The following is a 139,980-nucleotide window of genomic DNA, read 5'->3' on the forward strand; positions in this document are numbered from 1 at the left end:
AAAAGATGTTCAATTTCATTTTAGATAGGGGGCTGATCGGAATCCCCTTTTTTATGATGTGACTTAAGTTCTATTTTATTTATTTATCATCAATTAGAAGTTATAATAACTCTTACAGACTATCGAAATACAAAATTTGTCTTAACATAAATTTTAGTCAATTAACCAGAAAGAATAAGCTGAGCATATTTTTAAATGCATCCCTACTCAAATGAAAATTAAAATCAATAAAATCAGATATTTGGTTAATTTCTCAGACACAGCGAGATATTGGCTCGTTAAGAGCATAATTTACTCTATGAAATACCTCATGGAATAAATAACGATTTCTAAGCACTCGAGTTGGAGCATGTAAATTTATAAGAGACAATAAAAACGGACAGTCAATATGATAGGATAAAATATATTTAATGAACATTATAGAATATATTTCGCGGCGATTTTCTAAGGTCTGAATGCCAAGAAGTTGACACAGAGTATTATAAGGTGGCATTACATCAGCGTTCCATCTAAGTTTATAAACAACTATTCTTGTAAATTCTTTGAATTTTTTCAATTCTAACAGAATGAGTTTTGTAAAACGGATTCCATACCTCACAGCAGTACTCCAGAACTGATCTAACATAAGCAATGTAAGCGTTTTTAAGGTATAGGGATCAGTTAGACCTTTAGAGTTGCGGAAAACAAATCCAAGCATAGGGTTGGCCTGTTAACTATGAATTCTAAATGATTACTGAAGCTAAATTTAGAGTCAAAAATCACTCCCAGATCTTTTTTGGTTAAGACTCTATCGAGAACTTTGTTTTCAATATGATAATCATATACAAAAGGAGACGAGCGGTGGGAAAATGAAAAAAATTGACATTTAGAGATATTGAGGCTTAATTTGTTGATTTTACACCAAGTTGATAAGCTTTGAAGATCTTCTTGAAGAAGCACACAGTCTACCGGATCCTTAATGCATCTCAGAAATTTGAGATCATCGGCAAACATTTAGGAAAAGGAATGTAAGAGAAAATCAGGAAGATCAATTATGAATATAAGAAACAAAAGTGGTCCAAGATGGCTACCTTGGGGAACACCCGAAGAAACATCTATTGGACTTGAGACATTCGAATCAATACGGACATATTGAATGCGTCCCGTAAGATATGAACGAAACCAATTTAACAAGTTAGAATATATACCTAGTTTTTCCAGTTAATGAATCAAAATTGTATGGTGAACTCTGTCAAATGCTTTGGCAAAATCCGTATATATGACATCGATTTGAAATTCTTTTTTTAGATAATTTAAAACCAAGTTGGAGAAAATTGTAAGGTTTGTAGAAGTTGATCTCCCGGATACAAATCCGTGTTGAAATGGGGATAAAGTCTCTTTTAATAAAAACGAAAGCTTATCGCAAACAATTTTTTTTTAAAGTTTTGGTATTACGGATAACTTGCAAATCGGGCGATAGTTGGATATGTCCTGATTTGGACCAATTTTATGGATAGGAGTTATAAAAGATGTCTTCCATTCGGAAAGAAATACACCTTTCTCAAGTGACCTGTTAAAATTAAAACATAGTATTCGAGACAGGGAAGGCGCACAATTCTTTAAAATAATGGGAGGAATTTCGTCTGGACCAGCATTCTTATCGTCATTCATTCTCGATAAAACAGTATTATTAGATGGTGACAAAGAGAAAGTATTATATTTTTATTGCATTATTGCAAATGTTAGGTAGGTCAGTGTACGTATATCCCAAATACTCCATACACTTTGGAATTCCATTATTATTTTTTTTATTTTTAATAAAAGTCCAAAAATACTTGCTATTGTTTTTAAGTTTAGATTCCATTGAACAAATATAGTTTGTATAAAGAAATTTATTTAACAAGTTGAAGCTCTTTTCAAGAGCAATATATTCAACTTTTAAATTGGCATCAGACGAAGAAACCCGCAACTGTTTATAAACTTTGTTCTTTATAGTTCTTTGTGTTATTATCCTACTATAATTCAAAACATAAATTTACTTAATTAATGCCAACAAATATTGACTCAATAGATATACTAAAAGATAATGCAATATTTTCTTAAGAGTATTATGATGAATGCCATTCCGATTTTTTTAGGGACACTTGGTAATTTCTTTCTAGTTGGATCATTGCTCACATTCATGAGTGGTCACAACAACATCTATTAAGCCACCTAAATTACGAAACAGTAACTCATTAGAATTTTTTTTTTGTATTAATAATGTATAATTTTTAGATTTAAAGGTGTGTAAATACCAAAGAAACAAATGGGAAACACGCTGAAAGATTTTTTTAATATATTTTCTTAATGTGTACGCTTTGAGAATCATTTTCGAAATGTTTCTTTGTTTCCCATTTATCTATCCAATTTTGTCCGTCTGTCTGTGTGTCCTGGCCCCTACAGCCTAAACTATTGGGTCGATTGAATTCCAATTTGGAAAGTAAGGAATTAAGCCGATTCGCGTTAGGCATTTTTTTTAAAGTTTTGTTTAGAATAAAAATAACAGTAGTCCCCATACTCATTTTTTGGTCAAAAATTGAAAATTCGAATTTCGTCGAAAACGAAAAAACGTTTGAGAAATGTATAGGACTTGTTTTTTTTTGAAGTTTTGTACAAAATTTCTGAAATGTTTCTTTGTTTTCCACGTTCGTACCGTTTTTTATTTTGTTTTCGTCTCATCTTCTTCAAAATTTTTATTCTTGAAAACTTGAGACAAAGCATCAACATTTTTTATTTTATTTTTCAAATGTAAGTTAATATTTAAAAACTTCAATAACATAACATTCTCGTTGCTCCACACTTTTTGCAACATTTTGTATTTATATTAAAACTGCTAACGCACTTTCTACCGATGTATGTGAATGCCTGGAAAATAAATAAAGTTTTTCATTCGGAATGGGATACTCGTACACGGAAACATTTCAGAAATGTTTTCGCCAGTGACCAGAAACATTTCAAAAATGTTTTTTTTTAAATGTTTCGTAAATAGTTCTGAAATGTTTCAAAAACGTTTTGTTTTTTATTTGGACACACCATAAAACTCAAATGATTTTATTGTAATGGAACACGTTTTTAAAAAGACCATTCTTTTATACGATGGAGATAAAGTCATTTAAGAACTCAAACAATATGGATGTATTTATACATTTAAAAGATCGTCGTTCCAAAAGTAACAAACTTTCATAACATCAGGAAAATAAAATACGCACATTCTATACTAAATCCTCAAAGATGGTATTTAACTTGAAGGGGAATGGAATTCTAATGAAGCGCATCAGTCACGGTAATAAACAAATCTTAAAAATCAAGACTAGAGGATAAACCAACATATTGCAAGCAAAACACTTTTTATCTGTTATGATGACATTTCATTGCATATGTGACGACGGAGAATAAGAGGGTTATACAGCGTATTCAAAGTCTTCTGGAATCCGCTTATTGGTTTTCTGTCCCAAAGTATGCGACAGTTTTGCTTGTTTACATGCCTGTCCAGATCAAAATGAGGTTCATCTAATTTAATTTTTTTGGCAAAATCGGCATCTCCTCGAAGCGTTGTTCCCAGCTTTGGTTAAGCGTATACACAACCATATTTGTTCAGTGGAATGATAAAACTGATTATCCGTCAAATCAGACATGAGCTATGTTTGTATAAGTGTTATCGTATTCACGAAATAAGCACTAGTTGAAAAAAAAGTTACATTACGGACCCTATATTTTAAGAAGACAAGAATGAGTGTGACGTGTAAGTTGATCATTTCAAAATATTTATAATAATGGGTTATCCATTTTACGGTTTCAAAAGTATAGGGCTGGAATTCGGCATCTATCAAACTAAGTTGTAAAAGATTTTTTTTTTTAGTTAAAAGTCTAACATTTACGAAAATGGATCGCTTAATTATCGCATACCACACAAAATTGTTAAAACCTATTACAAAAATGGTGATTCTGTGGATTACATAATCGTCCAACTACGCAAGCAATTGGCAAAATTGTGAAGAAATTTGAAGAGACTGGATTGGTTACAGATATTGTAATGCCTGAGAACCCTCAAGAAATTGAAGAGAGTCTGGCTGTGTGACCTGTACCTTACTTCTTCAAAAACGACGATGGAACGACTGCCACTGTCAATTCGGAGCGTTTTGGTCATATGATAACCGAATCTTTTTGCCTGCTATTGAAGAATATGTGGTTTCAACAAGACGGTGCCAAATGCCACACAACTTGAGCGAATATTGAGAAGATCATGCGATTTGACACCACTGGACTTTTATGTGTGGGGCTACGCGAAAGACCGTGTTAATGTAGATAAACTTTTAACTCTTGAGCACTTAAAAACCAACATTCGTCAAGTTTGTAGTGATCATTTAAATAATGTAATATTTCACACATATGTAATTTCAACGTTCGAACTTTGTAATAAAAAAGAAATACAATGAAAACAAATATATTGTATGTATGTGATTTATTTACATTTACGTTTAAAACAGAACAATATAGAACCCTGTATAATTTTTTATATTAGTACGCCTAATAAAATCAAAATTAAAGTAATAAACCACACCAATTAACATAAAAGATCTTTGAAAGTATTTTATGTGAAATGGTGTTTTTTTTATTATTGGAGGAGCTGATAAAAGTTCCAAAGAGGCTATGTTTTGTATGAAAGTTGTAGGTGTTCATTAGAAATAAGAACATTAAAAGGGAATATATAGATAGATTTTACAGTCAAAGTGTATTTTTTTAGGAAAAATGGAAAAGAACAAACGCAGAAAACAACACCAGCGCTGAGATCAAACGCAGAATAACTCTTGCTAACCGCTGTTTCTTAAGACTAAGAAAGCAATTGAGTGGCAAAGTCCTCTCTCGAGGGACCAAAGTGTTGCTATATAAGACCCTTATCATCCCCGTCCTGCTATACGGTGCAGAAGCATGGACTATGACAAAAGCGGATGAAAGCACCTCGGGTCGCTTCGAGAGAAAAGTTTTTCGTGTGATCTACGGTCCCGTATGCATCGAAGGGGATTGGAGGAGAAGATGGAACGACGAGCTGTACGGGCTGTACAGCGACGTAGACTTAGCCAGAAGGGTAAAAGTCCAACTACTAAGATTGCTGGATCACGTAGAGCGCATGGAAACCAATGCTCCGGCCCATAAAGTCTTCGAATCCACACCCACAGGACAAGTAGAGAAAGACCGCGGATCAGGTGGCGCGCACCATTGGAAGGTGTCCTCACCCAACTTGGAGCGCGAAACTGGGGACATCTAGCTAGGGACCGAGCTAAATGGAGAAGTTTGTTGGGTGAGGCCCTAGTTCACACAGTAGCGTCACCTTAAGTAAGTAATTAGGAAAAGAACTATAACAACTTTTAGAAACTCCTGACGTTTAAACAAAAAGAATTAAGTTAACAATAAAATACAAAACATGTTACAAACTATGAATTACTAAATACTAAATCGTAACCATTTTAAATTGACACATTGGTAAAGACATTATATTTCTTCAAACAAAAATCAAATGATTGCAATCAATTGATCGCAAACATTTGAGACGTTGTATTCAATTGCAGTCCTTGCATTCTCTTTTCTCTTAGGCGCTAGTTATAGATATCATTGAAATTGATCCTTAAACATTTTTGAATCGATATTTGACGGTGTTGATCGATCTGAAATCAGAGAAAAAAGTGTAATTGCACATTTATTTTTCTCTAAAAATGTATTTTCTATTTTCCGGGCGGAAATTCATTTTCCTGAACAGCTGTAACTTTCATGTCCAAAAGTGAAACGAATCGTTACACTGATTTGTGTTTCAATTTCACACAATTCCAATGACAGATTTCTGTCAGTAAAAAATTGTCCCTGGATTTCAATCAGGAAATTTTTTTCAATGACTGACATTTTTAAGGTTAGCTATAAACAACCTGTCAATAAAATTGCAATGTTTGTTTTCAATGATGAAAACCAATGATAGCTATAACTGGCGCCTTAAAGTCCTGCAGTCTCCACATAAACTTGAAACAAGCATTGTCTCATTTTTAGTTATCAAGAAGTTTGTAGACATTAAATGTTAAACGGCGCCAAAGCTACCCAAATACAGAATTATTAAAAATAAAGCCTCTTATTAGAAAACCTTATAAATTGAGTAGGTCTCCAAAAAAAAAAATTTCTGGCAAAAAACACTATGGATAAGAAAACTATTGGATATAAAAACAAATGAAAATTCCTAGGCTTCTCCACTTTTCTAATTTTGTTTTTAACTGTTCTAAACAAAATTTGTTCTAGCATATTTGGGGATTAGAATTTCAAAAACTTTTCTAGATCAAATATCTTACTTTATGTATTAAATATCATGTACCATTTAAATAGAAAAACAACCAACTCATCTTTAATTTTTATTTTAGTTTGGTTTTTAACTACAATCATAAATATAGTTTATTTTTATTTTGATAAAAACATTAATCTTTTATCAATAAATAAGGATTCATTGAAAATAAATAATTTACTTCTTACTTAATAAACTTTTCTAATTTAGTTTTTAATTTTTACTAAATTTTTTTATTTGTAGAAAGTCCATTGTTGAATAACTATAATCCATTTTTTTGTTTATTGTCACAATTATAATTTCGCATCTTAATTATGATAAAAATAAATAATTTGTATTTTCGATCTTAGACTAACAACTTCATGTTTTTATGAAAAACTTATTGAATTATTCCGTAATTTTGTAATTTCATTAGGTGATTTCAAAAACACTATTTTTTATTTTTTGTTTTATTGTTGTTTATAAAATTCAAATAGCACTACAAATGAACAAACAATTAGTTTTGTAAGTTAAAATGCACCAATCGAGCACCAAACATTATCTTGTAGCAAATTATAATAATTATTTTGTTTTAGCCCTTAAGTCTAACCTTTTATTTAAAATAGTTTAAGAATGTCAAGAAAAAGGAAGAGAAAACTTATTTTGTGTTTAAGTATTAAAACTGTTATCGAAGAACATACATTTCTTATTGCATTTTCGCCCGAAAAATTATTAAGAAATAAAAAAATAATAAAACAATAAATAAAACTTAAAAAGTTTTTGTCTTTCAAGTTAATTAATTATAATTTTAAATCAGTCCATTTTCGTCGTATTGGAAAGGGTAGCAGGCAGCTTGTTGGTTTTATTGTGGAGTTTCATGGACAATAGCTGCTGCTGTCGCTACTGGTGATTGATTTGGTGGGACGACTACTCCCTCGTGACGCATTCGGAAAAGCCGCAAGGTCATCCAAGAAGCCAGCGAACCCACCGGGAGTGGAGTTTGTTTTTCTAAAGCTTCCTTCTGCAACTGGTATCGATAGAGAAGTGAACCAGCGATAAGAGCCGAGACTATGGTGGCAGAGACGACTACGATAAATAGAATGCTGAATCCTGGAACTGGCATACAAATGCCATAAACCACGTCTTCAGATATTTTACCCTGGAAAACTGTAACAGCTTCTTGTTTGGTATCTGGACTGAAAGCCAGATCGGCTTCAGATATAACGTCGTACAGACCACTAACCCCAACATCGGCACTCCTAGCTTTACGGTCGGAAACAACAATCGAACGCCTACGGCGCCTATTCTTCACATCCGGTTCTTCGGTACTTTCGGTAGCATTATTAGCTTCATCTTCGTCTTCCTTACTTGACGCTTTGTAAACAGGTCGAAGATCATCATCGGTCTTTGGTTCCAACGAACGTGGCCCAGCTACGGGCACACCCATGCGATTTTGAGCTTCAAAAAGTCTCGGCCCTTGAGGGAACTTTCCGGCCTTCTTAAGTTCCATGTACTGTTCCTTTTCCACCTCATCGTCGTTCTCAAACAAAGAGTCTAAGTCAGCATCGTCTTCTTCCTCGTGCACTGGGCGTGGCTCTAAGTTCACATTGTTGTTCTTTTCGTGCATCTTAAAGTTGTCCAGCATATTTGCGATGCCATTGTTGATCGAAGACAATTGCTTGCGGTTGTGAATGATGTCGTCATAGAAAATATCATGATCACGATCACCTTCAGATGGTCCAGCGCCGATGACATTATGTAGCTCGTTATTACTACTTGCTGCATTGCTGTCATCCTCCGTTTCAGTGCTAACGATGTCCTTGCGTTCATGGACATTTCCATTAAGTTGGCAATGATCCAAGCAACCGTGGCGGCAAATCTCGACTTTGCATTTGATGTGCACACTCAGTGCATCGGGGAATTTGAATGCATGGAAAAATGCGTACGTTATAACAGTTGCACGCTCATCCGGAGCTCGGGCCTTCAAGAATCGGGATATCATCTTGGGGCGCAAGACACATCCGAATTCATCTGACAGCTTTATGATATGACCAGATCCATCAGAGGCGACGCATGACTTAACGCGCATATCAAACTCACCTACGAAATAAAAGAGTTAAATGAAAATGTCAAATAATAAAATGGGTTCAGAAACTAAAAATGTGTGCAAAATAATTTTAAAACTGCCATCATTATAGTTAAAGTCATTAACCTCATAGTACCTACTAAAGATTAAAACTGAACCTAAAAGTTTATAAGGAGTGTTTAAAAAAAAAATGTCGCATCGGTTAAAAAATGTACATAAATATTGACTCTTCTGAAATAAAGAATGTTTGAGATCAACGCAATTGAATTTTGAAACTTTTTATCTGAAATGCTTAGAATAGTTAAAAAAAAATTATAATCAAAATATTAAATTTTCGTATAGAAATTTGAATCAAATTTTTGGAACTGGTCAAAAATATAAGTGTAGTCGTTATTTGCCAAGGAAATGTTTTTTAATAAAAGACAACAATTAAAACTGCATTATTAAATTTTCCGATAATTGTGTTAAACACACTCAAAAAGCAATTTTAAAAAAATACCGCTCAAAACCTTAAATTCCAAGTTTGAACTCAATCGACCCAATGTTTAAGGCTGTAGGAGCGTGGACAGACAGACAAAACAGGCCGGACGGAATCGCGGGTTCCAGTTTTTTCGACTTCTCTACCATCGTAATATCATGTTTGATTAAAATCTCGAGTTCGAAATTTCTTATATTTCGCGAGTAAAAATTCAATTCCAAAATTAAAAGCAACAATATTACGAAAACTCTATTGACAAATCAATATTTATCTTTATTTTTTCAGTGTAATTAAGGGTTTTCTACTAAAAGGTGTTATTTTTAAAAGACCGCTATTTGAAATCTGTCAGCTTGAAGATGTCAGCTTTTGACATTTGATGAGCTAAAACTACGCCTTGAATTAAAATGAATGAATTCAACAATGCATTGAAAGTATTAAAAATTTCTACAGAAATGGAGAAAATTTTGGATTGAGAGTTGGCAAAACTAAGACCTTTGGATCGACGTGAAGAACATTCTTGGCTGGCAATACTAAACAAAGTGAATAACTTTGAGCTTTTGGGGAAAGTTATTGAATTGAAGAATCGAATCAGCGCACGTAGCTCAAGAACTACTAATATTATTACTGCTGTAGCCTTTAGTGTGGGTGTGTCAACGATTAGTCGATCTTTGGAATTAGGCTTTACACAAACCACATTATACCTTATTTAGAATGAAGTCGATCTCAAACAATTTCGTATCTTCGTTGATAAGGTTTTTGTTGTTTAGTGAGTTTTTGGGATGGCGATTGTTTTTTACTTATATTTGAAAATAAGGCTAGTCTCTGGTTTTGTATGGGCAGAAATAGAAGAAATTGTTGGGAAGGAGGAATCCATCACAATTTGACAATGCAAGTTTGTTGAGCATTATTTCTGGAATAGGTGATCACAGTTTTCTTTTAGGTCACGTGAAAGGTTTATAAAAATTCTCCTGAACCGGATTAAGACTCAAAATGTAGAATTTAAATGAGTGATTGTGGCCACAGGAAATTTAACGAATAAGATATGGTTAATGGTAAGCTTTACTCTTATCAATGAAATAAACATCCGTTGACAAATATAAGAAAATTCCCCTTTTTTATTAATAAATGTGAAATCTCTCATTTTATATCCATATACTATAATTTAATATTTATAACTTCCAATCGGTATTGTTTTAGACGATCTTCAAATTAACGCCCTCTTATATGCGGACGAAATTGTACTGTTGTCAGATAATCCTTCCAATTTGCAACAGCTAATTGAGGGTTTTAGGACTTACTGAATTCAATGAAATCTTGAAATAAATCTTAATAAGTCGGAAATAGTAATATTTCCCAACGATGGAAGAAGAGCAGCGTGCGTTAAATGGTATTACAATAATTCAGAAATAAAGGTGTCTAATTAATTCAAATATCTTGGCGTAGTGTTTAATTACATCATGTCTTGGAATGAGCATCTAACAAACAGATTGGGAACATCTAAAAATTCCATCAATGCAAACGTGATCGAGACTGCTGCGAGAAAATACCGTCCAACACTCAACAAAGTTCAAAATATACAATGCCGCCTCAAAAGCTATTATGTTGTACTGTGCTCAAGTTTGGTGGTACCGCGAATACAACCAAATCGAAAAATTGCAGAGTTTCTTCATGAAAATATGCTTTTTACTGCCCTATAATACGCTTCACTATGCTTTGCACATTGAAACAGGTTTACCGAAGGGTTTTCTAACGTCCGTCCCTCCAGCTGCAATTTTCTTTCATAAGACGAAATCTAAATCTTCCTAATAATAGACTACCCAACATTTTATCGAGAGCCATTATAAACAAGAAAATCTTCTTGGCTAAGGAATGGTTGGATCTTTTCCATGTATGTTCATTGGATTTTTCTTTTGACATAAATCTACTTGAATGGCCCAGCTTACATAACATTCTCTTACTGAAAATGAAAGAAAAACACTGGACTGAATTTACAGTTAGTGCGACACAGTCTCAATGTCACGATGAATATTGCAACTTGATGTACTCTGGCATACCGAACTACTTTGATGACTTCAATTCACGAGATATGATTTCCATAATTCTTAAAGCTCGCTGCGGGCTACTTAATATCAAAGGAAGAGCCTTCCAAGGAGATACAGATGGAATATGTACATTATGTAATATGGATGATCCGAAAAAATACCATGCACTTAATGGAACCTGCCCAGTATTCAAAACGTACAGAAGAAAATTTCTTGGCAGCGGCATGCTTTCTCATTCTCAACTTCTCAACATTCTTAACGGCTACTGCTAATCAAACTTATATTACCTTTTAAAAGTGTCAATTAAATATCGCAATCTTATTATAAATGAATTTTCATAACATATGTATTTAACTTAATCTACTTACTAAGCTTATTGTATATTTTTCAACTTTCCTTTTTAACCTGACAAAGAACTTAAAGTTATTGTCAAAACTAATTTTAAACCAGCAATACTAATTTTTGTAAAATATATTTTTGAAAATAAAATTATTGTCTGTTATCTATTTATCTATAATTTATTAAGCATTTCAGGCTGAAACTTTGTTTGAGCAAATAATTTTGTAGATACTCTAGTTTACAACTTAGTTACTGACATGTCACATTAACCAACAAAATGATGTATTTCATTAAAAATACTTTTATTGAAAATAAAAGTTGTATGAAATTTTTTAAATATATACCAGGTTTTTCTTATAGCTTCAAAATTGATTTCGATTGAAAGTGATTTTATTGATAAATCTTTAGCATCTCAAGAACAAGTTTATGTAGTTTTTGTATGTTTTATATTTATTTTAACATAATCATGCAGAGCATTCTTAGATCCTTTCATCGCTCATATGCGTATTTTTGCGTGTACGGTAGTTATCAATTTAATTATATATACACTCATTAAAAATCATGTAAGACTAGCTGATGAAAATGATCTTACCGCGATAGTCATTGATGGCCACAACAAGTGTAAGTGTCGATCCCAGTGGCACGATGCCACTTACTGGCGGTGCCCATGGTCCTTTGCCGTGTTGAATTTCCATCCAGCAATCGACGTTGTCACCTATTAAAGTGTAAAGTAATAAACCTTAGTATAATTGTTGTGTAATTATGATGTAACCAATTATTATGGAATATATAATTCAACAACCCAACGTCACACTCCAAACGGGATCTATATATGTAGATCAATTCAAACCATCACATCGCATTAACCCAATCGGGATGGTAGAGATACGTGATCCGTGAATCTAATCAATCAGACAGGATACCCCACTTGATTGGGGGCAAAGTGTGGAGCAGTTCTGGCTAGATTTTATGCACTGAATGCACTCTTAAACGTGTACACGAGTTTATGCCAATGATAACTCACCTCTAAAATCGAGTTGGATTACATCTAAATCTGCAATTACCATCGGCGGCTTAGATGCGGTCTTCTCGTAGTCATTAAACCACTCACATCGGAGGCGTTTTGCTTCATCCCAAACCTCAAGTAGGTCTTTGTCGTACTGAACGACCACCTGCAACGATAAGATTTGTTAAAGTTTTTATTTTCCTCAATTTCATTTGAAAAACAAAAATGTAAATCATTGGCTTAATTAATAAAGCCAAGTATTGGATAGGTTTATGGGCTCACCGTATTCTCATAAAATTGGCCATGTAAATCAGGCTTAGTGCCACAGCGTGAATATGATATTCTGAAGGAGAAGAAAGTTTTACCAGTAGATGGAGGCACGTATACACAACGTGGATCGCTATGTTGTCCTTTTTTATATAAAAAAAAATAAATTAAAAAAATGTATTATTAATTAATTAGTATTTATGTATAATAAAACAAATAAAACCTTTTGAGCTGACGATTCCCTCAAACGGATGAGAAAATGTTAAATGCACGTCCATATGATCCTTCCCACACATTACTTCTAAGGAAACTATGTTTGGCATACCGTCCGGCCTTTCCAGAGGCCATATTTCATTACCAGCTATTACTAAACTAAACTGAAAATAAAAAGAAAAGATGAAGGATTGTTAGTTAAAATTACTACAAGAATATTGAAGTTTCGTTAAGGAATATTGTCTTTTGTGTATCGATCCAAACAAAAAAGTGGAATGATTTAAACCAAAAGCATCTTTTTTTCTCTTCTTCTTTCTTTGCGTTAAAATTTTTCCAGAGTTAATAAACATTAATATTTCCAAGCACAAGTCCGTTGCAAATCTCTATGCGTTATCTTTTTGACAGAAACTTAGTATCATAAATTCACGGAACAAAATGAGGAACTAACATTTGAAAAACGTTGCATTTGAGAAGTCAATGAATACCCAGAGAAATTTGATAGCACATTAAATAATTTTTCTTTGAAAATCAAGCTGAGTGCAACGTTTCGGATCTGGTCAAAACTGGGCGGGTCGGAGCCAAATGAACAGAAATTACGACATGGATTAAAATAACCTCTGGATCTTATTGTTTCAAGTATTCCGTGCTATAAACGACCTTTTAGACGCAACAAGTGTTCAAATCGCGTTATCAGCCATGTTGGGCGTCGTGAAGTTGTGATTTTACCCTTTTATACTTTTTCTGTTTTGAACAGACATAAGGGACTTGAAAGTAAGGCAAGTTTTTAGCATCTGATTGGCCATCTGTCAAAAAATTTCGTTCCAATTAAGGCAACTTTATTGGAAAGTTAACTGGAAAGTTAGTCAAGAAAAATCTCCCTAACTATCAAGTCAAGTCTACTTCTGCCAAAGGGACAGTTGATCATTGCTTTTCATTCAACTGAAAGCTGAACTTTATTACTCTATGATTTATTTATTTTTTGCATAGCTTTGTTTAATGTTTTGTGTAAAAGGGCTCCTTGTCAATGTGTAAAAGAAATAATTAATATTTCTTTACAGTACAAAATACAAATCGTGATAGACTTGTACCTTGTCGGAGGAGTGTTTTGTAGGCAGTAATGTTCTTGGTAGTTTTTGTACCATGAACTTAAAGTAGAGGTTTGTGAAGTACGAGTAAAGTTCTGAATTTGAAATTCAATGCACTTGAAAAAATAACTAGTTGACTTGATCAAAATGTACGTCCAAAGAATGAAGCTGACTGAAAATGAAGGCCCAATGTTATGCCAAACATGGGCCAAGGAATCCGTGATATTAGCCTGAAACCAAAAGCAATTTTGAAGATAAAGAATGCGCTACTTCAATTACAGCTGAGGGTGCCACTTTAACGACTTTCTAAATCAATGAAATAAGCAATGGAAAATATTCAAGTTTGTTCGTATTTTTGTATTTAAATAAAATATTTATGTGGAACAGCTTTAGAATGTTATAAGAAGCATCCAAATATAGAATCCCCCATTTTGTCAGCAAGCTGAGCTAATTAAATAAAGTTTTAAAATATTCATTTTTAACTTCCCATAGGAAGTTATTGTAATGGGTTCGATTTGTCAAATTGAAATTTTTTAAATTTCTCGACGTTTCAAGGTCCCTAGAGTCGAAATAAAAGATTTTTAGAAAGATGTCTGTGCGTACGTTCGTACGTCCGTACGTTCGCGACGTTCTTTTCGTTGTCCATAGCTCAAGAACTAATAGAGATATCGACTTCAAATAAGTTTTGTTATACAGATAATAATGCAAACAAATGCAGAAAGGTTTGCGTGGGTGGTTTTTTTTATCATAGCAGTTTAAAAACAAGGTGACAATTTTGATTAACCCAAAATATCTCACAAACCAATAATACTAGAGACTGGAACGTATAAATGTGATTTCATCTTCAAAACAATTTTGTGCAACGAAAAATAACGTTTTTAACATCTCGTAAAATTTTGAGAAAAATCGAATTGACAGTTTTTTTTTATAAAAAATAAAACCTAAATAAACATTACCCAAAGTTGGTAAAAATTGAATTTCGACTCAAATATCTTTATACTTGATTTTATGGCTTCAAACTTATTTCATCTTATAAGAAATATTGCTTTCAACATTCAGTTAAACTTTGAGAAAAATTGAACCAAAAGTTTTTTTTTTACAAAAAATACAAACTTATAAGAAAATTTAACAAAAGTTGGTAAAAATTGATTTTGACATAAATAACTTTTTAAAAATTTGAGATAATACCTTCCATTTAACTTTAACTTTTGAGAAACATTGTTTTCAACATTCGGACAAAATTTGAGAAAAATCGAATTGACATTTTTCTTACAAAGAATTGAAACCTAAACAAAAACATAATAAAAGTTTTGTAAAATTGATTTTCGACTCAAATATCTTTCCAAAATTAAAATTAATATTAACTTTAAACTACTTTTATCTTTCAAAAAATATTTTTGTCAACATTCAGTAAATTTTGAGAAAAATCTAATTGACCGTTTAAAAAAAAAATAAAAACCTAGAAAAAAAACAATACTAAAACTTGATAAACATTTACTTTTGACTCAAATAACTTTTCAAAAATTAAAAATATTGTCTTCAACCTTTTATTTATTTCACAGAAAATTTTGTTTTTTTTTGGTAAAAATTGGTGTTTGGTTCTTGATATCTCTCAAATTAATTTCATTCATCCAATTTATAAAAAATTAAGAAATATTACTGAAATTAGTAAAAATTTGTTTTCGACTAAAAATCTATTTAACAAAACTAGATTTTTAAACTAAACTATTTCCTTATATGAAAAATAATGTTGGTAATTTAAAATTTTTTTAAATAATTCAACTGACAACTTTTTTAACCCAAAACGAAATCCTACCAATTTTATGGCAAGACAAGACAGGGGATGGGAAGTTTTCAGTGTGGGTCGCATCCCAGCCTATTTTTAGGTAGTGAAATTCGACTGTGTTAAGAAAAAGTTTTTGTGGGGAAAACAAACAGTAATGTCACACACTTCTGATGAAATAATTCTGAAAACCTGTGTAATCTTATCCATCGGTCTTAATAGTCTTAGAACAGACAGGAAGTTTAAATTCTGTAGTTTTAGTGAAAAAAAGGTACCTTAATAACACTTAAATATTTTTTTTTCACTTTTTTGCTCCTAGAATTAGAACAAACAGAACCATCAGAATTTTATTTTTATGTTCAATATCACAAAAGAATTTTACAAAAACAACCATCAGCCAACAGGTCGAACCAACAAAGGCAAAAAGGCACAAAACGTTCTTCTAACACTTGAACTGCCACTGTCATTGAGCTGTACAGTGTACATTAACAGTATTATAGCAGCAGCAGTTATACAATCATAGAAGTGCTTATAAATAACAACAACAACAAAAACAAACGGTGATAGTGCAGCAGCAGAAGCAGAAGAAGCTCCAGCAAAAACCATTGCCACGAATGTTCTTCTTTGCTTTAATTGCATTCAAATAATTAGCAGCGTCAATTGCAGTTGCAATTGCAGTTTTCAGTTTGCAATTTCAGCAGCAGAGAAATGACGACGAACGCAACGGACGACTTTGCTAAGTCTTCAGAATCTACAAACAGCATCTGACATTTGACTATACAACTACAATAGAAAGACTTTGAGGCTTTGAGAAAAAATCATTTGGTGGTTTTTACATACATTTATAAGATCTACGAAACCCATTACCTGCGCAAAAGTAACACGCTGCATGCCGGTAAATGCAATTCATGCCGCCATATGAAACAATTGTATCTACTTCTGCAGCGCGAAATGCGCAAAACCGTTTGCATTCCCAACACACACCACAATATGAGTAAAATTCACAGCAGCAGTTAGATTTTTCCAGGAAAAACTCATTCAAGAATTCCATACAACCGTTGCATTGATCTGAGCCATATAGCAGCACTGCAGCAGCGCAGTGGTAGTAGCAGCAGTCATATCACAGACATAGTCACCTTAGAAGTCGTTTGGAGTGCATCCATAGCTTTTTTGTCCCATAGAAGCAAGCAGACCACTCCGTTGACGTTGTCGTTGTCGTCATGGTGTATCTACCTGTAAGTCGATTGTCTGGATGAGTATCATCATCAGTGACGACTGAAAATGAAGACAACGCAACAGCGTGCGTTGCGCGGTGCAGCGGTACAGCAAGGGTATACCTTGACTCGATTGCGGTAAAACTAGTTAATGGCTGTTAAATCATAAAAAAATGTCATTATCATTTCTTAGTCTTGACCAAGAGGACATAAAGTTGTATATGATATTGTTCAAAGCTACTGGAGCTATGAACATTATGTAGGTTGTTTTTTTTCGTAATTTTGTATTAGAACTTCATATACCTGTAGGTTTTCAATAAGAAAATACTTGATTATTCAGTGTTCGTTTTTTAATTTAATGTTTTGTATTTTATGTAAATAGTCAAAGCAATTCTTAACATATTTTATTTCGAAATGTATTATCAAAAAACTTAAGTCCAGGATCAAGTATCAATACAATGTACAACACTGACTGATATTTTTACAGTGTACACACATTACTTTGTGACTTTGTTAAACTTTGCGATAACAGCTTGACCTTAGATAATCGACAATCTCTTTTATGTTGTTCTCAACAGGAAACAATAATTGAACTTCTTTAATGCAAAGCACTATTAAAAACTGGCTTAAGCCTTAAGACAAAAGAACATTTATTTAAACGTGCTATTAGATTAACTGATTTACAAAATCCATTGCTGATTAAAGAACTGTAATCGGTATCCGGTTATACTGACCTATATACCGGGCTGGTCGGGGTGCTGAAAATTAGTTCATGGCGGTCACAACATTTTCTAGCGAACAGTAGTTCTTTTATCAGATATCACATTTATGCATGGGTGGAATTTGATTGTTTGAGCCGATTCGAAGTACTTCGGGACAAATGGGTCAATTTGTAGACCAATTCCAACAAATAAGGTGTGTCAAAAATTCAAATTTCTACAGTACAGGTAGAAAACGTGAGAGTCTGAGGCTCAAAATCACCAAGGTTGCAAATTTCAAAATTGGTTCTATGACAAAAAAAATTGCAAGCTAAAATTATAACTTTAAGCTAATACTGTTTTAAAATTTGTATATTAATAAAGTTTGACAGGGCAGAATTCTATACTTTATTAGAAATATTTTTTAGTATTAAATATCTTATAGAAACCATCAATTCGGGAACGTTTTTCTAAGTTTAATTAAATCAACAAGAACAAAACAAAGCTCATAATTTAAGTTTTGATTTATAACATGGGTGTGTTATGTATCTATGTATATTAAATAAGTAATAATGAAAACAATACATACAAAATCTTCTACAAGGAAAATACGTCAAATCATGTCCGGGAACGTTCCCGAAATGACCGTTCACGAAATGACGATTTCAAATAAGAGAGGCCTGATCAACGGTATCCGTCTTAAATGCAATCTGACTTTGTCAATAGGAACATATTTGAGGTTTCTTTGTTATTTCGAGTCGTAAAAAAAAATTTCATCAATAATTAAATGTAATAAATACGTTTTTTTACACTTCAGAATTTCAGAAAGTAGCAAGCGTCAAACTACGATCAGAGAATCATCATAAGTGCATGTGTTAGTTGTTAGTAAAAAATAATACAAATATAGCCTAACACACGCACAAAATACAAAACAAAACTTAGCATTTAACTATTACAAAACAAAAAATAAAATGAGAACGTATACGATAGTGGAGCACTAGTTCTAAACAATGATTTTAATCCCACCTTATTTAAATTTAAATCTATCGATGAACAGTTTAAGTTATATAATATGCTCATTCGACTAAAAGCTTCATTCTTCCCATAGTTAGTTCTATGGAAGTCAATGTGTATAAAATCAAATGTGCGCAGGTGATGAGTTCCGCCCCGGTAATTCAAATGTACACAAGATTTGCTAAGGTGCATCAATTTCACCATTAATGAGTTGATAAAAAATACTAAGTCATTATTAACACGCCTTTGATGGAGAGTTTGCATTTGAAGAAGTAGAATACGATGTTCATAGGGAGGCAGATCATTGGGATCTTCCCAAGGAAGACCTTTTAGGGCAAAGCGAATAAAATTATGTTGTATTGATTCAATACGTTTTCTATGAATTTCGTAATAGGGAGTCCATACCTGCGAAGCATATTCAAGATGAGGACGAACATGGCAGTTATACAAAGAAAGGGTAACATAGGGATCATTGGACTCCTTTGCCCAGCGTTTTATAAAACCAAGCATAGAACTTGCTTATTAACAATAAAATTAATGTGATGTGTAAACTCTAAGTTGGAACAGAAATGTACACCTAAATCTTTAAATGTGGAGACACGACAGAGTTTTTGCTGTGATATACAGTAGTCGAATACGTTTACTGATTAGTTTTTTAGTGAAAGTTATAGTCTGGCATTTTAAAGGGTTGAGTAAAAGGCTTTTTTTCCCACACCAAAATGTGAAACTATCAATGTCGGCTTGTAAAAGAATACGATCATTGTTGGACTTTATTATTTTGAAAATCTTCATATCGTCAGCAAAAATGAGAAGTTCACTTGAGCGTAGACGTGACGATACATCGTTAATAGACAGGATGAACAGAAAAAGGCCAAGATGGCTTCCCTTTGGAACACCAGATTGAGCAACAAAAGGTTCAGAATGACAATTTCTAAATTTTACCTCGTGACTTAATCCAAGCTAAAAAAATGGTGGAAAACCAAGAGCCTTAAGTTTAAATATAATAATTCCGTGGCTAAGTTGGTCAAAAGCTTTAGAAAAGTCAGTATATACACAGTCAACTTCATAACCTTGTTCTAAAGCGTTTGAACATATGTTTGAGAATGTAAGGAGATTAGTAACGGTTGATCTTTTTTTCACAAAACCATGTTGCTGTTCGCAAATGATATTTTTACTAAAATATGCTACGCTTTCGCAAACAACTTGTACAAATACTTTAGGAATGCAAGAAAGCTTTGCAATGGGCCTGTAGTTGCATATATCCGACTTGTTATCTTTCTTGAAAATTGGTGTTAGAAATGACTTCTTCCATATACTGGGAAATTTGCCTGTTTTTAGAGAAAGTTTAAATAAAAACGTAAGCGGTTCAACTAAAGCATTACTACACTTTTTTAGTACTATCGGGGGAATACCATCAGGACCGGCTGAGCAGTCATTATTCAACGCAGAAAAAAGATCAAGGACCGTACTCTGTAGCACAGGTATGTGACTACAGCTAGTTTGCGAAAAAATGTGAAGATTATGAAAATATACTTCATCAACTTCTTGAGGGCTATTAACAAATGACTCACGGAAATTCGTTGCGAAAGCGTTACATATATCAAAAGTTTTATTTAACGAAAGGTTCTTGTAAGTGAAGTTAACTAGAAAGCCATCTGATTTTTTCTTTGAGTTTACAAAATTCCAAAATTTTTTAGGATTCTCTTTCAAAGAGGTGCCCATATAGAAGTTGACTGCAGACAGAGTTTTGAGATACGTTTTCCATGCCTTATTTCTTTTGTTACGCAGTAAACGCAATTCATTCGTGTACCAAGGATGGCTAAAGTTTGTATTTCTTGATTTCTTTATCGGTACATTTTGTTCAAAACAATAATTAAGGATCCTATAAAAAGTTGAAACGTTCACGAAATAATGAACAGAAAGGTACTTAACGTTTAGATATATAATTTATTTGACGAAAAATACTCTGACAGCCGGCTTTGTTATTGTTCTCTTCCTCGACTGACGTTTGACACCGAATAGCTGGATTTACTTAACATTATTTTTGATCGAGTATCGATATGTTCACTGAAATGACTTGTGCGGTATGGGACAAACTATTTTTGAATTTTCAAGGTTCAAAATAAATAATATTTTAGTATCCTCTCTAAAACTACATTTTGTATAAAAAATGACCGGGTCTGAATACCTTAAATTTTTCAATTATATTTTGGACTTGTTGTTAAAGATTGTAAATTAGGACGCGTTCCCGAAATGATTTTCTATGCGTGTATATTAATTTCATTTAAAATTCACCTTATTAATAAATTATATTGTTTGATGGACACACAGAACAGGTTAGTTTTAGTATATTATTCAATTTTTTGTTCCATTAAGCCAAGATTTAAGGCATTAAATTGCTAGCAAAGCCAATTCTGCACTGTGGTGATTTTGAGCCATGAACGTAGATTTTGAAAAAACCTTAGCTAAGAAGTGATGAACAATAAAACATAAAGGTATTTGATGCTTCATTTAAAAATGCAGTTGACCCCGCTTAGAGAGACTGACAAATGTCACGGTCTTTCATTTACTTTAGGTAGGTATTTCATTTGACCGAATTAAACGAAAAGAAATGTGTTTTAAGCGAATAAGAAAATGTCACCAACGAGATTTAAACAAATATTAAAAATTTACTTTTTCTTTTGAAAAAACGTTGAATTGATTATCGATTCAAATGGTATTTTTGAAAGGAAAAACATGGAGAAAGTAAAAATAAAAGATGGAAGCATTCAGTAAACTTTTTTTCATTTTAGGTGTGTTTTCAAAGTATTAACTCTTACGGCTATTTCAGTTTGAAAAAATTGGATTGAAGAAGTTTGAACGCAACTATTCCATTTTCTTGTTAGTTATTTCACGGTGCGATAGAGATGTCCTCAAATAATCATATATAATCTGATTATTTAGTCAAGAAATGCATCTTATGACAAAAATTACTTCTGATGGATTTTTCTCGATGTTTCGGTTTCCTGAAGAGGTGTAGCAAATTGAATCCCTGTTGCATTTGCCTATGTTTTTTGTATAATATTATATATAAAAATGAATCGCAAAATGTGTTGGTTCAAGGATGGTTTTACTGGGAGAAAAATTCCAACAATTGCCGGAAAAACCATAAAAACAGCCCTTTTCTTTTTCCCATACAAATGTTTTCTAACTGAAACGTAATCGAATAACCCATTCAGCACTAAAATTGCCATTAAATATGCAAAGCAAAGAAACTCCAACCTGCAACATTTCGAAGAACTCTTCAATGGCAAAGGTTTTGCAGCAATGTTAATTGATTGTTTGGGATGAATGTACGATGGCACATAAAAAATCTTTGAAGACTTAAGACAGAACCTTAAAAGATCTACGATGCAATAATATCATATTTGGTATTGCAATGATTTTATTAGCAGGAGATTTTCGTAAAACATTGCCGGTGATTCCACGATCAACTCCAGCTGATGAAATCAATGCATGTCAAAGGTCCTCCAATTTGTGGAAACATGTAAAAGTGCTTTATTTAAACAAGAATATGAGAGTCGAGTTGCAAAAAGACCAAACTGGAAACATATTTTCTTTTCCTATAGATATGTTGACTGGATGCATTACTTTCCTCAAAATTTATGTCAGTTAACGCAATTAAAAGACGAACTTATTCTGAAGATGGTTCCAGATGTTGTATATTGGCTGCAAAAAACATTGATGTAAATGAATTGAATTTCAAAGTTCAAGAACAAATTACATGCGAATCGAGGATATATAAATCAGTTGATTCGGCTACTAACCCAGAGGATGTAGTCAATTATCCACAGGAATTTTGAATTCCTGAATATTGCAATGACTAGGAAAGACAGAGTGTGGTAATGCATTCCACATTCGCGTAGTACGGCTAAAGAACGAATCTCTGTATTTGACATTACGACTGAAGTAGGGCTCGAGGGTATACTGATGAGCATTCCTAGAAGCGCGAGTATTTCGGTTGAACTGTTTAAGGGGAGGAATGGAACTGGCTAATTCACTAGAGCATAAGCCGTTAAAATAACGGTAAAAAAGGGGTCAGACAGGATATCTTACGACGATGTTCAAGCGAAGTAAATGAACTTATAATGATATTATCATCTATCAATTTAAATGCTCTACGTTCAATACGATCGAAGAGGCTTAAGTAAGTTGCAGGAGAACCAGACCAGAGATGAGAGTTATACTCAAGCTTTGGACGTATGTAAGTCTTGTAGATAACAGACCAGAAGGGGTGAAATATTTCTTGCATCGCCTAAGGAATCCCAAACACCTTGCTGCATTTTTGGCGACATCGCGTATGTGATCATTTCACAAGAGGTGGTTGGTGACACACATACCGAGAATATCGAGGTGTTCAGTCTCATTGATCCAAGTGCCATCCATGGATAATGGCAATGGGGGTATATCTCGCTTTAACGATACAAGACAGCATTGGGTTTTCGAAGCATTAAATTCCACGCGGTTTTTTAATCCCCATTGAACAATGCTGTTTAGATCGGAATTTAATGAGCTTATCGTATTTTGTCGTTGCAGATCCACATCCGAAGAAGAGAGATGTGAGTCTGAAAACAAATATGAAAAGCTAAGAGTACTATCGTCAGCGAAACAATGTATTGGATTAGATGTTGCAGACAGAAGATCATTAATAAAAATGAGAAAGAGTGTTGGAGATAGAACAGAGCCCTGGGGCACACCAGCATTTATTTTATGGTTTTCAGACTTGAATCCATCCAATACAACTAGTGTTGAGCGATTCGAAAGGTAATTACTAATCCAATTAAGCAGGGTTTTATGAAAACCGAAAGCACGCATTTTCGATAAGAGAGCCTGATCCCAAACCCTATCAAATGCTTTTGAAATATCAAGTGTAGTAATCTTACTTTCTCCAAAACGATGTAAAGATTTGCTCCACTGTTCGGTGAGATGAACCATGAGATCACCAGTGGACCTATTGCTACGAAAGCCGTATTGCCGGTCTTTCGATCTCCAAGATATTTCTTGAGCTGATAATTAATCAGCGTTTTCATGACCTTGGAAAGAAGGGACGTAAGTACAATCGGTCGGTAGTTAGAGGGTGAGGAAAATTCACCTTTTTTTGGGAATAGGCTGAACAAATGCCGTTTTCCATCCGCTCGGAACGAGACCTGAGGAGTAGGGAAAAATTAAAAAGCTTACGCAGTGGTTTTGCCAGCGTTGAAGAACACCTCTTCAGAACAATAGCGGGGATACCATCGGGACCAGCGGATTTATGTGCGTTTAGATCTCTTAGGACTCTTGCCACAGTACGAGTGCGAAAAAAGATTGGTCCCATAGAATCACTAACTCGCTCAAGTACAGGAGGAGTCATAACACTCACTGGCAGCGTAGAATTGGCGGCGAACTGCCTAGCAAAGAGATTAGCTATCTCTAAATAGCTAACAAAAGGAGTGTCATTAACAACGAGCGTAGGAACCGATGAAGAGGAAGAATTCCTCATGTTTTTTACAAATGACCAAAAATTTGTACTGCCTTTGGGACATTACAGTATTTTTTGCCGTAAATTTTGGTCATGTACAAATTTAGGCCGTCGAATATGGGCGTTGCAGGCCTTCCTGGCTTGTTTGAACTTTTTCCGGCTTTCCTCAGTACGGTTGGCTTTATAGCAACAGAAACTAACCTCTTTGGCCCTAATAACCTCTTTACAGCTCGCATCAAACCAAGCATTTTCCTTAGGTCTCATACTTTTAACCCTATTTGGTATAAAAGTTCTCATTCCCAGGAGAATTAAACTTGTGATCATATCAGCGCTGGCGTCAACGTCACTATCGAGGAAGCATTTCTATTAACAACGCCCTATCACCAGGGTGACGGTTCTGTTCAGGAGAATTTTTAGCCACGACTATAAAACACGTACGAACAAAAAACTGCCTTATTACAAATCTTTATGAAAGGGCGAAGTCTGTCGGGTCCGCTAGTTTATAATAAATTGAGTACACTGAGATGGTGCTTTAGAAACATACTTAAGTTTCCTAGACAATATAAACAAGAGCGTTTAAAATGATTAGTGACAATTATATCGTTAATTCACTTTTGTCATTTAATCTCTCACGCAATTTAGGAATACGGCACGAATGCGGTCTTCTCAGGAAAGGAATTCAAAACAGTTTACAAGGACCTGTCAGTAATTTTCACTGTCTTTGATATAAAAAGGGTACAAAAACACCTTTATTGCTCGCAAAAAAAAAACTAAAAAAAAATGAAAAGAAGTGGCTCTGAAAGTATAAACTACTTATCTTTGGTGTAGTTTCTTCAGAAAGGAAAGTAAAAAAGCACCATTTTCTCAAGAAATAAATTATTAATGTTTGGATTATTATTTGTTTGATTGAATTCCATTGACAAATAACTTACTAATACCAACAGTTTATTTTTTGCTAAAATATACCTACTAAATTGGGTATACGAAAATAACTGTTTAATATCGGTGTTACGCTTCTAACTGTACATTATTTTTATTGTCTGTACGACATTTTTATCAGAGACATAAGACTTTCTTTTAAACCATAGAAATTTAATATCTAATGAAATTGCAAAAACCGTTGCTTAAGAAAATTATACACAATTAAATGTTTTTGCATCTTTTGAAAATGAGGACTTCTTCAAAACTCCACTATTAACCTGCTTTTAAGTCTAAAATGCACATACGAACATGTTCAGGTATACATCCGACGAAGACGGCGACGAGCGACGCGGACGTCCAGCTATCTTAAATATTCAATTGCAGGCTAGAATAATATATATAATTGGTTTCTATTACCGACTAACTGCTGTATCGACACAACAAAAGCCTCATATAAAAACAAAATAAATGAAAAAGATTCTATTAATGCTCTCAATAGTCTTAACCAACATCATCAGTATTGAAACAATGCAAGCTCAAACGGTTCCATTCTCTTTGTCTTCTGTCACTTTCCTTTCCGTGCTATTTGGCAACTTCAATTGGTGCTTAAACTTTAAAAATTCGATTACTGTTCAATTGCATTTTCATTCCCGTCAAGACTATGATAGACTATAGGTATATAAAACTTCACATTCTCTTTCCATTCCGCAAAACCACATCTCAACCCCTCACCCTCCGCCCATCCCCCTTCCTAATATGTCACCCGTCACGTCGCGTTGCCACCATCATCGTCTTTCCGGACTGAAACACCATTGAAAGAGAATAAAGTTATTTGCAAAGTGTGCCACCATTTACTTGTGGCAAAGCAATTATACCATCCACCACCGATCCGATCCGATCCGATCCGCCATCGAATAATGTATCTTCACTATAATGTAGAGTTCCCAACAAGTCTCTCAAGAACTCAGATGCTAGATTCCATTCGTGCGCTTCGCAGCTTCAGGATATTTTGCAGTTCGTGCACACAGTAACAGTATAATGTAGGCACCCCTCCTCTATATCTATCGGAGCAGACTAGTTTTGAATACCTAGTGAAATTTCAAACTGATTTCACAAAAAAATCAAAACAAAATTATCGTAAAATTCATCACGCAGCGGTCGCGGCATCAGCTCAACAGTGAAGAACGAACAGCTCCCCCTCCAGCTAAAGTTGCTTCAAGTGTAGACATTTGACTACAAGACAGGCACAGGAGCAACTTTGCAGTCAAGGCCTGCTTAGCTTAGTGCTCATACAGTTGATGCATCACACTGCAATATGTATATGGCGCTGACTTGCCACGCCACTTAGTAGCAAAGCAATTTCACTTAATATATTTCCATGGTGAAAACTTTTACTACTTCCGCTAAGCAATATTGCCAATAGATTGGGGAAGGTGCTTCGTTCTTCATTTTTTTTTGTATTTGATCACTTTCAGAGAGAGTGTTGTGGAGCAAGTATAGATTTTTGATATTGTAACTGTGACTAGATCGGGATGGATGAATAAAAATAATTATTTGAACGTGTTTTGGATTCATTTTTCTTTCTTCACTGCTGAAATACATTTTATAATTGTACACAATTATGTACAGTTGGAGATATTTCTGATAACACGTCTGAGATCTCATAGAGAAATTGGTTAAAAGTAAAAACGGAAATAACCTTTTCGACTCTCGTTTCCACTACCATTCCGGTCGGTCAGTGGATTAATTGCCACAATGATGGCATACTGCCGCTTTTGTATTTTTATGGGGATATCAGGGGTTATTAATACCCTTTATATATTTTCATTCATACACATTACGGGAGTATGAAAAATAGGGAAGGATTTAACAGGGATACCAGTGCACATTGGTCTTAAAGTTTTGAATATAATAATGAGAGGGAAAAAATGATGAGTTGGTTAAAGCATTAAACATTTTTGATGTGCGGTTAAAAAAAAAATATCTTTATTGACAGGCCGTCCGAAATTGAGCTCAAAAGTACTGATGATCAATGACGGTGGGAGGCGGGAGGGGTGTAGGGTGAGGAGTGATGCAACAGGTCAACTTGACAGAACTTTGTTTGTAAAAATATCGGTAAGCCAAAGAAAGGTAAGAAATATTGCAGCTTTGTTCAAGCGTAGGCTTATGACCATTCCTGAAAGTTATGTTGCTTATAACCGCCTGCCTGAAAATTTGTGAAAATAAAGAAACCTTTGAAAAAATTCTATTACGACTGGAAATGTAAATGTTTCAATTTAATGTAATAGTTCTATCTCTGTCGCTATCATTTTCAATTATCTGTTTTGGAGTCTATCCAAAAGACTTGTTTTGCGGGCACCTATCCAGATATAACTCACTTATCAATTCAAGGTTTTGCCGGATGACGATTTCGTAAATTACAGCTGGATCAGAATGGGTGGTAAATTGTTTGCATATTGTCGGAGAAATCCTAAGTACCTAGCAGAATTTTTGGCAATGTCGAATATGTGATAATTCCAAAAGCGGTGATTTGTGATACAAAACATATTTGTTTACTAGAGCATTATATATTTTCAAGAATATTTGCTTACTGAAGGTGGTACATGCTTCTAATATTAAACGTTGTTAAGAGCACTAAATAAAACGATACAAACATTATTCCTAACCAAAAACAAAATTGTATATTCATTTTGTTGACTCTATGTGCTACAACTGAATATTTTCCAACGTCTTCCCCAATTTTTTTAAAGCTGAATTTCATTCACCAACAACCTTTTTTAAAAAAAAAAGCTATAGTTTGCTAGTGATTTTAATGTAACTGCATTCCCCCCCCCTTAACATTTTCTTAGTTCACTGCAATTAAGAGGAAATTTAATGACGTGTAAATGAAGCTAGCTCACCATTCGAATTTCGTCAGAGCAACGCCAAACTTTCCCTAGGATTTTTTGTCCAATTTGTCGAATTAAAAATGTTGACATTTCTACACGTTTTAAGGTTACGTAGTAGTAAAATGTTTTTTGTTTCCAACTTAATATCTAGAAGTTAATATTTTCAAATGATTTTAAGTTTCTTTTGAAGTAAAAAATGCAAAACTTAGGACATTGACAAACGTCGTCTGTCGATATTATTACAATTATTAGTTTCAAATCAAAATTTGGTGATAATTTTAAGAAAATTTGTTAATGGTTATATTCTCTCACTAGTTGATTTCGGTATGGTAAGGCTACAGTGATAAAATTCGCAAGTCCTTCAAAACTGGTCATGTTTTCTCCATTAACCACCTGTATTATTTTCGCTTCTATTAAACCAAACTTTCCCAAGGAAGGCCACCCTAATTTTTTTTAAACCTGGACATCTGCCCAAGAAGTGCTAGATGTTTTCTTCCTCCCTTAAGTTGCACTCAGTACATAAAGCTGATTCGTTCTGGCCAAATCCGTTTTTATTAAGTTTGATTAAATCACATATTGCCTTTAAAATCCAAATGATCTTGTTCAGTTCGAAACCATCGTTAATATTAATCTGTCCTCTTAAATGATCCAGAAGTTTGATGATGCGCGTACTGCTCTCAGATGCCCTTCTTGATTTCAACAGCCGCAACAGATTATTGCCTTTTTGGATTCAATCAATTTGAGAAATAGAGCTCTCATCCCAACAGTCCAAAACAATATCCAAGATTGTTCAATTCCTTTACCCAGAACAATTTTTCCCTCAAAAGTATTTTTGTTAGCTGATGCGGTAGTCTTGTTGCATTGTATTCGAATATTGTTTTTGATATATATCTGAGTTTAAGATCAAGGGTATAGTAATGTCCGTCCTCCGCCCAGATTCCATTGCCAAAGAGTAGTTTGTAGTAAATGTAGGCAATTTTAAAATTCGTTTTAAAAAATAGGGTTGAAGTTTATCCACTTCTTCGAACATTCCAAAGCCCCAGATCTGAGCACCGTAGGTTTGAATAGCTCTACAAAGCGCCTGGAATAGTTACCATTTAGTTTTCAAGTTGATATTTCTTTTTGATAGAAAGCATTGCCACGTCGAGTTTATGCTGTTATTGGTTGCAATGTTTCTCTTTTCTACGTGCTTTGAAAATTACACCTTTGGTGAAAGTAAAACTCCTAAGTAAGTATAGTTGGGGACAATTCGCATTCTTTCTCCATTTAATTTTCAATTTTCTTTACTAGATAACCTTCCACCATTTCTGAACACCATTATCTCAGAGTTAGATAGATTTACTTCTAGGCTCCATTTAATGCAGTAACATTCCAGCTGCATTATCATCTGCTGCAAGACCGTGACGTCATCCGCCAGTATAACCATATCGTCTGCATAAAGCAGAAACCCTATGTTAAACAAATCAATAAAGAGTGTTCCTCCTAAAGATACAGTGAGAAAAGCAATGGTGATAGCAAGCATCCCTGCTTGACTCCAAAAAGTGTCTCAAAATTTTCGGAGAGCTCTTTTCCCGTCCAAACAGCTTGAGTATAAATAAAAGATTTTTAGAGAGATGGCTCTGTCCATACGTCCGCACTTTTGGGATAAAATTTCTCATCTTCTATATCTGAAGAAACAGCTGAGATACTTTTCAAAAATATGGAGAGGGTGGTTTTTCTTTCTAAAGCAATTTTCTAAAAAGTAAAAATATAAATACTTACGAATCAATAACGCAAGGACCTCAATTAAATTGTATATTGTGACGTGATAACAAATAAGTATTATTAAAAAACAGTTTTTCACGAAAAATAAAAACCTTAACAATGCTAAAATTTTATATACATTGATCTTCAATCCAAATATATTGAACAAATTTAATGTCTTGCTTTCAAAAAAAATCAATTGACAATTTTTTTTTTATTAAATTCAAAAACCTACAAAAGCAAAAAAAATGATGAATGCCATTGACTGCAAATTTTTATCTCACACAAAATACTATTTTGATATTTTGTTAAAGTTAGATACCTCGGACGAGAAGCTATCATTGTGGGTTGCCTCCCAGCCTCTATTTTTATTCAAATTTGATTTTGCTGATGGAGTCGTCTAAATTTGACGCTTGTTTCTTGACAAAATATTGGTGCGTGGAAAAAACTAATTAACACTATGCACAACCTAACTTCTATTGTTTTATCCAAATCCTTGAGTCCTGATCTTCTGTTTTTCATTTCAATACGGGATAGAACACCAAAAACCATATTCCTGACCAATTACTTAAAGATTGACAAAATTTGTGAACTGTACTCGATAAATCTTATCGACCAATTCTCCAAAGTAAATCTGCAAAATAAAGTGTAATGCTCACTCATTTTTTAGAAATTGATTGCTTGTTAGAATTTGAATTCAGCCCCAAAAGGCTTTTCTGAATCCACCAAAGGTATTTACATATGTATTATAGCAAAAATAAAATGAGAAGTTTTTCTATTCGGAAACGAGTATTTCTTAAAACATAGGAAACGTCCACTTCTGTTTTCTTTTATATAAATTGGCTTGTGATGTAATTAATAGCAAAAACTATTAGGACTCGATCGAAACTTGATCTTAAATACACTTAGCAAACCACTATGGCCAAAAATAGCCAAGGGCCTTGGCGGAGATTTCGGTTTGAATCTTGCGCAGTGATTCCAATTTGCAAAAAGGGTAATACGTAACACCAAGCCAACTTAAATTTTTCGCTTGAATAACAATTTCAGTGAAAAATTTACTGGAAAAAGAAACATTTCTTTAAAATCCCATGCCCCCATTTATTGACCATAATTGTTGGTTCAGACGCCTTCTACAACAAAAGTTCAATCACTAAAAAATACCAAGAAGTAATAAAGAATTTCCACCCAATGTTCTTAATTGTTTTTTTATTTTTCTTGATACGTTCTTAGACACGTACTGATTTACGACTCTTTTTACAATTACAATAATTCCTACAAACAAAATGAGTAAGACTTTTTCTTGCTAGTAATTCTATCAAATTATTCATGACTGATAAGAATTATACAGAGGTCTATCATATTTGGAACCATACTAATTGCACTTTTAATGACTTTAATATAAAGAAGACATTTTTGGAAAATTACAATAATTCAATAACACTAACTCAATCGCTTATAATTTCTATTCGAACTTAAATTATTCTCGTCTCGTTTATTTTAATATTTAAATTTGTTTTTATAAATAAAACTTGGGTGGCACTCTAAAGTGACAACTAGTTGGACTCAACACCTCGCCGGAATCAAAAGTGTTTTGTTGTGTATAGAATATGGAACGGTGGCATGGAAGAATAGCTGTAGTGACAGGTGCAAGTTCGGGAATTGGTGCACAATGTGCAATGGATTTGGCCAAAGTTGGAATGATAGTTGTTGGTTTGGCTCGTCGGGAAGGACTTGTAGCAGACCTTCGAGAGGAATTACCTGAAGATGCCAAATATCGACTTCACACACTGAAATGTGACGTAACGAAAGAGTGTGATGTGAATAAAGCTTTTTCTCGAATAAAAGAAAAATTCGGTGGCATTGATGTGCTTATTAATAATGCGGGAATATTTCGTCAGACAAGTCTGGTAGCTGATGATAATGTGGCGGAACTACAAGCAGTTTTGATGACAAATGTTATGGGCAAGGTGCATTGTACACGTGAGGCTTTCAAAAGTATGAAGGAGAGGAACGTCGATGGGCATGTGGTGAATATGAACAGTACCTGGGGTCATAAAGTCGTACGCACTGAAGGTCATTCGTATAATATGTACAGTCCGTCGAAACATGCAATTACCGCTTTGACAGAAGCATATCGTCAAGAGTTTTATGACAATAATACAAAAATCAAAATAACGGTAAAAATAAATAATTTATTGGATTTGTTTTGTTTTTTAAGTGAAAAGTTTTAAAAAATCATAATTGATTGTTTTTAATTTTCAAAGAGTTTGTCCCCCGGTTTTGTGGATACAAATATAAATCTGAGGAGAGTTTCTGATTGTTCACCATCGTTAAAAGTAAAAGATGTTTCAAATGCTATTATGTACATATTATCAACTCCTGTTGGTGTTGAGGTGAGAATAGTTCTAAATATTATGTAACTACAACTGTTTTTATAATTAATAAAATCTTTTTTCTTTCAAGATTACGGAACTAAGTATGAAAGCAACGAGTGACAATTCATATTTGTAAGACTAAGAATTTTTTTTTAATTTAGTTTTAAGCCTAGTCATTATACACATCGATTTGAAGTGTATTAAAATAAAAATAAGAACACAACGTAAGGAAACTAAAAGATCAATTCATTTCAAAGTATATAGAAAAAATTAAAAACTGGTGTCCCAGTGGTTTTAAGTCCTTTAATGTTCGCCTTGTTTATAAACGATACCGAGAATATATAACAGGGGAAGTTTCTTTTGGCGATACATATGTAAAAATGTTATTATATGCTGATGACATTGTCATTTTTGCAGCCAAACTGATGACACTCCTACTTCAAACAAATAAGCTCAAGGTGGTTTGCGATTTATGGGATCAAAAGCTTAATTCTTCAAAATCTTCAATAATGATATTAAGGCACAAAACTCGTTCTGATAGAAACACCAGAAGCTGGAAATTAGATGGCACCAGAATCGAAGTTGTCAATGAATGTAAATTTTAAATTTTTGAGTAAAAGAAAAACCGACTGTAGACAAGTCAGTATAGAAAGCGTTTGACGGCTTTGAAAAAGCCTGACATTTGGATAGCTGTCACTTTTAATGCTGGTTATTTTTTCACAAACTATACCATTATTAAAACTGGTACGATACAGGCCTCAACAACGCAAATACATTGTAAAACTTCACAACAAAAATGTTAAAAATTTTGCAAACCTAGTCCCAGTTTGCAAAGCTAGAGCACTTAAAGGTGGTCGTTAAGCAACTTCTCAGCAAACATAAATGGAACTGGTGAACAATTTTAGCAGTTGGTTAAAGTAAGAGATGTAAAAAATCAAATCTGTGTACATTGCTCAAGAACAACTTAAATAGTGACGTAGTCTGTAATGTTTACGAAAACCAAGGTTTTTCTTCTTTCAACTGTTAACTAAGATTGGATTAAACAACCTTAGACTTGCTTCTAAATCCATGATCGTTTCAACTCTTTAAAGATGGAACTTGCGAAGATATCTAAGACATACAACCGCAAAATGAAAATTATATTGTTAATGTCTAAGCTTAGTCTGTTTATTTTCAATATAAAAATAAAACTTCTTTTTGGAAAACCGCGTACATCGATGTAAAGGAAAAATATAATATAAAATATTCGTTTAATTAAGACATATATATAAAACTAATTTGTAAAGCCGCCAATTGAGCAGACGACCAACAGAAGCAATTTTTTCTTTTAAAAAATATCTATTATTTAATCATAAAAATCCTAAAAGCTAAAAAATGTACGATTTTTATTTATTTAAATGAACGAAAAACATTTAAACTAATACAACAATAGAACACCTAATATATTTTCTTCATTGTGGTTATCTAACAACTTGTTACTTCTTTTAAGGTGACTAGTATAAGTACTTTTTTTAAAAATTAAATGTTGACTTTGTTGAGTTCTGTTATTTTAAATAATACTGTATGAGAAAATTTTTAATCTTGTTTCAATGTGAATTGTTTATAAGAAACACGAAATCCTAAGTTAGAAAACAGAAAAATCATTCATTGAAGAAAAAGTAATTCTTTTCAAATTAAATTTTAACTTATGACTTAAATTCAGTTGTTAAAATTTTGAATCTTACCATTAATTGTAAAATAAATATAAGACTAAGGCTAAGGTCCCACAGTCGTGTAGGACCTTTCTGCGGGCTCCACATCCTGGAGCAATATCTTCTCAGCTCAATCTGAAAATAAAAAATAAAATATGTTTAGAACTTAAGAAAAACAATTAAGCAATAATACAAATGTAAAAAAAAAAGAAAACGTAGTATAGTAACTTTAAACATTTAATTTGTTGCATTAGATCATAATCACATTAAATTTAGAAAATTAACAAAAACCACAATAATTCCTACACCAACGGGATCTAATCAGTGCACCTGTTGGAAAATCATTATGTGATCAAAAGAGACATGAACTGCATCTATCATTTCATTATTTAGCCACATGTTCATGTTATCTTTGCTCTCTGTACACAAACTAACTAAATACAAAACGAAAAAACATGTCACTCTTCTCGCTAATGGATTCAATTTATGTTGGACTGCTGCAAGAAGATAGTTTCACAAAAAAAACGAAGAGGAAAAGATATCTGCGTTCCCAGAAAATACATATAAAAGTCCAAAACCTGAAACTATCGTTTCGTTGAGTGATGCATGACATCAAGAAATCCGACAGCAAAAAGCATATCAGTACTCCAATAATGTAATCATATTCGATGCTTGCAATATTCACAGAGCCATCAGAGGTACCTTACCTACCTAACCTACCTGGTATCTATCTACCTACCTGTACTTCTGCCATACTTGCAACCGCATTCCACATTCGATCTAAGATGAGCCTACACATCTGCGTACCCTACCCTTACCTTTAAAGTACGGATATCTTATTGCATTTTTTTTATATAACATACGAGTACTATACATAAATATTGCTACGAGAACCAATTCAGTGTCGGACTTAAACGGACAAATGATGAAAGCCTTCATTTTAAAACGGACGACAAATGAAGAAGTTTGTCTGTCCTGTTTTGGGAATAAAATGTTAATGAAACCACCTGATCACAACTTGAGAGCAGAAAAATACATTGTATGCACTATATATATTTCAAAGATATGCCATATTCATAATTTTAGTTTTGGTATGTTTTATTTTTTTTTAGCCAGGTGCATACCACAAAATATTCTGCTCAGAATTATGGTTGTGTCATAAGAATGGTTTGGTATATTAATTACAATTAGATGCCATGGAGATAGCTTAAATTGTAAGCATTAAGAAGCAGGAATTCGTATTCGTTACATTCTACAAATGAATCGACTCTTAATAGACAAGACACAGGCTTTTTTCTATAAAATGCAAATTTTTTTGACATATTTATGCAATTGACAAAAACTTGTGCACTATCTTTTTTTGAGTTTGACGCACACAATTAACGCTGAGCACTTTATGGCTGAATCGCAAACATTCTTCACCTGACGTTTACGAATTCAGCCATAGGAATTCAATGCATGCTATCACAATGGATCTTCGATCTCACGTTTCGTTTGACAATCGTAACGAAAAGAACGTAATGTAACGTAATGTGATTCCAAACAGAAGCTCTAGTTCAATTAACTGAACATTTGCTTTGTCTGACAGCTGAACAGCTGTAAAAAATGTCAACAAACAAAATGTTTGCCCTTTGGTGGGATGAAATAATAGAAATGTCATTAAAAGCAATCTCGAAGCAGGCCCACCGTAACGCAGACGAAGCCGAAGGTGATGGTGAAGCGTGTTTGTGATTCAGCCATTAATGATATGAAGTGCACAGGTACCTTACGAGTGTGAATTTTAAATCTCCTGAAAACCTAAAGCCTGTCAAAATAGCATCTCCAAATCTGTATTCAAATTAGGACTTTTACGTGACTCATATTGTGCCTTTCTTATAATAATTACCTAAACATTTTTCAAAGGTATAAAGTATGTATGGTAACCGTGAAACCAAAACCACCATCTCCAAAAACACAAAGCCATATCGTAAGAAAGTGGAAAGCTAATGGTTTTATAGCTGTCAAAGGCCAGGCTTCAAGCTTTTGAAACAACAAATTTCAATATGACAATATTTTCAGAAACTTAATTGTAACTTTAAACTTTAAGTAAGCAAAAACCAAATGCATTGCTTTAAGCTTGAACAAAGTTGTGAAATATTGAAAAAGTATGTATTCTCAAAACGAGTGCTGTGTTGCCCAAATAGTTCGTTTTTTAAATGAAATATATGTAAATAAAATGTACATCGATTGCTGTATGCAAGTTTGTGGAAAAAAGTTTGTGAAGAGGCTGGTATGCTAGACGAATATATATATATGATATCCGGTGCCCTGTCAGGGCATTCTGTCCACAGACAAGCTTGTGACCGCTATATCCGTAAGTTTACGAATGTCAACTTATCCCAGCCGTCAATCTGGACAGCATTTTCTTACTAAAATTAAAAAGATGGATTAAGACGATATCTGGTTTGTGCATAATGGTAGTGTCATGTAATAATCGTGTTAAAAGCCGACTTGGCGATTTCAACTTTAACTAACTTGAAACTACTGTTTTACACTTTAGTAAACTATTTTGGAACCGTAAAGGAACGATATTATGCCAACCTGAAAATGCACTTAAGGCTTATCATTCAAGCAACTTAAAACCATTAAAAAAGGTCTTGAAATATTACAGTGATAAAATGCGAGAGAAATAGAGGTAGGAACTTATGTTTTTTAAGTATTGCCGAAAATGTTTTAAGAGATGAAATTTTCATATTTTAAAGCAATTTTTGACATTCTTTAAAAGGTGTTAATGAGATACCCTTAAATATAAGGTACTAATCTGTATACTCTTTTCTTTTTTTAAAGCCTAGTTGCACCTATTTAAGTTAAAAGATTTTTCTAATTTCCTCCATCCTTAAGGTAGAGTTCGACTTTTATGAAAGCTTTTTTTGTACAATTTTAAAGCAATACAATTAAGACAATTAACTAATTTATTAACCAAACCCACAAAATTTATGAAGTGTACTTTGTTCCTGATAACAAAACCGATCGCCTTATTGCAGAGCATTTTTATGTTAAAAACTATTTCATCCCTGTGCTGATACGAGGTAAGGATCTTCTATTTCACATTCCGATTTTGATAATCTTGTCGCTTTAAAGCTGTGACACAGCAGCAGGCCTTCACAAAATACATATATACGAATGTACCTATATATATATATATATATATATATATATATATAACAATTCAAGAGCATATAAACTCTATACGCGAATAATTTTTTCTATAAGTTAACGAGTTTAAGTTGCAACTTATTGCAACAGCAGCGCAGCGCTGTGATAGAAAATATGTAGTCTCACTTCTTGCTGTTGTCCACTCTTTTGGCCAATTCAATTTCTATATCTTCAAAGGAAGAAGAAGATTTTTTGTCCGTAATTACTTAGTACGTCTGTCTTAACGATTTCAGCCAGCCGTAGACAAATAACACAACAAAAAACATAAAAAAAAAATAAAAAAGGAAACCAAACAAATGTTCCTGAGGATGTTGAATGCCCAATGTCCACTGTACACTATCCAATCCATAGTGTAGGTCCAGATAGGCTGCGCAGTGGTATTCCATTATGCCATATGGGTTGTCGGTTAGGATGTTGGCTCTGATGGTCTTTGTCGTCAAGTCAAGTCGCGTCCCGTCTCATCGTCAAGAGCGGATCGGAACGATCATCAACATTTTTCATCGTTGTTTGTTATCATTCGTTTTTAAATCAATACAACACTAGCGACTCTAGCAAAACACAACGCAACGCAACGCCAAGGCAACAAGCCGAGCTAAAAGTTTGATTTTTATATCTGCAATTTCAAACAGTACAAGAGTTTCCGATGAATTTCAGTGATGATCGAGGATCAATTGGAGAAGTCTCAGTCTCTCTCAGACGCAGACGACGAATCCAACGGTGACGTTGGGGAATCAAGCTGAATGTGAGAGAAAAATGTTATGCCTGGAAATTGAAGAAGGCAAATGTTGTATACGTACGAACTTGTAGATACTTAGATGGAGGCTAGATATAGTTATAGATGATATGCGTTATCGTTGATGTTACTGTTGTAGACGCAGTTTTCCCCTCATTGTTTTTGTAATAGGATACTAGTTTTAGTTTGTCCATTTTCTTGTTGTGATTGTCAACTTAAACGTTTTTCTATGCCTTTTTGTTTGGTTTTTAAATAATTGTAAATAAACGATTTACACTATCGAACCTTTACTTTAAAACTTAAGTTTGTTAGGTAAAGTGTGTTGGAAGTAGACTGCCACATTGAATTGCAATTTCATATCGTTAAAGAACATTTGAGGGAGAAAACCCAAAACTGCTCCTGCTTTCGAGATATAGGATACCAAATAACGATATTGTCAAATATGTCATGGTTTTAAATTGGTAAGGTTGTTATTTGACACATGTCAAACTCATCTGTCATTTAAAGTGATTTGAAATCGAACAGCGTCTTTAAATTATTTATATACTCACTTAAGAATTGATAATTTAAATTTAGTCACTTAATTACGTAGGGATTATGGTCGTCAGAAACAATTGATAGCTGTCACTTAGATTGTGAAAACGTTTAAAAAAAATAAGAAGCCTTAATAATCATCATTTTACGCTCAATGAAAAATATGTTTGCTGCAAGTGTTTCTAACCATCGCAATTTATCGATTTCCCAACGTATACAGAACTTGAATGTAGCGTATTCTTCATCTTATATTTGGATCTTGAAAGTTAAAACTACGCAACAATTTAAACCTGCTGGCCATTCAAAACGCTGCAGATACACTTTTAAGTTGGTCACTTTTTTATGACGTTAATTTCTACCAATATCGTACGATTTGATAACGATAATTTGTTTTGTTAGACTACGCAAATCCTAAAACTCTTGGCTCATTAATAGTTATGGCAGGGAAACCAACATAATGTGCGAAAAGTAATTAAAATTGGCTGAAAAGATTCGCATGCTTAAAATCCTCCCGTGACGCCCATGTGAATAGGTGTTGTTTTTCACACAAATATTCAACAAAAATGTGCCGCTGTTTGTATTTCTTTAGCTTTGATTTCAAAACCGAAAACAATGAAAGACCCTGTAATTTAATTTTGTTGAATAATTATGGGTCGTTCAGTGAATAATAGATTACATCAATGCCTGTCCCAGCTAATTTTTTTCACAGGTACTGCCTGAAAAATGAATTGACAAATCCTCCAAGAGTAATTCTTGTCATGAAAAGTGCTTTCCCAAATAAGCTGTAGGTCCCTTCCATCTCTGACAACATTAATCGCACACAGGAATGGTTGAGAGTTGTAAGACACGAGGCTCTGAGATTTTATTTGGCTTATAAAAAGCTTGTTGCTTTTGTATCCTTTTAAAATTTGTTAGTCCTTAAGTTGTTATAGTTTATCATACAAATATCTTCAAGATAAAATATAAAACAAACTTCATGTTGCTATAACCTCAGGAAAACTGACACTTATAGATCTAACATGAATTATGTATTTGTTTCCAATGCTGACCATTATAAATAGAGTTATACAAGAATATGTAGAATTATGGTCAAATGAATTCAGAGAAAAACATCCATTTGGCGATATAGAACAGAACAAAAAAAATCCAGCATTGACACAGGGGAGCTGTTCGGTTCTCAAGCACAACCGCAATATAATATAGAAGAGGTATTGCAAATACAACCGCAAATCAACAAACTTAACTTAGACTCTGGAAGAATCTGCAATGCAGCCAGTTGATGCAGTCTCCAGTCTGGACGACGAGACCAAAAGCCACAGACGAAGACCAAGACCAAGACCAAGACGAAAATGACTATGACTACAATTCGAAAAGATGGAAATGGAATGCATTATTGGATTTCTTGGTGTTGTTAAGTGCATATTAAATAGACTAATGATAGGTTAAAAAAGCTAACACTTCGTCGGAGTCGCAGAAGGTATTCAACCGTCCCGTCCAGTCGATGGATGTGTCCCAATTTGGCGCATACCCAAAGAACCGCATTCAAAACGGGAACGAGAATATGGCGAAAAAAAAAAACAAATAAACAAACATAAATGGGAATTATTATAGGCAAGTCAGCCTCTCCAGCTGGGGACAGCATCAGCATCAGTATCAGCATCAAAACTCAAGAACAACAATACCTTGATATTCGGTATATACATACATAGTTGTGAGCTCTGATACTGTTGGTAAAGATGTTATGCGTCGCGTCGTCGTCGTTGCATCGCGTTGTCTATGTCTTCTTATCCAAGTGGAATTTCCATTGACGCTAAATCATGCAACTTATGGCTAAGTTAGTTGTCTGATGAGCACTTTATATAGTAAATTAATTTTCTTTATGGCAATTATGTATTAATTAGTTTAAATTTTTATAGTTTGTATTGGAGCATACATTGTATCTTGAGTTTAACCTGTCACATTTAGTTTGTATGTGTAAAACTGCACTTAAATATTACAAAATATAGTTCTTGTGTTTTGTGAGTTCGTATTCCTAAGTCGCTTATAAAATATATTTTGAAAAATATTGCTATTTTATTCGATTAACAAATTATTAGGTTTTACTCAATCAAAAGAATAGACTATTTTCGATTCAAATCAAATTGTCCTTTGATTACCTTGATGCTTTAGTTTTCTCAAATTACCAAACATTAGTACCGGCTTTTTGTTCAATTTAGTGCAGTTGCTTATATTTTATGCAAGTGCCGTAGATTACCTAACATCATAATGATTTTAAAAATTTCAATTGACATTGAAGCCTTTTGAGGCAACTTATTTCGATGCCTCGTCAATTTATCTCGCTCCAACTTATATAAAAAATAACACATTTTGCGTCCTTCTATCATTTTAACCACAAACGAAACGAAACAAAATGATGAGACTTCGGATTGAGTCACTTAGGAAGAACCCGTAGCGAAAATTGTCATACTGTCAAGCTGTGTCATCATCAACGCAAAATGCTGTCAATAAATGCATGACAGAAATGCATTGAAACTTTCGTTGACTATTGAAATGCAAATATGAGCTTCAAAGTATTGAGTATTTCTTTCAATCAAAACTCGATCTAGCAATGTAGTTATGATACTTCGAGACTTTGACAGACCACATGTCAGAATATTGTTTGTGTAGCATTAACATAACAGGAATTATTTGTTAAATGTGGGAGCCATCTTTCAATAGGATTTGACAGTTTTTGTCTTTGTCTTAATTGATAGACAAGGTATATTTGAATTACTTATTTTTTTTTTTTGCAAAATGTATCAGAAAAATTCAAAAATCGATATTTTCGAAAGACAAACTTTTGACCACTTTATATTTATAAGTAAGATTGACAGAGCAGGAAAATAAAACATAAACACAATTATTTTTTTTGTTTATCCTTTTAATGATAAAGCCTAGTGCGCAGCTGAAGTGAAACAACTTTTTCGGCGGTCTCCAAGTGCAGAGCAAAATGTAAACGAAAACCACAGTGGAAAAATATTTGTGGAGAGTTCTGTCAGCTGTCAAAAACAATTGACAAGTTCTGACAGTCAGCTGCTGGTAAACAAAAGGGGAAAAGAATTCTATTTATTAACGTTTTGTTGACTTCCAAAAAGCTTCACTGGCTGCGACAAACGAAGCCAGTTTTTTTTTTCCTCCGAAGAGAAATCATTTTTTTTTCTTCGGTTTATTTTTTGGAAGTTAAATTTCACTGCTCGTCCTCATCACTTCTTGCACATCACCAATAAAATCTTTAGCATCATGAGTTTCCGATTCAGAAATGTGTTGTTGGAACACATTAGAAAAATCCCTTTTATTTTAAGCTTTAAATCAAATATAAATGAAAGTCAAAACACCGAAAGTCACGAGTAAACCATTTTTTTTTTAATAAAAAAAATAAACGTCTAAATTTCGCAAGCAATTAATATGCCGGGCAATTAAATTGAGAACGAAAAGAGTGGAGAATTGTACTAAGAAATCTAGTACGGCTATCCACTAAAATGACACATTTCGTCGTTCAGCAGCGTACTGAAAAAATAAAAGCACAGTGAAATTTTTCGTTTATGATTTCGTCATGTCATTTTTGTATGGGAATTTTCGTTTCACTTCAGCAGCATACTAGGCTTAAGATAGAGAATAAATTAGAATTCGGATCCGAAAAACTATATTCTCAGAGCTTTGATGGCAAACCCAAAAAAAGTTAGTTTATATTTTTAAGAATACAGAAATCTCCGAGATCTCAAAAAAAAAAAAAATAACCCGGCCATTTATTCCTCAGGAAAAATTGACGGGTTATTTACATTTTTTTTATTGATCAACAAAATTTTTAAATGAAATGTGACAGTTTTTTCAAGTTTCTGCATTATTTTCGATCTCTTTTTAACCATTCCTACAAACGAGATACTAAGATATCAAAATGAGTTTTCTCAATATTTAATTTGAACACCTTTTGTGGTGACAGATCGTTCGTACTATTGGTTGCGTTCAATCTCATGTTGGATAGGGTATCTTAGATAGGTGGATTGTAAGATACCTTGTTGAACGAGTTGGATAGCTGTATTGAGATAGCTGTCAAAAAATAAAAACAACCTAGCAAATTGGTCATCTTCTAAAATTCGGAAATCTTTTATTATTTACAGAAAAATACAAAAAGCTGAAATCAATTTTCAAGTTTCTTGAAATTCAACCATGTGTTGAATCAGCTGTTCTGTCAGATACCAACATACACCAGAAATTCTTCCATACCTTTGTATTCCTTTTTTGACATCTCAGCTGGTTTTGATCAGATGTCATTTTACACGTAAAACACTAACAAAAAGGTATCCGGGTACCATATCTGTCTGAGATTGAAGGCAGCCATTGTGAAACTTTCATATGTCACAGTACTGTCAACTTAGACAATTAATATTTTGACTGAAAATTTGATGGCGTGAATGTATCATTTCACTAACCGGAAATTGAAGAGGATTGACATTTTTGTGAGGTGTCAGTTTTCTAGGTTAAATGTACAATTAACAATGAAAGCATTATAAACATTTGTTTTTGGGAAAACAATTACTCTTTAATCAACTAAGCGAAAATATATCTGTTAAAAATGCTTCCCTTTTTACTTGCAGAATATAGAAAGTATATGGCAAGTAGAAATTGCATTTCTTAAAATTTTCGAACTCAAGATTTTAATCAAATTTGACATTACTATGATACGGAAGAAATTATGGTTTTTAGCAAATTCGCTTTAGGAGATTTTTCAATTTCTTAAGACCAAAAATAACAGTAGTCCCTAAACATATTTGTTGGTCAAAAATTTAAAATACGAATTTTCTTCAAAACAAACCGATAGATTTTTATTAATTTTTTTCAATTTATTTTCCTTAAGTTAGCTGCTTTTAATAAAAACTATTTATTTTTGCATTTGAAGGGTACCCTGCACAGAACTGTATTTTTGTTTTTAATTTTCTCAGGAATTAATGAACCAATTTCAATTATCATTTTGATAATCAAGAAAATCATTCGATATCTCAAAAATGGGTCATAATTTTTTTACGAAACTGCAATGTAAAACGAATATTTATAAGCTTTAAACAACTGCATACCACAAGTATTTTTAAATCAAAAACTTTTCTATATAAAAAAACTTATAATAAAAATGTTATTTCATTTAAATTTTTGAAAACAAACTTTTTTTTTTGCAGGTACATTTTTAAATCTTAAAATATAGGAATGCATACATACATGAGCAAATTCGGCGACACAGTCTTATTTCTAATCCCAAAGCAATAGTTATTTTCTTTTTAAGTATGAATTTTTCTACCAATATTAATTTAATAACAAATCTAAATTTTCAGACTCTGATACTTTCAGATTGCGTACAATTCTAATATATTTGCGTGTATCTTTTCGCGCACTGTAGGTAAAGTCTTGATAAAGATGATTACCTTTGTATTATTCCCGCTTTTTGGTTTCTGGTTTTCAAGGACTGATGGTGATGGTGTGGTATGCATCTTTTTGGCTGTGGACTGCACCATCCATAAAAAAGAAACAAGAAAATGAATCCAACAAATGAACGGTTTTTGGCTTGAATAACAATTTAAAAGAATTCGCGTTTTGGTTAAGTGAACCTGTTTACCTCCTTGGGATCTTGTTTGCCAATATTATACACACTATACACTATACAGTCGTTTTGTGGATATTTGAGTAAAACTGTTCAATGAATTTCATTGAGACACGTTTATTTTATTGGGGAGGTATTCGAGGAATTTAAATAACTCCTTACTATATCTACGTTTGCAAGATCACGTAGCATTTTATTTATATGTTGATCCTTGAACTAATCAAGTATCAGTGATGTTTGTTGAAGTTTGACATGATGTTTCTGCGTTGTGTACATATAATAAATGTTTAGATGGAATTACATTTCATACAATTTTCAACTGGTCTGAGTAGTTTCTGTATTTTATATGCCAAATAAAATTAATGAAATTACGCAAATCACTACAAATTGACACTATGACCTTACGTAACGAACAGCAATCTTCATGCTGATTTCTTACAAAATTTTCGTGATCACGGAACTTTTAAGAATGCTTGATTTATTAGTCGAAAATCATTTAATGAAAATATCTTGCTGGGGATTTTTCAAATCATTTTCGAGGAACACATTTCACTCGGCCGACTTAAGTGATTTTTATCAAAACAGCTTTCGAATGAAGTAATTGTATGTTTATTTTATTGTAAAGAGCGAGGTACACACAAAATTTTTTTTCCATTACAAATTTGCATTCCATAACTTTCTTTGTTTCATTTTTAAAGTTTTGAACTTATTGTGAAGACTTGAATAACATCACAATCACGCTACGGGTACTATACATTAAAAATAGTTTTATTAAAGGGCCAAAATATAAACAAAAAACTAGCGTTATTGTCCCAAAACTATGTCTCCAAAATTAAAAATGCCATAGCATGACATTTCATATTAAAGTCAGCGTTTGTCTTATTGCCTAATGAAATTACGCCAAAATATTGAAAATTAATTGCCCAAAAACTTTTTCAGAAGAAATTGGAACAAAGCCCAAAATTATGTCATATTGCCCAAATCAATTTGAAATATCATAACACCCAAATTACTTTTCGACATACTTTAATTACTTCACTTTAATATTTTTTTTTTACTTTTATAAACCAAAAAGTTCATTTTGGGAAGTAAACTCAAATTATTTTAATAATATTACAATTAATTCTAAAGAAAACCTGGATCGCGGTAAGCATTGTTCCCTAAAAGAGAAAACTGTAATTATAGCTCTACGAAGTGTGAGGAAATCTTTAGAGACTGTTAAGATGCTTTCCTGAAACTGCTATTGCAAAAGCAATTTGACCGCTGAGAGCCAAAAAAACATAGGAGAAAACCAAGCAAAACAACTCCGAGAGAAGACTGAAAGATAATTTGGGCCTCAAAAAAAGATCCTTACAAGTCTTCAAGGGCAATACAAAATAAGCTACAGCTTCAATAACTTCCAGAACTGTTCGTAGAAGCCTTGTAGAAGCTTACTTGCTCAGTGAATATCATCAAGAATACGATGCTGCCTTATGCGGACGAGAACCTGCCTCTCAAATGTGTTCTACAGCAGGACAACGATCCTTAGCATAAAATTTGCTCAAAAGTGTTTTAAGGACAAAAAAACAGCGTATTACAGTGGACATCCTCACTCTTTATAAGCGTTTCAGAGCCCGCAACTACCAGCTATAATATTTCGTAATTTGGCCGTTGCAACATTGAAAGCTAGGGTGGATCCAGACTTATCATCAGGGGGGGGGGGGGGGGGGGTCAGACACTTACATGAGTTTTTACTCACCGCTTAAAAATATTTTTTAATGTTTTGTAAAGGAGGCTAACAAAATTTTTATTAACATAATGTTTACGAGTATATTAACACATTTCAATTGCTAAAATGACAATTTCAGTTATCAAATTATTTCAGAACACGTTTGTCTAGCAAGGTATGGTCTTACTATTTAATTTGGATGGCTCCCGACATATGAAAGCATTGCTAGACTCCAAAAGTTAGTTCTTAATATGCCATATTTAAGAGCTTAAACACAATAGTTTAGAGGGGTTTTGCTGCAATTTACGCAGAAATGTAAGAAATTGTTTTGAAACGTAGCTTTTTTTCCAAAAATAAAATATACGTTTCTTGTATCCATTTCTATTTATGCTTAGAACGCTAAAAAATTCAACAATCCAGAAAGTGAGAGAGGATCTGATATGAAGAAATGTCGGGCTTTTTTGACGAAGTTTTTTCGAACTCTATTTTCGGGAGTCTATTATTACTATCGCTATCAGTTTGCTTACTCGTATTTTAATCTTAAAGGAGTCAACAAAACTTAAAAATTTAAGAGAGAAAAATGTTTGGTTCTTAAATTTAAGTAAATAGGTGCTTTTGAGTACCTACATAGTTTCTATAAAAAATTAAATTAAAACGAATTAAGGTAAACACTAAAGTGTCACTTTTGCTGTTTTTGGAACATTTATATTATTGAAATTCGTGTTTAAAGATTAGTTCTAGAGCATCCAAAGCAAATTCCCTTCAAAGTAAATTCATTAAATTTTTTAAGATCTTTTGTATTCAACAGAAACTCAATTTTGAAATAAATAAAACGCACGACTGAGTCGCTAGAACTTGATAATTTTTTCCAAAAAGTCTGTTTGAAAATATTTCCTATATTTTAATATTTGAAAATGTACCTGCAAATAAGTTTTTTAAATACCATTTTATTTGTCAAAAAATCTTGATTAACTTATTTTTTTTCGAAAATCATTTTAAATTTGAAATTTTGTCTTAAAAATATTTTTGGTAAGCACTAAATAAAGATCTTATAAATATATGTACATTTTTTTCTTGTAGAAAAAAACCAAATTAAAGTTTAAGAAAAATGACATGTTTTAACCAACAAATTTGTATGAGGACTGCTGTTATTTTTCGTATTAATAAAATGAAAAAACCCGCCTTACGCTAATCGACTGAAAACCTTAATTTCAATCAACACAATTGTTTGGACTGTAGGAGCCAGGAAAGACAGACAGACGGACGGAAACGTGGTACCCATTTTTTTCGACTTCTCTACTGTCGTAATGTCATATTTGATTAAAAGCTCTAGTTCGAAATTGTTTACTAAAGCATAACATACCATTTAGTTCCTATAGGTCACCAGTAAAAATCACTTCAATGCTCACTATTTATGTGTGTAAAAAAAATTTTGTAATAAAATTGAAGGCTAGTTTTAGGAATTTAAAGGCAACTTAATATAAAATTGATGATCTCTTATTGAAGGTTTTTTCTTAAGAACCTGAATATTTGCTCTTTTTCTTAGAAACAATTTTTATGAAAATAATTAAAAGCATTACTAAAGTTTTTTTTTTCAAATTCTAAATTGAGTGAATACAAACATTTTAGTTGTTTTGGACAACAAACCACTTTTTGGCTAATGTTGTTAAATTACTAATAAATCTATAGATGAAATCTTTACTATACAACTTAACTGTATAAGCTTTATAGCTCATATGACCCCCCCTGGATCGCCAGTTGGTCAAAAGTTGCTGAATTATGCTGAATTTCCGATTCATATTATGTTCTTAAACCAGTCCTCAGTTAAAAGTAGTACTTTTAGCAACAAAGTTTAAGGAAGTAAATTTCAAATATTTGTATATATATACAAAAATAAATAATATCTATCCACAAGTAAGCTATTTAATTCCAAGATTTTGTATCCTTATATTGTAATTTTTGTTGAAGAAACCGTTAAAAGCCTCACACGTACTCTACGTGTTAAAACAATTCACATTAACATTGACTTTGCAAAGTTTCCTGCAACAAATCGAATGGCCATGTATCAAAGATTTTATCAAAAATAATTAAGTAAAGGGTGATTTTTTTGAGGTTAGGATTTTCATGCATTAGTATTTGACGGATCACGCGGGATTTCAGACATGGTGTCAAAAAGAAAGATGCTCAGTATGCTTTGACATTTCATCATGAATAGACTTACTAACGAGCAACGCTTGCAAATCATTGAATTTTATTACCAAAATCAGTGTTCGGTTCGAAATGTGTTTCGCGCTTTACGTCCGATTTATGGTCTATATAATCGACCAAGTGAGCAAACAATTAATGCGATTGTGACCAAGTTTCGCACTCAGTTTACTTTATTGGACATTAAACCAACCACACGAATGAGTACAGTGCGTACAGAAGAGAATATTGCGTCTGTTTCTGAGAGTGTTGCTGAAGACCGTGAAATGTCGATTCGTCGCCGTTCGCAGCAATTGGGTTTGTGTTATTCGACCACATGGAAGATTTTACGCAAAGATCTTCGTGTAAAACCGTATAAAATACAGCTCGTGCAAGAACTGAAGCCGAACGATCTGCCACAACGTCGAATTTTCAGTGAATGGACCCTAGAAAAGTTGGCAGAAAATCCGCTTTTTTATCGACAAATTTTGTTCAGCGATGAGGCTCATTTCTGGTTGAATGGCTACGTAAATAAGCAAAATTGCCGCATTTGGAGTGAAGAGCAACCAGAAGCCGTTCAAGAACTGCCCATGCATCCCGAAAAATGCACTGTTTGGTGTGGTTTGTACGCTGGTGGAATCATTGGACCGTATTTTTTCAAAGATGCTGTTGGACGCAACGTTACGGTGAATGGCGATCGCTATTGTTCAATGCTAACAAACTTTTTGTTGCCAAAAATGGAAGAACTGAACTTGGTTGACATGTGGTTTCAACAAGATGGCGCTACATGCCACACAGCTCGCGATTCTATGGCCATTTTGAGGGAAAATTTCGGAGAACAATTCAAACAATTTGACGCCTTTAGACTATTTTTTGTGGGGCTACGTCAAGTCTAAAGTCTACACAAATAAGCCAGCAACTATTCCAGCTTTGGGAGACAACATTTCCGAAGAAATTCGGGCTATTCCGGCCGAAATGCTCGAAAAAGTTACCCAAAATTGGACTTTTTAAATGGACCACCTAAGACGCAGCCGCGGTCAATATTTAAATGAAATTATCTTCAAAAAATAAATGTCATGGACCAATCTAACGTTTCAAATAAAGAATCGATGAGATTTTGCAAATTTTATGCGTTTTTTTTTTAAGTTCTCAAGCTCTTAAAAAATCATCGTTTATATCACAATTATAAATCCCGTACAGTAAACGAATCAAACATTTCAAGCAAATTTAATCTTTTCTAGTATTACCTTTTTTTCTGAGATTAAGTACGGGAAATCAAACTACGTACCTTCATAGACTTACAATATAATTATTAATTTTAAATTTAACCAACAAAACCGTTCATATAACAAATGGTTTATATTCGCATAATTGATTTTCTCTCTGTCATTGGTTGAGTCTTTATGCCATTTCCAGTTAGATTATAATTTTTTTTTTCTGATCGTGTGTATTTCAATTAACGATTTCACTTGTTCATACTTTCGCTATTATTTATCTTTTATGAAGACACACATATGAACGTTATACACTTGTTTTTTTTTATTATAAAAGAAAATAATAATACAAATTGAAAAGACGGTATGGAAATCTTAAAAATAATACTTCTTAGATAAAATAAATAAATAAAATTGATGATTACTAAACACACAGACAAATTACTAGACAAATGAACCAAACAGAAAAAGAAGAAGTCCGTCAGAAAAGTTTCATGTAAGTAGGCCTTAGTTTCTTAAGAAAACAAGCTTCATACAATATTTGTAGGCCAAAAGATTACCAAACAAGCAAATTCAAATGAAGATTTTGACTTTTGTAAATGATACTCTTTTGAAATACAGATTCATTCGTATTTATGAGAATTCACGAACAAAAAACTCTCCACTCGGCTGAATAACTTCTACAGTTTTTAAAGAAAAATCATTATTACAAGATTTTAAAGAACCTATTTTTAAGGGTTTAACAATTCACTAGGTATTAATTTGTTAAATATTTAGCAATTTACTAAGGGAGTCCAACATTTTATCTCTTTCTTTTAGTTTTATAATTAGTTTATTTCTTACTGCCTTTTATTAAAAAAGGAGCATACAAACGGGTCCAAAAAGTGACAGTTCGTGAAAATTGACAATGCAAATACATTTAAGGGCCTTGCACATGAGAGCGAACAACGAATGAACGAATGGACGAACAATCGTGATTTTACACATTTCAAACAATAACACATTTAAAATTATAAGAAACCATAATTATTGACACTAATGTTAGGATAATAAAATTTGCATTTTGTTTTCTAAAACAAGACAATTTTGTAAAATAAATTTGGTAGTAACGAATTCCAGTGTGGTTGCTACGAACCGTCAAACTCTATTCTTGTTCCACATACCATCCACACTGCAACGAAAACATTGTTCACGCTCAACTTAACCTCAAAATTATACCTACCATACCAGTCTTGTTTTGCTCATGGGAAAGAAAAGTCAAACTATGCGAACAACCACTGTGTAAACTTAATACAAAACTTTATAATGAACTGCTTGGTAATTAGGGATATTTTTAATTTTACGCAGCCTATGTGCAGCGCAGCGTTTATACATAAATTGTTATGGTTATCTTTAAATACCAACCATAAGTTTCTTTGACAACGTTTTTATCAGTTCTCAAGTGATATTTTGTTCACACCAGCAGACTTCATAAGGCAATGCAAATAGTTGGCTATGAATAAAATGAAAACATTTAAATAACTTAAATTTGCATTCGAAATTTATGGATTTTACTATTTCAATGCGCTCATATTTGTTATAGATATCTTTTCATTCACACGATCACTGTCATTAGTAAAAAGTGTTTAAGGCATTTATTCGGTTTCAAACATTAACCTCAATTAGTATATTCTGAATGAAATGTATACACATTTATACATACATATGTTTGTTTGTTATACGTATAAAATACTATCAACATAAATTCTGATCTAATTTACAATTTTTAATGGCCTTAATAAAAACAAAACTTCATTCTCAACCACAAAGAGTGTCTAATGTATAATTTTAAAACCGAAAAAGCTTTTAACGATCTCTCTTTCTCCATGGAAAATTTAGGTACATATACATATGTCATTTTAAATGTCAATTTTTATTAATGTTCAACTAATTATTGTTATATGCAAACCAAACAAACCATCACCACACACACCTTAACCTAAATAGACAAAAATCTATGCTGATTGACAGATGACTGACTTTGCCTCTTTTTTTTAGGGTATGGCTTTGACATAACAAACATTTTGTGAATGAAGTGAATATGTAAATAATACATTAGTGCCTAATTTTGTGCTAAATGATAATGTAGAAACATATGTAAAAATGTACATACCTACAATTGGAAAAGAAACTATGACTATGTCAAAAAGACTGAGAATGATGGTATACAAATATTAGAAATCAATGAGATTTCTATATAAAGCTTTTGTGCACATTACGATTTTAATTTTTAGCTCAAAGCAAAACACTAAACTGTCAAAAAATTGAGTTTTATCTATGGGATGTCAGTTTTACATATATGTAAGTAAAGTTAATTGATATCTAGCCGTTCAAAAGCAAATAAAATTTCACATTGAAATAACAGGATTTTGCAAGTTAAATTGAGAACCAAGTCTTATTTAGCCCGATCGAAAAATTGAAGGTACCCGAGTAGAAGCTTTAGACCTATTCTGTTCCTTAAAATGACCTCTTCTCCTTATTTGCTCCTACATACAGAAAAATGAACATCATATAATCCTAAACGACTTTTCATCGTCCTCATTTTGTCCTACGAGTACATGAAACTTTAGAATTCTTTCCATTTTTCTACGCATATTTTGTGGACCTCATTTCGTCCTAAATGAAGGTTTATCAACATAGAAAATAGATATCAACAATGACAACAAGACGACGAAGAAGACGATTTTGACGAAGAATTATTACTTTTAAATTAATCTATAATGTTAATAAAAACTTCTTTGTTAAAGGAATAAAAAAAAGAATAAAACCAACATATAATTTATATTATTTAAAAAAAAAAGCTTTCTAATAAATAAAATGAAAGAAAGTGAGAGAGAAAGAGCAAAAGCAAGTAGGAAAGAGAAAGAGAGAGAGAGAAAGAAATAGAATTGAACATAAGAAAAAGAGCGAGCGATTGTGTAATAAACTAATCTTAGAAAGAAAGAGAGAGTAAATGAACAAAGAAAAAAGCTATGGTCAAAATGAAAAAGGTTAATTTGAGGATTTTTTCTGTCGTCCTCATTTGATCCTAAACATCGTAGGTATTTTTTCCGATGACTGCCGCTTTTAGGTTCAAATTAGGAGCAACATTTTAACAGAAAGTGATCCTCTTTTGAATCTCTTTGAACCCCAAAGAAACAAAATTTTGGGGACGAAAATAGGGCCAACATTTCGACTCGGGTATGGTTGTGCTGAGTTTCAAACAGCCACCAACAAGGAACCCCTGGTTTCATTAGGAATGTCGGCAGGCAAATGCAGCCAAACAACAGGCACGCAAAGCGGCGCATCATAAGAGGAAGCTGCTCATGAGCTCTATGAGCAGAAGAGGCGAGAGGAACGCCGACTTCTCAGAAGGAAAAAGAGAGGGCATGAGAAGCGTGCGGTTGAAGATGTTGAGAGGTATAAAAGCAGGAATGAGGTTCGAAAGTTTTATGAACAGGTGAAACGAAATTCACAGGTACATAAACCTAGAAGGCTGCAAAGACGAAAGTGGAAACATCATAGTGGAACCGCAGTCAATGCTGAGGATATGGAAGGACCATTTCTGCAGACTGTATGACGGCAACGACGAATTAATTCCGCTGTCAGGCAGGATGATCCATTCAACATAGACGACGAAAGCCAACAATCCCGTCCTCCCGACTTAGACGAAGTAAAGATTGCCATATCTAAGCTGAAGTCTAATAAAGCCGCTGGAGCGGATGGCTTGAATGCCGAGCTCTTTAAAGCAGCTGGAGATAAGTTGGTTAGGAGTATGCACCAACTTATCTGTAAGATATGGTCGGAAGAAAGCATGCCCGATGAATGGAACCTCAGTATTTTTTGCCCGTACCTGAAAAAAGGAGACCCTCTAAACTGCACCAACTATAGAGGAATCAGTCTACTTAACATCGCCTATAAAATCTTCTCTTCCGTAATATGTGAGAACGTCTAAAGTCCACCGTCAACAACCTGATAGGTCCTTATCAGTGTGATTTTAGACCAGGAAAGTCTAAAGTCTAGTTGATCAAATATTCACATTACGGCAGATCCTGGAAAAAACCCCAAGAACGCCAAATCGACACCCATCGTCTTTTCATCGATTTCAAGGCCGCATATGACAACATATACAAGGACGAGCTGTATAGAGATATGTCTAGTTTTGGCATCCCTGCTAAACTCGTTCGTTTGTGCAGGATGACCATGGAGAATTCACGCTGCTACATTAAAGTTGGAAACAACTTAACAGAACTTTTCGACGTCAAAAAAGGTTTTAGACAAGGTGATGCGCTGTCATGTGATTTTTTTAACATAGTGCTTGAAGGAATAGTGCAGAGCTCACACGTCAACACTAGAGGCACTGTCTTTCAAAAGTCTGTCCAATTACTGGCATATGCTGATGACATTGACATAATCGGAAGAACTCTGCGTGATGTCAATGTGGCTTTTGTGAGTATTGAGGCAGAGGCGGCAAAAATGGGTTTAACGGTTAATAAGGGCAAAACAAAGTACATGCTGTAGTCAAGAAAGGACATACAACACCGACGTCTTGGTCAAAACGTCACCATCGACAGACGTAACTCGACAGACGTAACTCAAGGACTTCGTCTACCTAGGCTCCGCTGTAAACGCAGAAAACAACACCAGCGCTGAGATCAAACGAAGAATAACTCTTGCTAACCGCTGTATCTTTGGACTAAGAAAGCAATTGAGTGGTAAAGTCCTCCCTTGAGGAACCAAAGTGTTGCTATATAAGACCCTTATCATCCCCGTCCTGCTATACGGTGCAGAAGCATGGACTATGACAAAAGCGGATGAAAGCACCTTGGGTTGGTTCGAGAGAAAAGTTCTTCGTGAGATCTACGTTCCCGTATGCATCGAAGGGGAGTGAAGGAGAAGATGGAACGACGAGCTGTACGGGCTGTACAGCGACGTAGACTTAGCCAGAAGGGCAAAAGACCAACGACTAAGATGGCTGGATCACGTAGAGCGCATGGAAACCAATACTCCGGTCCGGAAAGTCTTGGAATCCACACCCACAGGACAGCGCAGTAGAAAAAGACAGCGGATCAGGTGGTGCGCATAAGTGGAAGGTGACCTCACCCAACTTGGAGCGCGAAACTGGAGACATCTAGCTAGGAACCGAGCTAGATGGAGAAGTTTGTTGGGTGAGGCCCTAGTTCACACAGGACAGTAGCGCCACATTAAGTAAGTAAGTATTAACCGCTATTTGAGCAGCTGTCACTTTTGAGTCATTAACTTTTGACAGTTGACAAATAAAGACTTCATCATTACTGAAAATGATATCATTAAAAAAAGCTGTCCCAAATGACATTGTCGTTGTTGAAGATGTTTGACAATGGAATGGTTTGGTAATGGAATTTCGCAAAGTATTGCCAACTTTGAATCTCTACTATATGAAATAACGATATAATGAACGCATTCAGAGATGCAGATGGAATTTCTAAAAGAAACTACATCAAAAAATATTTGTTTGGACGTATTCATAATTAACCTTCGATATGTAATAAATAACGAGTACTTACAGAACAATAAGTTAAATAAACAACAAGAATCACAGTTTTATAGAGCAAAATAAATACAGGAACTTTTTTCTAGAACTGTATCCTCTTTTTGTAAATTTATAATAATAATTAAAAGTTTTATTTCTATTTAAATTTCAATGATTTATTGATTTACAATCAAAATGATCCTATTTTAATTTGTTTTCATAAATTGTTTGCCCTTTTTTAATACGTTCAAAAAACTTGTCTGAACAGTTCTTCTACAATTACAGAGAATTAAGTGAATATCTGTTTGTATAAATGGAATCAACGGAATATATTATGTCCTATTACTTTTCTTAGTTGCAATTTATATACTCTGCTTTTAAGTATAATTTTACTTTATTGTATGTATTATGTATATACATAATTGTACATAATGCAATAAATTAAGTCTTATTAAAAATGTGATTTATTACATATAAATACAATTTTAAAAACCACAATCTTCTAGTTACCGCTAATAATGATGATTTTATGATCGTTTATCATCACAAACAGGAACGCTAACATAATTAAATGAAAAAAATAAATAAAAAGAAAACTAACCACAACAACAACAATTACATATTACAGTCCCCAAGACACCTCGTAAAAGAACTATGTGAATAGTTTCTGAGGTATGGTTTCAATTTATGGAAAGATTAAAATTTATAAATTATTTTTTTTTCATTTATTGTAGGATAACACATTTTTTAAAAGCATACATTCTGTGCTCAGAAGAAAAAGGCTCTTAAGTGGACTTAAGGGGATTTAGCTATTTACCATTTTTATATATGTATTTGTCCACAAACTTTTTTTACTATTTTTATTCTCGTTAATAGATCTGTTAAAAAAAGAAAGTCACACCCTTTTTTTTTAAAAAAAAAGGTTAAGTTTAATACATAGGGTTTTGCAAAAGGAAAAACAATTTAAGTAGAACATGATTCGTCTCATGCATCAATTTAATTATTTATCAGATACAACAGAAAGATTTTGGTAAAATATCTTAAGTTGTTTTTTATACTCGATATCAATCAAAAAAGTAAAAACGATTATGTCAACTTAAGATATCTTACACAAACATTTTTCTGCAATTGTATTTCTAATATTGTCTCAAGACGTTTTACTATACAAATATAAAAAAGAATAAGAACTTTAAAAGTTGTTTGAGTAAAAGCACTATAGTCAAAAGTCAACTTACCAGAATTTAATTTTGCTATTTAAATAATTGCAAGTTAAAGATCCGCTTTCTGTGCAACTATAACAATAAAGGTTTTTCGTCTTTTGAACACAGAATTATACTAATTACTTTCTTTTATAAAATAATATTTTCGTCTATTCAAAACCTGATATCAATGACATTATTTTTGAAAAATACACTTTCACAAATAAAACAACGCTACTTCCCAAACTATAAAATATTTTCCTTTTAATTAAAAGAAAACTTGTTACGTTTGTTGATTTCTTTTTCGTGCCAACTCAAAATTTATTGCATGATTTTTGCTTAAACCAGGTGCACAAAACAACACAGCCTCATCTATTCTCTAAACTATCTAGATTCTAAAGGTATACAATAAAATTAAAGCAAAGATTCTATATTCTTGAATTTCATCAAAAAGTTACAAAGTGCAAATTACATGTGCCTTAAGAAAAAACTTACCAATATAATATACCACGGAATTTTTACCACATTTTATGAGCTTCCAGAATTAAAATCAGAAATCAGGTGTGCAGTCCCAGTACCGAAGCGGACGGCCGCGCCGCCGAAGCCACCGACGTTTTATGATAAAGACACAGGAAGCACGGTATTAAGACTTAATTACCACAACACTTGGAGTGGCTTGATGGTTTTGATGGCCAACCTGAAGAAAACATCAGTGAAGAAATGAAAGGTCGTCAGATACTTGCCCCTTCTATAAAAAGCTATTTTTTTTTTGTTTTTGCTGTAAAATCAACTTGTTGCTGAACAATAAAGTTATTTTGATAGTCTTGATGCTTTTGGTTGTCTTACTTTTGAAGCTTTGAGAGGTTATTAAAAGAATGCGCCAAATGACGCAGATTAAACACTTCTTCTTAAATCGGGAAGACAAAAGGCGTTTCTTTTTTTTTCATTTTGATTCTTTCTTCTTCTTTACACGTTTCTTCAAAACTACCATCTTATGGCCTGGTATGAAATAATCATGCGGTAAGCTTGAAGTCCAAATGAATAAGCACTTCAAGGTTCAGACAGATCGGTAATTCACGTCTAGTGAAGAAAACAGATATGTATACTTTGTGGTAAAGATAATTTGTGGAAATAAGATACAGTCACTGATATGAGGCAAGGCTGGCTAAAGGAAATTGTTAGGGAGGGGAAAAACTATTGTTATATAGCGTCCCAATTTTAAATGTTTTTTCTTTCCACTTTGTAAGTTTTTTCCGAGGAATTTTAGAACCTCACCACTTTAAAATGGCTTAGTTAAGACTAGATTTTGTATAAAACTTCAAGGGGCCAGTAAACCTTTATGGTTCCCAGATTGGCTACGACCTTGCTTTATAGTACAGTTATGCTTTGTCGTATAAATAATAATTAAAGTCTTTTTTTCATTTTTCTGTGTATTTTTTATTTTGTATATTCCTTTTCAGCAACATTTTGCAGGTTAATAGTGATTGATGGTCGTTAATGGGAGGTTCTACTCAATGTAGGTTTTTGAAAAATAAAGGTTATAGGTAATAAAAAATTATGTTTACAGTTGCAAATCGTTTTTATAATCCAGTAGCTAAATATCTGACCTATTCTATGTCTACATTTGTAGAATTTATTGTTGTTTTTTTTTTTTTAATTGTTTCTGTGTATTAGAAAATAGAAGACCAAAATCTAATTTCCTTGAACTCTATTCCATCTAATTATAAGTTTTTGACCAATTTTAATTGACACAATTTTGTACGTGACCAGATTACGCCAGTAATATACCATACCTGGCTAGGTTATTTGCCTGGCAGTTTTCTGGAATTTCTCTATGGCCCTGCACTTAGCAAAGTTGAATACATCACGAATAAACAATACTTTAGAGCATCATATTCTAATGATAAGAGGTAAGATTCCAAATAATTTGCACCTTATATTATACGAAGGCACATCTATGTCCCAGGGAAACCTTTTCAAAACTCTAGTAAAGCGGTTTTGGATTTTCCTTTTTCCCCTTCCTTAGGAATGAACTTCGTACGTAGGATTGAAATAGTTTTTAAGTATGAGGGTCACTTAATTCCTGAGAATTCCGGAAACAAAACGTCATTGTAGCCAGTTCGCGTTTTCCACACTTCAAAATCCACAAAGGAACTTGGAGTTCTTCAGATCAATCTACCGTCAACTGGATTGACCATATTGCGATTAACGCTAGACACGCTTCCAGCATTGTGTATGTTCGAACTTTTCGAAAAGCTAATATCCACTTGGACCACTGCCTCGTTGTAGCCAAGGTAGCACTACGGGTTTCCAGACCCAAGGCAAAACAGGGAGATGCTGGGACAAGATTCAACGTCGAACAGCTTCAATCGCAAGAGATCGCCAAATTCTTCTCTGACCGAGTTACAGCTCGTGAGCTCTATGAGCAGAAGAGGCGAGAGGAACACCGACTACCAGTAGGAAAAAGATAGAGCATGAGAAGCGTGCGGTCGAAGATGTTGAGAGGTACAAAAGCAGGAATGAAGTTCGAAAGTTTAATGAGGATGTGTAACGGAATTCTACTTACTTACTTACTTACTTACTTACTTAAGGTGGCGCTACAGTCCGGGGGACCTGGGCCTCAACCAACAAGCGTCTGCAGTAAGCTCGGTCCCTAGCTAGCTGTCTCCAGTTTCGCATGCCAAGTTGGTTGAGGTCCTCTCCCACCTGGGTGCGCCACCTGAGTCGCGGTCTTCCTCTACTGCGCCGTCCCTCGGGATTGGATTCGAAGACCTTCCGGGCTGGAGCGTTGATGTCCATCCGCTCTACATGACCTAGCCATCTAAGCCGTTGGACTTTAATTTTGCTAACTAGGTCAGTGTCGCTGTACAGCCCGTACAGTTCGTCGTTATATCTTCTCCTCCATTCTCCATCTATGCGTACGGGACCAAAAATCACCCGAAGAATTTTTCTCTCGAAGCATCCTAAGACGCTCTTATCTTTCTTTGACAGGGTCCAGGCCTCAGCGCCATAAATGAGAACCGGGATGATGAGTGTCTTATAGATGGTGATTTTAGATGCTCGAGAGAGGACTTTACTTCTCAATTGCCTTCTAAGTCCAAAGAAGCAACGATTTGCAAGAGTTATTCTTCGTTTGATTTCAGCGCTGGTGCCGTTGTCTGTATTAATAGCAGTGCCAAGGTAGACAAAGTCCTTAACTACCTCAAAGTTATAGCTGTCTATGTGACGTTTTGTCCAAGACGTCGTTGTTCAATGTCCTTTTTTGATGACACCATATACTTGGTCTTGCCCTCATTGACCACTAAACCCATCTTCTTCGCTTCCGTCGCAATGATCAAAAACGCTCCACTGACATCACTCTTTGATCTTCCAATTATGACAATATCATCTGCGTATCCGAGTAATTGGATGGACCTTTGGAAGATTGTGCTTCTAGTGTTGACGGTTGAGTTTTACACAATTCTTTCCAGAACGATGTTGAAGAAGTCGCATGGCAGTGCATCGCCCTGTCTAAAACCTTTTTTGACATCAAATGCATCGGTAAGATCTTTTCCGACCTTTATAGAGCAGTGTGCATTCTCCATCATCATTCTGCACAAACGGATAAGTTTGACAGGGATGCCAAAACTAGACATTGCTCGGTAGAGCTCTTCCCTATAGATGCTGTCATACGCGGCTTTAAAATCGATAAAGAGGTGGTGGGTATCGATTTGAAGCTCCTGGGTTTTTTCCAAGATCTGCCGTAGTATGAATATTTGGTCGATAGGGACTTTCCTGGTCTGAAGCCACACTGATAAGGACCAATCAGGTTGTTGTCGAATGGCTTCAGACGTTCAGAGACTGATGCCTCTGTAGTTGGCCCAGTTTAGAGGGTCTCCTTTCTTATGTATCGGGCACACTATGCTGAGATTCCACTCATCGGGCATGCTTTTTTCAGACCATATTTTGCAGATGAGTTGGTGCATGCTCCCTACCAAGTCATCGCCTGCTGCTTTAAATAATTCGGCAGCGATGCCATCAGCTCCAGCAACTTTGTTTGACTTAAGTTTAGATATATCTATCTTCACTTCGTCAAGGTCGGGTAGGCGGAATTGTTGATCTGCGTCGCCGAGGTTGAGTGGTTCTGTCTCCCTTACAGCGGAATTCGGTTTGTCATCGCCGTTATATAATTTTTAGAAGTGATCTTTCCATATTCTCAGCATCGACTGCGGTTCTACTACGATGTTCCCCTGATCGTCTTTACAGGCTTCGGTTCGTGGCTGGTACCCTTGGGAGGTTTTTTTTACCTTTTGGTAAAATTTACGAACCTCATTCCTGTTGTGACATCCCTCTATCGCCGGCATTCGTCGTCAAACCAGGGGTTTTGCTGTGGTGGCCGTGTGAAACCTAGCACTTCAATGCTTAATGCAGGAAGCATAGGACTCCTTAAGAGGTTATTAGAGACTCGATCGGAAAAGGACACGGCAGTCTCTTGCGATTGTAGCCGTCTAACGTCGAATCTTCTCACAGTACTTCCTTGTTTTGGCTTGGATCGGGATATCCGAAGCCGTACCTTGGCTACAACGAGGTAGTGGACCGAGTCAATGTTGGCCTCTCGGAATGTTCGGATATCCTGGATACTGGAGAAGTGTCGTGCGTCGATCGTAACGGAATTCACAAGTCCATAAACCTAGAACCAAAGGCAGCAAAGGCAAAAGTGTAAACATCATAGTGGAATCCCAGTCAATGTTGAGGATAGGGAAGGACCACTTCTGCAGATTGTATAACGGCGACGACGAACCGAACTCCGCTGTCAGGCAGGATGATCCAATTAACATAGACGACGAAAGCCAACAATCCCGAAAGCTGCAAAAATGGGTGTAATCGTTAATGAGGGCAAAACAAAATACATGCTATCGTCAAGAAAGTCTCGGACAAAATGACACCATCGACAGACGAAACTTTGAGGTATTCAAGAACTTCGTCTACCTAGGCTCCGGAATTAATACACAAAACAAAACCAGCGCTGAGTTCAACCGAAGAATAACTCTTGCTATGCGCGGGGCTAAGAAAGCAATTCAGTAGCAAAGCCATCTATCGAGGGACAAAAGTGTTGCTATATAAGGCCCTCATAATGCCCGTTCTGCTATACGATGCAGAAGCATGGATTATGACAAAAGCGGTTGAAAGCACCTTGGGTCGTTTTGAGAGAAAAGTTCTCCGTCCGATCTACTGCCCGTAAGCATAGAAGGGGAGTGAAGGAGAAGATGGAACGCCGAGCTGTACGGGCTGTACAGCTATACGTAGACTTAGCCAACAGGGTAAAAGTCCAACGGCTAAGTTGACTGGGTCACGTAGAGCACAAAAAAACAACTATGCTCCGGCCCGGAAAGTCTTCGAATCCACACCTACAGGACAGCGTAGTGGAGAAAGACCGCGGATCAGGTGGGGAGTACAAGTGGAAAGTGACCTCACCCAACTTGGAGTTTTGTTTTAAGCATAATCTTCATTTATCGATTTTGTAGTATTATAACTGGATTTTCTTTTACTTCTACGTTTTTTAAAACAAAATGACTAGAAGTGATATTTTAAAAAATGTTTTGAGAAATAAATGTATCTCTTTTCCCTGCATTTTCGAATGCCACAACAGTTTTTCTCTAAGTGTGCACTCGAAAGTAAATCAAGTCAAGATGCATTTCCCCCCTCCCCTATATGTATTAAAATATAGAACACCGGCACAATTGGTTTAAGTTTTCACACAAAAATGAATTTGCATTTGGCGGCCTTGAGTCACGAAACGTACATTCAAGAAGAAAAGTGAATTATATATTCTATGGATGAAAATACAACAAACAATATAAGAAAAAGAAATACATAAATTAATTGCATAAAATTTGCATATCTATTTTCTATTAAAATAAAGTAACATCTGCCTACGGGTAAGTAGTAACCCGAGACCTACACTATTTGTGTATAGTATAATAATTACAATTGGAAGAAACAAAAAAAATACAATTTCACAAAAGAACAAGCTTTAATTAAAAACAAGATTTTTTTGTTTGAGCATTTCAAGCTAAATCCCCTCTTTCTAAGACATACCAAATACAATTACTATAGAACTCATTGAGTACATTTTCTTCTGTCGAATAACAGTGTTAATTTAACCAAACTTGCATCGAAGCATGCAACCTTGTTACCTCTTTCATGGTCATTAACCATCATGCATGCTAGGCTCTGGGGAAGCAAACATATAAGACAGACACACATAAGTGGCTCTCTGGATGGCGGGTCTATATGTTGCTTCATAAAGTAAAAAAAAAAAATTGAAGGAAAAAGTTCAAACTGTCTTCAGAAAAGATACTGAGCCAATGCTACTTATATACAAATGATTTATGATATTCCAAAAAAAAATTCTGAGTTATAGTTAATTGCTTATGCAGTTGTCTGCTGTCTAGTCAGGCAATTTGTTTTATTCTTAATGCTTTCATATTTAAGGGACTTATTTGCTCGATTTTTGAAAAATTGTTCTTCAATTTTGTTTAAGATTCCATTTTTGTTGCTTTTTTTTGAAAATTTCACTTGATCAATGATTCTAATGTGAACAATTTACTCCCATTAACGACTTTTGGTTAGAACCAGAACCGGAAGCGACCTTCGTTTCCTGTAATTGGAGCTGCATTTCAAAAATAACCGTCACTATCAAGAAATGAAATCTCTTGCCTACCGTTTTTTGTGCTGAGTTATTACCTTAAATCTTACTTCATTCTTTTGGTATATCAAAGACTGATGATCAACAATGCCGGCCGGCCGGCGGCGGCAGCGGCGTTGGCAATGACGGTGGCAGTAGCGTGGTCTTTTGGTCAGTAAAATGGCAGATGTAAGATCTTAATTTTCAGTTAGATGATGGGTCATCATCATCATTATTCAAATTATTTGTGTAGCAGAACAAATGTGACACACAACAGTGATGAAAATTATAATTAATTCATAAAAAGGGAAAATAAAAAACATACAAACTATGAAAGTGAGAGCCCTAAGGCTTAATTTCTAAATTTATGATCTTTCTTCGCTTACTATAATATTCACATAAATAAATAAGCCATCATAGCGGATATAATTATCTTAAATGAATAAAGGAATAACAAAAATTAGGAAAACTGATGTTGTTAACTAATCGTGACTTTTTCCATTAGGTTACAGTACTGATTTAGAATGTAGTTCAAGTATTGGTTTATATTTTTTGAATAAGAAAACTTTTTATTTTTTTCTCAAGAACCATTCAATATTCATTAGCATCTTAAGCACAAACATAACTTTTATTTTATCTTTCTATAAATGACACCTCGAATTCTTGTCATTCAAATAGATATTTTTAAACCTAAGAACTATGTCAACCATGAAAAAGACATGAATATTGCTTTAGTTTGTATTTTTTGTATTTGCTCTCATTTCGTGGCTAATAAAAAATAACTATAGGAGGTGAACAATTGGTTTAACTTTGTTATACATATCACCAACAATCGATTAACTGTTTAATACATCTGATTTGAATAAATTCAGACTCAAGACTGATTCTTCAAAACCGAACAAAACAAATATACATCGAAAATCAAAAAAGATCTTTACCCGTGTGTAGACTCAGAATTAAGTAAAACAAATGTACACATGTCTAAATAAGAACAACCAACAAGATACACGTAAATACTTAAATAGATTCTTCTCTTTTTTTATTCAAAACAGGTCTTTATTAGGTTAGTCAACTCAAGACCATGTTATGCCATTTCCAAGTGCAGATACATATCGTACAGAACAGTTTGGTCTTCGGTCTTTGGTCTTTATGTAGTTCGGCAGCACTTTTAAATGTTAAAAAGATAAAAAAAACCATCAGCTTGCTCCAGAATTCTAATGTTATATGTACAAAAGAAGTCGAAGTTTGAATATTGATTGTTAGAGTTCCTGGTGGGTTTATAATCACATAGATTTTTGAACCTTATTTTTCTATGGTGATTTATAATGTTTTTGACAGATAGAACCTTAGGAAGCATACAATTTTCTTCAATAAGTTAAGTTGCATATTCCCTTTCTTTTAGACGCATCGATCAAAATCACTGACGAGATTTTCCTTAAGATTAAAATTATCATAAGCTAAAATCAAATGAGATACTTTTACTTCATTATCTTGGATAGAGATGAGAGTTAAAGAATAAGATCGAATATGTAAAACAGAAATTGCAATTCATGGATATTTGCAACATGGTCAGAAAATTGTGGTACAGCACATTTAAGCTTAGATTTCTCACATAACTTTATACTGAAATGAGAGCAAAGAAATGATTCATCATCAATAATTTTTCAAAAATTTGTTCATCCTATATGTTTTTTGTTTTACATAATTTATTTTAAATATTTTCAATTTAAATCTACTGTAATGAACGTGGTGACAAACTTGATTTGATGAAGAGAAAAAAGTACATTGAAGGATGGATTCGGTGTCGACTAAATGAAAACAGATCAAACAATTTTGAATTATGATAACATCAAGCTTAAAAAACCATACACCATGCATTTTCTCTTAATAATAATTTAATAAGGTTGCTTTTTTTACTTTTTACTTGCGTATGAATAAATTCATATTTTTCTTATGGATCTTAGACTCAGAATTCCTAATTGTTGCATTGCGATTTATGGCATTCCAAATTTTGCTGAATTTAGGTTAAACTATTAAAAACGCAGTATGTTCAATCCACATGTCCCAAGATATCACAGGGGAGTTTTGAAGCTCTGTCGCCAAACTCTATGAAATGTTTTTTTTTTAAATATCAACAGCAATAAACTTACTTCCTCCAAATCGATGAAAAGACTTTCTTGCACTGAAAACCATATTGCTGGTCATTAAGAAGGTTACGATCATTTCATTTCATTTTATTTATTCTTTAATTTTTACTTGCGACATATAGGAACTACATATGTATATGACAAGTTTTGCATTCGTGGAAAATTTCGAACTCGAGATTTTAATCAAACATGATATTACGATGGTAGAGAAGTCGAAAAAAGTAGGTCCCGCGATTCCGTCCGGTCTGTTTTGTCTGTCTGTCCGAGCTCCCGCAGCCTAAACCATTGGGTAGATTAAGTTCAAACTTGGAAGTTAAGGTTTTAAGCAGATTCGCGTTAGGCGTTTTTTTCATTTTTTTGTATGATCAAAACTAACAGTGGCAGTTTTGTTGGTCAGAAAATGAAAATTCGAATTTTCTCAAAAACAAACCGATATTTTTTTTTTTCAAATATTCCTTAAAACTTTATTTTTTTAATTTGGCTTCTTTTAATAAGAAAAACATATTTTTGAGTTGCTCAGGAAAGGTACCGCTCATTGAACCGTTATTTTGTTTTTTAACTTTCTCAGCAACTTATGAACTGATTTCATTAATTTTTTTTTCTGAATAAGATCTTATATTGCTTTAATAATATTTGATTATCAAAAGTTCAATTTTTTATTACTTGGATTTTTAAAAAAATTTTTCAAAATTCTATATCTCAAAAACGGGTCAACAGTGTTTTAGAAATTCAAATGTAAATGTAGATACATTTCTGATGCTTCTTTTGATATCGTTCTGAAAAAGTCTAAAAATTGAGCGTTTAAAGCCGCGAATTATACCTATAGTTTGCTTAAAAAAGTGAAGTATAAAAACAAATTAAGACAAAAATGTTTAAAACTCAACAGCATTCAGAATTTAAAGACTAAATATAAGAAAATTTGTGTTGAATTAAAGAAGGAAATTCCAATTTGTCGTGGTAACTATTTTAAAAACAAATTCAATCTAGCTGAAGGAAATATTAGAAACGAATGGAAAATAGTGAATAGTATACTTAATAAATCTCAGTGCAAAAAACAAACATCTGTGGTCAATGTTAATGGTCGTGTGGTCTCTGATAAAATTGCAATTGCTAATGCATTCAATGCATTGAGCCTATATCTAGTTTAGAGATTCTAAAGTTAATTGGCACTTTAAACTTGTGGTTATGATGGCATTTCAAATGTTTGTTTGAAAAATGTAGCATGTTTTATAATTGATGTTTTGGCACATACCTTTAACAAAAGTATTTTTCTGGAGTATTTCCGGTAGCTCTTAAATGTACCAATATCTTGCCACTTTTCAAGAAAGGACCAACTAATGATCTGGGTAACGATAAGTAAGATTTTTGAAAAAGCTGTAAAAAATAGAATGGTGAGCTTTTTAAAGAGAACAAAATTTTTCAGTGATGTTCAGTTTGGTTTTCAAAGCAATAAATCAAGCGAAGATGCGTTGTTACATTTCTGTTCTCAAATATTTGTAAGTTTTGATAGAAAAAAGAATACAGCTGGATTGTTTGTTGACATATCAAAAGCCTTTGACATGGTTAATCACGAAATTTTGGTTAGCAAACTTGAAAGTGCTGGGTTTCGAGGATTCATTAATAATTGGCTAAGATCTTATTTAAATTTAAGAGAACAAAGAGTGAATTTTGATGGTGTTAGGAGTGATATAAAGACATTCGATTTGGGAGTTCCACAAGGTTCGGTTTTAGGACCAACACTTTTTTGGTATACATTAATTCTTTATTCAGTTGCCTTTTAAGGGTTCTCTTACAGCCTTTGCAGATAATGTTGGTTTTTCGTATGGTACAGATAGTTGTCTGAATCTTATATCAGATATAAATTGGGATCTCAGCTTGTTAAGAATCTGGTTTGCAGAGCACAAATTGATAATAAGTTCTAAAACCAAGATAATGTTTTTCAGTTTGTCTGGCAGAAATATTGTTAATTCTGATCTTTTTTTTCCACTTTTCTGAGTGTCCAAAATTCAAGCTTTTTAACTGCACCTGTAATCCTATGGTTACTTCCATAACATTTACGGATTCCATGAGCTGTAGTGATAAATGCTTCAAATTAGAAATAGTTAATGAATTCAAGTATTTGGGATTAATAATTGATTCTAGAATGAGTTTTTATAACCACACAGAGAATTTTAGACAATATTTTCCGTGCACTTTTAGAAACTTCTTCTTTTTGTGTAAAATTTGCTCTTCCAAACTGCTACTCAAAATTTATTATGGCATTTTTCATTCGAAACTAGAATATGGAATTTCTTATTGGAGAGGTTCATATTATAAGAAAATACAACCTTTATTAGTTTTGCAAAAAAGTGTTCTGAAGAAAATATGAGGTAAGCCTCGCCTGTACCCTAGTTTTCCACTTTTTAGAGATTTATATAGTTATAAAGTTCTAAAAATTTTTTTTAAGAGATCAGGTAATCTCAATTTTAGAATAAATATATTTTACGTGGAAATTTTTTAAACCAAGTTTCTATACCGGTATATCGAACAACCGCTTTTAGAAATTTGTATAATGTTTCCTCATGTCGGATATTAAATAGACTCCCCCATTCTATCATAATGCAAACTTTTCATTTGTTATTTATGAAACAAGTTAAATATTGGCTCCTTAGTCTTGATAATGAAAGTATTGAATTTTTTGTAAATGGATCTACCTGATGTTTTCTTGAAATGTTTAACTTCAATTCAATTTAATTTCTGTATGCATTGCATAAATGTATGATATTTTAACTTTCTTTTTTAAATTTTCTTTTATGTCACTTATTTCTTTTCATATTTGGATTTTAAGAAATGAAATGTTTAATCTAATCTAATCAAATCTTATATGTATGTATGTTATGTATGTATATTTACAATCACTAAACAACTGCATACCAAAAATATTTTTAGAACGAAATTGAAAAATTTTAATCAACAATTTATTTTAGAGTTTCTATCAAGAAGATTTTAAATATTATTATATGCCTAAATAAAAGAATAAATACTTTGTACAAGTTGAAGAAACGGGCCAGAAAGAGTATATGTTTTTTTTATTAGAATCACTTTTTCAACGTACACCTATATATTATATTACGTACAACCTCTACAACTACTGCTTACTTCATAACTTAAATCCAAAACGCATACATGTTCTTCCTCTTTCTTATCTTCAGATAATTTACTTTCCATCCTGGTTCTTCTAATATGAAATTAAAAAAAGAGGCTGGGATGCGACCCACACTGATAACTTCCCATCCCGTCTGTCGATTTGTCTTGCTTAAAAGTTTGTCTATATGTACTAGTATCAATTTTACCAAATTTGCGTACTATTTTTTATAGATTTTATTTTTTATGAAAAACGGACTGTTCGATTTTTATATAAAAATCACTGAATATCGAAAACAATATTTTCTGTAAAATAAAATAAGTTTGAAGCCAATATTTTTAATTTTTGAAAAGCTATTTGAGTCAAAAATCAATTTTTACGAACTTTTATAAATTTTTTTTAAGGTTTTTATTTTTTGTAAAAAAAACTGTCAATTCGATTTTTCTCGACATCTTTCAGAATGCTTAAAACAATATTTCTTATAAGATAAAATAAAATTGAAGTCTAACTTTCAAGTTTTTGAAAAGATATTTGAATCCATATTCAATTTTTACCAACTTTTGTTAATTTTTGTTCGGTTTTTAATTTTTTATAAAAAAACTATCAATTCGATTTTGTTCAAAATTTTACTGAATGTTGACAACAATATTTTTTAAAAGATAAAAGTAAATTTAAGCCAATATCTCAAAGTTTTGAAAAGATATTTGAGTCGAAAATCAATTTTTACCAACTTTTATTAATTTTTTTTTTAGGTTTTGTAACAAATACGTATAAAGTGGCAGCCCTGGTGCTACTTCTTGCAGACATCGCACTCAAAAACAGACACACACACACACAAGCAACACGATACAACAAAAAAGAACTCAACCTCAACTGAGTAGGCCTAGGCAACCAGCCTACTGTGATGTCAAATTGTCAACTGAAAAAATATAAAAGGCGATGCTCCAGCGTTAAGAAATTATTCAATATTCACCATCCTCAGCGCGAGCACCTATGGTCTTGTTATGAAAATACAGAATATATGAAAAATAAAGAATTGATTTATATATCAAAAGAAAATTCAACAATTGCGTTTATTTTTTTTTGTTTTATGTTCTTATAACTGACGCCCAACTTAAGGCCCGAACTAGAATTCGAGTCAATTAGTAATAAAAAAAAAACTAATTCGATATTTTGCACCAATATTGGTCGAAATAATAATATAATAAAATAAATTTTCGCACCTTGACTGGTCGAAGTTTACAAATTGCACCTTAAAGGTCAATTTGCATAATAAATATAAAAGTTTTGCACCTCGACTGGTCAAAATTTTATAATTCGAAACAAAAAGATAGCGGTTCCAATTCTGCGAACAACGGCCTTACGAAAAAGCGCTCGTTTGCAGAGGGGAAAAGAAATGAGCATCGTACAGATGTCTGACGAACAACTGCGTGCACTGTTAGAACGGTCCGCAACGGTTTCGTCCGCAAATGGAAATTTTGCAAACTGCACCACACGCTTCAACGGCGAAAGGTCAAAGGTAGTAGTAGACACGTTCATCTCCAGCGCTACTATTTACAAAGATGTTACAAACATGAGTGAGAATAATGCACTTACTGGTCTTCCTCTTCTCCTCGAAGGCATCGCATCCACTTGGTGGCAGGGTGTTAAATCCCAGCCAAAAACATGGGACGAGGCAATGACAATGCTGAGAAATTCATTTGCTACCCCGAGGCCACGCTACCAGGTCTACGTGGATATTTTTGATGTAAGGCAAAGCGACAAAACACCTACAGACGTCTTCATTTGCGAAAAACGCGCTCTACTGTCCGAGCTGGATGAAGGATCCCATGACGAGGCGCAACAAATAGACATGTTGTTTGGATTACTGAACAAAAGAATTCGAAACAGAATTGAACGGGATAACATTAAGACTTTCGAAAACCTTCTATCTCTTGCACGTAAAGTCGAGAGCAGTTTAGATGAAAAAAGAGAAGAAACAAGTCATAAAAAATCAAATGAAAAAAATATAAATTCAAACAAAAAGCGAATTAAGTGTGCGTATTGCTCCAATTTTGGACATACCATTGAAGAGTGTAGAAAAAAAGAAAGAGATGGAAAACAAGACGATAACAAGAGTCGAGAGAACCGAATTACATCTCGTGCTACTCTAAACTGCTACGGTTGTGGGAAACCTGGGTACGTACGCAGCCAATGCCCAAACTGCAACCAAGCAAAAGAAGCTGCAAACATAAATTTTTGTTCTGTTGATTCTTTTCCAACAAAAATCTTACCGCCACTCCGTCAACGACCTTCCGTAAAAATCAAAATTGGTGGGCAGAAGGGTATTGCTTTTATCGACACTGGTGCCAGAATGAGTGTAGCTAGCTATCAGCTATATAAACAAATGCTTGACTTAGGTTACCAATTCACAGCATATCGAGCTAAGGTTGTACTTGCTGACGGCATTAAACGAGACCAAGATGTCCTAGTTACAACAGCAATGATTAGCTTAGAAGGACGATCAATACCGACCAAACTTATGGTAATTGAAAGTTCAACCGACAACAGAACGCTCCTCGGAATAGATTTTGTCGAAGATGCTAGAATGGTCATGAATTTGCCTCAACGCATATGGTACTTTGCTGACACTCCTTCGAAAAAGTATGATTTTTATCAAACCGAAACAATACCTTCAATGAGCCTAGCACCATCACAATCAACACCAGACGATTACAAAAAGAACGAAAACCACAATGTACCGATAACTCCACCCGAGTTGCTGGGACTCCGTTCCCCAATCCCAATGGCAATCAGTCCGATAGCAAATACACCTCTTCGTGATATCACAAATCACTCACATGAAACTAAAGGAACGCTATTTGCGCGTCAAAGAGATTATTCGCCAAACTCTATTGACAAAATCTTTGAGGATGTAATCCCAAAGAAATCTACGCTGTCTCATCTCGAGTTAGCATTATATGATCCTGATTTCATTTTTTTTGAATCATTTAGTGCTGAGAACATAACACTCAAAATACACGAAGCACCGGATCTCGATGAAAATAAAAGGACACAACTGAATGCTCTTTTACTTCAGAACAAAGAGTTGTTCCAACTTTCTGATAAACCAGCTGTTACTGTCGAGCATTCAATCCCAACGGGTAATCATGAACCAATTGCGGTTCCACCCTACAGACTTTCCGAGCATAAAAAGAAAGTACTACAAGAGGAAGTAAAGGAGATGCTTAACAACGGCATAATTGAGGAATGCGAATCTCCCTGGGCATCACCTGTAGTGATGGTTCCAAAAAAAACCGGTGGTGTCCGAGTTTGTATAGATTACAGAAAACTCAACTCAGTAACCAAACCAGATGTGTATCCACTTCCACGGTTGGATGATATGCTACATGCTGCAAAGAATGCCGAATTCATGTCAACAATTGACCTTCTATCAGGCTACTGGCAAATTAAAATGAAGGAAGAAGACAAAGACAAGACAGCTTTTATAACACCATTTGGTATTTACCGTTTCCTCCGCATGCCCTTCGGGTTACGAAACGCGCCTTCCACTTTCCAACGATTGATAGATAGAATAAAAACAAAACTATCTACTGTCCGCCTACTTGCTTTCATTGATGATTTACTAATCCTCTCATCATCATTTGAACAACACTTGCTTGATCTCGATGCACTTTTTAACATTTTAAAGCATTACAATCTGCGCATCAACCGAAAGAAATGCTGTTTCTGTAGAATTGAAGTAAAATTTTTGGGCCACATCTTAACCAAAGAAGGTATAAGTCCCGATCCTGATAAGGTATCAGCAATTAGAAATCGCAGTGCTCCAAAGAACTTAAAAGAGATGATCTCATTTTTACAAACGTGCTCATGGTTTCGTAGATTTATCCCCGACTTCGCAAAAATTTCACGTCCTTTGTCAGACCTAACAAAGAAAAACGCAAAATGGGTTTGGGAAGTTTCCCAACAAAATGCTTTTGAGGAACTAAAGAATCGACTGATTACTGCGCCAATCCTTAGACAGGCAGATGAATCAAAGCCATTCACCATACGAACTGATGCCAGTGGTTATGCAGTCGGTGCAGCCTTACTACAAGGGGAGGGATCAGATGAACGACCAGTAGAATACGCCAGCCGACTTTTAACTTCAGCTGAAAGAAATTATAATACAACGGAAAGAGAAGCTTTAGCTGTTGTTTGGGCTATTCGCAAGTTCCAGAGTTACATTGAAGGTAACAAAATTAGTATTATTACTGATCATCAAGCTTTGAGATGGCTTATGACACTTAAGTCACCAACCGGACGCTTATCAAGATGGTGTTTGGAGCTTCAACCGCACGATATTCATATTCAGTACACTCCAGGAAAAGCTAATGTATTAGCAGATATGCTATCCCGACCTCCTGTAAGTGAAGAAATATCAACTTTAGAAAGCTTTATCATCTCTGTTGACTTTCCTCATCGAAGTATAAAAGAAACACGTGATAATCAACTCAAGGATCCTGATCTAAAGAAAATAATAGACGATCTCGAATCTTTCGTGCCAGAACGTTTCACCTGCTGGACTACACGAGGCTACTTACTTCATGATGGAGTACTATACCGGTATAGCCAAGAAGATGACAATGAAGAAGCTCAACTAGTGCTGCCAAAAGATGAGCGACAGCAAATCATGGTTTCGTATCATAACGAGCCTACAGCCGGACATTACGGGTCCGAACGGACTCTTCAACGGATTTCATCCCGCTATTTTTGGCCATGTATGAGAAGAGACATTGTTAAATATGTCAAAGATTGCACTGAATGCCAACGCTATAAGATAACGAACTCAAAACCAGCTGGATTGCTTCAAACTCCAGTGCAAAATCAACGTTTCGAAGTTCTTGCAATAGATCTCTTCGGACCACTTCCTCCGTCAAATAATAACATGAAATGGATTTTCATAGTGGAAGACGTTACTACACGATGGGTAGAACTATTTGCTTTAGAAGAAGCAACAGCATCCGCATGTGGTAAGACGCTTATCACAGAAGTATTCCTAAGATTTGGACTCCCGAGAAGACTGCTCAGTGATAACGGTACGCAGTTTATCAGTGCCGTTATGCAGCATATAACTCACTGCCTGGGAATTACCCAATGCTTTATACCAGTCTACCACCCACAAGCGAACCCTGTGGAAAGAAAGAATCGCGACCTTAAGACTCAACTGGCTATCTTAGTTGGAAACGAGCATTTCAACTGGCCGGAAAAATTACCATTCATCAGATTCGCTATGAATACCGTAGAATGTCAAACTACCGGATACAGCGCAGCTTTCTTAAATTTCGGAAGAGAACTTCGCGCTCCCGATGATGTTCAACGTGATTTTCGAAGCATAATCCAATCCGAGAATTTCATACCCGGCATTACACCGTACTTGAGCAAAATGGCAGAAACCCTTAAAAATGCCCGAGAAGTCAATGAGAAAGAACAGGATCGTCAAAAATCTTACGCTGATGTAAAACGTCGTCAGAATCCAACTTACTCACCAGGAGACTATGTTTGGGTTCATACTAAAACACACAGTAAAGCAACCAACCGCTTCACAAACAAATTTGCACCTAGACGAGATGGACCGTACATTATTCTCAATAACAAAGGTTCCAACAGCTACGAAATAGCCAGTCCCGCCAATCCACAAGAAGTTATTGGCATATATCATACATCCGCCTTGACCAGATGTAGCAATCCTCAAGATGCAGAAAAACCTCTTGTACCAATAAGACCAAGAGGAAGACCACGAAAACTTGTGGCAAACTAATTTCCTTGTATCTTCATTCTTCCTAATTTTCTTTCAGATACAAAAGGGGAGATTGTAACAAATACGTATAAAGTGGCAGCCCTGGTGCTACTTCTTGCAGACATCGCACTCAAAAACAGACACACACACACACAAGCAACACGATACAACAAAAAAGAACTCAACCTCAACTGAGTAGGCCTAGGCAACCAGCCTACTGTGATGTCAAATTGTCAACTGAAAAAATATAAAAGGCGATGCTCCAGCGTTAAGAAATTATTCAATATTCACCATCCTCAGCGCGAGCACCTATGGTCTTGTTATGAAAATACAGAATATATGAAAAATAAAGAATTGATTTATATATCAAAAGAAAATTCAACAATTGCGTTTATTTTTTTTTGTTTTATGTTCTTATAGTTTTTATTTTTTGTAAAAAAAACTGTCAATTCGATTTTCTTCAAAATTTTACTGAATGTTGAAAACAATATTTCTTATAAGATAAAAAAAGTTTGAAGCCTAAATTTTAAGTTTTTGAAAAGATATTTAAATCGATATTTAATTTTTACGAACTTTGAGTAATGTTTTTTTTAGATTTTTATTTTTTATAAAAAAAACTGTCAATTCGATTTTTCTCAAAATTTTATCAGATTTCAAAAACATTATTTTCCGTTGCTCAAAATTGTTTTGGAGATGAAATCATATGTTAGTCGTTAAATTTAGGAGGTGACAAATTTTTTTTTTCAGTTTTTTTGATTTAGTAAAAAAACCGTTAGATAGATTTTTTTCAAAAAAAATACTTCTTTGATATCACGTTACAGTCTATTATATAAAATTAAATTCAAGTCTCTAGCATTTTTGGTTCGTAAGATATTTAGGGTTAACCAACATTTTCACCTTTTTTTCAAACTGCTATGGTAAAAAAACCTCCCACGCAATTTTCTTGAGAGCCCTTTCTGCATCTTTCTGTCTTATTATCTGTATAAAAAAATTTATTTGAAGTCGATATCTCTTCTGGTTCTTGAGCTATGGACGACGAAAAAAACGTCGCGAACGTACGGACGTACGGACGTACAGACGTACGGACGTACAGACGTACGGACGTACGGACGTACGGACGTACGAACGTACGTACACACGCACGCACAGACATCTTTCTAAAAATCTTTTATTTCGACTCTAGGGACCTTGAAACGTCGAGAAATGTCAAAATTTTCAATTTGACAAATCGGACCCATTACAATAACTTCCTATGGGAAGTTAATAAAGCTATCCGAAGGAAAGGCTTTGAACGAAATAGTTGAATACATAAACAATTGTTTTCGTTAAGTATGCTTACAACTACTTTTCATTTTCGGGATGAAATGCGCAGTTTTTTTGCCAAACCAAATGGCATTTATATCTTTGAAGACAAACAAGCTCGTGCGACCCAGTCGGGCATTTTATTTTTTATAAATTAGTTACAAGCTAATATTACAAATTTGTAGAGCAAGCGAAATATTGATGATAAAGAATAGACTAATTACAATTGAATAATATAATTTAAAATATTTGAATGGTGTTTAAAAAAGAAATCTTTTAGAGCCTTCTAGAGGAAGGAAAACAAATGTTGTCAAAATAGTTTTGTGGTTAGTGTGTTAGCAGTACATCAAAGAGTAGCAACAAGTTACGAAATTTAAGGTAATTGTCAAAGGACATATCTAGCAGCAGGGTAGAAAATTGGATACACTGTCATATCTTCGTAGGCCGAAAACACAAGTTTACGTTTATTACCATAGCTACAGTTGCACTATAATTCACAATCATATATTAGGGGTGGTGTTAACGATGTCTTAGCAAGCAAATTGTGTGTGTTTACTGGTGAAAAGTACTGGGTTACTCATGAAGAACGTAGGGATTTTTAGCACTTTATGCATATTCAATGGGAGCATTGCTTAACAAAAACGAGGCCAAGTAAAGAAAATTCAAGAAACGACCATTTAAGTTAGATCAGTTTGAAATTTGTTCAAGGTCTCCATTGATATTAGATTCACCATGTTCAATTAGTCCGAAAGGACAACTGAAGTTAATTTGTAAGTCGCTGGCATACAGATGACAGGAACAGTTTTTGATCAAACATGGAAGCTCATTGACATAGATACAGAATAGTAGAGGACCCGATATCGAACCTTGAGGAAAGTAGTCCAAAAACTAGGCAAACAGTCACTAATTTGAACATCTTGTTTTGTTTTGTATTAGTTTAGCAGAACTTGCAGAAAAACTAAACTGCTGTATAAGTTTGGTACACAGCATGACATGGTTAACAGTGTCAAAAGCCTTAGAAAAATCAAGCAAGACGAAGGAAGTTATATCTTCATTATCCAGCGCATGTCTTATTTCTTCAGTCACTTAAAGGAGTGCTGTTGTACAGCTGTGCTTTTTCCGGAAACCAGATTGTTTTGAAGTGAGTCAGACTCAAGACAAATATGCTAGAATTAAGATAGATCTGTATTCAGTTTCTTAAGCATTTTAAGGTCCAGAAAACTTCATACATCAAAATAATATTAAATGCATATGTATGTAAGGTATAACAGCAAAATAATATCTTGAGCTTACAATTTATCAGCCCTTAGAAAAAGCGACGTAAGTTCGCAGCAAAATAATATCTTGAGCTTACAATTTATCAGCCCTTCCATGACCTTAGAAAAAGCGACGTAAGTTCAATCAATAATTAGAGCAGGAGGATTTGATTTTTGTGAGTATAGGCTGGTTTCCATTATAGATTAGACAGACCTGAAGAGTAGGATAGATGTAAGCCTCAGAGAAAAACTTTTCAGAACAATAGGATTACTGCTTTCAAGAACAGTGTCTGTACTTTCTCTAGAAGCATTCAATATGTGTTGAACTGCCCAGAAAAGAGACTAATGTAGATATTTTTAATGATTTTGAAATATTGCAGTATTTTGTCCGTATTTTCTAGTTCATATAGACATTCTTTTAGAAGCGCTCTTAAACTTAATAAGACAAAACATAAAATCATACCTTTTTATAAAAATTGTTGAAATTTAAGAATAGTTTTGGGTGCTATCTTTTTAAATTACTCTTAGTAAACTTAGACAAAAATGTTTTCTTTCCTGTGTATCAACTTAACTTTAGATGTGATTTAAATCTCAAATTACATTGAAACGAATCACAACTTCAATAATATCAGAAGAACTGCATAATAAGGTTCAAAATTAATGTAAATTTTCTAACGGCCGGCAGTAAGTTTATTTGTGAGTTCATATAGTCTGAGCAATCAATACCTGGGAAAACAAAACTTGCCTTTGCTTTATAATGCATATTTCCAAAATTCCAATATTTCAGTTCTTTTAATAGCGTCGTCGATTTCGTCTAAAATGAAGAAACTATGTTTAAAGTAAAGATTTTGTTCAGTGCCTTTTACCAATTGATACGCGCTTTTAGCTATATCTATCTACATTTTTTTTTTCAAATTCAACTTGCCAACTTACAAATTCCGGCTTGTCAATTCTTCTATATTTCAAACTGCTGGACAAGTTTTGAGTTCTGATTTCCAGAAGAAAAAAAAAGCATTCGAAAATACAATGTAAAATCAAACTGGATTCTTCAAAGCGCCGCGGCTTTTTGAAGAGAGAGCAAAGAGACTTTTTTCCCTTTTGCCAAAGAATGTTCGTTTATTTGTTTTTCTTTTTTATCTTGTTCTCGTCTTTAACGTGTATTTTGTTCATATTTTTAAAGTAAACATCAACAAAGAATGTCACTAGCGCTACACATGTGCGGAGCAGTGCGTAGCGTATAATGTAGCTATGCATTGCATCCAATTTCGATGGCGATGTCACGTCTTGAATGCAGTGATGATGATGATAATGATAATGATGGTGATGATGATGATGATGTTGATGATGCTGTGTCCCATTTATTTTAGCAGTTTATTGTTGGCCAAGCATTTTTCGGTTAATCTCTAAATGCTTCTTCGACTTTAAGATCAAAGTTGCTGTGCAAGTTTAATATATGCCTGTGGTATAAATGCTGATGCCTTTGACTTGCTGAAGATATGTTATTGCATAAAAAATATTACTGTCCACCAAGTTTGACATGTTTATAAAGTGAAATTTTAGTTAAATAAAAATCAAAAAGAAAAACGTATATAAAATTAGCATAGAATTTAGTTTTTTTTTTGTTGTTGGTTTTTTGCTCTGATACGATGGTGTTTAAAACACAAAGCATTAGAAAGTTCATATTTATGATCTTTATTTTTGTTCATCGGTTTTGTTTCGTAAGTTGTTGGAAAAACGAAAAGATTAAAACAAAAAAATTCACTGAATTGTTTAAAGTTGAATTTTGGGGTTATGTAAAGCATTTGAGTTGTAAGACATATCAGAATCTGTGTTTAGTTTAAGCTGATCTCAATAACTTGTTTTCAATTTTTTCTGAAATAAATACACCCATTATGTTTTGACTTTCGATTGCTTTAGCTGAGGTCGTTTTAGTTATGAAAATATTCAAACAATTTTTTCTTTAGTTTTTATCGTTAACGATAAATGAAAAGTTTAATTCTGATAAATGTAGCTTTGAGTTTCAAACATTATGTTTACATTGAAACATGGATCTTATTGCAACAAGTACTTACGAGCAAATTTAAATAAATACGTTCTGAGTTCATTAATGCATTTAAACTCGTGAAAGGATTTTAAATGCAAACATTTGCATTTGTTTATTTTCTTAGCTCTTTATTTATAAGAACATTTTAAAGATCCAGTTTATATTTCTAAGAACTCTACAAACTACCCAAATCTTATGTATATGTATTTTTTTTAATATAATTGTAAACTATCGAAAAAACACACAACATGATTTTTTTAAACAAAAGAGCTGAGGTTCGAACGCTTTGTTTTCAAATTGTCGTTGGTTATTTGAAACAGTCAATTAAAAAGCTTACTATGATGATACTATTTTCATATGTATATTAGCATTCATTAGAATTCAAAAAAAAAAGTTCACATTATGATTAGAATGGAACTTCAGAAGAACATGTATTCTACCGATAAAAAATATAAAATTGTACTGTAAATCGGATCATTCACAATGATAAGATTTATTGGGAAAATGACCACCACGTTTACGGTTGCAGAACCATATCCTTTTTATGAAATTTTCAATGACTAATTCCTCAAATTTTTGATGTTCTTTAATGATAACTTAATTGATTCCATCTAAAAGCTCTTGAATCGACTCTGGAGCACCACAAAGCTCCAAAACCAAAAGTCTATATATGTTAAATCAAAAGTTCTCTATTGCAATTGTAATTACTTTTTTTTTAAAAAACAACAAGGTCAGGAATCTTTTCTTCATAAATTACGATTGTTTTAATGAAGTCAAATCTAAAAAGATTAAAGCTTCAAAAGTGATAGATGTCCAAATATTGAGGTATTCAAAATGAAACCAATTGTTAGAAAACTCTTTGAATAATTAATATATCATTCTTAATGTTTTTAATTGAAAATTAAATTAAATACTTATATTCATATACCATTAGTTAAATTAAAAATCGCTTGGGCTTGATTCAAGTTTATATGAAAGTTTTCGAACGCTTGTATTTATCAATACTTTTACATTTAACTTTTAGGAACAAATGTGCTTTAATAACTTGGACGAATTTTTAACCAAATTTTGTCTTCAATGTTTAGCAGAATAGAAGAAAATCTAACTTTTCCTTTAAGTATTTGTTTACATAATGGAAACGAATTAATTCATTTTATAATAGTCTCTAGTCACTTAATTGTCTTATAGTACATTAGAGCATGTACAAGAAATAAAGTAATTGCAATTAATTATTTTAATTGAAACCCAACAAAATTCAATGAAATAGAAATTTGTAGCCAAAAATTCAGTTTAATTTAATTTAATTTAATTTATTTATAGGTTTCAGTAAAAGCACTTAAATTTATTTTGCCTCATGAATGTTAGGCCGACAATCAAATAAAACCATGTGTGAATTAGCCCGAAGTGATATCGATAGAATATTTTATTACTTTACCTTCCTTTCTTTTATGTTTATTACAGTTGTAAATCAAAAATTAAGTTTCTATTTTCTTTTTTGCTAAATCAAAATGAAAACAAATATAAATTTAAACATATTTTAATTATCAAAAGGAAGTAAGATAATAAAAGACCACACAAAGTCAAATATATGTATATTTAATAAATAAAGTATTATTGACTCACCTTCAGATCAAATAAAAATTCTTCCAATATTATCCAATTGGGTTGCTGCTTATTAAATTTATATATTTATGTTCTTCTTTTAACAAAAAACAAAAAAAAACAACAAATTGTTCAGTTAGTAAGTATTTATAAATTTAACACAAATTTATTTTCACAATATTATCTATGTATTTATTTTAAATTTGGTGCACTATTTACACTTTTATCTGTAAGATTTATTGTTATGTATTTTAGGAACTAAATCAAAATATTACAATGGTTCTTTAAAGAAATGTATTTGAACATTTAAAAAAAATACAATTAATCAAATGTGGATACAGCTAAATAGTCTTTTGATTGAATTAACTTAATACTATAAAAGCAAAAATAATAACGACCTTATTCATGCATAAGAAAAAAAAAAAGATTATTCCTCAAAAGAATTATCGGATCCAATTTGATAAAGAGGCTAAAATATCTATCAAAATATCTTCAATAGGAGCCATTTTCTTTTCTGTGAAGTTTACAAAAAAAACCTTAATAAACTATTCGTGATAATCCAATCATAAGTATCAAAAGATCAATCGTTCACAGACAAAAAAAGTTGTATTTAATTTGTTTTTCATCAACAAACTGTATCTGATGGGAAAAAACAAAAAGAGGCATGAAATATGAAAAAACAACAACAACAACAACAAAAGTACGAAATCTCTCGATATCAACAAGTTCCAAGCAGACAGAAAAACGGACAGACAGACAGACAGACTGATGGACGGACTGACGAACTAACAGACAAACTTGTGAATCCACTTGTCGGTTTGGTTCTCTTAAGAAGACTTCGTGAAATCAGACACCACACCACACTACACCACACCGCATTATGGCACACTCATCGTTCACACTTCGCTGATTTCCAAAAGAACCACTGGTAATCAAGCGTATCCAAAAGATACTAAATTATCTGAGTTCTCTTTTAATTGACTCTCGACTTGAAGAATATAGTGCACTGCCGCACACGCTCAGAGCTCATATCCATGATATATGTACTACGTTATTGGTAATGTTATATTTTTATTTCACCGAGCTTATACTGATGCGTATAGAAGTAATAGAATGCGGCCAGCAAGAAAAAGGCGGGTTAACACAATTTACACATTTATCTATCTCTATCTTTTCTGTTCTGTATCTATTTCTAATTTTCTTCTTATGTTTTTTGTATTCAATTGATACTTCATCTTCAAATATGATTAAACATTTATGACTGATCAATCGATACCAAAATCGACAACAATTTTGATCATCTCAAAGGTGGTCAAATGCAAGATCTTAAAAACAACGGAAATAGCGCACATATTGCAAAGATTGCCATCAAGGAATTTAAAACAGGAATATTTACGGATGTCGAATGATGACTCGCTGATGGTTGATGGTGTAGAAGTAGAAAACATTGAGGATAAAAATTCGAATTGAACAAGAAAATAATGACAGCTAGTAAATTCTTGTAACAACCGAAAGCTGTCCTATCTACCTACCAGAAAGAACATTTTACTTTCACCATGATATAAATACAAAAATGAAACACCACAACAACTGTAAATCTTGTTTCGTACAACAATTTTATCTTTCTTTTTTTCAACTTTACAAAAAAAAAAAACAGATCTAATAAACCTCAATATGCTTGTAGATAAATTTAATTTGCACTTTGGATTTAAATGTATTTCAAGTACACCAGTTTAAAGTATAGTATCTTTGAGAAAACTTTTCAAGTTAAACAAACAAAAAAATATATTATGTTTTTGTTTTTACCGAAGAATTGGAGAATCAACACTTAAAAATAATTTAAAAAAAAATAATTGAAATAAGAACAAAAATCTGGATTTCTATACCGAGATCGCAATTTATTAAACCCACGGTAGACACGTGCTCGCTGAACGAACGACAAACGCAAAATATCTGAGATCTGACCCAAAGTGCACAAGTCTTGGCTGGTAGCTCTTACCAATGAAAAATTACGAACAAACAGCATAAAACAGCATTCTAGATATTCTTTTAGGCCAAAAGAAGAAGAGTCAACGCGAGTCCACTCAGCGTGGTTTTCTACTCAAATTCGAGTTAAAACAAAAAACCGTTAGATATGTTTTTCTTTTTCTGTGCTATGTTGCGATTGCGAGCTTATTTCGTTTTTCTTTATCTGGTCTTCTTTTTGAGCTTGATCTTCGTGATGAAGACTCTCATAATATACAATGATACTGGTGTTAGAGCTGGAGCTGGAGCTCGAGCTTGAGCTGGTGCTAGTGCTGGTGCTGGTCTTATGTGAGATTTTGTGAGGTGCAACAAGTCTACAAATCTAAGAAATGATGATGACACGCTGCTTTTGGTTTGGTTCGGTTTAGTTTAGTTTGGTGTGCTTATGATGTTCTTTAGTTTTTGCTATTCACCATGTGCAGTTATTTTTTTACAAGTATTTGACATTGTCTTTGTTGCGACGGTTTTAATGTTTATAACCCAATATTGGTCGCACACTACTGCTTAACTGAATATACTGACTCTTTTACTCGAGTTTAAAAAGTTTATGTAGTTTTAGTGATTAAAGTCGAAGGTTTTTCGTGACCTTTGGAATATTGAAGATATGTATTGTCAATTAAATTGTCTAAATTACACATTTAAGAAAACAGCTGTAGTTTTTAACACTACGAGAAACCTTTCGAGAAAAAAAATGTCCAACAAGTTAAGTGTTTTGCAGGTACATTATCTCTAGTAACAAGTGAATAAATAAATACATTTTAAGAATGAATTTCTAGGATATACCATATTCACCAAGTTTAAGTCTTAACCAATAACTCAAGCACAATAGTAATAAATAGATCAATGGAATGTTCTTAAAGAGGAATCATTCTCAGACCATAAGCTGATAGGCTTCTTGATACAAAATGAAGCAGCAACTCCAAGACCCTTTAGGAATTTCAGGAAAACAAACTGGAATGTAGAGAAGCAGTACAGGGGATTCAAAATCCGGACACACTTCTAATTCAAGAACCCTCCGACATAGATATTGCGTCAGAAAAACTAAGAGTTGTTCTGAATCACGCTTTAGAAAAAAGTTGTACCATCAATCATATGGGAAAAGGTAGGAAAAAACCACCCTGGTGTACCACTGAAATAGGTAACTTAAGAAAATAAACTAGAAGACTTTTCAACGTCGCCAAAAGAACTAGGAAAGAAGCTGATTGGAAACATTATAAGACCAGTCAACGTATTTTTAAGGTCGAAACAGAACGAGCAAAACGTAGCTCATGGATGGCCTTCTGCGATGAAATAGAAAGTACAAATGTATCACCAAGATTCAGGAAAATTTTCTCAAAAAACCTACAGGCAGCTGAACTGAATCCGCAGGCGAAACGCTTGAGCTTATATGCGCAGTCCAGAAACACAGTCTCATACAAAAACCCTAGTACCATCGGATATTATAACGGAACAAATCCCCTGGTCTATACGGAATCTTCCCTATGATGCTTCAGAAGAGCATAAACCTTATCATCCCACACATTTTCAATAATAGTCTTCAAAAGGGGTATGTTCCCTTATCCTGGCGTGAGGTAAAGGTAGTTTTTATCCCTAAGGCTGGTAAATCTAGCCATACGGAGGCCAAAGACTATAGACCCATTAGTCTAACACCGTTTTTTTTTGAAAACTTTTGAAAGGCTAATTGATATACACATCCGAAGCACGCTGAAACCGGAATGATATCGGAATTTCAACATGCCTACATTAAAGGAAAAACCCTTGCAATGTTTTTGGATATTGCGGGAGCCTTCAATAACGTGAAGAACGAAACAGTGAAGCATGCCTTGAACGACCACAAAATCGAAAAGGCAATAACACAGTGGATAATTTGTATGCTCAGAAAGAGACAAACCACATCTAGGGGCACCCCTCAGGGTGGAGTTCTCTCACCGCTACTTTGGGTTCTTGTCATGAATGGCAGGATAATAGCCTACGCTGATGATCTTGCATTACTAGCCCTCTCGTTGGTAAGCAAATATACTACGAACTGTGGGCTGACAGTCAATACAGCTAGAACAGAACTAGTGCTATTAACTAACAAGTGCAAAATACCTGATTTTAAAATACCTCCAATTGAAGGCTGCCCTCTTAAAATCTCTGATCACGCAAAGTATCTCGGTGTGATCTTAGATAAAAAGCTAAACTGGGGCCTGAACACCAAGTATAGATTCAAAAAGGCATCGATTGCCTTTTATTCCTGCAATAGAATTTTCGAGAAAACCTGAAGACCAAACCCTAAAATTATCAGATGGATGTATTAGGCAATAATTAGACATACCTATGGTAATTTGGTATATTGGAAAGCTTTAGAAAAGAGCACGAACCTGAAAACTTTGACACAAATTCAAAGGCTTGCGTGCACTGGCATTACGGGAGCAATGAGATCCACTCCAACTGCGGAACTGGAATTTATGCTCAATCTAATTCCCCTAGACCTTGTTCAAGAATCTGCGACCAAAAGTGCCCTGAGACTTCGTCAAAATAAAGTCTTGATAAACAGTTCCATAGGACATGTCCAGATCAATCTAAGCTTGTTTCATGCTGCCGCAAAGAGCTTTAGGTTCTTGGCGCACAGCACAATATTAGACTATGCTGGGTCCCAGGCCACAGCGATATACTAGGCAACGAGAAAGCCGATGAATTAGCAAGATTAACGTCAATGCTTGACTGAGCTAGTTAGCACCCTTACCTGTTATTTAAAACAGGAAATCTCAAAAAGAATAACTATCAAGGCCGACACCTGCGGTACTACAAGAAAGATCTGGCCCTGTGTTAACAAACAAAGAACGCAAAGAATTATGCAGCTATACAAGGGATCACTTTGATCTCTTAATCATAATCACCGGACATAATACATTAGGTTATCATATGAAAAAGATGAGAATCAGTTCAGATGATCTATGCAGAAGATGAGGTGACGAGAAGGTGCATGAAGGCACTCCGCACTTTCAGTGTCACTGTCCCGCACTATCTCATCAAAGGAAGAAACTGCTTGACAACTATTTATTCGGGGATTCAGAAGAACTCTCTAGTACGCCAGGTACGAACATTCTGAACTTCGTCAAAGCCTCTTAATGGCTTGACTAACTGAACACATAGGTTTTTCTTATTAGCTTTAATACTAATACTCACGGGTATCACAATGGATCTGTATTGATCTAAGTGTGACGGTAAAGACATCTACTGTCAGCCACTCAACCTAACCTAACCTAAGTTTAAGTCTTACAAAAAAGCCCATTCAGTTGTACATCCTTAACAGATATGGATTTCTTCTTTTCGTAATAAAAATGAAAAAAGTTCAAATTTTTTTGAAATGATACAGCATAAACGAATTTTGTATTTCATTAATTTTTCAAAATATTGTCTTTTGTCGTTGGACTGTTTAGCCAGAGGTCTTGGGTTTATGAGCCACTAAGGCCTGGTTCTCTACAAGTTGTTCAGCTACCTAACATATATATATTTTGCATTGTATTTCCTTAAAGATGTTGATTTTACTGCTAAAAAACGAGTAGGTATGTTAAATTACATGGTTAGAAAAGTGTGTACTTACCATTAATAATTGAAAAATGGATATTAACCAAATGGCCACCCTTGCTACGACTGCAGCTACATAATCCTTGTCATGACATTTTTTTTAACAATTCGCTCATTTGCTGCTGTATGTCCTTAACATATTTTTTCATTTTTACGTTGGTCTAAACTTATTTAAAATTAAGATCTCGTTGACCCAATAGTCATCTCCGTATTTCAATGCTTCGTTGAAACGTGTATCGTTCCAATTTTTGGCGTACTTTTGCTTATCTCATATCAAAACATAAAAGTAGCGCAACAGTCCATAGAGAACCAGGGCCTAGTGACTTACAACTATCAACCATTCCTGTATACGAGTAATTGCAGGGATGGTGGGGACCTACAGTTTATGTCCCGAATCCGAACGGCTAATTTGAAAAAGCACTTTTTCATGACAAGAATTACTCTTGGAGAATTTGTCAATTCCTCGCAAGAGTACCCTTGAATAAAACTTCAGGTGGCGGTGGTAGGCAATGATCGAACGTAAGACCTCTCGCATGACAGTCCAACGCACAAACCATCATGCCACGGGAACTACAAAAACTTCTTATTTTAAACTCTACATTATGGAAGGTCAACATTACATCTGTAATTTTGTTTCACAATTTCTTTTTAATCTTTCACCGTTTATTATTTGGAAAGCAGCATAGATTCTACGTATTTATTTTTATTAAGAATTATTAATTTATCAAGGTTTTGTGTTGTTGAATAGTTGAAAAAAGTACAACTTTTCCGAAAATTTAAATATGGAGGGAAACCACTTCAAATGCATTGCATCTTGACGCCTAGGACTCGCTGATTACAAATATATGTAGTTTCGACAAACGACGTTTAGGTAGGGTGTTTTCATAAACGTCTGCCTAACTTATGCCTAAATCACAAACACGCTTCGGCTTCGTCGACATTTCTATTATTTCATCCCTCCAAAGAGCAAATATTTTGTTTGTTGACATTTTTGTAAAGCTGTTCAGCTGTCAGACAAAACAAATGTTCAGATAATTGAACTAGAGCTTCCGTTTGGAGTCACATTACGTTCTTTTCCTTACGATTGTCAAACGCAACGTGAGGTCGAATCTCCATTGTGATAGCATGCATTGAATTCCTATAGCTGAACTCGTAAACGTCAGGTGAAGCCGAATCTGAAGCGTGTTTGTGATTCAGCCATTAAAGTTGCGTTTGACACATATATTCATTTAGCCAGAATTGCGATCGAACAAAAGCAAATGAATTCCGGAAAATATGATCATAAACGTCCGTCATAATTGACATCTGCGTCGTCGGTCAGATTTTGCATTCATATTTTTTTGACTGCAGAAGTAGAAAGATGATTGTACTTACGTAGGTTTTCAATGTGTACATGAAAAACACTGCAGCCGAATACGTCTCGCAGAGGTCGCCAACAACGCGTTTGTTTTGGCGTTTTTGGGAAATCACTTGAAATTGATTTCATTTTAATTTAAATTAGTTTTCTCTCATGCCAAAAATTAGCTCTGAGCTCTCGGTCTGATTTTACTAATTTGTATTCGTGTGACACTTAATCTCATATTATTTGCCTTTTTTTAATAAGTGTCAGAATGACAATTCCTAGTCAGAAAAGTCAAAGAATATAAATCAAAGTTAAAATTGAACTCTTATAATAATTACATTGCTCAACTTATTAAGAAGCTCTGTTTCGAACAGAATACCATTTTGATAAAAATCCCAAGTTCAATATTTTTTGTTTTATAAATGCAAAATTGATCCATACGAAATTCAATTGCAGGTTAAAATGTTTACCTAATTATTTAAATAAAAAGTAGGTATATGAGCTGCTGTGAGAAAGAAAACAAAAATCACTATCCAACAAAACACTGACTTTGAGTGGTAACTTAAAATTTTCATTATAAACTCAAGCTCCCCAAGCCTGTTACCTGTTGCAAGTCTTTAATATTTTGAGAGTCACTCTTTCTGATTTACTGGCAATATGGCAGAGTTGGCGACCAGCAGCACCACATTCATATAAGAGAACATATCACGATGGAAGAACAGGTGATCACGTAGAAAGGCATTTCTTCTTTTTCTTCATAGCTGTTTGCCGTAGTCGTCGCGTCGCATCGCGTCTCGGCTGTTTTTCTTCTCCGTTGCAGCAGCGTTTATCACCATCATTCATATAAACCGCTTTATAAGTAAAATATTTCTTCTTGTGTCCGTTTGGCTTTTTAGTCCAAACGAAATGCCACACACTCACACTCCTCATTTCGGTGAAGCGATCTTGCCATGAGTCGAGTTGTACGTACATACGGTACGAGTATACCGTGATTCGTGGTTGTTTTTTCTGAGTTGAATTGTTGGCCGTCTTCTTGAGTGTTTGTTATTCTTTTTCTCGTTTGTATCTTCATCTCGGTTGGTTTTTCTTTTTGTAAATAACTGAACCGCTATATTTTTCTTTTTTCCACATTTTTTTTTTTCTTTTTGAAACTTGCATATTTATTTTTGTTTTCTCTTATTTGAATCGTTCGGTTCGTCTTCGACTTTGACTTCGGGACGGCTTCAGGTTGCTTTTTTCCAAGCTTATTACATGTTTGTTCTCTGATCGCTGCACTGTTGGGTCTGGCCTGGCTCAATAGCTCTGATGGCTGGACTTGGACTTGGACCTAGACTTAGACTCTGATGTGATGGTGTTGTGTGGTGTGTCTTTCATTTACTTAACCGCTTTTCCACTTTTCTTCATTTCTGTGGGTTTTATCGTTTTGACTGGAACGTTTATTTTTCCAAAGTTGTCCTAGACACGTTGTTTGCGAATCATGATCGTCTTGCCTCTTTGCCCGTTTATATTGCCCTTGTCATTGCCATTGCTATTGCCATACTCATAGCCATTATTGCCATTCTTCCACACATCTTGCTATAAGTGCAGTTTTATTATTTTCCTTTGCATTTTTATGCGCCAACACAAGAAGGGGCTGAGTTGGTAGAGGAAAGTATACGCAAACTCAAACGCTAAAGCTATTTGATCCCGCGAAATCTCGTTCAATGTGCGGCAGGAACTTGAGTGTACGAAATAAGATGCAATCTGACTGGCATTTCTAAGGTATTTCTGCCAAACACGTGTTTAAGGTGCATAAACAGAAGCGTTGACGAAAAAAAAGAACAATATCACATCGAAGAATGCAGTCCGTTCGGAATTCGGATGCGAGGATTAATAAAAAAATTTTAGCATGTTGCATATTTTGGTTCTTAATTATTCTGTAACCAACTTAAGTATTTCGAAGCAAACAAGTACCTAGTCAAATTGTGAACTTTGAGATTCAATAATGAACGTAAGCAAAATTAACTTTTCATTTAAGAAGTTTCCAAAATGAGTCCTTCGTATATGAAAATAATCAAATATATCTTGCAACTGACAAGTCACTAATTTATTGCCCTTTAGGAAAGCAGGGAGGGTATTCCTTACCAAAATCAGTTTTTCAGTTCCAATTTAATCGCTATAGTAAAGGTTTGTCAATTAAAAAGTTTAATTTTGTGAAGCCTTATATTTATATTTGGGCAAATCTCACTTTTTGTTGTTTGGCAAGTAAAAATATTAATCGAGAAACAGATTAAAAAAGTAACAGTGCTTCTGACAGCTAACAATGCGTTGAACAGCAATTATTTTTGAAAAACATTGACATACAGCAACGTCAACTTGGAGATAATTAACAGTTAGCCCCTGCATATCGTAGGGAAAAAGCTGTCAGCAATGCAAAGTAAAAGTATACGTCATTGGGCAGGTTCAGGCAACACAAGGAACTTCATTTGCAGTCAACTAATTTTTTTGAACGTAAATTTTGACCAAGGCAACTAGTTAATTGGTAAAGTATCGTAAACTTCAAATTCGGAATTTTATTTCACCAACCTCTACATTCAGTTGATCATACAAAAATAACTAAAAGCGTAATTTTTTACAAAAAACTTCTTCGGATACAAGTTCATCTCGACTTGTATTTTCTATTTTAAATAAATGTTACTTATTCATTTATCAATTTCACAAGGAACTTTTTACATAAATCATAAAATTGAATTGTACCGAAAATAAATAAATCACAAAGTAATAAAGTTTAACGTTTAGTCAATTGAACAATCATAAGTAGCCGTCATATTGACATTAGTGGAATTGACTTGATAGCTAGGGAGATTTTTCTCGATTAACTTTCCAGTAAACTTTCCAATAAAGATTCCATAATTGGAAGACATTTTTTGGCAGCTGGCCAATCATATACTAGAAACCATACTTTCAAGTATTTCCAAGAATTTATCACCAAGGACTTATCATTTAATATACATACGAGTATACTCTTTTCTTTGGTTCCACGTCTATGTCAATCCTCCACAATCGATTCGAAACTTAAATTAGAAAATTAAAAAGACAACCTAGAAAGTAAAATCAAAAATTAGACCAGAAAATCAAAAAATGTATGTGTTGAAAAAAGTTGTACATTTGTGTCCAAAATTTTTAATTTGTAAGATTTTTCTTGGCATTATGAGTATTACATTTCACAGCTTTAAAGCAGTGAACATTTGTCTGTTTTTTTTTCGAAAGTATGAACATTAAAGCACTATTCACATGAGCTCGACCAACGAATGAAAGAATATTCGTCGATTTTGACATTTCTTTCACACAAAAGTTCTTAATTCGTCGTTTGACTTTGATAATTGTTTTTTTTTGTGTGTTTATCATTATTGTGTTTTGTTTTAAAAACAAACGATTGAGAAATGGCGGTCGAAGCTATATTTGTAAAAAAAAAAGTTATTGGTGTCCTTGTTAATAAACGAAATAAGAAAAAAATTTCACGTGCATCCACAGCCGAACACCATTCACCACCGAAACCAAAACAAGAACGATTTTTTAGGTTAAAGGGCCTTGCACGAGAGCGAACAACGAATGGAAGAACAAACGTGATTTTACACATTTCAAAAAGTCAATTTAACCCAAAAGCACATTTAAATTATAAGAAACCAATTGATAATTATGTTAGGAATGTAAAATTTGCATTTTGGTTTCTAAAACAAGACAATTTTGTAAAAACAATTTGGTAGTAACGAATTGCTGTGTGGTTGCTACGAACTGTCATCATGTATCATCCACACTGCAACGAATAAATTGTTCGCGCTCAACTTAACCTCAAATTTATACCACCCTTGTTAAATTGACAATTCGTCGCTGTTTGCGAATAGAAATAAAGCTCATGTGAAAGAAAAGTCAAAAAAAGCGAACATCCACAGTTCGCAGTTCGTAGCTCATGTGCAAGATGCTTAAGTACACGGGATTATTTTATTCGTTGCGAGTGTGGATAATGTGGAACGCGAATAAAGTTTGACAGTTCGTATCAACTACAATTTTTTTCGCGACGAATAAATTTGTTTTCTTAAATTTATTTATATATGATATCGAAAAGTAAAAGTATGCATCATAAATCAAATAGGAACTATATTGCTATCGTTTTGTTTAGCATTTATTTTTAAATATGTCTTCAACCGCATTTAAACTCACATTTCGTTATTCATTTGTCGTTCGTTGGTTGCGTTCATGTGAATACTACTTAAAATTATTTTCTTCTAGCCTTCTTACGAGATTATGTACATATGACCGTTCTTATTTTCGTCGTCATTCATAATTCTTAATTATATACAAGCTTAGGCTAAGTACAGCTGTTTGTCTTATAGGTTTGGCCCTTAATGCACCAGGTTCCTGACAGAAATCAATCTTAGACACATAGATTTTAAATTGCACCAATAGGAACTGTCATTAAATCTTTAACATGAGGACTGTCAAATTCAATCCTCCCTGATAGCTTTTCATATTTCAACTAACAATGATAACGTGTAATTCAAGCTAGTCAGAACACTAGCTCGAAAAAAGGGTTTTTTATTACAAATTTATAACCATTAGTCTGATGTGTCGAAGAATCAAGTTCAAACACACGATGACCTACAACACAGAAGTTAATTCGATAAACTTATTTTTACTAACTTCATGCCATCGATTTTAAGCACCAAGGAAGACTGAAAAAAGGCTTGACCTATAACAAATCACTTGTAAAATCAAAATTTTCTTTTAGTTCTTGCAAAATTCTAATATACATTATAATGTTATCTAAAGAACTATTGCTCACGCACAGACAACATAAACAATACACCTTAGAAGTGATTGAAAAATTCAGGCCAGAAATATTATTGAACTTAACAGAAAACACTATAACACCCTTGCAGAAAATAAAGCTAACAAATCGTGATGACAACTCGTCGCGCCGTTTGTCGCTATTATCATATTCAATAAATCAACGAGTGATATTGATTCGTTGATTGGGAATGGGATTTCGTGGCCATCAGGCTCGAAAAAAAATTCAATCGCCTAGATGAGCCTATCCTATGACTAAGCTAAGCTAATCATAGTGCCGCACTATATTCCTATAGTTTTGGATGATTCTTGATCTTTTCAGTTCGTATAAGTTGCGCATGGTTCTTTGTTTTGTACATGAATTCGAAATATACAATATTATAAAGTGGTGTGGCGGTTACAGTGGTATAGATGGCGGGGCTTGATTATCAGATTATTTATTAAGATGCATAGGTTTTGAATAATACAAAGGAAAGCATACTTTTATTTTGTATAGATTGAATATCTAAATCAGAGAGGAAGAAATATTCATTTGAACATTTTGAATATATTATTTTATTTAACATATTGATTGAATTCATGATGCAATTGAAATTTTATTTTGAAAATAATAAACTTTACATAATCTAGTAGGTATTTAGCATTACTTATTTGACTTATAGAACAAAATAGAATTCAAACAGATGATTTCTATCTTTCGTTTCTTAAAATTTCTTATACTTTTCAGATTCTGTGGTAATTCGTTTATTATTTTTGAAACAATGTATCTGAGCTCTCTGTTCCCATATACATATGTATGTTGAAAGTTGACGGGATTTCAAGCATTCCAAGTGCTCTTCTTCTAATATTTAGATTATGTCTTATTGGCTGTAGAAATCATCCATATAATGTTGTAAAGTAGTCATACGGTATATTGCGGTTACATCCTCGAACTTTGAAGTGTGCATAAGAAGGTTTTATGAGTTTAATCAGATGATGTTGGGGATTCAGTATCTTATCGAGATACTGAACGAATAATAAACTTATTTAAGTACTTTAGTTTTTTATTTAAAAGGAATAGCATTACACAGTAAGATACAAAGTCTTCTTTATAGCGCAAGCTTTACTCGTATATATAAATTCAAATTCGTGTGCTACTTTAGGAGTGATTTTACAAAGCAAAATTTGAGAAATGTTAATTATTTAATGATATACATATGTAATTCAAAAACCGTACTCAAAAATTAACTAAAATGTTATTAAAAAAAAAACAGTTATTCAAAATTAATAGTATTTGAAAAATAAGCAAAAGAATATTTAATTTAATTTAATAGGTACTAGTTAAAATATATAACATCCATCTTAATTAAGTGTCCCTAGATATTATTTAAGCCTTAGTTTGAACATGGCTGAGCAGCTTAATAATCTAACAAAACGGGGTAAGGAATTTCATTGACGGATGGCATTTATGAAAAAATGATGCTCAGATATTAAGAAAGTAGGGGAGAGTGGGTACGAAAGTAACAATTTGTACATTTTGTACAATAACTTTTAAACCAAAAGACATAACAAAATAAGACAACACATATATTAATAAGTCGACATTTGGCTACCATAAAATAATAATTTGCCATCCAACTTTATCCTTTCCCCGAGTGAATGCTGGAAAAAAGAGATGAATGTCAAATGTTACAACCGTCCTTTATGTCGTACCGATTGTAACAAGATGAGAGGACGGTTGTAAAATCACATAAATTTAATGAAATAAAAGAAAAACTAGGTTTAACTTCAGATTTATTTAAGGTATATGAGCCTTGAGATACGTAAAACTAAGTTTAATCACAGATTTATTAATCGTAGTAGTCAACTAAAAAAATCAAAAAAATAACAAACACAAATAAGATTCTCCTTAAAAAAAACATAAACAATCTTCGATTTTCAAAATAAAATAAAAAACAAAATAATGTAAGACTTTCTAGATATGTAAATTACTGTTCTATTGGAAAAAGAGCTGTTTTGATTTATCTCCCACTAACCTAGTGTGAACCCACATTTTGTGGGAAGTACATTGTACCCACTGTTCCTTGGGACTGGATTCAGAAAATTTTCCAAGGCAATAAAAACAGATGGAATCTTCTTCTACACTAGAACTTTTCGCCTCAAATGAATTCTTACGATTTGATGTTCGATTTATTTTCAGCTTCTTAATCTGATTTGGCTTGGATTTGTTGCTTAATTTTTTCTTAGCTTCTTCTTCTAATGCATCAAAACAAGAACTGTCACATGTTACAAACGTCCACTCAAAAAGTGTTACAACCGTCCACATCTAGTTTTTTTATATTGAATATGAAATTAAAAAAAAAACTATTGGGTCGATCACAAAAACCTTAACAGCATTGAATAAAGGAAAAAATTAACTTTAATAACACAGCTACGACTTTATAAAAACGATGTTATTCGAAAAAATACAACGAAAAATAACACACAAACAAAATTTACGGCAGGACCCAAATTTTACATTTTTAACTTTATCTAGCAAAATTCAGTTCTTTGACGTTTGGATTTTAGTGGGTGCATTCAGGACCGAATTGCTACATTTAAAAATGAACGTATTCAGTCTCAGGGTGTTTTTAAAGTTTAATGTCACAACCGCCCCGTGTTACTTTCGTACCCACTCTCCCCTATCGTTCGGGTATGAGATCACATGATCTCGTACACTGTGGAAAACGGATTCTATTGTAAAGGTAGGAGGGTTGATGTGTTTGCATGATATTATGAAGCAGAATTAAAGTCCTAAACATGAAAATATTTTCTAAAGTGAGGCCACATATTGATTTAGCGAAGGATGAAACATGTTGTCGCCTTTTCAGTCCGTAGATAGATGTTTTTGCGAGAATCATCCTAGTTCTAACTGGTGTTATCTTTTGTGTGACGTAAAGCATTCGGAGACCCCCATATGTTTTACCCAGAATTGATTTTATGTGACTGTCCCAATTAAGCTGCTTGTTAAATATAATTCCTAGATTTGTTGCCGTGTCGACTATTTCAATAGGATTTTCATTTAGAGCAATTTTAGAGAAGCCTGATATATCAATAGGCCTACGGGATATTATTAAACGTTTTGATTTTTTTGGGTTTAAGCAGAGTCTATTTATTTCTGACCAGTGTAAGATTCGATTGAGATTATCATTTAGTTCGCTTATTCCATTCTCTACAAGACCTAAAGGACAACTTTTCCGCAATTGGACATCATCAGCATACATATCAATGGAGCAGTTTACAAGACATGAGGGAAGCTCATTAATGTACATAACAAAGAGTAGTGGTCCCATAATTGATCCCTGTGGGACACCCCTGCTTAAAGGCAAGCAGTCAGAAATACAATCACCCACTGCAACTGCTTGAGATCTACCTTGAAGGCAGGCACGAAGCGTGACTTTTTTGGAAGCGGAAGCACTTAACGTTGAACTTAAAATTAAAAGCCATTTATTCAAGATCATATTTTTTTATTACAGAAATGTAAAAGAAAATTGTAATAAATTCATTTATTTAAATAAAATAAAATATAAAATTTAGTAATATATTGATAATGTTAAATTAAATGCTAATTTCTTTTTTAAGGAAAATTATAATTGATCACAAAATATTTCTTTGACTTCAATTGCACATAAATAAAGGAACAAAATTCATTAATATAAACAAAATTAAATAGTTAATATAATATAATGTAAAATAGAATAAGATAAATAATTAAAGTTTTATTTAAAAAAATTAAATGTTAATTTCATTTTATAAGCAAATTACCATTGATCACTAAATATTTCTTGGACTCGAGATTATTTCACTTCAAGTGCACGTATAATAAAGGAAAATTTAATTGAATTCAATTACATAAATAAAAATAAAAAATAAAATTAATGTAATGTATAATAGAATAATAAAAATAATTTAAAGGGTTATTAAGTCTTGTATATTAAATGAATCCTTCTTTCTTTTAAAGCAAAATGATCTATGATTTGGTCATAAAATGTTTCTTTGGCTTGAATTTCTTTTAACAATCCTTTTTCAATAGAAATGAGAGCTAAATTTGATAACCTTTCTTGGCCACATTTATTTCTTAAAAATGTTTTATTATTTTAAGACACGAAAATGATCTCTCTACAGATGCGGTTGTCACGGGAAAAGTCAACATTAGCTTACAAAGCTTAAAGTACTCAGTGAATCTTTCATTCAAATCAGTATTTATTAAAAACCTTAATGTTTCTTGAAGACTTTTTGACCTAAAATTCTCGTCATTGAAAATTACCCTTAGTTCAGTTTTTTAAACTCAAATCAAATGGGGTGGCGCAACAGTCCGTTGTGAACCAGGGCCTAGTGACTTACAACTCTCAACTATTCCTGTGTGCGAGTACTGTTGTCAGGAATGGAAGAGACCTACAATTTTGAGCCGAATCCGAACGGATAATTTGAGAAAGCACTTTTTCATGACAAGAATTACTCTTGAAGGATTTGTCAATTCCTCGCAAGAGGCAGTACCCGCGAAAATTATTTTTTTAAATTAAGGTGGCACAGGCAGGGATTGAACCCAAGACCCCTTGCATGACAGTCCAACGCACTAACCATCATGCTACGGGTTCTACCCGTTCCAGTTTTTTAAACTGGAATTTCAAAATACCCTGGGTATGAACTTTGTAAATTATTCAGCAAGTTATCAGGAAAATGGGTTTTAAAATAGTCATACAATGTTGCATCCGAAAGCCTTAAAAATTAAAAGTATGGCAGCGAACTAAAGCGATTATCGATTTCAGTAATGACTTGGTGAACAATTGTGGTTAAAAGAGCTTTATATTGTTCTTTTGTGGAAAGGTTGACTTCAGAACGCCTGCTGTTGTTGAAATTTGAAAAATTTTCGGTTTCAACAATTTTTTTCCAAAATAAATCGAAACTTCTTGATTTAATTAAATTATAAGTACTGTTTTTGAAAATATTTACTTGATTGAGACAATATTGAACATCACTGGACTTGGATTGAAGAATTTTAAATAAAATATCACTTTGTGGAAAAAATTCGTTGAAAAAATATAAAAGAACAATAAATTTCTTATCACTAAAACAATATATCAGACCTTTCGATAAAACTATAGCTTCATTGTCCCAATCTTCCTCATTTTCTATTACGCTTTCGAAAAAGGTGGAAAGGTGACATTTAAGTTCAAAGATTGTTTGCACAATGCGCCCATTATATTCCCAACGAGTTGGCGCAGCGTTAGGAATTTTTCTTTTGACAATTCCATTAAATGCTGCAACTCTTTTAGACGAATGGGAAAAAAAACTTACAAAACTATTTAAACTTTTAAAAAACCCAGAACATGGCTTAATTTTAGACACTGACTGTGTTAAAACTAAATTGAGCTTATGAGCAAAACAGTGAATGTAATGTGCGATTGGGATGATTTCTTTTATTCTAGCTTTTAAACCGTTTGAACTTCCTGACATAACAGCCGCACCATCGTAGCTTTGACATACCAATTTTTCAAATACATTTTCTTTTTTTAAAAATGGTACTATAAAATCAAACAAATTCTGTGCTGATCTTCCAAGCGAAACATCGACAAAGCACATAAACCTTTCAACGACAGATCCGTCTTTTTTTACCATACGCAACATAACTGACAGCTGTGATTTGTTGGACACGTCCGTAATTTCGTCGAGAAGTAAGCTCACGTAGTCTGAGTTTTTTATTTCCCTCCGTATTTCTTCGAGTAAGATTTTAGCAATTGAGGCAATTAGTTCATTCTGAATGAACTTTTCTACCCCTTTGTCAATGAATAAGAAGAAGCAAATAACTCAAAACTCATATCTCTCCTTTCCTGACCTACTTTTGTTTTCACAAATTTTCATAATGAGTTCACTCAATTCAATCTTCACTTCTTATGTGAACGCCAACAAATTAAAAAATTTTGCTTTGAAGGAGATTGAGTGAGAGTTGAGAGTAGGCGATATATCAGAATGCCTAGCTGGTATGCATTCCAAATATTTGTTTGCAAGCGCAAGTGTATAATGGAGTGATATTGTGCGTTCCCCGTGGACATTTGCTTTGAACGAAACTGAGTGAGAGGTGACAGTAGGCGATATATGAGAATGGGAATGATTAGCTCGTATGCATTCCAAATATTTGTTTGGAAGCGTGAGTGTATAATGGAGTGACATAGTGCATTCGCCGGGGAATTGAAGGGATATTATGAGTTTTTGTAGTTTTATTTTTGCATTGTTTCGAATTAAAGATTCTTTTCTTAAATCGTATAATTTTTTGAATTGCTTAACGGAAGCACTCATTCCACTCAATATATGGACGCTTCGTCCCTACTTGAAGGTATGAGTTAATCAGCATTTCTGACATTGATGAGAACTTGAACTGCTCTTTAAGTTTTTTGCATAATATACTATGGTTGACAGTATCAAATGCTTTCGAAGTTTTAAAATCTTTTGAGTTAAACCAAGGCAAGTAGGGTTCTTTTTAGTTGAAGGTGTAAAGTGTTAATATGTTCACGCCAAAGAAGATGTTCATCTATGATAACTCCAAGATACTTTATCTTTTTGACGATTTCGATTGGTTGGTTGTTGGCTGACAATAGACAGTGATCTACAGTGAGATGGGTGGCTAATGTGCATAACTTTTGTTTTTGTAGCATTAATAACCAGTTCATGGTGAGGTCATGGCACCACTTGTATATATTGTCAACATTTTTTTGAAGTATTTCTACTGATGAATTCATACTTTTGTGTTTGACTATAATATCTGTATCGTCTGCATATGCATATGCTGTATTAGTTTTAAACAATCGTAGTAGTTCATTAGAATAAAGTATGAACAAAATCGGTCCCAGTTTTAAGTCTTGTGTTACGGTAGGTTTTTCTTCACTCAAAGTTGATGATACCTTAACCTTAATTGTTGCGGCTGCAAAACAACTTTAATAATCCGGCACAGCTTTGAATAAACTTTTCTCCAAAATACAATAAAGACGGATTGCTTTATCTTTAGTGTTTATTCTCTAAAAAATTTAATATCAATATTTGAATAAACTACTGAAATTAAATAGCCACATATTAATTAAAAACAAAAACTTACAAATTTTTCTTGCTGGTGGATCTCAAAAAAGTAAAATAGCTAATGGGCCGCCAAATTAATTATTAATCTACAATAATGTCGCAATTTCTGGAACTACGGAAAAGTTACAAACATTTTTTTTACAAAATGGAAGCTGCCTAAAGAAAAAAAAATGTACCACTTTTTTTAACATTCTTCGATTTGTTAAAAATAGTAAAAATGAAAATTTGGAGATGGCCGTAGTTCCGGACGTAGACAAGTCCCTAAAGAAGACTCTCTTAAAATTTCAAGTAAATCGGTTAGGCAGAACCTGAGAAATCGTGGGTATCAGATTCAAAAAGTCAGTTCTGAGAAAAACGCGTTTAAAGTACGCCATTATGTCTTTTGTTCGGTTAGTTGCAGCCCAACCGATTTGGATGGCTGCTCAGCAAAATACTTATTTCTCCGAAAATAATTTTAAGAAAATATGAACAAAAAAAATCGATTTTTTTTTTTATTTCTAGACCAGAATACCCCCTTAAAGAGACAACTAGATATGTTTAAATTGACAGAATAAAAAATAATGATAATAATGCATACAGTCTCGACATTAATCGACCTATCAGTAAGATAGCTTTTGAGCCAGTCTGATAAACATCCTCTGATACCAATTTTGTTCAAACTTTTTCTGGGCTGAGGGTGTCAAAGGCTTTGTTGAAGTCTATGAAAAGGACAAGAACGAAGTGTATTTGTAAATTCTCATAACAGCTTTTCCGTACTTTTTCTTTTTTGAAATCCGTATTGGTTTGGGTGCAAGATTTGATGTTTGTTAAATAATAAATTGAGTCGTTTGACAATTACTTCCTCCAATAATTTTTTTACGGCTGACATGATAGCGATGGGTCTATAGTTTTCTTTTTTTCATTTTTCCCTACTTTATTAATAGGGCGAATAATTGACGTTTTCATAAGTTTTGGTACACAAGCCTGGATTATGCTACGATTTATTATGGCTTGTACAACAACCGGTGCAAAAATGTCGCCGTTCATTTGGAGATCAACTGGTCTTATGTTATCTGCCCAAGGTCCTTTTTTGGTGTTTATATTGCTCAGAATTTGAAATATCTCTTCTCTGCTGGCCTCTTCAATGAAAATACTGTGCTGTACTTGTAAGCTTTCATCATGGTTCATCGTTTGTGTGTTAATGTTGCACATATGCATAATGTTAACTAATTGGTTAGCAAATCGATCTGCAAATTCTTCCACAATACGTTTTTACCATTAATGTTAATTGAAAAGTAGTTTTGTATAACGTCATCTATTGAGGCGTTTTTTCTTCCCAAAAGCTCATTTATCACGCTCCATGTCTTCCTTGGGTCGTATTGTGCATTTATAAATGTTTGTTTATAAAAGTTTGGATGGTTTTGTTTACAAAATTTCTTGTATTGGCGCTCATAACTTTGGCTTTTGGACTCATCACTTTTCTTACACATATCGATTATTTCGCTGTCGACCCACGGTTTTGGTTTTCGATTTTTCTTTGTTTTCTTATGTTTGGTTGACTCCGTACATATAAAGGGTGATTTTTTTGAGGTTAGGATTTTCATGCATTAGTATTTGACAAATCACGCGGGATTTCAGACATGGTGTCAAAGAGAAAGATGCTCAGTATGCTTTGACATTTCATCATGAATAGACTTACTAACGAGCAACGCTTGCAAATCATTGAATTTTATTACCAAAATCAGTGTTCGGTTCGAAATGTGTTTCGTGCTTTACGTCCGATTTATGGTCTACATAATCGACCAAGATGGCAAACAATTAATGCGATTGTGACCAAGTTTCGCACTTAGTTTACTTTATTGGACATTAAACCAACCACACGAATGCGTACAGTGCGTACAGAAGAGAATATTGCGTCTGTTTCTGAGAGTGTTGCTGAATACCGTGAAATGTCGATTCGTCGCCGTTCGCAGCAATTGGGTTTGTGTTATTCGACCACATGGAAGATTTTACGCAAAGATCTTGGTGTAGAACCGTATAAAATACAGCTCGTGCAAGAACTGAAGCCGAAACGATCTGCCGCAACGTCGAATTTTCAGTGAATGGGCCCTAGAAAAGTTGGCATCCGCTTTTTTATCGACAAATTTTGTTCAGCGATGAGGCTCATTTCTGGTTGATTGGCTACGTAAATAAGCAAAATTGCCGCATTTGGAGTGAAGAGCAACCAGAAGCCGTTCAAGAACTGCCCATGCATCCCGAAAAATGCACTGTTTGGTGTGGTTTGTAAGCTGGTGGAATCATTGGACCGTATTTTTTCAAAGATGCTGTTGGACGCAACGTTACGGTGAATGGCGATCGCTATCGTTCAATGCTAACAAACTTTTTGTTGCCAAAAATGGAAGAACTGAACTTGGTTGACATGTGGTTTCAACAAGATGGCGCTACATGCCACACAGCTCGCGATTCTATGGCCATTTTGAGGGAAAACTTCGGAGAACAATTCATCTCAAGGAATGGACCGGTAAGTTGGCCACCAAGATCATGCGATTTGACGGCTTTAGACTATTTTTTGTGGGGCTACGTCAAGTCTAAAGTCTACACAAATAAGCCAGCAACTATTCCAGCTTTGGAAGACAACATTTCCGATGAAATTCGGGCTATTCCGGCCGAAATGCTCGAAAAAGTTACCCAAAATTGGACTTTCCGAATGGACCACCTAAGACGCAGCCGCGGTCAACATTTAAATGAAATTATCTTCAAAAAGTAAATGTCATGGACCAATCTAACGTTTCAAATAAAGAATCGATGAGATTTTGCAAATTTTATTCGTTTTTTTTTTTAAAGTTCTCAAGCTCTTAAAAAATCACCGTTTATATGTTGTTTATTTTCCGTACGAATATCTCATAAAGAGATTCGACATTGTTTTCTTGAAGCATGATCTCCCAATTTGTTTGTTGTAATAACTTATTAACTTTCAATTGATAAATATGCACATCATCGATTTCTTCGACCATTCTATTTAAGCCTTTTGTAGCGTAAAGTATGGCATAAGGATCGGCGAGGTTAGTTTCAACAACTACTGAGAATATGTCTTGTTCAGTTAGACTTAAGTATATGAAAGATCAACACGTGTAGACTTTTTTATAACATTCGTGAATCCTTTTAGTACTAGAGAGCTGCTTTCGTCTAGTACATCTATATTCATATCGCCTTAGACGATATTTTCCTTTTCGGCATTGATCACCGTATACATTTCATGTGGTTCAAACAGGACGGTGCTGCTTGCCACACAAAAAACATCACAATTGACATTTTCATCATCTACCCGTCCCTATAGAATCACACTGAAAATTTAAATTTTAATTTTTTGTAAAGAATGAATATGAATTTATCTTTTATGTTATTTTAATTAAAAGCAATTCATCGGTGAGCTTAAGAATCAAATGTGTATCTTTAGCAGCATTTAATACAGTCGAAGCACTTAGCATAGAGAATACACATTTGCGGCTGTATGTTCTCGTTAAACTCACAAATTCCATCTCTAAGGTCTTGAATAGAGCATTTTATTATTTTATTTATATTATTTTTACTACTAAATACAAATTCGAAAGTTTAATTTACAAGACTTAAGTGACGTATTTTTGTCACCTCTTCGGCCAAGCGGCAAGTTTAAAATGTTCACCATTTTTATAATGAATTTTAACAATTTCAATTTCTTTTTGGTAATAGGTTAGTTCTACTTATCAAAAGAAAAAAAACGCGATGCTTCAAAAGTGACAGCTTTTTAAATAGTGCTTTTCAAAACAAAACCTTCTAAACAAATCATTTTCACTTTGCAGTTTGACATTAATCATCCAGCCAAGCATTTCTGATACCACAACATCCGCTTTTTTCGCTCAATATTCCGTCTGTGTTCCTCCCACGAAGACTAGTTGGCATAAACTAATGATTAATAGTTTATTAAAAAGCTACAAACAAAAATGTACGCTAAAGTTACCGGCATCATCGGCTTGAAATTGTCAGATAAGTGTATAGAAATGGTAGATCATACAGTATCAGATCTGACCCTGAAAAACATGCTCAAAATGTCTTACAATTAATTCTCAGAATATTAAAAAAAAAACATATATATTTATTGTTCATAATTTGTATTAATTTTATACACTTAATATTACTTTTAACAACAACTTGAATTTTTCTTCCTAATATTGACTTTGTTCGATGGCAAGAACGTCGAGCATAGCGCAATAATTGCAATCACACCAACATAAACGTAAAAAAGCATATTACAATTTGAAAATATTGCTAAACCAACAAAATTACTTCCAACAACTGCACCCAAACGTCCAACCATCATAATAAGACACATCGCCATAGCGTTTACATTTGTTGGAAAATATTCCATAGAAATAGCACTTACAATTCCTCCACATGAACCCGTTGTCATCGTTAGGGTCAGGAGCACAATGGATAGAACATAGGAACTAACCCAGTGTATTAGCAAACAACTAGATGCAGCTAATGTCATCCAAATTACTGCAAAATAAAATTTTTGAAAAATATAAATTAATGGAAATATTTGTATTTAAATAAATTAAAAACTTGAACGTACGTATGTCAGAATTTTCAAACTTTAACTATTTAAACCTAAAATAAGACGATTTTCACATACACACACTTTTATTAATCTAATGGCTAGTTGGAAAACATAATGAACGTTTCATATCTCTTAATTCAATATAAAAGCTTTGAATCCCTCAAGAACTAAAGTGATCAGAGATTCTGCAACGTGTAATTTGTGGGTGCCACACAATTTAATTTTTATTTTCATTTAATTTTTAGAAAAATTATGTACTTAATTGCATCTTTTTCCTTAAATTCAAGAAGCCAATATTTGTCTCGATACAATTTTTAAGATCAAAAAGTAACCGCAAAAAGCTCTAAGGAGAATGTGGAATGGAGTTTATTGAAATATTTTTATAAATATAAGCTTACTGAACAACTGAACTGTGCTAGTAAGCTCACAGAACCGAAAACATATGGGACTAAAAGGTAAGGCTATCAAAAATAACTGCAACATGTCTAATGAACAGGTCCAATGACATAAAATCAAGCGCACATATGTCAAAATGACAGCTAATCATGATTTGTCAATTAACCAAAAACTTCACTTACTCTGTGAAGTATTTATTTTCTGCACAGTTGTATTTGATGTTTTATTTCGTTAAAATACAAAATTCAAGTCGAGATGGAATTGTAACTTGAATAAGGAGTGTTTTGTAGTCAATACCCGTGTTTTTTAGCATTCTATAAATCATATAGTAGAAAATTCCCAAGAAAACCCATAGGAAGCAGCCAGATTTTTGTATTTAAAAACTGGTACAACTGAAAGAAGACCTGTCAGAATAATAATGAAAAATATATAGTTTTGCTTTAATCAAATTGAACACAAAAAAAATGCACATGGAGTAGGTTGCGTATCCTTATATGGTGCTGTTCAGTTCTTCATTGTTGAATAAGACGAATCAAACCATCTCACTTCACTTCATAAGAAACATCGAAACACCATTTGCATTTTAGAAAATGCCGTCAAACTTAATCATTTTTAAATCTTCTTGTGCGGTTGAAACACAAAAAAGATTGATTTATTTAATCTAAACTGAGATAAACCTTTGGTGGAAACATATACCAAAACTTAATTATCTTTACTATTGCACTATTACAAAATAAGCCCAGTTAATTTAATTATCTTTTCAGTTAGTCCATTTTCTTTAACAAAACTAAATAATATCAACAGTTACAGATTGATTTTTTCCCCAATGGAAAACACATGATTTCAAATGCACAACTACTCAACGAACACAGCCATCGAGATACAATTGCAATATCAATCGTACCACACATTTAAGAACAAAATCACATAAGATACATTTGAGACTCGTATAAATGTCAAAAACCTATCCGTAGTAAGATTCTACTTAAACTCTTATAGGTAGTATTCATACTTCGGATATTGTTTTTGTTATTCGTGTAAAATCTTACTATACTATTGATAGATTTTCCATCAAAACATGGGTAGTAAATTCTTTGATAGTTTTTGTACGATGAACTGAAGATAGAGGTTGGTAAGTTCCAAGTTTGAAATGTATGACACTTGAAAAATTAACTAGTTGCATTGGTCAAAAATTAAGGCCCAAAGAATGCAGTTGACTGCAAATAAAGTTCCTTGTGTTGTTTGAACCTGCCTATAAGTATAGATGTGCATTAGAAAAGTTACATTGTTCTAACAAATGTTTCAACAAATTTTGGAATATTTTTATAAAAACAAATAACTGACTTTATTTATAATTTTAACTGTTAACATTCCAAGTTCCTCATATCATTTAAAGGTGCATAGCACATAAATACGACCGAAACTACTGAGGGTGAATTGTTGTAAAATTTTTGTTTTGATTGATTTCGACATTTGGTTCGTTTTGGTTTGCAAAACTATGCCTATGACTTTGCTATTAAGTGTTAAAGCAATTTTATATAAGTGGTAGCCTCGAGAGGAATCTCAGAATTCGATTGAATTGAGGTTATTTTAAACCAAGCAAAGGCCTACAGAAATACAAATAAAACATTTTTGGAAAATCTAACTCACATGTGGACGCAGTTCACACACGGTCTTTCAAGTCTTAAAAATAAAGATGGGCACATATTGACATCCTCGGACATGTTGTTTCTATTTTTTTAATTTGTTGAATACTTTTAAAAGCCAGTTTCTTTCAACTCAATTTTGTATACAAATAATTCAAATCACGAATACGAATGAAATTTGGCAAATTAACTTACTTAGAAGGTTCTTCTTTCCGATAATATCAATGGTGAATGTAAACACCAAATACACACATGTGAATACTCCTCCAATCATTATAAGAATTTGAAACATTCCAGTATTCACGGGACCACCACATTGTTCTTCAGTTATAGTTCCATTAGCATCTTTGGAGCTAGTTCCATGCATATCTAGAATTTCACAGACCAAGTAATTTGTTTCCGATTTGGAAACAATTTGGTCCAACATTGTTGGAAACCTTAAAATTTACATTTATTTAAAAACCTGCATTATATAGAATAAAACATTTCACTTACCACATAAAAGTTCCCTGAGAAATGGCAAATATTACAAACATAATCCCACATATATTTGTAGTGTGTACAATTCTATTTCTTGAAAAAAGTGGTTTAGTTTGATTCCAAATCAATGATAATGCTCCTTTCAATCCATGAATATTGCTCAAATTGGCACCAGATAATTCAATATTGACTCGTTTCACAGGATATTCACTTTCCGAACGACCAGTGTTCCATTTGAATATCGTCCTGAAAGTTTGCATAGCATTTTCGACTTTTCCCTGAATTAAACTATATTTTGGACTTTCTGGTAAGAGAAACAGTCCACTTAAGGCAATAAGGCTTAGACAGGAATTCGCCAAAAGAAAAGCTCGCCATGGTGTGAAACTTAGTCCAAGTACATTAAAATCGAATTGTAAAGGAAGAATTACAGTGGCCAAACCTTTAAAACAAAAAATAGGTCTTGCTCTAAGCTTGAAGTAATAATAATAAACTAAACAAAAAAAAGTGTAACTTACCTGGTAGAAACATCAATCCAATCGGTAAGAACATCGACAACATAGTTACATATTTCATTCTTGTCGCATTTCCGTGAAATTCTCCCAAGAAACTGAACACACATGCTTGACAGCCAGAAATGGCAAGTCCATTGAGAAATCGAAATACAATTAACATCCAAATGTTAATGGAAAATGCTGAGATTACCGTGGTTATAAATCCAAATGTCAAAGCAGTACGAAGGGTTTTTATTCGACCCCATGTATCAGCAAAGAATCCCATGGCATGTGAACTAACAACTATTCCAAAAAATCCAGAAGATGCAAGGAAACCTTGCTCTGCTATTGTTGAACTTAGATCACATTTCAGGAAAGGTAGCATTATGCTTATGCCCATGGTCTCAACCATGACTGTCATAAAACATAGGCCACATACTAATGTTAGAAAATAATGGAATACTCCAATGTCGGTTAAGACGATTGCTTCGTCGAAAGAATGGACTTTTTCCGGTGGTGATGGTGGGAGTTCGACTTTATCCAATCCTTTCTTAGATTTATCTGTAAATTCTTGAAATATAAAAAATACAAAAAAAAAAACTAATTATAAACTATGTATTAAATAGGTAGAGTATTGATAATAGTATTTAATTTTTAAGTTAACTTTTAAGTCTAGACTTTTAAATAACATACAGAGGGTGGGCCATAAATCAAAGATTATGTCGATACTAGTAGCACTTTCTCGTTTGGAATCTTGATAGAAAACTAGTATCATAGCGCCGCGGAAAAAAACGAGTCGTTGTAAGTTTTAAAAACGTTGAGAAACATTAGAAACTTAATTCCAAGAGTAGCAAACAATTTGTAAAAAACTGTAATAATGGACAACAGTCATGGCCTTGTTAAACTTCTCATAGTGCTCAAAGAAAATGTGTCTCCTGTCATCAACTCATAAACTGAACGTTTCATGCACAAGCATCGAGGATAAATCTTTAATTGAAGGCTCACGAAGCAATTAAAGATGCATGACTATAAGCTTCCCAATTGTTTAACTATCACGATTTGGTCCTTCGAGCAGCTTTGTTTAGTCAACTTTTTTGAAAGGAAGTTATCTTTTCTGGCTTGACGGATAAGTTTGAAAAACCCGCGTGTTATTATCGAAAATCCGTTTTTTGATGTCAATTTGCTGCCACTGAGCAGCGCTTTATCCATTTTGATTTTTTTTTGTCAGAATTGTAAGAGACCGATATTATAGCAACAATCCGGAAACTATTTAAGCACTTTAGACCAATATCATCCAAGTCAGGGATTGGAGTGTTTTATTATTTAACTGGAAACAATTTAGCTTGATACATTTTTTAAACACAAACATTTAAGTTTTGACGACGAGGATGTAGCGTAAGATTTAGATTTTTGAACCATTAAGCTTTGTTCAACTTTTAAACTATTAATTTAAAAGATCTTACTGTGAAAATAAGTTTATTTTTTTTTTTTTGAAATTACAAATCACACATCCCAAAATTTTGAATAATGGAACATTTAATGTTTTTAACTAATTTACCATTATTATCGTCAAAATCAACGAACGCTGAGTTATCCATTATAACTGAACTTTAATAAGTATAACCTGTAACCGCTTATGGATCAGGTACAAACAGAACTCATTCACTTAGATTAAGTGTCTATTAGCTATCTAAATTTTATTAAAATAAAAAAACAACAACACTGTTATCGGACTTATCTAAGATGTCAGTCTTATATTCAAGGTATTCTTATTCTAAATCTGCATCTTTCTTTACACTTAATAAAAAGCAAATGAATGAACAACTAATATTCTATTTTCTCTTATCTTTTATTGTTTTTATTGTTAAAATATCATAAAGAATAATCTAAAATCTAAAAAGTACAGACCCCACAAACTAGCTTCCATACACTTTAGAACGCTATGAAAATGCAGAGATTAGTCGTGATAAAGGGGTGTTTCAAACCTTTTAACCTTAAATAGATGAATGTCTCAAATTAATAATGAAAAATGAGACTATCTTTTCCCGACATACACTTTAAGGCTTAAGTACACAAATCTACTCAGACTTCAGAAGAATTCAACGACTTCCAGTGAATGCAAAAGGATGTATGATAGTTCAAATGATTTTAATCAATTGATTGCAATCTTTTTAAGGTCAAATGATTGGAAAATTGTAAAACTAATCCCTCAATAAAATCTTCAAATTCGTTTTTTTATGAATGAAGGAAACCTACAAATTTAAGTCGAATCTAAAAATAACTATTTTGATATCAAAATACTCATACGCTCTTGGATTAAAACTTTTATTTTATTCAGCATCAAGTTTAAGTAAATTCATAATCATAATTATTAATACCAAACTAAAAAACTGTTAAACTTACAAATATTTTGAATTTGGTACTTTTACTTAATAATAGTTAGTTTTTTTATAGGGTGAAATGGGGCTTGAACTTTGAATAAATGTTTGGACCTAAAAACTTGGCCTCGAATTGGACTTTGGCAAGACAACAAAAAATATGTTTTCATTGCAAATATTTTATAGTTACATGGGTTTCAAATTCTAAATTTCCTTTTTTTTTATAATTTATATACACTCAAGGGGTTATTAATACCCTTTATATGTTAAGATTTAAAAACAGTACGAGCATTAGCAAAATAGGGAAGGATTTAGGAGGAGATACTGGTGCACATTGGTCTTAAAGTTCTGAACATCAAAATGAGGGGGAAAAACAGAGTTGGGCAAAGCATTCCAAATTCTCGACGTGTGATTTAAGTAAGAAGCTCTATTCTTTACAGTACACCCGAAATTGAGCTCAAGGGTAAACTGATGAGCATTCACCTATGAGTCTTTACTATGGAAATAATCCATTTCATAGAATAGGCTAAGATGAGTTAAATTCATATACATATGTACATAGATTAAATTCTAAGAATTGCATAATTTGTGTTGATTTGATTCATTAATATTGATATATTGATTAAATTCATGCCTCTGTATTTATGATTCATATCAATTTGATTGACAGGGATCAATTTGGAAAATGGAAAATATACCCCATTTAAGAACATTTGACTGTTTCGGAGATTCTCAATCTTTGGGAATAAACTGGGCAAAATGGAAACAATCTTTTGAAATTTTTCTTCAGATTTCTGGAACCACAGAATCTATTAAAAAGAGGGCAACTCTTCTTCATTGTGGTGGACAAGATCTCCAAGAAATTTTTTACAATTTACCAGGTGCAAATGTTGATCCAATTTTAGATGGCAATAGAGACATTGATGTCTATGAAGTGTGCGTTGAAAAGTTAAATGAATATTTCAATCCGTGTCAAAATAAAACATATGAAAGACATATTTTTAGACAAATGTTTCAAGAAAGAAGCGAAAAATTTGAAGCTTTTATTATTCGGTTAAGGCGTCAAGCATCGAAATGTAAGTTTGAAAATCCGGATGAACATATTAAAGACCAAGTGGTTGAGAAATGTTTTTCTGAAAAGCTTAGACGGAAAATATTAGAGATGGATGATTCTAAAAGTTTAAATGATGTTATTTTTCTGGCTAATTCGTTAGAAACAATTAACATTCAAATGGAAAATTTTAACAGCAAACAGAATAATAGCACCATTGAAATTAATAAAATTAATAAATTTCCTTCTCGAAAATTTGAATGTTTTCGATGTGGTTCAAAAGATCACTCAGCTCAAGACTTAAAATGTCCTGCGAAAATGAAGAACTGTCGTAAATGCGGATTAAAAGGTCATTTTGAATCCAAATGTCGCACCAAATCATAACAAGGTTTTACTGACAGCACATTCCGAAACAAAAAGTTGAAAAGGGAATCGATACGGTCAGTTGAAAAGGTAAAAGACGAAGAGTTTATTTTTCATTTTTCTAGCCAAAAGGAAGATGAAATAACTTGTTCGGTTGGCGGAGTTTCCATTCAAATGATAATTGACTCTGGTAGCACATCAAATATTATTTCAGAAGGAGTTTGGCTGGAAATGAAGAAGAAAGGAGTTTTGGTTAGAAACCAAATCAAAAAGCCAAATAAAATATTTTTAGCCTACGGTTCAAAACAAGCACTTGACGTTTTAGGATCTTTTGACGCCGATATACAGGTAGTAAACAAAATTGTTGATGCAAAATTTTATGTTATAAAAACTGGTCAAAGATGTTTACTGGGTAAAGAAACGGCGAAAGAAATTGGAGTTCTCAAAATAGGTTTACAACTTTTAAATTCAATTGAAAAAACAACTTTTCCAAAAATAAAAAAATTAACTATCAAAATCTCTATTGACGAAACGATTCCTCCAGTAATACAACCTTGTCGAAAATTACCCATTCCTTTAGAAGAAAAAATTAAAAATAAGTTAAACGAATTACTCGAACTAGACATCATCGAAGCTGTAGATGGACATTCGCCATGGATATCTCCTATAGTACCTATTTTGAAAAAAGATGGAGATCTTCGTTTATGTGTGGATATGAGAAGAGCAATACAGCAATATTAAGGGAAAACTATCCACTGCCTACGATGAATCTTATCTTGCCCAAGCTTCGGAAGTCGTCAATTTTTTCTCGTTTGGATATAAAGAACGCTTTTCATCAAAAAGAAATTTGTCCAGACTCAAGGTACATAACCACATTTATTACCAATAGTGGTTTATTCAGGTACAAGAGGCTAATGTTTGGAATGAATTGCGCTCCAGAAATATTTCAAAAGGTAATGGAAAGAATTTTATGTAAATGTGAAGGTGTAGTTAATTTTATTGATGACATAGTTGTTTTTGGTCAAAATGAAAAAGAACATAACGCACGTTTAAAAAAACTATTGGATGTTATAAACGAAAATAATATTTTACTAAATGATGCTAAGTGTGTATATAATGTCCGACAAATAGAATTTTTGGGACATCTTCTTTCTGCAGAAGGCGTTAAGCCATCACCTTCAAAGATAGATGCTATACAAAAATTTCGAGAGACTAGGACTGTTGAAGAGCTTGAAAGCTTCTTAGGGCTCATAAACTACGTAGGTAAATTTATAGCAAATCTGGGAACTCTAACCGAGCTATTACGTGACGCATTAAAAATTGAAAATCGTAATCGAAAATCAGAACTTTCTTTAAGTGAAAAACAACGGCGTTCATTTCAAGAGTTAAAAAATATTTTACAAAATGATAAATATTTAGGTTACTATGATCCTTATGACAGAACTCAACTGATTGTGGATGCAAGTCCTGTGGCATTGGGTGCGGTTTTGATACAATTTAATAACGAAATGAAGCCACGAATAATTGCATATGGAAACAAATGTTTATCAGATTGTGAGAAAAGATACTGTCAGACAGAGAAAGAGGCATTGGCTTTAGTTTCGTGAGTTGAACATTTTCATATATATTTGTATGGATTAGACTTTGAACTCGTTACTGACCATAAACCTCTAGAAACAATTTTTGGCTTAAAGTCTAAGCCATGTGCACGAATTGAGAGATGGGTTCTTCGATTACAGTCATACAGATATAAAATCATATATAAACCAGGTAAATCTAACATTGCTGATCCACTTTCAAGACTCTGTATAGTTGATCCTATAATTAAAAAGAATTTTGATTCCGAAGAACATGTTCATCACATTGCCAGCAATAGCGTTCCCAAAGCATTCACCTTGAAAGAAATTGACAGGATTTCAGAAAACGATCAAGAAATACTACGCGTTAAGGAAGGAATGTATGAACAAAATTGGAACAAAGATGTTCTTAATTTCAAAGTATTTGAAAATGAACTCTTTTTTTATGGGAATATACTACTACGGCAAAACAAAATAGTAATTCCACAACAGCTTCGTAAAAAAGTAATTGAATTTGCTCATGAAGGACATCCAGGAATAGTTGGAACAAAAAGACGGTTGCGAACAAAAGTCTGGTGGCCAAAAATCGACCAAGATGCCGAAAATATTGTAAGAAACTGCAGAGGTTGTCTCCTTGTTTCAGCGCCAACTGTTCCTGAACCGATGAAACGACGAACAATGCCAACAGCTCCATGGGTAGATATTGCAATAGATTTAATGGAACCTCTTCCAAGTGACGAACATCTATTTGTCGTCGTAGATTATTACAGCCGTTATAAGGAAATCGTTATTTTAAAAAATATAACTTCAACGTCAATTATAAAATCTCTGAGGAAAATGTTTTCTAGATTAGGATATCCTCAAACAATAACTGCAGATAATGGTAAACAATTTTCCAGTAAGGAGTTTTCGAGATTTTTGTGAAGAGTTCAACGTAAAATTATAAAACACAATTCCATACTGGCCCCAACAAAACGGTGAAGTTGAACGACAAAATCGGGACATACTTAAAAGAATAAAAATCAGCAAGGCTACAGGCTCCAATTGGAAAGAAGATTTAATAGACTATTTGCTTATGTACCACAACACTCCACATTCTACTACAGGAAAAGCTCCGGCTGAACTTTTCTACGGAAGACTTCTTAAAGATAAAATTCCATCGCTAATTAACCAAGATCAAGGTTTTAATCAGGAATTTACTGAAAAAGATGCAATTGAAAAAGAAAAAGGAAAACTGTATGCTGACAAAAAGCGACGAGCTGCTCAAAGTGAACTTACCATTGGTGACCAAGTTCTGGTGAAGAAAATGCGAAAAGAAAACAAGATAGATTCCAACTTTGGTGAAATACCGCATGAAGTTATCAAACAGAAGGGAGGAGATGTTTTAGTTAAGAATTCAACAACTGGTGAAGTAACAAGACGGAACATTGTTCATTTAAAGAAAATTAATGGAAATTGGACAATTCAAACTAATAAATCAAACTCGTTTGATGATTCAGCGTATAATTGAGTTATATGAGTATCAATAATTATTTTCTTTCAATTTCATGTTGTGTTATTTTTATTTATTTAAACTTTTAAAAAAAGGAGAGAATGTAGTGTTCACTATTTATTAGAAATCTACTTTAGATCATTCAACTATTACTTTAAAATATAATAATCATTATTGTTTGTAATTATCGCCTTGACAACTTTATTATTAAAATCAAACATTATAAATACGGAGAGAAAATATATATAATATTTTGAATTTCGAAGTGAACGGTTGTGTTTTAAATAAATCGTTATAAGGAAGATAGTATACGTTTCCAACATCCAAAGTTTAATCCCTGTGAAACTCTGATGTTACAATTCGGTTAATTTTTGAACATTTTTTCGTATATTTCCGGTAGTTTTTGAGCCATACAAATAACGCAGAGTCGCAGACTAAAATTAAACGGTGTCACATAGTATGAATATTAGTTCAAGTGACATGGTCAAAACGTGAAATTACGCGACCATGAAATATCCCACCCACTAAAGCCGTAGTTTTTTGTGGTTGTAACCACAATATTGGAAATTTTAATAAACATCTGTTAGATCTGCATTAATCATGTTCATAAAGTCAGATTTGCAATTGAACAGACGCTGATGAATTGCTGAAGCAATGTTCATAAATGGACAGGTTCGGGCAACATAAGGGGCTTCATTTGCAGTCAATTGCTTCCTTTGAACTTTAATTTTGACCAAGACAATTGGTTAGTTGGTAAAAGGTTCATCCATTTGGATTTGGATTTTATATTTTAAATACATCTTACTTATTATTACTTAAAATATAAAATGGAATTGTACAGAAAATAAATAAATCACAGAGCAATAAATTTCAGCTTTAAGTTGAATGAAAAATTATAATTAGCTGTCATTTTGACATAAGTGGAATTGACTCGATAGCTAGGAAGATTTTTCATGACTAACTTTCAAATCTACTTTCCATTAAAGTTGCCTTAATTCGAAGGCAAATTTTTGGCAGATTCTAGAAACTTGCCAATTGAAGGCCTTTTTGAAAGTGTTTTACGTGCAAAAGAACAGTTGGAATGTCAAAACAGGAATCCAAAGGTATCCAAGAATTTCTGGTATATGTGGGCGTCTGAAGGACAATTGATTCAAGTAATGATAGAGTTTGAAGAAACCCGAAAATTGGTTTCAAATGGTTAAGTTTTTTAGTAAAAAAAGGTGAATTATTGAAATTATTATCTGAACATTTTATTTTCAATGCCAGCTGAGTTTGACAGGTGTCAAATTTAAGTATTACCAAGTTGAAACTACGAAGTAAATTACCTTATATTAAGAAAGATTAGGATTGGTTAATTTATTTGAAATGAATTTATAGTAGAGAAAAACCGGGTAAAGGTGGCTTTGACAATGAATATTGAATACCCATTGTTATCTGTACATGTTTTTCAATCTATCCAATCTCTCGAACTTCGGAAACTTACAATTTCTTAACTATTAATATATACCGAAAGTTGTTTTTTCTGCGATGCTAAGCAAATTAATTTGTATCGTACTTTCTTTTTTATTTGAGTTATATATTAGTCAAATTACTCAGCAAGCTCTTGGTGCACCACGGAAACAATAAAATGTATTTATTTATCTTTGTTTGATAAACAACTATCCAAGTTATCTTTATTGCAGTTGTAAAAAGATTACTGAACACAAAATATTTAACAACATGTATTGCAGAAAAGTGTTTGTTTTTCGCTAACAAACATTTTTCATTAAGAATTATGAATGTACATTATTGAAAATAAAAACAACTTTTAACTATGGAAAAAAATAATAAACTTTTTGAACTCAAAAGTAAATAATAATTTATTTACTTCACAGCTTTTCCTTCAACCGTGAAGATTCATTTAAATAAAATTGAAAATTATAACTTAATAAAAATTTCAAATAGTCGCAAAGAGTTAAAATACAATGACTTGCTAATAGCTAAGTTATTGCATTTCCTATTTGGTATTCGTTTTTCTAAGTTAGATATTCAATATATATATTTTTGAAGGAAACCCAACTTTTAACAAGATCTAGTTTCTTTTATTAGTAATATGACACTTCAAAACATCAATTGCTAACCTGTATGATGTTTTCATATCCTTAAATTATTTTATTATGCTTATTTCTTAAGTTTAGCCAGTGTTATTCAGAGGTGCATAAAACCGGCTCGGTAGAGCTCTTCCCTATAGATGCTGTCATACGCGGCTTTAAAATCGATAAAGAGATGGTGGGTATCGATTTGAAGCTCCTGGGTTTTTTCGAAGATCTGCCGTTGGACTTTAATGGTCTGAAGCCACACTGATAAGGACCTATCAAGTTGTTGACGAACGTCTTCAGACGTCCACATAATACGGTAGAGAGGATCTTATACGCAATGTTATGGAGACTGATGCCTCTGTAGTTGGCGCAGTTTAGAGGGTCTCCTTTCTTATGTATCGGGCATACTATGCTGAGATTCCACTCATCGGGCATGCTTTCTTCCGACCATGACCAAGTCATCGCCTGCTGCTTTGAATAGTTCGGCAGCGATGCCGTCTGCTCCAGCAGCTTTGTTTGACTTAAGTTTAGATATAGCTATCTTCACTTCGTCAAGGTCGGGTAGGCGGAATTGTTGATCTGCGTCGCCGAGGTTGAATGGTTCTATCTCCCTTACAGCGGAATTCGGTTCGTCATCGCAGTTATATAATTTGGAGAAGTGATCTTTCCATATTCTCAGCATCGACTGCGGTTCTACTACGATGTTCCCCTGATCGTCTTTACAGGCTTCGGTTCGTGGCTGGTACCCTTGGGAGGATTTTTTACCTTTTGGTAAAATTTACGAACCTCATTCCTGTTGTGACATCCCTCTATCTCCTCAATCGCGCGATTCTCATGCTCTCTTTTTTTCGCGAGCAGCTCTAGTCCTTTTGTGCAACGCCGTTTTTTTTGTCTGCCTCTTGTTTTGCTGAGTGCGCTTGCCGGCATTCGTCGTCAAACCAGGGGTTTCGCTGTGGTGTGAAACCTAGCACTTCAGAGGCGGCATCTCGGATGGCTGCAAGGCAATGTTGCCACTGGTTTTCAATGCTTAATGCAGGTAGCATAGAGAGACTCGATCGGAAAAGGACATGGCAGTCTCTTGCGATTGTAGCCGTCTAACGTCGAATCTTCTCACAGTACTTTCTTGTTTTGGATCGGGATATCCTCAGCCGTACCTTGGCTACAACGAGGTAGTGGTCCGAGTCAATGTTGGGCTCTCGGAATATTCGGATATCCTGTATAATGGAGAAGTGTCGTACGTCGATCGCAATGTGGTCAATTTGGTTGACGGTTGATTGATCAGGAGATTTCCATGTCCCCTTGTGGATATTGAGATGCGTGAACTGCGTACTAGCTACCAGAACGTCTCGCCTCGCAGCGAAATCGACCAGTCTGAATCCGTTGTCGGAGGTGGTGTCGTGCAGGCTGTATCTTCCGATTATGCCACCAAAGATGTCTTCTCATCCTAGCTTGGCATTAAAATCTCCTAAGACAATTTTAATGTCATAGCCAGGGCACTGCTCATATGTCTTGTCCAAGAGCTCCAAGAATATGTCTTTGGTGTCTCATCTTTCTCCTCTGTTGCGGCATGCGCGCATATTAGGCTTACGTTGGCGAATTTAGCCTTGATGCGGATTGTCGCGATGCGCTCGCTCACACTGTTGATACTCAAGACTTTTTGCCTGAGCCTAGTTCCAACAACAAATCCACACCAAAATAGACGCTGTCTTTGTTCTCGGTAGCAGTCGCCGTAGTATATATCGCAGTCTTTTAGTTTGCGTTTGCCCGGTCCATCCCATTACACTTCTTGGATGGCGGTAATATCTGCCTTGCAGCAGTTTAGGGCTCCCGCTAATTGTTCGGCTGCACTTGGTCTGTTAAGGGACCTAACATTCCACGTACATATCAGAAGTTCATTGTCCTTATTTAGTTTGCGTGGGTTGTCAACAGTGAATCCGTCCGTATCCGAGGCTTGTTGGTGCTTCGAAACTTAAGATATTTGTACGTGGCCAGGAAGTCACCCCGACGACGGCACAACCCCCAACCTGGAGGGCCAGATCCTTAGTATAACTCCAAGGAAGGGGAATCGGATAAACCACTCCTTACAGGCCTGGGCTCCGAATATGTCGAAGAAGCCCTATAAGGTGTTCACTTAGACGCCACCGTTGATTCTATCTCGAGAATTAGTCCGCTGCCGCCTGGATAAGGAGAGGTGCCTTAGTGGAAACACCTCTCCCCCCTCTCTCGTTTGCTGCCCCCAACAACTTTCCACTGGGGTTGGAACTCAATCTCCAGTTGAGGTACTAGGCACCCGATGTTCACCGCGGGGAGGTGAGAGTAGGAGTTGATAGACAGAGGTGGGTTTTGAGAAAAACCTGTGGACGCTTGTGTCCCCTTGAATGCACATGTCTACTATTTGAACATCGAGAGCAATGAAGCTGCTCTCACTGGAATGGCAAAAAAAATAATTATGGATTATCATAATTTGAAAAGAAAATGCGAAATGATTAAACTTTCCATTTATAAACAACATTATTATATATTGTTCTTTGTTTTTTGTTTCTTTTTAAATATTCACAAATTCTCATATACGTTACACACTTAAGCTGTTGGTTATCTATAAAATAAAATTAAATTAAATCATAAACATTTTAATTTATAATATAATACAAATTATTATTATCTTTTTTACTATTTCAGATCGAAAGGCGGTGACTCTCTACTCGTATAGGGTCCCATTGGCGCAATTATTACTTGAAGGCTTAAATTATTTCTACTTGGTCCAATGAGATGAGGAATTTCTTTTTTGGGATCACTTTTCGGAGTATCTTCATATGGCAGCAAATTATCTAAATTAAGAACACGACTTTTATCAGAAAAATACTCTGTTTTTTCTGTAACGGCTAATATGTGTATTATGTCGTGTTGCATGCCACTGATTAAAACAGCAACCTACAAAAATAGTTAATAATTTTATATAAGTTCTTATAGCTTTAAAAAGTATCAATTACCTTAAATCTCTCCTCGCCTAGACAGTTTTCTTTACAAGTAACTCGAATACGTACGGTACGTAATGAAAACTCAGGCAAATCCTCACCCCAAACCATTTTCGCTTTATTATATTTAACACCTCGGGGGAAGAATTCTATATCCCATGTCACCGATTGATCTGATTTTATTAATAAAGAAACATTTATTTTGTGATTCATTTTACTTAAAGAATTCCTCTTACCATCTTCCCGTTCTGCCAAATTCCTTTGGGAGAAGAAACAAGCTACGTAATTAGTGTAATCTGGAATATGATAATAATCCTTAATGTCAAAGCTAACGCTCCATAAGTCATTCGAATATAGGCGTGGTGTGAATTGCAAATTTCCCGATTTCGAATTTCGTATTTCATTTACACGATCTTCTTGACCTGAAATGAACAAACAAAATTTTTTTTAAATATTGCAATTGAAATTATAATAATGTCAACTCACCTGAGTGATAACTCATTCCAATGGCCATTCTCTGGACAATGAATTCTTTGTGATAGGCAAGCAAGGGATACAGCAATAAATGTGCCAACTCCCTGGGCGTCATCATGGCAAACCGTATATGCATAACAGTTGCCTCTATAAGCTGCTTCAGTATGGCGTCTTTCTCTTCCTTCTGAAGACTTTCCTCATTGTCAAGCATTTCCTTCCTATGCAACAACCACTTTTGCAAAATGCCAAACAAACTGAATTCGCTGGTAACGACAATATCGTTTTGTTGCAGTAATAATATCATGATCTGGGTGTCAAGCTCAACGAAGTCTTTCGACTCGCTAACCATTTCCAGGTTCCATTTGAGAAAGTTTTTCAACGACTCAGTGAGATCTTTATGATAGGGGCTAAAGGTTAGGGCGTATTGCAACCAGGAAACCAGATAGCCTTGCGTTGCTGCCATTGCGGTGTGTGAGAGCATAAAATTCACACTCAGTCCAACTAGATCCTAGTTTAAAGGGGTATATAAATAAAGTATTTAACTTGTTTGCATTTTTTTTTTTTGCACCTTGACATTATATTTATCAGCCAAAGCCAGAACTGGCATCACAGATTGCAAAGTCGCCTTTAGTTGGCCAACATACAGGTATTTGAGGAATTGGGGAAATACTGCTGCACAAAAGGGCTCTTCGTAGAGTTCAATTATTCGCTTGCGACACTCATTCCATTCGGGATTCATCAGCATGACCTGGAATACCTCACTACTGGCGCAGAGGATGACTCGGTGAGCAGGATATTCGACCCCGCCTACAACAAGCACAATGTCGGACATCAGCTGTTCCGCATAGAGATTTGCTATTTTCTCTAGTATACTATTGGTGTTCACTATCTGTGGATATGACATATTTTACACAGCTTTAATAAATGTTTTGAACAAAAGAATGTATTTACCATGCTTGAGTCTGAACCGTTTGGGTCTTCTGCGGGCACAGGTTTATCACTTGCCTCAGTTTCCATATTGAAAATACTTCGTTTTTCACACACAAAAGTGCGATGATAAGCACAATTTAAGTTCGAATCCCCTTTTAACTTGGTTGTTCTTTATTTTTTATTGGAAAATATACCAATGGCAATCAATTTGATTGCTTGAAGCCTGCTTGTAGCTTAAGTAAATTGATTTTGTCTTGTTTATAATAAAATATTTCATTAAATGACATTGTATAATGTGAAATATTACATTTTTTGTAATCGTAAAGGTAGATAAGTTTTGTTAAATGAAAAATACTCAATTTTTGATTATTTTTTGAGGAAAACCTTTATTGAAACAGCATCAGAAGACAGCAGGTGAAAAATATGTCAACAATGAATGTCATATATGACAAGAAACATAAGTTAGATCACAATGTTGTATAAAGCAATTTGTATTGAATTCACAATGGCAGTTTGAGAAGCTGTAAATTACTGTGATCAAAAATAATTATACGCTTTGAAAACTATTAGCGGTATTGCTCTAACGATAATTTGTAAATTTTATAAATCAGATAAATATAGCACAAACTAAATGTTAAAATTAGTTAATTAAATATTTTCTGCAAATTAGATAAACTAATCTTAAGAAGTTGCTCAGGTAAGTGAAATTGTAAGGGTCTGTTTCACAATGTAAAAGAAAAGTTCTTAGTAGAGTTACCCACCAGTTAAATCCTCCCATTAATTAATAGTTTTTTGTATCCATTGTTGCTCTTAACTGATATTTATCGGCTATATTGGGTACTTTATCCACCCAATAAGTTACGTGACACATAAACTTCTAGTTAGACCTACTAAGTTATTGTGAAACACTTATGTGAAGTTTATTTGCCGATAAAATTCCAATTAGGTTAATTGGAACTTTACTTTTATAATGGCACCAGCTTTAAGCCTAGTAAACTGAAAAAAAAAGTAATTTCTGGCCTCGAAATGATATTTAACAACAACAAAACATTTAAATTCAACAAAACAAAAAAATGGAAATGTATTACATATAATTTATATTATAAATGTTCAAAATTATGTATTGACATTCTTTTTCACTTTCTTTTTAAACGAGGGTTCTTATGTCATAAATTGAACTTAAGCTTACGAATAAAAATCTTACCCCTGATTTCCCATAATCCACCAACAAATCGCAGTATTTCTCAGGTATTCGAATTTTCCATTTGGACAAATTTTTGAAATTGGAAAAAAAATTGAAAAATCGTGTGTGTCTTGAAAAAAAAACATCACAAACGTCAAATTTTTGTGCAGTGATTCGGCATCACTGCTTTTTGGGGATGCTAATGCTTAACACTTAACACTTTTTTCTCCTATTTAATTAATAATCATCAATTCAATAAATAATTGCTATTCAATTGTTTACTTTTTGTTCAACGTCATCAACAACTAATCACTTTCTCGGTTGGATGCTTTTTTGTTTAGTTTTTGCGCATCGCTTATGCAACGTTGCAATTATGAACAGTTAATGTGAAACCCTGACAACAGTACTCGCACACAGGAATGGTTGAGAGTTGTCAGTCACTAGGCCCTAGTTCTCAAAAGGACTGTTGCGCCACCCAATTTATTTATTTATTATTTATGACGTGAAAAAAGATGCTTAAATTTGCGTTTGGAAACGTTTGACTTTGAACGTTGGTCAACATTACTCCAGTCATGCGTTTATGAATTTACACTTTGTCTTAATTTCAAATTCGGATTTTTCAAAATATTGTAAAATGGCAAACAAAAGAGAATGTAGTTTCAAATTCTTAAAGGGTGAGACTGATCTTTTAATCAGCCTTGTGAAAAGAAGATAAAATATAATAAAAATAAATTGGGTGGCGCAACAGTCCGTTTGAGAACTAGGGCCTAGTGACTGACAACTCTCAACCATTCCTGTGTACAAGTACTATTGTCAGGTATGGAAGGGATCTACAGTTTTAAGCCGAATCCGAACGGCAATTTTGAGAAAGCACTTTTCATAACAAGAATTACTCTTGGAGAATTTGTCAATTCCTCGCAAGAGGCAATACCCGTGAAAAAAACTTTAGGTGGCATAGCCAGAACTCAAGAACTCTGAAACTCTCGCAGTCAGTCCATTTCACTAACCATGATGCCACGGTCACTCTGGATATAATGTAATAGTAAATTCAAAAAAGTGACTTCCTGACATGGCCCAATAAAAAAAATCTATGGGTACAGCTTGAAGCAGCCCTCAATAGCAAAAGTGACGGGAAAAAAAACTATAATTTTTTCGTTGTTTATTTTTAAAGGTTATTTTAATTATTTTTTGAGCTAGCTGAGACTCTATCGAAGTTTAGATACATAAATTGAACTTCACTTAAGGCTAGGCGCGCACATGCAACTTTTAGTTTCGAAACTGTTTGGTTTCTAATCTGAGCACTATAGACTTATACGAGAGTCCGCGCACATGCAGAAACCATTCGGTCGCCCATTCTAGCAACTTTTTAGTTTGTGTTTTGACACAAACTAAACGATCACCCCAAACCAATTCCTTAGTTTGTGTCTCAAGGAATTTTAGGTAACTGCGCGCACTTTCAACTAAATCGTTGAACAATTTTCTTTAAGTGCAAGAGAGAAAAAAAATTAGGCAATGTTTTCCTTTCACAAAAAATTCTGAGGGAAGAGTACCACCTTACATATCAATTTCACTAGTTTTCTCTTTCATACATTGATTGCGAAAATTTATTAGTTGCTTAAACCCATAAAAAATGTCTGTATCCTACTATGATACACGTAACTGCGCGCACATGCAACTAAATAGTTTCTTTCGTATGTTTGTATTAGTGCATTTCAGTTGAATGATTCTTTAAAGTGTGACGAGGTAAGTAGGATACTTCCAGACGCGCAGAATAATATATCCTTCTCGTATGTTTTTTTTCATAATTCAATTTGCTACTCTTTAAACGTCAAATGTATTTATGTACTGAAAGGAGGTGGTTATTATTATTTGTAACTCAAAACAAAACATATTTTTTAATTTTTTTTTATTTTCAGATTATTATGTTATGGAATAAAGCACAATTATTTCAAATGATGTTTCGCCTCTCACAAATGGGAATGGCAAGAGTAAAACAACGCTGTCGCCGTCGAATGCTATCAACCAGACTGCAAATGGAATTGTATACAATAAAGAGTAACATAAACAACACTGAAACGGAAAAGCAACCACGGGAGCAGCAGTATCAGGAAGAGGAGAATTCTATGATGATCCTAATCGGAGCAAATCTTCATTCGAAAAGGTTCCTCTACACACAGCCTTCTAGTATATTTTGGCTTTTACCTGCTTATGATATTGGGCTACATCAATCAATTTATGTGTGCCCCAAAAGAGCTAAAGAAAATATAATCGAGAGGTAAGATGACGATTTGAATCGATTTGAAATTCACGAACTTACAGACTGAGTCTGAAATTCCATTTGTTTCCAGGGCTATGTTACGCTATACGATACCTTCGAGAATTCTATTCACGGTATGTCTATCGGAAGGTCCGAGATTGCTGGGATTCCCCCATTTGCAGTGTCCCTGGGGGGGGGGGGGGAGGCAACTCTCAAAGATCGCATAACCAAGGATTACGGTTGGACATTTGAGTTCACTGGAAAAGAAACAAGATGCTTGAAGCGTTGCAGAACAGACGGCTAGGCTTTAGGCAGTCCCTGTTGTGAAGTGTGTTGGAGTATTCTATTGTCCGAAGTTATTGCATTGATGAAGAAATACAAACCTTATTTGTATTTGTATGAGACGCATAGTGTGGTAGCGATGAGAGCAAATGGTCGCGGTATTGTCGACTATTATGGCGCCGATCCGAAAGATGTTGATATTCTAATGGGAATATTTAAAAAGAGCTTTGGCAGTGCTGGTGGTTATATTGCTGGAACAAAGGTAAAGATTTATTAATAGGCGTCAATCGTTTTCAAAACAATTTCCTTGTTTTTAAATATTTTTTTTTTCTTGGCGGTCTGTTAAATATTTGGTTTTATAATAAAAAAATATAATTCAATAATACAATTCTTTAACAAAAACATTTCTCTTTTAGCAGAAACTAATTGATTGAAACAACTAGCTCGGAATACACCATATTTCCGACGACGATTGGCCCAATTAGGTTCCATTACCTATGACCATGAAGATTCTTCTGTTGTACCGATGCTCGTCTATCTTTTTTCCAAAAATGGGTAAGTAATTGTTAAACATTTTGTATAAATAGTTATTAGAAGGTTCAACTCAAAGATACTTCGCTTCAAACGGAAAAAGTGTGCAAACGGAAAAGTTTCTCTTAAAATATATTAGTTATCCCAAGCGTTCACTTTGAGTCGAATATTATTTGATTATTTATTTGTAAAATGTGAATTATATAAATTGTATTATTTTATTTTACAGAGCTGTAAGTCGTACACAAACTTTCCGTAAGGTAGCGGTTGTTGGGTTTCCTGCCACTCCAATTATGGAAGGACGTACATATACGCTTAATAGCAGTTTGATTATGCCTTACAAGTGATTGATAAAACAAGTGATTCAGTAATCAGTTTGCCTAAAGTATTCATGTAAAGTAAGAGATTCTAATCCGATTATTTATTAAGTTAAAAGGAATAAATAAATAATAATAAATAAATGAATAAGGTCATTTTATAATTCGTTTAATACGAATTTCATTTATTTGATGTATTTTCCCATATACATATATATAAGTATAAAGTTAGTTACTAAAGATCTATTATAATATTTCTATCACTAAAAATAAATAAGTAAAGCAAACTTGAAAGATGTTTTATTTTCATCGCAGTGTTAAAAAGCGTTTTGGCAACCGAAAGGAAACCAAAAAAAAGGAGAAATCGCAGTCGTCTAGTAGGCGTTATATTGTGGGTGCATTTTGGTTTCGATATTCGCTTAATATGGTTTTAGAAATAACCAATGATCATCATGATCATCAAAACTTCTGTTGCTAATTCGGAAGTAATTGAAGAACTTGCTTGGGTGGGATCGGAGGTCTAGATAAATTTTTTGGAATTGCCCTTTTACAAGGCGTTGTGAGTTCAACGGGTGAACCCAATATTGCCTTTTGATTGCAGGTTTATGCCTTCTTTTTAATTCAAACGCACATATCAGTGCCATTTCGTAAAAATCCATGCCTTGAAAATTTTATTGACATTCAAAAAACAAAAAATATATTTTATATAATTTTGTATTGCAACAATATATCTACTCTTTTCTTTCATAAGCAAAAGAGTAGGACAAATTTGAAACTATTTTGTTTCGTGTATATGAGATAGAAATAGTGAATAAATGTTTTCTGTGTATTGGTTTATTTCGTTGATTACTTTTGGAGTTGCTTATGTGCGCGATGTTTGGGCAACTGACGATCAAACTATTTGGTTTCGAAAAAGTTGCATGTGCGCGCCTAGCCTAACTCTTTGCGTCAGCAAATATTTAAAAACCAGAACAAAATTGGCTTAATGTGTAGTTCGTTCATCAATTATGAATTAAGATTCTAAGACGAATTCGATAAACAATGATTAACGCTATTAGAAAAAAACCTTTGAAAGTATGTTTTTCTAAAAACTCGCTCACCATAAACAAAAAAGGTTTAAATTTTAACATTAGTTATTTTCATGTTCTAGAAAAGGAGCCTAACGCTCAATTTTTCCAATGTAGGCTCACCTTTGTACTAAAGGAACATAGCACGTGCTACGAGTCTCGAAATGTCTTTCTGTCAAAAGTGCCAACTGTCAACCGTGAGAATTTGAGATGTGATAGAAATATTTTAGCTTATTCTGCAGATTGAAATTTTTCGTTTTACTTTTTCTTAATTAAATTCACCAAAATAAAGTAATGTTATGTCCAGAGGTATGGAAATTTTCAACCCACAAAAAAGATGCGTCCTTTCAAATTGGAAATTATGATGCCAAAGCAAAGAAATCGATTGATAGAACCATTCAAAATAATTCCTTCAATCAAATGGTAAGTACATGCTATGTAAACATAAACAAACGAAGCCAGAAGCTAGATGCGAAACCCCAAAAATCTTTAAACATCTTCTATCCTTATCCAAATCTAAAAATACAACATTTTTAGGTATATTTTGCTTTGCAATTGAATTCAAAGGTTCTTTTTTTCAGTGCTCATAATGCGTCTTTTCTTTGTTTAAAAACACTTGCTTCTTCGACTTCGGTTGTGAAACTAAACATTTCCCTTAGTTTAATATACACAGTATTAGATTTTAAGTGAGTTCGGAAATCTTTAAGCAAATACACAAATTCCTAAGTTCATATATTTAACTGAAGCACAAATTAAGTTATATAGTAATTTCTTCAAACTTACCGAAAATCAATTCTTCTTAAAGGTTTCCATAATATTACCAAGATGCGAAACACTACCAGAGCCTGTAGAAGAGCTTATTAAAACTGCCGATTTCTATTTGATAAAAGATCTTCGTCTTTCCGAGCTTGTCCGTAAAGACTTTATAGAAGCTTTTATAAAAAGAGGTAAGCATTATTTCGAATCAAGCTGTTTGTGAAATACCTATAAACATTTATTTTAATTTGCGTTCTTAAGGAAGATTGACCGGTGTCTCGTTGGATACTGGAATTTCGAATGATTTTGAAAACAAGTTCTATATAACTCCAGATGGTAAATTAAGAATCCTAATTTGCAAAGATCTGTATCAAATTCTAGGCCTAGAAGGGCGTGCAGTTGGACAAACAAAGGACCGTTTTGGTGAGTTTCTTTCTTTACATTTATTAGTTAGGTTGAGCCATATTCCTTCAATTTGACAAAAACCTAAATTCTTATAGCTGTCAATATGACGTAATCTTTTACAAAGTACTTACCTACTACCAGTTTTCCTAAAACAGAAAAAAAACAATACACAAAACACGGAATTAGCTTTCCAACTACATTTTATATAAATCTTGCAATATATTTATTGTTTAAAAATAGGTCAATCCCATTGTCACAGTTGTAGGGACGATAGGTTAGGATTTGTATCCTTTTAAGCCCTTTTTAAAAAAATTTAAACATCTTAGCTTCGCATTGCATTGATTCAAAAAAAAAATTAAACTAAGAAATCTGATATCTTTCAGATTCTTATCGTAAATTTCAATCTTCAAAAGCCCACAAATGCCAAAATACAAACAACCACTACTCTTGGAAGATCTGGCATTGAAAGCCTCTGTGGTGTGGCTGAGTAATTTTGGAAAACAATTCATGAAAGACATTCGAATACTTTCGAAGCATGATGCTAACGAAGCCACGGAAATTTTAAAACATTTCCTCAAAACAGCTCATGACATATTCGAGTTTAATGTGCCTCATTACCTCTTCGATCGCATTGGCCAAGAAGTGTTTAAAACAACACCAAAACTGATTGACGATGCCAAAAGCGTTTTGAGAGCCTCATCAACCATAAGTGAATACCTCAGTCAAGTTAATGTAGCTGTTGGATTGGGAGAAGTATTAATTTCGCCATATCTGCGTCACTTGGATTTTCTGGAAGTTCCCAAAATGATGCGGCATATGTTTTACACAAAGCTCTCCAATTTGCCTGGCATAGAGTATTTGAATTTGAGTTCAATGTCCGGTGGATGGAAGACTTCTCAAATGGAACCCATTGTAATGAACGGGCTAGCAAACATGAGAAATTTAAGAACTTTGGTCCTTAACTACGACTGCACAGACACAATACTCGAGCTTTTGGAAACAGCCTGTCCCGCTTTGCATACATTAGACGTATGCTCGTCCAAGTCAATCACCAACAATAGTGTCAAGTATCTTGGCAATTTGAATAGCTTGCGAGTTGTGCACCTGTACAGTACTTCTGTCAACCTTGAAGGATACACCCGGCTGTTTATAAAAATGCCATTTCTGCAGGATGTCGGAAGATTCGATGACATTGGGCGTTGTTTGGAGTATGTTTATATGACTTACCAAAGCTACGAACCCAGCGAACGCCCAAAATTACAGCTAAGAGTTTTTTCAAGCCGCTTCGTCGTTACAAAGCACTTGCAGATACTTGCTGAACTCTGTCCGGAAATCACAAATGTTCTCCTATTTCATAATCCTCTGCTAAACGATCTCATGGCATTAATAGCCATCAACAAATTATCTGTGCTTAAACTGCTGTCATGTGATTTTTTTGGCGATCAAGTGCGAGACGTTCTGCAGGTGAAAGGTTGTAATCTCACTCATTTACACTTGGAACACGTCGATCAAATCGACATGAACGCATTAATCTACATAAGTCAATATTGTCCAGACCTGAAGATTCTCACCTTCTACTATTGCGAGTTTATTGAAAGTACATCGTTATATATGCGAAAATTAGAAATACCGCCTTTTATGAATTTGGAAAAACTAACAATTACCTCTGCTTGTTATGAACAGCACATGGAATTCCTTATGGATAGTTGCTTTAAAATAAAAACCATACATATTGGGACGATGGCTTCGACAAGTGATGGTCTAATCGATAGAATTCTCAGTAAAAATCCAATGCAAAATTTAGATTCACTTAATATTGCCTTTTCCAATGGTCTGTCAATACGAAGTGCTTATAAACTGGTAGAAGTCTGTCCTAATCTGAGAATGCTTGGTGAATTGGGTAGCTGGTCAATGATCAATGAATTCGAATTGGAATGCTTTAAAATGTTCATCTCGACAAGAAACTTCGATTTAGATATCCAGACTTTTGCTAAATATAGCGCCGAACCGCAGAACTCTGCTGTGTGATTTATTTTATTTATATGCTAAAGTTTGTGTTTAATTTATGTGTTGAAAGTAATAAAAAGAAAAAGATAATGAAGAAAAAGTCATACATTTTTAATTTGTTTGATACTTCCATGAAATTCAAAAAGTTCATAAGACAAAATCAAATTGAGTTACTCGGCAGGGTCCAGTAGATATTTCAATTATCCCTTTTGAATCATGCCATCGTCATGACATGACATGGCCTACCTTTAAGATCCGATAAATAGGAAATCATGTCTTTCATGCCTTTTAGCTTATGTCTTTATAGGGATAATGCAGTTGGTTAGACTGTTTCACTTGAGATGGAGATCTGTAAGAAAATCAAAAACATATTTCCCTTCATTCATACTAAGAGGAATGTTAACTCTTTTCGCAAAACAATCAAGCAGAATCGGCCTTATCTCAAGCAACGGTCTCACAAGATTCGTACTAGGAATAAAAACGAAAAAGTGTCACATCTTCCTTCCTTTCAAAACTAGTCTCCAATTAGGTGGCATTAATTTATCTACGACTAAGGATCTAATAACACTGGTCAACACTGGTTTTGTCACACGAACAGAAGCGCTTCGAAGTAAAAAGTTTTCAAAATATTTGTGGTTGCATTTTAACACCTTTTTGTTTTAGCATTTTTTTTGTTATTAACCCTGTGAACACGTCGAGGAAGTGTAACAATGATCCTAACTGTTTTTGTTATGTTTGCGGAGAACTGCCATTCAAAAAACAAAGACGAAACTTTACGAATCTTGTGTTGGAGTGTTATCACCATTGTTTTGGGTTTTCTGTCGCCCATCAAGACAAATCCTGGGCTCCTTATGTCTGTTGCATAACGTGTGTGAAAAATTCAACCGACTGGAAGAAAGGCGCATGACCTCTGCCGTTTGCAGTACCCATTATATGGACTGAACAACGAGATCACGTTTCGGATTGCTATTTTTGTCTCACTACTGACATAAACAGTATAAAGTACAAGAACAAAAATACTGTTATTTACTCTAACTTATCTTCGGCTATAAGACCAGTCTCTGACTGTAAAAAATTGTCAGAACTATTACTAGTTGAGAATGACCATTCACATCCGTCTACTTCAGGTAAATGTGTTGACGAGGACGATGACTTTCAGTTTAAAGGAATCGCAAACGTGCCACATTTCATAACTCAAGGAGACTTAAATGAATTTTTCCAAGAAACAATCAGAATTATTAGGATCTCGTCTTAAAACTAAGCGATTTCGAAAAATCTGCATGGAAGGCTCGAGAGTTTACAAACTTTTGATTTTCATAACTTCCCGAAAAAGTAGAAGTTAAGAAGAAAACTTTTGTTTTATATATTAAAAAAAAAATTAACAAAAATGTATCGAAGAAATTATTTTTGGGAAAATTCGGCATATTCATCATAAAGAAAGACTGCAAATTGAGAGACGGGAATATAAAATGTTCAAATGCATTCAATTAAACTAGTGGGATGACCTAGACTTTTTGCATCGTTTCCGTCTCTCAAAACGCACGACAATGATGGTGCTAGAAGAAATAAAGGATTCCTTGCCGTGTGATGAAAGGAGGTAAAATTTTCTCGTTTTGGTTGAAGTGTGGAAGTGAAATATTTTTCATTTTTCTAAAAAGATCACGCGAATTACGACCTATCACGCAATTGCTAATTGCATTAAGGTATTATGCGCTTGGATCTTTTCAACTAGCAATCGCGGATTTTTCAGGGGTTTGTATTACAAGTGTACACGTTGTGTTGAAACGTGTGTCCAGAGCTCTTGCCGAACTTTCCCCACGGTATATTCAAATGCCCCAAACGCAAAACGAGCGCTTGAAAGCAGCTAAAGAATTTTTGCAGTGGCAAAGTTCCCTCGGACTATTGGTGCAATAGGTTGCACCCATATTCGAATTCAATCGCCAGGTGGAACACATGCAGAAAACTTCAGAAATCGAAAAGGGTGGTTCTCGTTGAACGTCCAGACGGTGTCTGCAGCTAATTTAAAAACTAACGATATCGTAGCTCGGTGGCAGGTACAGCTTATGCTCTTTAAAAATGAAAAATTTCGTAAAGATATTCATCATTATTCTCTTTTGAAAGGGGTCTGCTCATGATCAGCGAATTTTCAACATGTCGAGTCTAAAGAAACGGTTTGAAGACGGAGAGTTCGAGCATTTTATCCTTGTTGGAGATTCGAGCTATACAAATACCCTTTCTTGCAACACCATTTCTCATCGGGTACTTACACATCCTGGCGGTGCAACATTGAATGCACGTGTTATTTTCTCCCATGCCTTTTCTTTATCACAATTGGTTACCTTATCTGTCTTTTTATTTTCCATCACTGATTTCTATAAAAGAGCATTTTTAACTAACCAATCCTCCTCTTCAGGAGTATAAAGCACTTTAGACATTCTTTTTGTCGTTTTCTTGATATTCATGTTTATTATTATTTTTTTTTATTAATTTTAAAATCAAAACATCAACAGCTCGTTTGCTTTTAAAATTAAAAACTGACATAATTTGTATTGACTGTCACAAATATCCCAAGGATATTTTCAAAACTGAAAGTTGAGTTGGCCAACTTTTGTTTTTCAAACTCGAGAGTTATGAAAAAAGTAGTGAACAAAATAGATTCTTAACTTTTGTTTTAACTCTCGAGTTAAAGTCAACTGTCAAGTTTGTCAACTTGAGAGTTTGCTTCAAGTTAAGCAATAGTGAACAAAATCGCCCTAAGTCATTTATAAAAAAAAATACAGTTTTGATTAACAAGATCTGTGTTATTTCGCAATATTTTAAATTACTCAATAAAATAAAATCTTTGGCCAACAATTTTTTTTCTTATGATCACCAACTAAAGCAAAACATTTCAAAAAAGTTCGTGTGCCAAAAAAATGTTAAAATTTTGATAACCAGTGTAATTTGTCTTGCCATTTGTAGTACAAATCTTTTTACCTGCAAATTTTTTATTGTGCCTTAGCTGTGAAATAGATCTAATCGTTGTGCTTTTACCTTCTCAGATTTTATAGAGAAAACAATTAGCTGCTTTTAGCGAACCCAACCTTTAATTGTTATCCTCTATCCACTTTCTATTTTTTTTTCAATACTGACCTCTACATTATTTACAGAAATCACCATTGACTTGAAAAACAACAATTTTCCCGAACAGCCAAAATTATATAATCGTATCAAAAATGCACTATCCAATCCTGAGATCGAACAATTCGATTTTCAACTTACATGGGAATCTTCAAAAATCGATTCAAACATTTGTCCATCGTCTATTGCGAAATTCTTTAAAGATTCTGGATATAAAGTTGAACAGCATAGCATACAAACACAACTGTCGAGAATTGACAATCTAAGGATACCAAATGGTGTTTTCGCTGATGGCCATATTGATTCTGTAATAGCTCATAAAATTGCTGAATATTTTGCATTTATTATGCTCGAATGCGAAATGGATTTTGCTGAAGAATTAAATTCATATCAACCAACTTTCAATTTGAATTTCGATAATCAAAAATCGAAAGAATGTGTTGTTATGCATTGCAAAGGGCTTATGAGCTCTGATTTTGTTGCAAATTTATTGGCAGTATTACGGTAAGTGTAACTTTCTTTCTTTGATTTCAACAAACTAGTACACATTATGAAGCTTAGAACATAGAATTATATGATATAAATCTTTTTATTTTCAGGCCACCATCAACAGACTCAGAATTTGTCATACTCAACGTCAATAGCGAGCAAGTGTTATCACACCAAGCCAATACCGGACTTGCATTTATTTGTTTGAATCATAGAAAATACTTTGTCTACACCGCGTAAGACACAATCAATCTAGTGACCTATGGAATAAATAAATAACCATCATATGTGGGGCCATTCATTTTTGATATCCAATTATCCAGTATATGGTTTTTGTTGTGAGATTTTTAAAATCAATAAAACGCAAACTGTGTGAAGATTATGTAATAAGATTTTATTTTTTGTTTCCTATTTTGTAATAATTTTGAGATCTTAGTTTGTTCAGCTTTAAACAAAAGTATCTTATCCATTTTCAATATCTGCCACAAACATAAGTTTTACCAACCGTATAAGACTCTCTTAAAATTTACAAGCAAGCCCTGTCATCAGCCAAAAGACAAGGCTGGAGAGAATACTGTCAATCAATCGAAGACATAAAGGACTCCGCAAGGCTCAGCAAAGTTTTATCAAAGGAACATTGTAATCCTTCATTTCTAAAAAAGCCTGATGGAACCTGGACAGTCTCTCCAGCCGAATCTCTTGAGCTACTGATGAAGACGCACCTTCCGGGTTGCTAGAGTGATAACCCCGAATCGCTTGAAACCACAGAGCTAAACGTAGCTCATGTAGAGCAAGTCAATTCCGTTATAACCAGAGAAAATATTTTGTGGGCCATCAATACTTTTTCTCCATATAAATCCCCAGGCATGGATGGCATACTGCCAGTTATGCTTCAAAAGTTGTATGATGTGTCAGCTCCATGGCTGGAACAAATTTTCAAAGGATGTCTTCTTCTCAAACATGTGCCCATGTCGTGGATACAGGTCAAAGTAGTTTTTATCCCGAAAGTGGGTAGGCGAGGTCACGAATCCACGAAGGATTTCAGACCAATAAGCTTAATCTTGATTACCATATTAGAGAAATCCTAGTTGGACGACCTCTCGAAAGCTCTCAGCATGCTTATCTTAAGGGCAAATCTACGAAGACTGCCCTCCATGAGGTAGTGAGTACTGTAGAACAAACAATCCATTAAAAAGAATTTACTCTTGCCACCTTCCTAGACATAGAAGGTGCTTTTAACAACGTCCTTACAGAATCCATAGAAGAATCGCTCGTTAAGTTCGGTGTAGAAGACTTCATTCGAGAATGGATTATTTCCATGCTCAGTGGTAGGAAGATTCGAGCCTCTCTAGGCAATACCATCGCAACAAAACACGTGAGTAGGGGAACACCCCAGGGCGGTGTTCTTTCTCCTCTTCCATGGCTTCTGGTCATGGATACAATTCTCGTTAAATTAGAGAGATGTGGAGTGAAGGCGGTAGCCTAAGCTGATGATTTGGTGGTATTGCTGTCAGGAAAGTACACCTCTGTGATTAGTAAAATCACGGAGTCAGCTTTGACGAAAGTTAGCAACTGGGCCACTAGTTGTGGACTAGGAGTTAACCAAAGTAAAACTGAACTGTTGCTCTTTACCACCAAAACTAAAGAACCGCCTTTCATGCTACCTCGACTTAATGGTCAATTCCTATCATTGTCTTCCAGTGAAAAATATTTGGGAGTTATACTCAACCCTAAACTAAACTGCAAACTAAATATTGAAGTACGGGTTAAGAAGGCCTGTGTTGCCTTCTACGCCTGCAGCAAAACTTTCGGCAAAAAGTGGGGACTTGAGTCGAAGATGATTTTATGGACGTACACAGCCGTAGTACGTCCAATCTTACTACGAAATTGATTCCCTCAGATATTCAGCCTTATCACAGGCCCCGTCGTAATAGATTTGTAGTACGAACCCCGAATAATTGTATCATTGGTCCCGTCGTGCTAAAAAAAAATTTGCTACGAAATTCGAAGTTCGTGAAAATTGGTATCACTAGCCCCGAATGAATAGGAAGTTTGGCAGTTTTTTCTACGAACAATTATTTTGATCGGAGTTTTTAGAACGAACAAAAAATTAAGCTTGCGAAGATAAATTAAATAAAATATATGAAAAGAATCATGTAAGTTTTACTATTGTTTTAATGTGAAAGTGTTTACCTATGTATGTTTTTTTTATTTTTTTTTTTTGAAGGGCAAATAAAGTTATCACAAATAAAATTTAATTCGAAAGGCTTTATGAAATGCTTCAAGAAAAACTTGAAATTACCCAAGAATTTTTCAAAAATCCCTAAGGAGGAAGTGAATTCGTTTTGAGAAGCAGTACAAATAGAGTTAAATAGCTTAGGCCCACCTTCTAAGGACACCTCTAGCTGGAAAAAAGTAAATTGAATAAATTAGTCCAAACTTTTTTATATTTTAATTTAATTCTTAAGTGTGGTTACATTGGAAGGCATAAATCAAGAGGAACATGGTTGAGAACAAAAAAGAATGCAAAGCTACAGGTGGCGGAAAATTCGAAAATTCTTTCGAGCCTTTAGAATCAAATGAACCTTGTGAAAAGAACCAACTTGCCGATGTTTCGATGTTATCAGACGTAGTTGATGTGGGAAATGTTCCACGGCGTCTTCCAACCACTTCGCGTCAATCATATGATTCATCCAGTCTTCGTGTATTTTCTTCATTTATTGCAAAGATTGCAACGACAATACTATCAACTTTTAATATGGGTAGAAATGGCGATCTCAAGGCAACCTAGCCTGTAGTGCGCCGTTTTGATACCAAAATCAACTTTTAAAGACAAAAACAAATAAAAATAAGAACAAATCGAAAGATGAAAAACAAACTTTTATTTAATTTTCTTATTTTGACGCATATCAGCTGATTTTAAAACTCCGAAATTAGTATTTCTGTGTGGCAATGCTTTCTTGAATTCGTTCGGGGCTTATGATGTACATGTATTCGTATTCGTAGCGTAACACAATTTTCGGGGACTCGCTACAAGGGACTCTGTGATAGGGGTGATTATCTCGGTAGACACTGACTACTGCACTCCTACTTTGAGCCTTAGTAAGGGTTTTAAGGTTATTTTCCCATCCAGAGAAGATTGGGAGGAACTATCTTTACTGACAGCTCAAAGATGTAGCCAAATCCTTTAGACTTCCTGAATTTGCTAGCGTTTTTCAGGCTGAACTGCTGGCAATAAGGGAGGCATGTAAGATACTTAAACAAAACCAAAACCGAAATGCGGCTATCTTTACATACAGGCAGCTGTCAAAGCCATTAAATCGGCCATATCCTCATCTAAATTGGTCCAGCAATGTGGAGATGAGCTTGCGAGCCTGAATATTAACCTCGGTGTCACCCTGATCTGAGTTCCGGGCCATAGTGGTATCGTGGGAAATGAATAGGCTGACGAACTAGCCAGGCAAGGATCATAGCTCACTTGTGGAAATGGTTAACATTCCTCTTGGTGCTATGAAGGGTAAAATCTTTTCTATCTACCAAAATGAATCAAACCGAAGGTGGAGCAAAATACCCACATGCATTATATCTAGGAAGATATGGCCAACCTATAGTAAAACCTGTACAAACAATCTTCTATGCAGGCCAAGGCAAGACACAGCCTCTTTGTTGCGGTTTGTACCGGACATTGGCCTATAGGAGTTCATGCAGGGAAGTTGGGTATCTCTTACAACACCTTTTGCCGATAATCCATTTCCTCTGCAACTATCCTGCTTTGGCAAACACTAGAATGAAATACTTTGGAAAAGTATTCTTTCACGAACTTGATGAGCTATCTGAGACAAAGATTAGAGACCTAATCTTTTTTCTCAATGCGACAAAATGGCTCTAACATAATCGCTATGAAGCTTCTCTATAAATCTATCCCTTTCAATCAAAGGTCAAACGAGTTTTTGGTATCAAAACGGCGCACAGTGGTAAAAGTGGGATTTATAGGTGGACATTGCTTCTAAGCTCTAGAAATACTATTGGTTTTGGTTTCTAATATTGACGATATGTTTGCAAGTTACTCGAAATATGTTTTGCAGATTATAATACTAGGACGTTTTGGGGCAACCCTGTCGTAGCCCTTTATTTACTGTCCGATATGCTTATACTATAGGTAAACAAAAAATAAATAAAATAAATAATAAAACAAATGTGATAATTATTTTGTATTTAAATTAAAAACAAATCTTATCAGTTTTACACAACTCAATCAAAAATGTATGTAGGTACAAAAAAAGGAAAACAATATAGGTACTCTAAGCAAAATATAAACTTGAACTTTAACACTTAAAATTTTTGTGTGCAGTATTTTGGATTGAATGTAAAAATAACACTTTTTGCAGGTTTTTAAAATTTTTAAAACTTACAAAATCATAGCTTCAAAAATCTCTGGCCGATTTTGATAAGTGATAGCTCATTACACTCCACGTTAAAAAAAAATAAAAAAACGAAAATTAAAACTATACCAACAAAGAAGTTCAAGAAAACAGAAATTAAAATGTTGCTTAAAATTTCTTCAAAGTCTAAAAAACGTGAAAAAAAGTGTAATTTTTTGATTCAATCCAAAAAATCTGCACACAACTTTTAAATTATAACGTTCAAGTTTATATTTTGTTTAAAATACGGAAGTTTTTGTTTTCAAAAATGAAATCAAAAATCTTAAATCGATCTAAAAGTTACTGAGTTAACAAATTTTGAAGCATGAAAAGTTAAAAAAAACGGTTTTTGGACAATAAATTTAAATTTGCATTAAATGATGTACTCAGTCATACCTACAACATTCACTAGGTCACATCATAAGAAGGTGCAATTTGTTTTATTCTGCAGAACAGTCTAATAGTAGCATTAAATCTTCAGAGAAACTATCACCGTTTTTTTTCGCATGTATCATAGCGCTACTATCATTTCTTGATAATGTTGAAATGTAAGGATCAGATGAATAGAGAAGTGTGTGAAATAAATCTTCCATTGTACATTTTCTGTTGAATTTTCTCGTGTGGTGTTCTCTATATTTTCTCAAATCCTTATTTCTTGCTTCGAGCGCCTCTTCGGACATCATCCCGATTGCCATGGAACAGGACTGGATAACTTCATGAGAATGAATCAACAGTTTATGCACGCTTGCTGGCATTGGATACCAGGGATATAAATTAACGTATAACTCAGCGGTCTCTCGGGTATAAGTCGAAAAACGTTCGATATTAATTGAAAATCCACTGGAAATAGCCTGAAGAATGTTCATCAATTTTATAAATAAATATAGAAGACTTTGCGACTTTTTTATTGAATAAATAAAATAAAGTTTGAAGAACTAAAAAACAATTTTTTGCTGATCTAAAATACATCTATGTTCAAGTACATTTGGGAAGATGAATGCTGTAGATTTGAGATCAATAAAAAGTGTTTTAAGTTGTTAAAACTTTATTTTGTTTATTACCTGAAGAATGTTGTTAAGCCGTTTAAGTAATTCTTCATTAACTCCAGTGATTGATGCAATAAGAGTATAATTTTGAAAAAAACGACCTGCAGTGTTTCCATCATTTGTCGAGCCGAATCCTTGTTTTACAACATCAACGAGTAATCCAGTTTTTTCTCTTATCTGCGTTTGAACTTTTTCTTTGGTATTCTTGAAAACTGCTTGTTGGTCTTGATCTTTCTTTAAAATACGCCATTTACATATATACAACCGATATGAAATGTTGAGGCATAATTCAAGGCATCTTATATAGGCGTGAAGGGATGAAACCCCAAAATCGTATTGAGCTGTATCCTTAGGTCGACTATAAATTGACGGAAGATCGTTCATTATTTTTGGAGTAGCTCCACATATGCTGCACGTCTGCACAGACTTGCCTGTGTACGCACTTAATGTCTTTCCGTCAACCATTGTCATTTTAAGGTCATAGTAAATTCTTACATTTGAGGTTCCAACATTAATTATAGTGGGTTTTAAGTTCGCTATTTGTATATCCATTGCCGATGTCTCTTTTTTAATGAATTCAATAGTCTCCTTTTGAAAGATAATTTTTACTGGCCTACAAAACCGTGGGGAAGATGATTTGTTGTTGTTCCAAACGAGCTGGTCTCCATCATGTGTTTTTAGTTGGAGTACCACTCCACAAATTGAATAGATTGTGGTGTCCACTGGGCTACTTACACCTTGCTCTAGGTTAGTAATTTCTTCTTCGTCCTCAAAGTATTCCACTGTTACTTCTTCTCCGTTACTTACCTGATGTACCTTTTCCTCAAATCTCTGTTTGTACATTGAGTGTCCAGAACTACCATCGCAGCCCCATTTGCAATACAATGTTAAATCCGATTTTAAATCACTTCTTTTTAAAACTTCTTCTAAGGCCAATGTAAGACGTTGACTTGTATGGTCCAGAAGGCCTTGTAATGTGACTTCCGCGGATGTGTCCGTTATTTTAATCAAATTTTCGGCCGGATAACATTTTTTTTTTTGCATCCAAAATTTTTGGGTAAGACGGATAAATGGGGGACAAACGATCTTTGGCTCCTTTTTGCATAAGTATGTAAGAAAATTTTGAAAATCGTCCTTGAACATACAAAGAAAGAGCCTCTTCTGGAGTATATCGTTCTGGAGAAGATTTTTAGTCAAACAGGATATTATTTTTGTTGCCCTGTCTGGTGAATTCTCCGTTACTTCTTTCACCAGAGAAGAAGCATTGCGCTTTCCCATAGAGTAGAGGCTGAGAGAAGTAGCATATGAAAGCTCTTCATATGAATAATTATCCACTAAATGTTGTATCCGTCTCTTTTTTTGTTTATCCCCTAGCTCGTGGAATTGTTTAAGCGTCTTATCGCCGCTGGAACTTGGGACACTCAAATTTAAATCTGGCTCTGTGTCGAGGCTCACATTTCCACCAAGCCACTGGGAAAATTTCGTTATGAAATTCTTTTTACTCCAGTGGCATGTAACCCATTTCTCACGCATTTTCCGTAAGAACACATTTACTTTGACCATTAAAAGTTCTTTTATATGCTCATCATCAATACCTTTTAAAATTAATTGTGCCCTTACATACTCCCGAACAGCAGCATCCTTTTCTTGGGAAGTTTGCTCCACCCAGACGTCAAAAAGCTCTTTTCGCTGAAAGGACATTTTTCTTGAAATTCGTGGTTTCTGAAAGCGGATGGTTCTACATGGTTTTTAATTTTTACTGCTCCTACAGTCAGCAAACTCAACAACAAGATAGTGAAAACCAGAAAGTGGGACTAGGTGGAAAAAAAAAGTTGCCGCTCATCAAACATTTTTTTATAGGTTAAGTTTCAAAGATTCGAGTTGTTGAGTGTACTAGGTATACATTTTAATTGTATCAGCTCGAATGCTTTTTAATATAACTGTACTTACCTCTGCTAAGATTTTCTGAGAAAAAAAGAAATAGTGGACTTCCAATATAAGGCATACACACTATATTAAAATTACTTATTTATTCGTGGGGTCGTGTAATCAACTTTTTGTTTAAAAGAAAGTACCGTTTGTACACGTGCTATTGTCTCAAACCAGATAATTTTTGTTGTTTCTTACTTGTCAGCCATTTCTAATAATAGAATAAAGTACAGTTAGTCAAATTGTTGTCTAAGATTTTTTTCCAAATGTCCACCTAGATTGTGCATTTTGACCACTGTGCGGCGCACTACAGCGCTAATTGGATCTCAGGCTAGGTTGCCTTGAGATCGCCATTTCTACCTACCTACGTTATCCATTTTTTACAGGGTTTTTCTGGAAGACATTTTTTTAAGGCATTTCATCTTTTAGGTCTTGGGTCTATCGTAATTTATGACCACTTTTAACAAACAGCTTAACAGGAAAATAAGTTTAATTCCTTTACAAAATTTATGAACAAAATAAACATTTTTAGAACAATAATATTAAAAAATGACGAGTTATTAAAAAGAATCCAAATTGTACACCAAAGTGTTTTTACACAGATTAATTGTTTTTATTTATTCGAGAAATAAAATTATCAAAAAACTTTTCATTACTTTTGTAGCACGTAGCGCCGTGTTGTAGAAAAACAATATCAACACACATTCCAGCAATAACAAATCATTAATCTTAGCTTGGCAGTACAATTTATTTACTTTAACAGTTTTACCCAGAAACCGCACCAAACGGTGAAGATGGGGAGGCTTTTCAAAAAACTATTCTTAGATTTTCCGAGCATGGCAAACGGAGAATAATTCCTGCAAATCGCTGTTTCTTTGGTATTATGAGGAAATTGGAGAAA

General features: G+C 33.8%; 5 protein-coding genes across 15 annotated transcripts; 2 read left to right on the forward strand and 3 right to left on the reverse strand.

Moving 5' to 3' along the window:
* Positions 1 to 6,560: 6,560 nt before the first annotated feature.
* On the reverse strand, positions 6,561 to 81,499 carry LOC129947845 (uncharacterized). Of its 8 annotated transcripts, none has more exons than XM_056058579.1 (8): positions 81,393 to 81,499; positions 79,528 to 79,733; positions 33,693 to 33,794; positions 12,761 to 12,914; positions 12,553 to 12,680; positions 12,289 to 12,436; positions 11,857 to 11,979; positions 6,561 to 8,419 (listed from the first exon to the last, which is right to left on the reverse strand). In XM_056058579.1, the coding sequence occupies exons 3-8, from the start codon at positions 33,765 to 33,767 to the stop codon at positions 7,182 to 7,184; spliced, it is 1,866 nt and encodes a 621-aa protein (XP_055914554.1). In that variant the 5' UTR covers positions 33,768 to 33,794; positions 79,528 to 79,733; positions 81,393 to 81,499; the 3' UTR covers positions 6,561 to 7,181. The 8 variants fall into 8 exon arrangements, with proteins under 8 accessions (XP_055914554.1, XP_055914552.1, XP_055914558.1 ...); XM_056058577.1 differs by having other exon boundaries at positions 81,313 to 81,465; XM_056058583.1 differs by having other exon boundaries at positions 79,528 to 79,600; positions 81,393 to 81,462.
* On the forward strand, positions 31,157 to 32,225 carry LOC129947846 (farnesol dehydrogenase). Its single transcript, XM_056058585.1, has 3 exons — positions 31,157 to 31,770; positions 31,858 to 31,986; positions 32,057 to 32,225. The coding sequence occupies exons 1-3, from the start codon at positions 31,201 to 31,203 to the stop codon at positions 32,102 to 32,104; spliced, it is 747 nt and encodes a 248-aa protein (XP_055914560.1). The 5' UTR covers positions 31,157 to 31,200; the 3' UTR covers positions 32,105 to 32,225.
* A 20,969-nt stretch (positions 81,500 to 102,468) lies between the features above and the next one.
* LOC129946448 (putative transporter svop-1) lies at positions 102,469 to 107,667 on the reverse strand. Its single transcript, XM_056056630.1, has 5 exons — positions 107,510 to 107,667; positions 105,976 to 106,521; positions 105,476 to 105,899; positions 105,176 to 105,417; positions 102,469 to 102,877 (listed from the first exon to the last, which is right to left on the reverse strand). Exons 1-5 carry the CDS (start codon positions 107,547 to 107,549, stop codon positions 102,519 to 102,521), a joined length of 1,611 nt encoding a protein of 536 aa, XP_055912605.1. The 5' UTR covers positions 107,550 to 107,667; the 3' UTR covers positions 102,469 to 102,518.
* A 9,709-nt stretch (positions 107,668 to 117,376) lies between these two features.
* Positions 117,377 to 119,693, reverse strand: LOC129947713 (BTB/POZ domain-containing protein 17). Of its 3 annotated transcripts, none has more exons than XM_056058375.1 (7): positions 119,291 to 119,693; positions 118,908 to 119,228; positions 118,352 to 118,847; positions 118,102 to 118,287; positions 117,881 to 118,038; positions 117,562 to 117,821; positions 117,377 to 117,486 (listed from the first exon to the last, which is right to left on the reverse strand). In XM_056058375.1, coding segments are annotated over exons 1-7 (1,488 nt in total). In that variant the 5' UTR covers positions 119,357 to 119,693; the 3' UTR covers positions 117,377 to 117,485. The 3 variants fall into 3 exon arrangements, with proteins under 3 accessions (XP_055914350.1, XP_055914349.1, XP_055914348.1); XM_056058374.1 differs by having other exon boundaries at positions 117,540 to 117,821; positions 119,291 to 119,692; XM_056058373.1 differs by having other exon boundaries at positions 117,377 to 117,821; positions 119,291 to 119,692.
* Positions 119,694 to 125,097: 5,404 nt separating this feature from the next.
* LOC129944372 (ribonuclease P protein subunit p40-like) lies at positions 125,098 to 132,065 on the forward strand. Of its 2 annotated transcripts, none has more exons than XM_056053754.1 (5): positions 125,098 to 125,329; positions 125,712 to 125,853; positions 125,924 to 126,085; positions 131,224 to 131,698; positions 131,794 to 132,065. In XM_056053754.1, exons 1-5 carry the CDS (start codon positions 125,201 to 125,203, stop codon positions 131,921 to 131,923), a joined length of 1,038 nt encoding a protein of 345 aa, XP_055909729.1. In that variant the 5' UTR covers positions 125,098 to 125,200; the 3' UTR covers positions 131,924 to 132,065. The 2 variants fall into 2 exon arrangements, with proteins under 2 accessions (XP_055909729.1, XP_055909728.1); XM_056053753.1 differs by lacking the exons at positions 131,224 to 131,698; positions 131,794 to 132,065 and adding exons at positions 125,488 to 125,592; positions 126,451 to 128,182 and having other exon boundaries at positions 125,198 to 125,329; positions 125,928 to 126,085.
* The last annotated feature ends 7,915 nt before the right edge of the window (positions 132,066 to 139,980 follow it).

The sequence above is a fragment of the Eupeodes corollae genome, chromosome 2, assembly GCF_945859685.1.
Source record: "Eupeodes corollae chromosome 2, idEupCoro1.1, whole genome shotgun sequence".
Classification (NCBI taxonomy): domain Eukaryota; kingdom Metazoa; phylum Arthropoda; class Insecta; order Diptera; family Syrphidae; genus Eupeodes; species Eupeodes corollae.

Excerpts from the sequence above, each read along its gene's own strand:
- LOC129947846 (XM_056058585.1), top strand. The coding sequence starts at position 31,201 with ATGGAACGGTGGCATGGAAGAATAGCTGTAGTGACAGGTGCAAGTTCG. Across the intron at positions 31,771-31,857 it reads ATACAAAAATCAAAATAACG|AGTTTGTCCCCCGGTTTTGT; the intron begins GTAAAAATAAAT and ends TAATTTTCAAAG. Across the intron at positions 31,987-32,056 it reads CAACTCCTGTTGGTGTTGAG|ATTACGGAACTAAGTATGAA; the intron begins GTGAGAATAGTT and ends TTTTCTTTCAAG.
- LOC129946448 (XM_056056630.1), bottom strand. The coding sequence starts at position 107,549 with ATGGATAACTCAGCGTTCGTTGATTTTGACGATAATAATG. Across the intron at positions 105,418-105,475 it reads TCTCAGGGAACTTTTATGTG|GTTTCCAACAATGTTGGACC; the intron begins GTAAGTGAAATG and ends GTAAATTTTAAG. Across the intron at positions 102,878-105,175 it reads CGGAAAGAAGAACCTTCTAA|TAATTTGGATGACATTAGCT; the intron begins GTAAGTTAATTT and ends TTTATTTTGCAG.
- LOC129947845 (XM_056058579.1), bottom strand. The coding sequence starts at position 33,767 with ATGTGGAGCCCGCAGAAAGGTCCTACACGACTGTGGGACCTTAGCCTT. Across the intron at positions 12,437-12,552 it reads GCCAATTTTATGAGAATACG|GTGGTCGTTCAGTACGACAA; the intron begins GTGAGCCCATAA and ends TTATCGTTGCAG. Across the intron at positions 8,420-11,856 it reads GGCCATCAATGACTATCGCG|GTGAGTTTGATATGCGCGTT; the intron begins GTAAGATCATTT and ends TTTATTTCGTAG.
- LOC129944372 (XM_056053753.1), top strand. The coding sequence starts at position 126,488 with ATGCCAAAATACAAACAACCACTACTCTTGGAAGATCTGGCATTGAAA.
- LOC129947713 (XM_056058375.1), bottom strand. The coding sequence starts at position 119,356 with ATGGAAACTGAGGCAAGTGATAAACCTGTGCCCGCAGAAGACCCAAAC. Across the intron at positions 119,229-119,290 it reads ACGGTTCAGACTCAAGCATG|ATAGTGAACACCAATAGTAT; the intron begins GTAAATACATTC and ends TCATATCCACAG. Across the intron at positions 118,288-118,351 it reads TGGAATGAGTTATCACTCAG|GTCAAGAAGATCGTGTAAAT; the intron begins GTGAGTTGACAT and ends TGTTCATTTCAG.